At 45.0% G+C, this 144179-nt stretch overlaps 1 long non-coding RNA gene across 2 annotated transcripts; it reads left to right on the forward strand.

The window, feature by feature from the left end:
- Nucleotides 1-14233: 14233 nt before the first annotated feature.
- Nucleotides 14234-74484, forward strand: LOC125116659 (uncharacterized). 2 transcript variants are annotated; one of them, XR_007132398.1, is made up of 6 exons: nucleotides 14234-14351; nucleotides 20974-21088; nucleotides 34228-34392; nucleotides 63939-64057; nucleotides 67660-67797; nucleotides 74141-74484. It is a non-coding gene; the product is annotated as an uncharacterized LOC125116659 (long non-coding RNA). The 2 variants fall into 2 exon arrangements; XR_007132399.1 differs by lacking the exons at nucleotides 14234-14351; nucleotides 20974-21088; nucleotides 34228-34392 and adding an exon at nucleotides 62313-62748.
- Nucleotides 74485-144179: the final 69695 nt, after the last annotated feature.

The raw sequence follows: 144179 nt of genomic DNA on the forward strand, positions 1-144179 counted from the left end.
TGTTGTGGCTCTGGTCACTGCTGTGGGGTGAGTTTGACCCCTGGCCAGGGAACTTTCACATGTCATGGGGGCAGCCTATATATATATATATATATATATATATATATATATATATATATACATATATATATATAGGTATATATATATATACACACACACACACACACACCCCATATATAAACATCTATTTAAAACTCTATCTGTGTGTATATGTGCATATGGTGTGTATACATGTAAACATATAGACACATAATTGTGGGGGTTTGGTTGGTTTTTTTTTTGCCTCAAGGAATTTAGATAAGTATATGATAAACAGGGGAGCCTCTCTTTCTGTGTCTGGAGAGGGTCCTTATCACCGTGTGGGCTCCAACCCTTAAACCTTCAGGTTGACTCCTAAATGGCACCTTCCTGGCCAGCTAAGCCGGGAGGCCACAGAGGAAATGGATTATACGTTCTGAGTGACCCCTTGAGCAAATCCCCCACTGGGTCTGGGGTGGAAGGAGGGAGAGGGAGAGATTCTTAGCACTCCTCCTGCCTTCCCTACATTTCTTCCTTAGATAAACAGAAGCAAATCTCTGTCCTTGTCCCTGGAAGGTATTTTTAATAGCACTGCTGTTAAGTGAACCCTAAAGAGAGATAAACGAAGAGAAGAGAAAGAAAGAGAAGGTCAAGTGGAAAGGACAGAGATGGCCACGCTCTGCCATGTAGAGGTTGCCCAGATTTTGCAAAACTCCATCTTCCTTGTCTCGTTAGCTGTTTCTACACTGGAACAAACAGACCTTCTGAAAAAATAAAAGCTGAGTAAGAGGCTCGGCTGTATTTTTAGACCCAAGTGTTCCAGGGGTTAGGTTAGCTATAAATTAACCAGTCTGCAAAATATATAAATAAATGAATTGCTTTGTTCTGAGCCATCTCCACTAGGGTTTTGGCTGCTTGCTCTGAAGCCTGGTGGACGTTCCATTGTCCAGCGCTTTTATAAATACTAATGAGTGACATATTGAGAAAAATTGTACCTACAAAAGCAAAGATTTCTTCCATGCAAATCAGGCCCCAATTCCCCACAGATAAGGATCTTTTTGATGGAACACATGCAAAATCTCTAGCTCTTAATTCTTTCATTAGTATTCCAGGCAGATGGCTGCCAAATAACAGAGAAAACTGTCTGAATTGCTGTGTCTGAAACCTAATATTGATTTGTTTAATAGTGTCAGGAAGTCAAAATTCACAAATCTCCTGTCGATTGTTTATGAGGCAGTTAGCAGAGAATTGGTTGCCCCTGCTTAATTAATAACTCATTACTGAAATTTGATTATATGCTTGAATGCTTTAAATGGGTTCTAACACAGCGTCTGCAAAGTGGTGTAGTGACAAGGTAAGGAGACGCAGAAAGCTTCCCTTTTTAGGCTCCTGCCCTAGGATTTCTTGACAGTCATACAACCCAGGGCCATTTCTGACGTTCCTTCCAGGGTCAGCAAGCTCCCAAGTGTTCATGAGTTGGTTGGGAAGGTGTTCTGGGGTCCCGTGGACTGAGTGGGTCTGAAATTTGGGATGAAGACATTTCTAGAAAAATCACTGACATGAACACAACTTATTGATCACTTGATCAGAAGAGATATATGTGACCTCGTCTGTGAGAGCACCAGTTCTGAAGGTAGGAGCTCTTGTGAGGGGCGGGGACTGGCTGGGGGGGGAGGTGCATCAAAAACACTATCCCTTAAGTGTTGCTGGGTTTTTTTTTTTTTTTTTTTTTGCATTTGTAGGTCCGCATCTGAGGCATACGGAGGTTCCCAGGCTAGGGGTCAAATCGGAGCTGCAGCTGCCAGCCACAGCCACAGCGACATGGGATCCCAGTGGCATCTGCAGCAGGCACCACAGCCCACAGCAATGCTGGATTCTTAACCCACTGAGCGAGGCCAGGGATTGGCCTTAACCCATGACCTCATGGATATTAGTTGTGTTCATTAACCACTGAGCCACAATGGGAACTCCAAGTGTTGCTGTTTAAAAAAAAAAAAAAAATAGGAATCCAGCGTGTCTAGTCACAGGCACAGACAGACCAGCGGGATTGGAGCCCAGGAGGTCTCAGGCATTATCTGACCTTGTGCTTGGAGTCTGGGGGGTGGAAGGGGTGCTGCTCCACAAGGCCCCATGCCAGGGACAGAAGGGGAAAGATGAGAGCCCTCATTAAGGTAACGTCACAGTACATGAGTGTCTCTGCTATAGCTCCTCTTTAAAATGTATCACTGATTCCCTTTGCTGTACACTTAATACCAGCACAACTTGGTAAGTCAACTCTACTCCAATAAAATTAAAAAAAAAAATCATGCCTTTGGGAGATAATGTGTCTGGGGTTGGGCTTGGGCATCTCTTCAGAAGGGCAGCTCTCCACAGACTGATGATGTAGGTGCTGCTTCTGGTGTTCCCTAAAATTCAAACCCTCACCCCTACCCCCCGCTGCCACCATCCGTCAGACAATTGGCTTTGCCAGGGGCACTGGCCAACTAAGTTTCCCTGAGTCTCTCTCTCTCTTTTTGCTTTGGAGGCAACCAGGCTGCCCTGATCAGGTGAAAAATGCAGAAGGAGAGGGTATCCATGGCTTTGCCCCGCTTCTGTACCCTGCCAACTACAGTGGCATGGGATAAGTGGGAGGAGGCGTGGGGAGATGAGTGTGCATTTCCCTTCGGTGGCTAATAGGGTCAAATTTTCAGGCTAGCCCATAAAATATTTCTTAGATTGCAGTGGACTAATACTGATAGTTGGAGCATGTCTGTTGAATAGTGTTGTTATATTACATGCAAAATAGAACATTGTGGGCTAGCCTGCAAGCCAGCCTCCACCACGGCATTATTGCATCATTTTAGAACATTGTTGTTGTGGAAGAAATAAGAGTACATTCTAAATTCCAAATAGCTGACTCACAAATGAACTTCTGGAAGCCAACCCTTTGTCGTCAAGGGCTGCCTGTTTGCACAGAGGTTTTAAAGGCCCATCTTCAGTCAGGGATGAGGGTGTGCACACAGATCCATGTCCTGTGGTCAAGCTCCTCAAGGAGCTTGTAGCCTCACTGCTCATCAGCGGGTAAAAAGCAGCTTAAGACAGGCCACAACAAAACCTGGAGTGAAAGGATATGCCACATGGCTGCAAGATTTCGGAGGGAAGAAAGTCACTGCCAGCTTGTCGGCCCAGGGAGGCTTCTGGGAGGAGGTGGGAGCAGAATGAGGCCTTGAAGGGTGGTCAGATTTCATCGGGGGTGGTGGAGCATTCCAGGCAAGTCCAGGAGTGGGCTGGTCAAAGGTAGGTTTTGGGACGGCAACTGGCCAGGCCAACTGGAAAGGAGGGTAATCTGACCAGCCTGTCTCCTGCCTGTGATCTTAATTGAACCAGTCAAGCTTTCAAAATGAACAGTTGATCATTTGATTAAGAAGGCCTTTGACTCTTTCAAGACCCAGGGAGACTGATTTTTATCACAGTGGATCAGAACAGTGTGCTCTAAGGAATGCAGACCAGATTCAGAAGGAGGTTCTGTGCCACTCTTGGGGGCCAGCCTGAGCTGTTCCTTCCCAGGGGACGGTCCCTCTGTTGGGGGGCACTCAGGGTGGGGGCCGGAAATTGTCGCCCTCTCAGGGTGGCTGGATCCCAAGGCAGTGCACACCCCTGCCCGCCCCAGGAATTTTATGAAACTCTGCTTCAAAGGTGAAACCTGGGTTTCTCCCAACAGCTTCCAATCAGGAATGTCTCCGGATGGCTTCAGCTTGGCTTAACCAGCTCCAGTGCAAGGCAAGTTCGCTGGTGTCTGCTGTGAAGCCGATTTGTCAAAGTGCTGCTAAGGATTTTCAGTTATCCAAAAAAAAGAGTCAACTTTTTTTTTTTTTAACTCTAATTTATTATGCTTGATTACGCAGCTGGAATGGGAAGGTAGCTGCTGTTTGTAGTTAAATAACTCCTCACAATTTCTTAAAGAAATGATCTTCAAAGCTTTAACGGGTCAGTGGCTCAAGTACAAAGGAAAGATTGATTTTCTTCCTCCCACCCTTTGTTCCCAGAGTTTAAAACAGACACGTTTGGGTAAATTAGTTTGTCTATGTTATTAATGGAAGAAGTTATTAAACTCCCATAAATATATGGTGGTATCTCGCTTAAGATGCCAAATTTGCTTTAAGGGAAAAAAAAAAAAAAAGATCTCAAGAAGAAAATGTGGAAAAGGTCTCTGGGTTCCCTGGGTCGACTGGCCTTTTAAAATTCATTTCTAGATATGGATTCGGATCAGTGAGCTGGAGAAGGGGGCTGGTTCCAGATATCCCCCAAGGAGGGGGGGAATAAACACATAAAGAAGGAGACCCCCCAACACGAAAAACACTGAACTTAATGGAAAACATGCAGAGGCCCCATTGTGCTAAGAATGGAAAATGCATGCGGGTGGGAAGATGCAAGAAAGATATTCTTTCCAGCATGAAGGGGATGATGAAGGGCTACCCAGCTTTTAAACTTGAGCATCTGATGAGCCTTCGATGGCTGAAGGTGGAGGTGTTATCCCTGCTCAAGGGGCCTTTGGGGGAGGGGGCTCCGAGAGGACTCACCAAGGAAGGGAGGCAGCCCCTACCTCAGATCCAGGGCGGGAGTGTGATGGAGACCCAGTCCTGGGGTGCATGTGGGGGGCCAGGCCCAAAGAGCTGGAGGGTCCATGCTCCCATGTGCTTACACAGGCAGACTGTGCACAGCACTTCACAGTTTATAAACTCTTGAGTTTGGTATCTCCTTGAACTTCACGGGGAGCCTGGCAGGTTATGGGGAATAAAGTTTGGGATCCTGATTGGGCAGGTGATGAAATCAAGCACAAGATGCTTTTCCCCGAGTAGAAAAGTAAAATAGAGAAAATCATTTGAAAAGTAAAGCATGAAGACGAAAACCCAAATCACAACCAGAAGACATTTAGCATCTTGGATTCTTGTTTGTTTGGACTTTTTTTCAGTGGCTGTGCACACACAGCCACTGCCCTGCATGTACACACATCTGCTCAGTGTGCCAGGCACTATTATAAGGGCTTTTTACATGCTAATTCATTTACTACTGAAAACCACTCTATCAGGTAGGTACTCTTATTATCTTTTATTTTACAGATGGGGAAACAGAGGCACAGAGAGGTTTTTGACTTGCCTGAGGCCACACAGATAAAGGCAATGGGAGCCCAGACAGACTGGCTCCAGCACCCATCCTTGTGTGCCTAAGTGCTCTGGGTCTGGCATTTTTATCCACCTGTAGACTTACTTAATATGGGTGAAATCATGCCATATTTATAATATGCCTCATGAGCCTTTCAGATGCAATTAGAATTCTTCTAAAATGATTTTCAGTGGCCGCACCACCAGATGGAGAAGTTTTGGGCAGTTAGCTGTTTTGCATGGGGTCCCACAACCCAGGCTGGGACCTGGGGCTCCAGGCTCACAGTCAGGCACTCTTCCCACTTGCTGTGCATGCTGCGGGGATACTCACAAATGAAAGAGAGAGAAAACATGACCCCTAAAGTATCTGAGGGGGCTGGGGGCACTGGCAGATCCAGAAGCTTCCTTGGGAATCTGCAGGGGCTGCTGAGGCTGGGTGTACAGCCCTGGGTTAAGACTATTTTTCCTGTCACCTAGTGTCCACATTTTAAACACTGCGTGAGAATTTTTTTTTTTTGGGGTTGTTTTTTTTTTTTTTTTTTTGGCTTTTTTAGGGCCGCACCTGTGGCATATGGAAATTGCTAAGGTAGGGGTCCAATCATGTAGCTGCCAGCCTAGCCACAGCCACAGCAACCACTGCTCATGGCAAAGCCATATCCTTAGCCCACTGAGTGAGGCCAGGGATTGAACTCATGTCCTCATGGATACTAGTGTGGTTTGTTACCTCTGAGCCACAATGGGAACGCCTAATTTTTAAATTTCAAACAGGGAGAACTTTGTGTCCCTAAATGAGGTGAAATACTTTTCTCCCTCATAACTATTTTCCATTTTTGCTTTTGCCACCAGGAGGCTCAGTGTGAAATCTGAAGCTAGGGCAACCGTGATCTCATATGACCTGCACTTTTGTGCTGCCCAGTCTTGATGGTCTAAGTGACATTTTCACAGTTGCTGTTTCGTGTTTGCACGGTGCCATGGCACATGCGTATTACAAAGTTCCTGAAACACTGCCCTTCCTTGTGTAACCACCTGCATCTGCTCAGGCGGAGCGGCCCCACACTGTGGGGAGACCTGAGAACAATAACCTCGAGCATTCAATTTTGTGCTGCGTCACTGTTTATAAAGCTCACATATAGCCACACTCCTAATTAATGTTCCTCCCAAGTCTCCTGGAAGGAAAGAAGGATCCTGCTTGGCCTCATTTTGTGCTGAAGAAACTGAGCTTGAAAGAGAATTGGTTTAACCAAGGCCATGTTTGAACCTCCCTCCACTCTTGGGGATTTCTCTGGAAAGCACTGTGCAGTCTCAGGGCAGACACGGGAACTCCATCCCTTCCCCTCACCCCTTAACCTCGCCTTCTTATGGATGTTGGCACTCCACAGACCTTAGGTGTGGTATTTGCGGCACGTGGAGTTATCGTGATGAGGAACATTTTTAAAGGTATTTTGAAAGGTATGTGTTGGTTTTAGTGAATTATGGTGGTGAAACTGGTTTCCCTTTAGTAATGTCATACGTTCTTTTAAAATAAATGTATTAAAAATTTTAAGAAAAAAGTCAGTCAATTGAAAGTAAAATTTTGAGTAAATAGCAAAACGATAGGCTTGCACATATGGCCAAGCTGCTGAAATGACCGTGTTCTTGATTCACTGCCAACTTAGGACCCAAGTTTTCAGATGAGGGCACCAGTCTCACTAATAAGACTCTTGCCAACTGAGTTGTTCTTCAGATCTAAAGGAAGGAATCCCTAAGATAAGAATTTCAGGCCAGCAGCAAATGAGAGTCCTTAAGTCTGAAGGACAATCAACACTTCCAATCAAATATCCAAGGACCAAGCAGTGTCAGGAAGCTCAGGTTAGGTCTCTTTAGCCACCAGGGCAAGCCAGTTAATCTCACTGCACCTCCACTTTTTCCTCTGAACAATGGGTGAGCTCTGCCTGGTTAAATTTGAGGTGACTGGAGTACCTGCTATGGTGCAGTGGGCTAGGTTTGCCGTGGAGATGCAGGTTCAATTTCCACCTGGAGCAGCTGGTTAAAGGATCTGGTGTTGCCACAGTGGGTAGGTTGCCGCTGCAGCTTAGATTCAGTCCCTGGCCCTGGAAACGTCCACATGCCACCGATGCAGCCATTAAAAAAAGTTGTGTATTCCCCCAAGACGGCTCAGGCTTGTTTCACCCAAAGTGGCAATGTTTCTCTCCTTTCTTCTCAGCAGGCCCAGCCATCCAAGGTAACTCATTCTCAGGTAGCATGGAGTTGCAAAGGGCCAAGAAGAGTTACCTCTGTGAGGCACTCTCAAGTTCTGCAAATGCTCCGTAGGCCGTGGGGGAAGGGGTTATGGTCTGGGCCTCAGTTTGCTCACCTCTAGGATGAAGGGGTGAGTAAGTCAGTTCTAGCAAGTAAGTAGTTGCAAGGAGTGCTGTGTATAGAATTCTGAGGCCACACCCAGGCTCCGAGAAAGCCAGGGGACAGTGAATGACCTCTAGCACTTACCGATGACCGTGTGATTGTGGCCATAGAAATAGTCCCAACAGCTAGGATCCTCTGGACCGCTGAGATCGTGGGCCTATGCCCATGAATTCTAATTCTAGTTGTTTCTAGCTGCCCAAAAGGCAGATGCTCGAAAAAGTCTGCCCTCCCTCCCTCCCTTCTTTCTTCCCTTCCTTGCTTCTTGTTTCTTCCCATTTTCTAGCCTGGTCTCCATGGTGATAAGAGGATTCCCTATCTCTTAGGAAGGCTTAGGCTCATGTGAGCCATTTGTAGGGACCATACAATGTATCATCCACTGTGAAATACTTTTAAGAATGGAAGGCCACGCTCCGTCATTCTCCTGGGCGCACAGTCGTAACCTGGGCATCACTAGAGGTGGTGGTTCTCCAACTTTACCTCACATAAGTATTCCTGGGCCTCGCCTTTAGAGACTCGCATTCCATAGGGTTAGGGCCTGAGAATGTGGTCCCATTCCCAGGTGATGCTGATGCTACAGGTCCATGGACCACACTTTGAGAAGCCTGACTTGGAACGTAAGTGCTTAAGAGTTTATAGAACTCGAGAGTTCCCGTCGTGGCGCAGTGGTTAACGAATCCGACTAGGAACCATGAGGTTGCAGGTTCGGTCCCTGCCCTTGCTCAGTGGGTTAACGATCCGGCGTTGCCGTGAGCTGTGGTGTAGGTTGCAGACGTGGCTTGGATCCCACGTAGCTGTGGCTCTGGCGTAGGCCAGTGGCTACAGCTCTGATTCGACCCCTAGCCTGGGAACCTCCATATGCCTTGGGAGCAGCCCTAGAAAAGACAAAAAAAAAAAAAGAGTTTATAGAACTCTTTCACAGTGTGTTCTAATTGATCCTGACAAAAAGCCCAGGAGGCTCAAAAAGTTGTTATCAAAGTTCCATGTCAAGCCGAGGAATGGAGACTCACAGAGGTTAAATAATTAGCTCAAGGACACCCAGCCACAATGAGGGAGTAGCCCTTGCTCAAATTCAAGTTCACCATCTCCCAGGCTCTGCTTTGGGTTATCAGGTGCTGGGCTTCTCAGCTCACAAGTGTGTTCAGAGCTGGCTTCGCTGCAATGCTTCCTTCCCAGCAGAGCTCTGACCCAAATTAAAACTGGCTGTCTTCGAAATAAATAAGTTACAGAGATGTAATGTACTGCACAGGGAATACAGTTAATATTGTGTATTAACTTTGTATGGTGAGCAATCTGTAAAAATATCAAATCACTATGTCATAGACCTGAAACTAATATAATATTGTAAGTCAACCATGCTTCAATTAAAAAAAAGCTGGCTCTTTTTGCTTTATAAATACCATTTTGGGTCAACCAAAAGGTCAGAGATTTGGTGTAAGAAATTACTTTAGCCATGCTTTTGTCTGTATTTAGGTTTAATTAATATTTTAGGGTTTTAATCATTGGGATACATTAGTGATTTAAAGTATTTAAATAATCAAGTATACATTGTACAACATTTGTGGTAGATATGTCCTGTTTTATGTCATTGAAGTGGCGTTCCATTTCTAAGACATCATTCAATAACTCAACTTCCATACATTTAATACTCATGTACACTTTCAGGAAGGCAGTAGAGGAATGTCTGTTTTATTGAACCTCTCTATGCCTTAGTTTTCTTGTCTGTAACATGGGACAGGTAACTGTGCTTTCATGAGAAGAGAGGTGTGAGGATTAAAAACATTGTTAAAGCAAGGAGAGAAATTGGAAGAGCCTTTGGAAGATACTGAATGTTTATAAATACCAGCATTTGTTTTATTCTCTGCTGATGCTCATTTCATTCTGCCTATCAACGCCTGCTGTCATTTTCCTACCTGTCCATCAGTGAGTTCTCTCTAGCATAGTTCTCTTTTTTCTCCCTCACTGTATTCCTCCAAGTCTAGCTTGCACATGATAGGGGACTCAGACCTACTTGTTAAAAGCATGTAGAGTTTAAAGTATTTAGGAATTTCAGGAACATGTCTTTATGGAGCAAAACTCTGTAACCTGAAGCACAAAGGAAGGAACATTTCTTTGAGGCTCCATGGAGTTTGCTGAAACAGCCCCGCTTGGCCACAACTCACCTTCTGGCATCTCACTTCCGACTGCCTGGAATGTGTTACAGGCTCTATAGAACCATTACAGAGACACGAGTTCTTATAGAATTTCCAATGTGAGTTGCATTCCAGTCTTGGGAAAGCCTGGAATCGATGGATCCGATGGGAAAGTGGGAAATGAGTTGGGTGCAGGCTGCTGATAGGTTTGGGAAGAACACACATTTTCCTCTGGATGCCTGGCAATGGAAGGAAAGAAAAGAAAAGCAAGACTCTCAGTGGATGTGAGAGATTTGGTGGTTTGGTCCAGAGTCAGAACCAAAAGGAGGGATGAATCTCATGTCCCAGTGGCCACAGACATAGACTTTTTAAGCTAAAAATTCTCCTTTGTCAGTTGCTTCCTGAGCAAAGAGATTTCATGGGGCTCCGGACAGGTGATAGGAGGAGTGCTATGGAATCTCACCACGTTGATGGGTTTCAGGGTCTCCAGCAGAAGCGCTGACAGAGCCCTAAAGATAACCAGCCAATTAAAGAAGAAAAACATCTTTCTTCTTCTTGGCTTGGGGGGTGTGCTGTAGTTAGAGTCTATTGTGAAACAAAACCATCCCCAAATATAGTGACTTAAATAGTCACCATTTATCTATAATTCTATGGGTCTGCAAATTTGGTTAGGCTCAGCTGGGCAGTTCTTCCTTCCTCATGCATCCATGATCAGCCACAGGGCAATGAGGTGGCTTTGCTTCTGGAGGTTGGCTGGCTATTAGCTAAGTACTGGCGACAGTTGGGTCATTTATCTTTCATTATTCCAGCTGGCTCATTTGGTTGGCGGTAGCAGGAGAGAGAGAGAGAGAGAGAGAGAGAGAGAGAGAGAGTGTGTGTGTGTGTGTGTGTGTGTGAGAAAGAGAGAGAGAAAAAGAGAGGATGCAATGGCTTGTGAGACCTACACTCAGAACTGGTACGGTGTTGCTTCTGCCACATTTTATTGGCTCAAGCAAGTCGTAAGGCCAACCTAGATTCAGAAATACACTCTGTGAAATGCATCCCACCTATCGAGTAAAGGAGAGCTGCAAAATCCCATCGCAGAGGAGGCAAGCCTATGAGGAGAAGTGGAGAATGGAGCCAATTTACAAACCAACACAGATTGGGAGGGCTGATTAATCAATAGCCATTATCAGGGTGAAGCAGATAAGGAAATTGCATGCTGAGAAGTCTTGTTGCTGAGGATTTGGAAAGCTAGGCATCCTGCTTAGTTTCTTGTCTGTCTCTTGGGAGCAGAGACAGCTCTTATGAGGCTGAAGAATAGGCCTGTGTGTGTGGAAATAAGATGAGGTTTGGATCCTGATCAACTGCTGACTAGCCATGTGGCTTTGGAGGAATCAATGAGTCTATCTAGCCTTCGTCTTCCCATCTGTAAAATGGGATCACCGGTTCTGAGGATTAAAGCGATTGCTGGTCTGGCATATGGTAGGCATTGGAAAAACAGCTGCACTAATGATTTATGTAATATCAGTCAAATAGGAAATAATAGAATACATGAATAAAGAAAATAAATAATTAGAATTTCTCCCAGGAATTTCTTAGCCTGGAAGGCTGAGTGACATCCCAGCAAAGGCTAGCGTCTCTATGATGCAGATACCAACTTGGCCAGCAGAACTGACCACTAGACACTTAAGGCCTCCATGGACTCACATAGCTTCCAGGGTTTTGAGGGGTCTGGGGCTTTTGTTCTCCAGAAGGAATCCCAGTGAGTGTCCACAGAGCTCGAGGAACATGCTCAGCCTTGGATCTGACCTTGGCTCTTCCCAAAAGGCCACATACAGTGAGAAGAGGTCTTCCTGAGGAGGCAAGGCTGCCTCTTAATGGCCTTGGGAAAACCTCTCTGGCTTCTTCCCACAACGCCCTATATGCCAGTGACTCTGGGCAAGGAAAGATCAGGACAGGGAGCAGAGAAGTGTGTAGAGTTCTAGACCAACAATCCTGAACAGATTCTGTATCTGCACTACCTATGTGACAGCTACTCATGGCCATTGAGCACTTAAAATGTGGGTAGTACAACCAAGAAGCAGAGGGGTTTTTTTTGTTTTTGTTTTTTTTTTTTTGTCTTTTTGCCATTTATTGGGCCACTCTGGCGGCATATGGAGGTTCTCAGGCTAGGGGTCAAATCGGAGCTGTAGCCACCGGCCTACACCACAGCCACAGCAATGCGGGATCCAAGTTGCGTCTGCAACCTACACCACAGCTCATGGCAACTCCGGATCCTTAACCCAGTGAGCAAGGCCAGGGATCTAACCTGCAACCTCATGGTTCCTAGGTGGATTCGTTAACCACATAGCCACGACGGGAACTCCAAGAAACAGAGTCTTAATTTAAGTGAATATGTATATGGCCACTTGTGGCCAGTGGTTACCATCTTGGACAGTGCAATTCTAAATGGGTGAACTTCTGAAGAGACAAGGCTTAAGGAGGCTAAGCCACATGGCTGTTGACCCTTAGTAGATTGGGGACATTGTCTTGGAGCTGCGTGGGAGGCAAGCCAGGGTCTGAGCGTGGGTCAGCTGAGCAGCAAGGCCTTGGTAGACCCTTCAGGGAGGAAGGCTTGTGACTCTGTGGAAGTCCAGAATCCAGAACAGATTTAGGCTCTCTGTTGCCCTTGCTCTACTCTGAGTGGCCACTGATAGCTCCCAGAAAGGCCATGGCACTGTAGATGTCCCCATCCTTTCCTGGGTCAGGAAAAACAGACCTCAGCAGTCCAGTCAAGGAGAAAGGAGGGTGCCTCTCAAGGAGGGAGAAAGGTCCTTAACGTTTGGATGACTGCTTTTGAACAAGGGGACCTCATGGTCCAATGTAGCTTTTGAGGATATCAAATGAGTGTGTGAGCATGTGCTCACATGCGTGTGTATATGCACACACACTTGTTTGTGAAGGAAGACACCTTTGGAGACTTGGGGCAAGGTGCCTCAATCTGGAAAATCTGAAGATTTTGCTTCTGCTTTAACTGGGTTCAAAAAGATGACAAATCAAATCCATCTCGGGGTAGGCTCTTGAAACTCACATTGGAATTTATTTTAGGGCCTTCCCCATGTCACAGTGCAAAGCTGCTTGCAGAGCTGATGGTGGACTTTGCCTAGAGATTTTTTTTTTTTTTCCAATTGCCTTTCAACTGCAGCAGCAATAAATGCCCCAAACCAATCACAGTCTTTGTATGGAAGCTGAATGGGGAAGGCTGCTCTCTGCCCACCTCACCAGTCTCTCAATCCCCTGCTATTTCTTAAAGTTGGAACACTATTGCAGGCAAACCTTCTAGTTTCCTTTAACGGATAGACTCTTTCTGGATCCTTCGATTAATTGACTTCAGTGGATACGGGCAGCTCCTGCACGGGCTTTTTGCAGTGTCGTGGGAGAGATTAGTTTTCTGCTATCGCCATAATTTACAAGGCTCACATAACCATGCAACGACTTGGTGATTACATGGAAAATATCGTATAAATACATAGTAATTACAAGTTCATGCAGATTACTTGGTATATACATTTGAAGTTACCGGGTAGTTCAAAGATTAATTATCCTGTAACTGGCAGTATTTAAATCATTTTTTTCTCATATAGGAATACACTGAGGCAGACTTCAAGGCTGGCGAGAATCGGGATGTGATGAGTATGATCTGAAAAGAAAAAATGAAATTTGACAGGCATGGATTATTTAAAGCATGCATATGTGAGCTGAACAGCCAGGACACTTTGATGCAAATCGTAGGGGAAAGAGCAGGCGGATGGTGTGTAGAGAAAGGTGATGAACAAAGTAAGGATTTCCTGCTGGCGACTTGAAATTTAAACAAATAATCATTTAAATGGCGGCCCGGCATTACGTTCCGAGTTGTGTGCATTAATGTCAACATCTGGTACCAACATTTTGACAATTCTATTTAAATGCCCCAGCATTCCCTATCTAACACCTGTTAGCTCTAATTTTCTTTCCTGAGAAGCACACCAGTAGACAGGGTAGATTCCAAATCATTTATCACTTTTAAAGTGCTTCCATATGCGTGTTGGACCCAGCCTGGCCCTAGGCAAACGTTTTCTGAATGCATTAAAATGCAGGACTATTTTTTTAAAGTGTAGACACCAATGTTTCATTGAATTCATGTCTGGTAATTATTAGCTTAAATTATGGCTCACACATGACTTGACAAAGTAGACCATGAATTAAAACGCGTGCGCGCGCGCGACACACACACACACACACACCACACACGCACACACACGCACACACCCCAGAACTCTTCAATAGATGCGCCCAACTCCTAGGTTGCTTGTTATTGAGATGTCAGTCAGTAATGATTAGGCAAACACTCTTCATGGAGGGAACTGCTAAGAGGCCCAGGAGTCCCAAGAGACAATCTAAAAATGTCAAAAATGTTACAGTATAAATGAATGACACCAACATGAGAACATGTGTTAGAGATGCAAGCAATTAGTTAATATATTACAAGTTTCAACCTCTGAGCAAAACAGGCAACAAAAATTTCCACTTGACAAAAGGCTATAGATAAGATCAGCTTGATTCCCAGACAATACAATCTCCCTGAATTGGAGCAACCCTCCAGCAAGCTGGGAGGAAGGGAAGAGCTGGGGATTCTGGGGTCTGCAGGGTGTGAGTCGCTAAGGTAGGTCCTGCTCTCCGTGGAAATGAATGGCTGGGACTGACTGCTGGGCTCTTGCAGAGGAGAAGTGGCGTCTGAAATGAAGGGAAGACATCCGGTGCCCGGGGATCCGGCTTAGCACAGAGCTGGCTGCCTGCTCCTGGCTGGGGCTTCAGAATGAAAGTTAGAAGGTCGAATGTAATCTTATCAAAGGAAAGGAGGTGCCTTCGAAAGGTGATGGGGATGGGGGTTTTATACAGGCAAATTCTTGTTCCTTGCTTTTCAGAGGAGATTTTTAAAACTAAATATTGTATATTACATAGTTTCCCTCTCTCTCTCACTCACACGCACACACTCACACAAACATAAAGAAAAGACATTTTAGGCAAAAGATCTTCCGACACATAGACACACACAGAAAATATGTTTTAGGCAAAAACACACATGATGTGTACTTGGGCTAAGGATTTGAATAGGTCCTTTAGATGTCAAAGAAACACCGAGAATGCAAGAAAGAAAGCATGAAAACCTGAGTTCACCAACTCTACATGCAAAAAAAATTGTAGACAGTTAAAAATGTCCGTCCCTGTACACACGCACACCTACACTTTCACACTTCCTCTGTTTACTAAATAACATTTCAGCACAGTTTTCATCTTATAAGGAAAGTGTTTGAAACTTGGAATAAGTGCACTTAATTAAAGGAAGGCTGTGAAAATGTGCACTAATCTGATATGACTAATAGCAAAGTGCATGAAATTGCTAATTAGAATTTCATTAAAGGTGCTGCTTTATCAGACTGTGACTATCACAACCTTTAAAATTCTTTCAGGAGAGCTTAATTCCTTTTCAAACAGAAAATATTCTTTAAAGACATTTGATTTGTTCTGAAGGAATTCATGGCTTAGACTGGAACTTAAAATGTTGCCGATATTCCAGGAGGTGATATCAGAATAGGAATATAGATCAGGGACTTTGTTTCATTTGCCCGATGAATCCCTTTCTGCCCACTTCTATGGATTATTGTTCAAAAGCCCAGTCATGAAAATAGAGTTGAGTCCTGGGATCCTTCTGCATGTAATTTGTTTTCTGCTGAAGTCAAATATTTATTCTCTTCTCACAGAATAAAGGAAACATTACTTACAAATTTTAAGTCACTCAAAATAACATTAAACATTATAATTTTCACACTCATTTTAAAAATAAAAAGGAACAGGCAATAAAATGTTTTTCTTTAAAGGAAATGACCATTCATCGTAAAAAAAAAAAAAAAAAAGCGGCAGCCTTCAATCTTTTTTTTTTTTTAAACCTCTTAAAATACTGGTAACACTTCAATCATAAAATTAAACTTTTTAAAGTTAGGAAAGTCCACTGTTAGCAATAACAGAGGTATTTTTACTCTTTCTTTGACTTGCTTTCCTAGGTTACAGGGTTTTTTTACTTCGCAGTTTAATTACTCCCGGCACTAAATCTGCATTTCAGCTTGCTTTTTGCCACTCAGATTTTAAAAGTTCTATCTTTCTATTCATTCATCTTTTCCATTTTCAACCTTATTTATAGATTTATGGAGAGGAAATAGATCATCTCTCTTTTCACATCCATAAAGCAGTATAACATGCTACTTTATGTGAACACAATTCCCAATGTTACCAATTGTATTTTTAAATTTGCAGTTTTTCCTGGTTGTTCAAGGCTTCTTACAATTAGTTAACTGGGTTCTTTTTAATAGAGGAGCCTGATCGCACAGTTACATTTTGTTATTGAAAAACCATTAATGTTAATGGAAACTACAGCTCACTAAAAGCAGAGTTTACTTTCACAGAAGTTGTTAAAAACCTAGCCTAGCTTCAAATTTGCTGAACACACCAGTTAACGGTGATGTAATTTTGCAGAATTGAATATTTTAAACACGCTTTAAAAACCTGGGTCTAAAAGCTCATCAGTCATATTTACCTGACGACCATGTCATGAAAGGAGTGAAAATGAGAACAGAAGTAACTTTATTTGAGAAACAGTGTGATGTCTTTGGACATTTAACCAAATCTCCGGTGGCTTAATTACAGTTTGCTCTGATTTTAGCTCCAGCAAGAGGAATTTTCATGGCATTTAGATAATTTATCAACCGGGCTAGGGTAACAGACAAAAGATTACGTTTTCCTTTCTAACATTTGGGAGGTACATTTGTACACTAAATGCAACGATTTTAAAAGATCGGTCTAGACCTAAATGAATGAAAATTATGCTCGTTAACTGTAATGTCTGCAGTCCGAGGTGGGGTGTCAGTCTCGCCTATCCGTGGCCACCGCAGTCAAACAAAGCTGCTAATTTCAATGTTTTAAGTTTCAAATTGAGAAATATTGTTCTAATAAGGCAACAATGGGGCTGTTGTCCTTTCAAGCACTCTGGGATTGCAGCCTCCTTAGGCTCGTTTTATGCAAAACGAATGGCAGGTAATTGTGATTTAATTCTTTTCAAGTAAATTACAGTGAGTGCGTGACACAAAGCCGCGGCGGACCCTCCTTTCTCTGTCAATAGTTGAATTAATGATGGCAGGAGTAAAAACAGCAATTGTGCACCACAGCCCTCCCCCGGCCCCCATCCCCGCCTGGGGGGGGGACCTGCCAATCAGTCCGTGCCACCGCGAGGCTGGGGATCCTCGGGTCGCCGAGGTTCGAGGATGGAACGTTCATATGTCTGCGCGCGGGGGTCGCGGGTTGTGGGTCTCGCCAGAGCCGAGGTGCCCTCAAGGGTCAGCGCGTGCGCGCCACCGGCCGGGTGCCCACCGCGTGGTCACCGTGGTCACCAGGGGCTTATGGCGCTGGACATGCGCTGTCGAGTTGAGGGCATAAGAGTTCCGGGGCCGGGCGGGTCAGGGGGATGCTGGTGGTCCCGGCTCTCAGAGAGTGGGTTAACCCTACCACCCTGGCCTCCCGAAGACATTGGAGGGCTTCCGGAGGAGGAGGCGCTGCTGAGAGAGAGAGAGGGAGAGAGAAGAGACGAGAGATACGATCTTGAAACCTCGGAGGAGCGGAGCGAGAAGTTGATCTCTTTCCGATATCGTGCACTTCTCTCTTCCCCTTGCATCCATGGCCGACGCAGATGGCCCTTCTCTGGTTTCCTCCGTCCCCCCCATTCTTCCCGATTAGGACTTCTAGTCCCCCCGCCCGCCACCAGAGGAGCCCCGAAGACCCCGAGTAGGGACCTCCTCTCCTTTTGATTCTCTCGATTTCACCCCTGAGCGCCATCCCGAGAGAGGAGGAGATCCTCTGAGCACCATCCCAACCTCTGAGACGCCGCCATCCCCTCTCTGTCCCAGAGCCCCGACGGGGCACCGGGGAGTGAGAGTAGACGGAGATGGTGGCTCTCCTTCCCTTGTCCCCCCATCGCGACCACGAGATTTTTCCTGACCCCTTTGTTTGTTCTGAGACGATCATTCCCCGAGACCGCACTTTGGAGGGAGGAAGGAATCCTCAGGAGGTGAGGCGGATTCCTATTTCTCCAGCGCGACCCCCGTGACCCCCGGAGGAAGGGAAGAGACGGAGCATGCTAGAGACCGACGAGACGACGAGCCGCGAGACGACCTTTGCCGGAGAGCCCTGTTCCCCGGAGGCATGGAGAGGACTCGAGAGAGGAGAGGAGGAGAGAGAGGAGAGAGAGCAAGGCCACGCCCCAGGAGCCAGCAGGCGGGAGGCCAGGCTGAACCAGGCAGCTTGGTTGGCTCTGCACACTGCGGTCCCAGGGGATGACCAGAGCGCCTGTTTTGCTGGGAAACCTGTGAAACCCAGTTGGGAAGGGAGACGCTGGGTGAGGCCGGGGCAGGGGGTTGTGGGGGGTGAGAAGGCCTGAGAGGGGATCATGTCAAGACCCCAGGCTCACTGCAGCCTGCCAGGGTGTGGGCAGGGGCTTGGCTCCTGGTACTCCCTATTCTCAATAATCATTACACTGGCCACTAACACATCCTGTGATCTGATCACTTCCTATGATACTTGAACAAAATCCTAGCTCCTTTCTGAGGCCCACAGGGTCTATGTCCTCCAGCTTTTGCCTAGATTTGGAGTGCCAGGGAGGGAATTCTGCCTGCCCTGTCCTCTCTGGGCAACTTTGGGCTGGTTATGTGACTTCTCTGGCCTCAGTTTCCACACCTGTAAATGGGGTTAATAATGGAATCCTACCTTCAAAGGTCCTTATGAGCTTTTAATAAGCTGCCAGTAAAGGGCTTAGAATGGTGTCTGGCACAAAGCAAAGTGCCCTCAAACTATCATCAGGGGTTACTTGACCTCAGTCATATTCCCCTTTCCCTTTTCCTGGGCTTCCATAAATGGGTCCCTGCCTCAGGGCCTTTGCCCCGGCTGGCAGAGCTCTTTCTTGCTCTGCTTCTGTCACGGCTTCAGCTTCAGGCCTCAGCTCGACTGTCACCTCTTGTGATAGTGAGATCTTCATGACCCATCACTATCACAATGCTCTTGGTTTTCTTCCTAATATTTATCCTTATCTGAATGTTTCTATTTGCTGAGCATCCCCGAAATCTAAGTTCCATGAGCACGGGGACCTCGTTTGTCTAGTTCTCTGCAGGTCCCAGCTCCTTGATCAGTGCCTGCTATGCAGTAGGTGCTCAGGAAGTCCTGCCGAAGGGATGAATGGAGTCAGTCTTCTGACCTGTAGTCAGTGCGGTTGAGCTGCATTATCTCTGAGTGCCCAGTTCTGTCATTCAAGATTCCAAGTGAAATCACTGGCATGGAAATTATATTTTCAAAATTAATAATGTTCTAAGGAGATCTAGGTTCTTAGGAAGGTTGCTAATTGGACTCTTCTGGAGTCACCATCTTTCTACCTTGACCAGTTTTGACCTAGAGTCTGGAGTCAGTTTCTTTGAACTCTCCCCACAGCTTCCTGGTGCTGGAGGTCAAGGAGGGGGCCTTCTGGATTTCCACCCTACCTGGAGCTCAGGCCCCCTGCAGCCCCTCACTTTATAGCACAGCAGTGCCACCTTGGTGCTATCTGCCCTTTAGTGTCACACCCCCCCCCCCCGCCCCCGCCTCGCCACATCATGTGGCCCTGGCCTTTTGTCCTCAAGCTCCCTGGCCAGAGCTCTTCTCTGCTTTTTAGAGTGGCCTCTTTGGCATTAATCACAGATTCACACCTGCTTTTCCTTCTCACTGAAGCCAGCTGCTTTAGGCTGGCTCCTGCTGGGCTTGTCAGACCATCTGAAGGAGGCAGACAGAGGCTGGGTGGGGCTGCATCAGCAGCTCAGCTCTTGTTGGGAAGGTGAGTCAACTGGCTAGGATCACAGGGTCACTGTGTCTCCTCGTCCAGGCTGGAGCCAGGGACAGAGTATTTCTGGAAGTTCTGGCCAGGATCCGCATCTCACCCTATTTATTTACTCAGTGAGGTCATTATAAACAATGAGTATCTTGGACACAGTGGCAATCCTTGGTAGCCAACTCCCGCCCCAGGCTTCTACCTTTGGGAGAAAAGCTGGAGAAGACCTCTGGCTATCCAGAGAACAAGTATCAATACTCGATTCATTTAAGGATGCAAAACTAGTTGCTTAGCACCACTGGATCGTGTACTGGAACTGGTGCCTGCCGGGGACATCGGTACAATAATAGCAGACACTTGTTTAGCACTTCCCATGTGCCAGGCACTGTTCTAGATGCTTCATATGGGTTCCATCGCTGAACAAAATACTCCCATCTCTGTGAAACAGGGACTATGATGATTCCCTCTTATGCAGGCACAAACAGGCTCAGAGCAGAGAGCTCGCCAAGGTTACAGAGCGAGGAGGTTTTGGGTCTGAACTTGGAACTAGAGCCTGCACTTCGAACCACCACACGGCATTGCGCCTCTGACTTATTCTCCACGATGGGTAAGATGCAGCCTCAGCTGCATCCAGGGGCACAGAGCGTCAGAAGCAAACAGATGGTGGGTGGGTCTGGTTTCCCGCATGGGGAATTAGTAGTGACACATAATGGTTCTTATGATACGCCAGGTCCTGTTCTCATTGCTTTACACATATCATTAGCTCTTTGAGTCTCATGGCACCCATGGCTCCCTAGGAGGTAGGAAGTAATGTCATCCCCACTTTAGAAATAAGATGCAGGAAGGTCCACTGCTTTCCTACGGTCTCAGGAGCAAGCCGGTGGCAGAGCTGGGATCGGAACTCACAGTCTCTCTCCAGAGCCTACACTCATAGCCCTGCTTCTGCCTAACAGTCCTGGTGCCCATGTGCTGGTCCTCAGGCAGTTAAGAGGGTTTTGAGCCCCTGCCGTGTCACCAGCAACACCCTGCATTGGAGCTCAGAGCTGCTGCTTGCTCATGGAAACCCTTGGGGAGTCTCCATGACCTTGGCTGTGAAGTGGGGGTCATGAGGTCAGCTCTCCCCACCTCCCAGGCTGCTTCAGGGATGAAGGAAGCAACTGGACAAAGAACAGTGCTGCGAAGTATAAACGCTGACCTCAGAAACACTCGGTTCTCTGGGCCGGGTCCTCACCAGGCCACTGACCTGCCTTAAAGATCAGGAGGCAGGATTATGGAAAATGAAGGGGAGATTGTTTTAATTACGAAACAGCTATGAATGAGGTGTCTTGTTTGATGATGTAGATGATTAAAGAATTGTGTATTCCTTTTTCTTTTGTCTTTTTCTAAGAGAACTGTATGTAGAGGCCCCAGGCCCCAGGCCAACATGGAGAGCATCGTGCCAGGCCTGGTGCTCGGTGCTCTGCGTGCTCCATCGCACTGGACCACCCTCTGCAGCCTGTGAGGTGAGATGGCGTTGTGTCCATTTTACAGGCTGAGAAACTGAGGGGTGGGAACTCTGGGGTTAATGAATTGGAGGAGCTGGGCTCTGATCTGATCCAACTGACTCTAGACCTGGCATCTCCGTTCCCAGGGGTCCTGGAACAGACAGGGCACATGGGGCTGCCCCTTCCCTCTTCTGGTTCTGGAATTTTAGCTTTAGTGTCACCTTCATCTGAGGGACACTTCTCTTGACCTTGGTACTTTTACGCCCTTCACCCCTCCTCAGTGGGGAGCCCACCTGTCTTGAGTGCCTGCGGGTGATTTCACTCCCCCTCCCCCCACTGCCCACCAGCTTGCTGCTGTTGGGTAAGAGCCTCAAGTCAACACCTTGACTTTGTGTGAGATGTTGCCCCATCCCCAGGACCTCACCCCATGTGACCCGGCCTCTTGGAGGCCAGGGGGCCTGAGTATGGACCAGGCTGCCTTCGTTCCCCTCCTCGTACACCCTAGGTCTGCTTCTGGCGCCAGTAGCCAAATTTATTTTGGCTTAAATGACCCAGTGGTCAGAGATAGTAAAAATCCACTTTCATGAAGCCATCAGGTGGATTGAATGGGGTTGAGAAGAGATGCCAGCTGCTCGTGGACTTACAGTACCTGCCCAACATGGACCAGTGGGCTCTGCCATGGGGCTTTCAGTTTGCCAGTGGCTGGGGACTCTGCTGGCATGTCAGCACGCCCTTGGGCAGAGGCCTGCCCTCAGACCATGACTTCTGAGGTGGGGGAGGGGCAGGCCTGGGCTGCAAGGTGGGGCATGAGGGAGACACATTCTCTGCTTGTCTTGAACTCATAGGGGTGGCCAAGGGCAACTGCACGCTGAGTGAGTGCATGCACGAGAAGGAATGTTTGTCTCTGGAACTGGCCGAGCCACTGGGGTTGGAGTCCAGGTCCCTCACTTACTAGCTGGGGGATCCTGGGCAAACTATGTAACTTCTCTGTGCTCCCATTTCCTCATCCATAAAGCTGGGATAATAGCTAGAGGTACCTCAGAGGGTTATTAGAGGAGTTAATTGTTCCACATATAGAAAAGCACTTTGAATGGTGTCTGGCACAGAGTAAAAAGTCAATAGATGTTAACTGACCCCCAAATACAAAGTCAAAATTATCTTCTCCATCCACAATTGCCTTCCTACTCAAAATATATAATATGTAAAAGTCGTAAAATGAGATGCCTTTACATCTGTATCTTGACAAGAGAGGATTCGTATTCTGGGCCCCACCACTCATTACTGTGTGATGTTTTGTAAGTGATTCAGTCTTCTGAATTCCAATTTTCTTCTCTATAAGATGGATATTAAGTAAAAAAAAATCTATTATTAGTAGTGAGAATTAAGTGAATAATGTACATAAAGCAAATGGTACTTCTTCTCCTTTTCATCCCCTGCCCTTTTATCTCCCCTCTACACAAGTTCCTTTGCAAGGCTGTGAGATGTGATCTCCAAACCAGTTTTCTTCCCCTCCTGTGTACACAGGAAGACTACATTTCCCAACCTCCTTTGCAGCCAAGGGCCTCATGTGACTGTGTTCTAGCCAATGGAATGTGGGCAGGAGTAATGTATTCTACTTCCAGGTCTGGCCTTAAAATTTCTTGTAAGATCTTTCATGCTCATTTTCTCCTCCACCTGCCAACAGGATGTGACTCAGGGTGACCCTGGAAACCACGTGTTGAAAATGGTGGAGGCCCTGCCAACAGAATCCTACCTTTCACTACCTATGCCTTATTGGCCTGCTTGCTCTGGGACATATGTATTAAACCATTGAGATTTAGGGATTATTTGTTACTGCAGCTAGCAGTTAGCCTGTCTTGACAAACAGAATTTTATAGAACCTCTACCTCGCGTATGTACCTGCATACATTCACATAAGATTTTTCACATATTTTAGAGTCTCCTTGGCCCCTAGCCCCCTCAAGCTCATCTATATGACCCAAGGTGAGGACCTTACTCCTTTAAAAAACCAGACCCAGCAGTTGTTATTGGTGGTGGTGGTGAGATAATTCCAGAGAGCAACTTCCTGGCTTCAGGGCCTCCCTCTGGCAGAGAGGTCCTGAAGATAACCTCTTCCCTAAGAGATTTTAGTGACAGCCTCACCTCTCAGGGCAGAAGTCTCCTAAGAGGGCCCTGTTCATCATCCAGACACTCTTCCTCCTGCTGCAGTTGTCAAAGTGCCTGCTCTCCTCCTAATGGCACATCCTCCAGATCTGATGGGTCATGGGTCACAGGATTAGGCTCCTCTCAGCGGATCCCCAGAGACTTGGCTCAGTTCTCCCCCACCCTCCAACCCCTCAACATACATCCCTCCTTCTGCCTCGGGTGAGATGGACTCCTTCAGTGCTGCCTCCCCTATTAAGTGGAGCGCCCTCTGGAGGCTGGAGGGCTATGCTGCATCCATCCCCTTTCTCAGAACTGGCTGCAGGGTTGGGGTGTGGCAGATGTTAGTTTTGCACAGGATTGCTGATTTCAGGGATCAGGGACTATCTTTATGGTGTTCTGGAAAAAAAAAAATCCTGAGCTTGGATGAGGTTTATTATAAGAGTTAAAAATAATAACGACCTTAATGTATTAAGTATCTGTTCTGTTCCAGGCCCCCTGTTACCTCTTTAAATCCTTCTCCATTATACTGTGACGTGAGTTTTAAGTAGCCTGTGGTCCAGGTGAAGATGTGGAGGTTTAGAGATGTCAGACCTGGGGTCCCAGAGCCACTTGAGTTTTAGAAAACCCACAGTGTTTGGCTGCAGAATGTAGTGTGGATGGGGATGCGACTGATGGGAAAATCCCTGTAGAAAGCTATTGTCATTGGCCTGGGGATAGGTGGTGGCAGGGCAGGAAAGTGTAAATTGGCACTCGTGGCAGGGGAGGTCCTCTGGAGCTTGGCACTTGGTAAACTTGGTGTTGCACGGGGCGTATGCTACCCACACCCTTGGCCAAGGGCAGGTGCTGCCGTGGTACCCATCCAGGTCCAAGTGAGTGGCTGGGAACCCATGGCAGTGTTTTCCCCTTGCAGGCCCAGGCTTGGGAGGCAGTCCCTCTGGGCATCCTGTCATCACTGGTATCTTTGTTCCAAGAAAGAGACAAAAGAAAAGTAGAGAAATGAGGGACCAGCCTCCTGCCTGTCCTGAGAACCCAGGGCACCTGGGATCCTCAGGGTGGAAAAGCCCTTTGATGGTTCGAAAGCAGGTTCCAGAAGCCTCGCTTGGAAGAGAAAAAGGAAGCCATCTCTTTTGGGTTTTCATCTAGGTTTTTGAAAAGCAAAGCTGACTGGCGAGAGCTGCCTGTCTGAAGTGTGTTTTATCTTAACCTTTCCATGTAATCCTGAAAGCCCACCTAATCAATTGAAGATCATAAAATATTAGACTTAATGCTGCAAAGTGCTGCTTTTTAATTCACATAACAAGCTCCTAAATAATTCAAATAGCAAATAGACCCTGCAAGTCAATGGTGGGAGGCTGCCTGGATCAGCGGGAGAGTGTCAACACATGCCGCATTTCCCGGATCGACTCCATTTCAAGAACCCTATTAAGTTAATTGCCGGTTTCTGACAGCAGAGAGCATGCTGGGAGCACAGCAAGCTTTATTAGCCTCTGTGGCATCTGGAGACATCAGCCATTTTGCCCCTACTTGCAGGCACCAGGAGCAGCATGGAAAAAAAAAAAAGTAAATCAAATTATGGGACAATAAATGCTTTTGGCAACACGTGGGCATCAGATTCATTGGCAAATCTGAAAGAGTTCCAGTGTCAATTGTTGACCTGTTAAATTTTTTGCAGCAACACCATCTATTTGTTGCAAAAGTCTCATAGGATTCCATGGAATGGTTACATCATTTGGCACGGCACGGCTGATGCAGGTAAGCCGTGCAGTTGAGGGGCCCCCATCCCCTAAAGAAACTACTGGGTGGCGAGAGTCTGTAGAGTGGGAGTTGGGTGGCCATTTAGAGAGGAGTCAAACAGGCCAGCTATCCCACACAGCCCAGATGTTACACATTCGAGTTTGTAAGCAGACCTGCCTGGATTTGCAGATCCAGTGGAGACACCCACGAGGTGGTGGGCACCTGGAGATGGGCAGGGAAGAGAAGATGTGTAAAGTCAAGGTCCCCGGCCTTCTGTCCATCGAGAGGTTCCCAAGGGTATTGTGTCCTTGGCAGCCCGGAGACGTATTGAGTGTGGAAAGGGGTGGGGGCATCCTCGCAGCTTGGACATCTCCCACCAGGTCCCAGTCTGGAGAATGGGGCTCTGATCTATCCAATGCCCATTTTTAATACCTGAGAAAACACAGGCAGGGAGAGATCCTGCCATTGTCCCAAAGTCACATAGCCACAGAGTCACATAGTCTCTTCTGTTGCCTGGCATCACCCCATTTTGTGCTTTTTCTCTTTCTGGCTTCCAGATTATGGTGCTATGGTGACAACCTAGATTAGATCTAGATTCCAATCCTGATTCAACCATTTATTGTCTGCATGACCTTAACTTAAGCAAAATATCTAACTCTAATGGCCCTCTACCCTGTTGGCAATGTACGGATGAGGTGCCTACCTGAGGGATTCTTACACAGAGGACTGAATTAATCCTGTATGTTAAACATGTGGTTAGGGCCTCAAGCTTGGTAGCCAATCGCTCAGCATAATTTGCTTCCCATCATCTGCGTGAGGGACCCATGTGAGTAAGACATAGATGGGCAAGATTATTTGTGCTTCCAGATGATTCCTTTACAAACCAATAAGCTTCCAATTTATTGGCTTTGCACATCTGAATTTTGACATCAAGTTGACATCAAGTGGCTCAACTGATGCTCTCAAGACTCTCCTTGCCCCAGTCTTTAGATCAAGCCTCAGTGTCTGCAGAAATGAGACTTAAGATCAGGCCCTTGATACAACAGGAATATAATAGGAAAGAACACTGTGAATGACTGAGGGGCTGAGGAGACTGGGGGAAAAATTGACAGCAGGTAGAAGGACAGCAGGTGCGTTGACTGTTCTGATCCTGGTTCTCAGGCTCCCCTGTATTCACGTGGGTTGCTGCACTTGGATGCTGGAAGGGGTCCCAGACATAGAGTCTAGCATCCTCATTTCATGGGTTGTGGACTTGAGGCTCAGAAAGAGGTGGTGACTAGCCTGAGGTCACACAGCTAATTCATGGTGAAGCAGTGACAGAAGCTGGGTCTCTCCCTGCCAGTCCTGTCCTCTTTCCAGTTCGCAGACAGTTAGGATTGACCTTCATGGTGCTAGAGCCAATTCCACCTTAACATGAGAAAAAAATAGAGCAATGCCACTGCCCAAAGCCTTGCCACCTCACGCCTTTACAAAGAGAGGATGTGCCATTACCCCAAGACGGCTCTCTGAAAATAATAATATTGGTTCACAACTAATCTGTAATAATCACAGCTATCACTCTCAGGGGCTAAATTCCAGCTACTTTATTTACATTGTCCACAGAGCCCTTTGCCGTGGGTGTTACTGGTGATTCCCATTTTTCAGAGAAGAAGACTCAAACTCAAGGGTTAAGTGGTTTGTCCAAAGTCACACAGCTGTTAAGAGTCAGAGGTAGGATTGGAACCAGGCTTCATTTTGACTCATGTCCTTTTCCTGTGGCAGTACCCTCCCCCTGCACTGGATTTTGGCTTAGGCTGGAGGTCTCTAGAAGGTAAAACGGAGAAGGATGGATCACTCTACCTGGGGTCTAGCACTAGTTAAGATGGGTGGGCACTCATGGGAAGGTGCTCTTGGATGCTCATCCTGCACCATGATGTTCTGTCTGTCCCCCTCCCCACTTGTGTTTCCTGCCAACAATGGTTTAGTAGCCAGGGACCCAGAGCTTCCCTTTCACACAATCACCAGCCTCCAGTAACTAAATATATATATTAGGAGTAGGTTCAGCTGAACCCAACAGAAAACTCCATTAATAATGGCTAAGTGTGTAAAGGTTTCCCCTCTAGTGGACAAGAATCCTGGGTAGGCTGGTGGGGTGGCTTCATGATCATCTGAGACCCAGGCTGTGTGTTTTTCTTCTTGTTCTGCCATTCCCAACATTTGGCTTCCATCCTCAGCATTTCAACATGCCTGCTGCAGCTCCAGCCATTGTGTCCACATTCCAGTTAGCAGGAAGGAAGTAAGAGGGTAAAACAAAGGGGGTTTTCTCTTGTCATTTTTCCTCGCTTTCAAAGACCTTTCCCTGAAGTCCTTCCCTATGAGTTTCTCTTGTTTCAATGTCTAGATGTTAGTCACGCAGGCATACCTAGCTGTAAGAGAGGCTGGGAAGCAGAGTCTTTCACTAGACACATTGCTACCCCGAGAACATAGAGACTCATGAGTGAGGAATAATGGGAGAAGCAGCAGGTTGACCCCGCCACAGCCTGGTTCTGTGGCACCTCTCCGCCTTGCCAAAGTGCTGTTGACGGAGAATGGTGACTTTTTGAATTAGAGAAAACTCAAGTTAGCTTTGGTCAGAGTTTTGTAACATATTTGGAGATAATTGGAAACGCCATGGGATGCCAGAGGCCTAGGGCTGGAAGCACTGTGCTTTCTGGGGCTGGCAAGGATGATGAAATCAACAGTAATTCACACTGTCAGAGACTTTCATCCCGCACCGTCCCCTTTCAAAGTATGGATATGTTTTATATCTCTCGGTTTCTTCTGTTCATGACACATTTATTCTGTGGGTCTTCTGAGGTTGATTGGGGGATGGCTTTTCTGTTCTGGAGGATTCAGGTGATTATCGGGCTGTAGAAACAAACACAGACACCACTGAGCCAGGTCTACCCATGTCCCCGGCACACTGTACGTGTGGCAAGTCATGCTATCCTCACAACAGGGAGAAGGATTATGATCCCATTTTACAGATGAAAAGTAGAGGCTCAGAGAGGCCAAGCAACTTGCCCAATATCACACAGCTGGTGCTAAGCACTGAATGTTTATGTCTGTCCCTTGTTCCCATATACGCTCTAATGCATAGGTTGTTGCCTCACTCCCAGTTTGAAGGTATTTGGAGGTGGACTTTGGGAGGTCATTAGGTTTGGATGTGGTCATGAAAGTGGAGCCCCCATGATGGATTGGTGCCCTTATAAGGGGAAGAAGGTTGCAGGGCTCTCCCTTTCTCTGCCAGGTGAGGACAGAGTGACAAGGTGGCCATCCACAAGCCAGGAAAAGAGCTCTCCCTGGGCATTGACCATGCTGGACCTTGATCTTGGACTTCCAGGCTCCAGGACTGTGAGAAATAAGTGTCTGTTTACACCATCACCTGTGGTATTTTTGTGGTAGCAGCCTGTGGTCAGTGCAAGAGCTAGAGGTTGTGCTTTCTGCCACACCACGAGGCCACCTGGTATGTTCCCAGCCTTCACACTCACTCCCCATTGCAGACAATGGCCTCTTGTGACAACAGGGTTGTCACTGAGACCTCGAAGCATCTGCAGCCTTCCAAAGTCCTTTCTTATCTCCACCTCTTCCTTCTTTCTCCTCAAGACCCTCCTCTCATCTTGCAAAGACCCCCGTGCAAGGGTGCCACAGGAATCCAGCCCCATCACCTGAACCCCATGTGGCTTGGCCAGTCATGCCTCCTTTTCTGGGCTCCTCCTGGCTCACGCTCTGGTCCAGGCCCCCCCACCCCCTCACATCTCAGCTCATCAAATTCTGACCCACATCACCTGCTAGCCAGGACCAGGGTCTGTAAATAGGAACAAAACATCCGCGGTTTCCATCCCCTGCACCCAGCAAGGGAAGCCCTTTTCCTGGCAGCCCCCAGAGGCAGGAAGAGCTGTGTGCGCAGCTGCAGCCCGGCTGCCTACCAGCGCTGCTCAGGTTTTCATATACATAATCTAAATATATGCTTTGAAAATTGAAAAGTGCTCACATATAGAATGTGGCTGTGGGGAGGAACGCTCTCTTTGAACATGTCTCTTTAAAGACAGAATTTGCCAAGTGTTTTCCTGCCCTTAAGGAGACACTTGAACATGGCAGCAGATGTAAAATGGAAATTGAAGTGTCTCTCCCAGGCCACCGTACACGTATAAAACCGGCACAGTCTATTCTAAGCGCTCATTAATAGCTGGTCTCTGAGGGCCCTGGCAGCAGCCAGAGGATTTTACTCATTAAAAAGGTGGCGAGGTAGAGTTTTGTGCCTTCTCCGTGTCTCACTGCGTGATGCTGGTGTTCAGATGTCGCCAGCAGGCCCCAGATGAGGGCCCTGAGTTTGCTGGCACGGGTGGATATTTTCTGAAGGGTTCGAGAGCATCACCCCCTCATTGATGGGGCAGGAAACCCTTGCTGTTCATCCAGTGGATTTATCCCTCTACAAAGGGGGACCCAGAACAGCATAAGCTCAAGGCAGGTGCAGAGGAAAGGGCTTGAGCTTGATGATAAAGGGTCATCAGTGATTCTCAGCACAGCATCGTGGTCTCCTGAACGCCACTGAAGATGTCACAGCCACCAGGCTTGGTAGTGGCAGGGAGGCCTGGGGTCCTCAGATAGGCGTGGAAGGAAGCAGACCCTTAGAACTGCAGGTGTGCAGACTGACAGCGCCCCTGGCTCTCCCGTCCAGTGATGCCCACTTGCAGGAGAGCCACTGGTTTATTCTAGAAAGAGAGGATCCCAGCTTCTTCCCTATTTTTTTTTTTTAACCTCCGCTCTTTGTTCTGTGTTTTGATTCTCCCACCGTCAAGATCAGTGTTTGTCCTCTTTTCTCCTCTCTTATGACATCGTCTTGGCCCCACTGGCACACCTGCAGGGACTCTGGACAGTTTTCTGAAGCCTCATTGGCCTCGCCACTTTAGTACCTTCTACCTCCATGTGTTTTTTTCCCTGCTTTGGACTTTTAGTGTTATTTTCCTTGACACGCTTCTGCTGCCCTTCTCGTAATCCGTCAGATGTCTCCTCCTCTGAGAGGCCTTTCTTTCTTTCTCTCTCTTTCTTTCCTTTCTTTCTTTCTTTCTTTCTTTCTTTCTTTCTTTCTTTCTTTCTTTCTTTCTTTCTTTCTTTCTTTCTTTCTTTCTTTCTTTCTTTCTTTCCTTCTTCTTTCTTTCTTTCTTTCTTTCTTTCTTCTTTCTTTCTTTCTTTCTTTCTTTCTTTCTTTCTTTCTTTCTTTCTTTCTTTTTCTTTCAATTAAAGTACACTTAATTTACAATGTTGTGCCAATTTCTGTTGTACAGCAAAGTGACACAGTCATATATATATATATATATATATATATATATATATACAGACACACATTCTTTTTTTATATTATTTTCCATCACGGTCTATCTCAGCAGATTGGATATGGTTGTCTGTGCTATACAGCAGGACCCCACTGCTTCTCCATTCTACATGTAATAGTTTGCATCTCTGAACCCCAACTCCCAGGCCCTCCCCCACTCCCCCTAGGCGACCATGAGTCTGCTCTGTGTCTGTGAGTCTGTCTCTGTTTTGTAGATGGTTCATTTGTGGAGAGGCCTTTCCTAATGTGTCCACCTCCCCCTGCCCCTCTGCTTATTGTTCCATTAGCACAGGTTGGAATGACCTCGTTCACTTGGTAGCTCCCTTGCTTATTGGGGTCTCCCCACTCTCCAAGGGGAGGGCCGGGGGGCATGAACTTTCTGTGTTTTCCCATTTCCCAGTGCTCAGCAAGCCTGACCCCGAAATGTACTTGCTTTATTGAATGGGCCAAGAAACCAAGGAATGAATGAAGGGTCCTTTTGTCCCAAAGCTTGGCTCTTAGTCACTTCACTAGGAGCAGCCCTCTGGGGATTTGGGGGTGACCCTTAGTAGCTTCTGGGCTGTGGTCCCTAACTCTCCCAATGTTCCCTGCAAGAGTGCCATGGGGTTGCCCCATGTGGCACATTAACTCGAGGTCACCCCAGGGCACAGGGTGGAGATTAAGAAGGTGGCTGTGGTGTGGAGTTCCTGCAGAAAGTGTGTCCTTGTTTGTTGTAGTGACACGATGTCAAAATTGTGTTGAGAAATTCATTTGTCTATTTTTACCCCTGTTAGCAGGTAGAAAATATGTTACTTTTGAAATATTAACCAAAAGTTGCCTTGTTTAAATTAAACTTCAAAATAATTAAGTCCAACATTAATAAAATGGGCTCAGAGTTGGAGGGGCTAGAGAGACGGAGGAAACATTCAGAAATTATGATTATTTTTACACAGAAGTCACCTTCATCTCTAGAAGGATGTGAGTTGGCCTATAGAAATGCATCCATTACACCTTCAAAAACTGACCAGAAATCCAAGGGGAGGGAAAAGAAGGCAGCAAAATCCATTCAAAGGAGGACTTACTATTCAACATGCCCACCATGAGGGTCTGGATGATTTGGGCTACTGTGTATTTGGCTCTGAATTTCCGAGAAGCCCAAGCAAAGAAGGAAAGAAGAGCAGCTGATGTTTGCAGGAGGTACAAAGCCTTGAACTTTGGAGGGAAGACAACCAAGAGGGAAGAGTGGGGATAGCTTTGACTCTTTTTAAAAAAGAATTTCAGATAATTTCTTAAAAGGTCAAAGAATTGTCCCTCATGGTCTCAAGGTACCCATCATGCTGCTGAAATGTCCCTCCCCTGTTACTTAAAACTGCCTGGGGGAGGTCCCCCTCTTGTGGCTCAGCAGTAACATACCTGACTAGTATCCATGAGGATGTGGGTTTGATCCCTGGCCTCGCTCAGTGGGTTAAGTATCCAGCCTTGCCGTGAGCTGTGGTGTAGTTCGCAGACATGGCTCAGTCCTGGTGTTGCTGTGGCTGTGATGTAGGCTGGCAGCTGCGGCTCTGATTTGACCCCTAGCCTTCCATGTGCTGCAAGTTCAGCCCTAAAAAACAAAACAAAACAAAACACACACACACACACTGCCTGGGAAGGGATGTGTCCTGGTGCTCTGATGGCACAGAGGCACCGTGGCTCAGAATCCCCCCTGGCATCTGTCTGCAGAACCACCCTTAGGGCATCCCTTCCTGGGATGAGCATATGATTATGCTGCTGCTTAATCATGATGGGGGTTCCAGGGACAGACTGCAATTGAGGTGAGGGAGGGCAGAGGACTGGGACCCCATGACTGCATTGGGTGGGAGGTGAGGGTTTGGGGCAATGCTGAGGACAGGTGCACTGATTTCCCAAGCACAGCACAGTGGGCCTGGATGATGCGGAAGGTCAGTGGGATAAATGTCTATTTGGGGTACTACTGAGCCATACTCGGATGGGTGTGACCCTGGTCTCACCTGTGCATGGGGCACCCAGAAGTGCGACTGGTCCACAGAGGCCCTGGAATCCCCAGACTGTCCTAACGACAGGGTCAAAGTCTTCTCTGGCCCTGGGGAGCATTGTGTGTTCATCTGTGCATTGCCAGAATCTGAGACCACACTCAACAAGTGTCCTGAGTGAGGGGATGAATTCATGACTGATCAAGTATTCGTCATGACTACCGTGGTCCACCAAATCCCATCTTTCTTTAGCTACTGCTCAGGGCCACTTCCTCCAGGAAGCTCTCCCTGAATTCTCCTGCCCACCCTTCTCAGGACTCGGAGAGTGCCAGGGTGTGTGACCAGCGGGGAACTGCTTCCATAGGTGCCAAGACTAGTAGGTGTTTCTTGTGTTTTCAGTCGTTCCTCATTCCAGCCAGACAAACTCATTTCTTCAATGTATATTCCTTCAGTTCTTAGCATCCATGTCACACTGTATGAGACCAGAAGAATTTAAGAGTAAACCAGACAGATGAGGAGCTGAGCATCTAGTTCAGGGATTGGCCAACTGCTGCCTATGGGCTGAATCCAGCCTCTGCCGGTTTTGTAAATAAAGTTTTACTGGTGCCCAGCCACGCCCACTTATTTGCATATTGTGTGTGACCACTTTGGAGGAACAGGGGCAGGCTTGAGTTGTCGTGACAGCGTAGGGCTGGCGAAGCCTGAAATGTTTGCTTTCTGACCCTTTCAGAAAAGTGGGCTGACCTGGGTGGGGAAGACAGCCTAGAAAAAGATCCTTATAGCAGGATATGTGCCCCGAGGGCCAAGAACAGGGTGATGAAATTGAGGCCAGCTGGGCTGGGGATGTGTGCTCTGTAGACAGGGCAGCTAGGGAAAGCCACTCTAGTGCAAATGTTAGGCGAGCAGAGACATGAGGGATGGGAAGGTTGCCATGTGAACAGCTGGGGAAGAGCATTCCTGGCAGAGGGAACAGCATGTGCAAAGGCCCTTAAAAAAAAAAAGCTGTGTGGCTGAGAACACTGTCAACAGGAAGCAGGTAGAATAAGACCAATGTTGGGAGGTAGACAGAGAGGTTAGATCTGTGGGTCCCAGGAGGGTGATATGTCCTCTAGAGGTCACTTGGGGTATTTGTCGGGGGGAGATGCCAGATAAGCAATGAGTAGGCACCAAGGGTGCAAGATTTCAGTCGGTGCCTTTAAGAGTCCTACACAAAGATGGACTGGCCTGGGTCCTGCAGATTTGGGGATGTCCCAGGAGATAATCACGTAGGTAAAAAGCCAACTTCTACTGATCTAAGCCTGGACATAACTCTCTAATTCATATACACAGAAAGTAATGTCAGCACGGTGTTAATGATACCCTGAATTTTTCTAGGAATGGAACTACTGCATAAATTAAGGGGCGATCACTCTGTGTTTTGTTGGGAACATTATCAAGCAGGGTTTGCCATGTTGGGAAAATCATGTCATCCCTGGCAACATCACTCTTGGTATTCGCGTCTCCAAAACAACACCGCTGTTGTCAGTCTGTGCTTCTCGTGGTGGCATTCACTATGACTTTTCACACGAACACAAATTCTCGGGCTGATGAGTGAAGTCTTGTCACAGAACTTAGCTACTGAAGTGCATCTTGCTTTGATACAAATTACTTTTCCCCCCTCCATATTCAAGTTAATATGTTATTATAGTGATTAAAACATCTTGGGTAGATAAATTACATTACCTCTGGATTCTGTTTCAGGCTAGCAAAGGAACCATCGCAAAATATAGGCTGAGAGAAGTACCAGGGCTGGATCACAAAGTTTTCTGTGGATCTTGAGACAGAATTTGGATTTGAAGCTCAGAAAAATGAGGCGCCATGGCAGGATTTGCCGATGAAGTGATGGGTTCTCTCAGGCAAGGGTGACAATTATGCCGCCTCCTTTTCTCTTTGATCTTCCGTCCCTCTCCTTCCAGCACCTGGCACAATGCTGGCTGCCTGGCAGGCACCCTGTAAATTAAAGTGCTACCAGCCAGAACAACCTCAGCCCATGAGCTAAGCAAGTCTGTACGCCTCCCATACAAATGAGATCACTGAGGCCGAGAGGGGTTAAGCTGCTTGCTTGGAGCAGGAAATATCTGGTAAGTGATATCTAATAAATAGGGGTTTAGGGGGAGAGGGGTTGGGGTACCTGCCTCCCTTTCCTGCCCCCGAGAGCAGTGCTCTGTGGCTTCCTTGCCTGCTGATCCACCTGCTCACCCTGCCCAGGTCCAGCCTGGCTCGCAGCCCTTCCTGCCCCACTCCTGTTACCTGCCCGATGCTGCAGGCATCACTGTGTCGCCGGAGCCAGTTCCTACCCCTTCAGACCCCAGGCCAGGAGCTAAGAATATCTCCAAGAGTCTTCCCCGACACCTGCAGCAGATGTGCCCACAAATTACCTGGTCCCAGCGGTAGGGAGCAGGCAAGGAAAGGGCAGCGTTTTCCTAAAAGCATTGCACATTTAATTTGCAAAGTTACATCACACATTCATGCACAGGGCAGCTTTTGGGAGCTGATTTCAACACTAGAGGCGGGTTGGGTATCCCGGGTGTGACCTTTACAGGTTGGCAGGGCAGGTTTGGGGGGCATGTAGACACCTGTGAGTGTCAGATGCTCTCACACATGGGGCAGATGGGGAGAGACAGATATTCCAGGGGCCCCTTCTCTGCAAGTGCTCACTGGGCACCTCCACAGGCATCATCTCACTTCTTCCCGAAAGAAACCCTGCCAAGTGCGCCTGAGCCTGGCCGCATCTCACGAGGTCACGTGTCTTCCCATCCCTTATAGACCATGTGACATGCGCAGACCCTGAACTTGAACCCAGGTGTCCAGACTCCTAAACCCACATTTTCCCACCACCCAGTGCAGTTAAGAAATGTGAACGGGAGTGACAGGTATTATGTATACAGAGGGTAAAAGCACATGCACATCTAGCTGCACCTTTTAAAAATTATTGGATGGGCCTGGGTACTTTATTTATGAGCGTCACAGGAAAAGCTGTGGAACTTGTGTGAGATTTCAGCCCGGAGTGGGTCAAGAATTGTCCACAGCAGTAGTGAAACTGCAAGGTGTCGAAATGAGTAAGACTGAGGTCTATCGAGAGTCCCACTGAGTCCAGCTCACTCAATTGATGAATTAATTGTCTTGAATTATTATCAGTAATTTTAGGGCTTTGAAAAATTAACTCGAGGTAGTTTTATCTCAGAAGACACCATTTAGAAGTTGACGGGGCTTCCTCCTGGATCTCGCAGAGAACTCTACACAGTGTTCTGTGGTGATCTGTTTGGGAGAGGAAGCTGAAAGAGAATGGATGTGTGTACGTGGGAAATGGAATCACTTTGTTGTACAGCAGAAATTAGCACAAACTTGACATCAATCAAATCAACTGTATATTAATAAAAGTTGAAAAAGTAAAAAAAAAAGGTCTATTTGGTTTCTAAAATTAATATTAGATACATTACAAAGTTAATGTTCTTCCTTAGGCTTTTAAACTATGCTTAAAGTTATATTATTCTATTTATTTTCTTAGTGATTTTTTATTGTGATAAAATACATATAACATAAAATTTGTTTTAATAATTTTTTTGCTTTTTTTTTTGTCTTTTTGCCTTTTCTAGGGCTGTGTCCATGGCATATGGAGGTTCCCAGGCTAGGGGTCGAATCAGAGCTGTAGCCACTGGCCTATGCCAGAGCCACAGCAAAGTGGGATCTGAGCCGTGTCTGCGAACTGCACCACAGCTCATGGCAACGCCAGATCCTTAACCCACTGAGCAAGGCCAGGGATCAAACCTGCAACCTCATGGTTCCTAGTCAGATTCGTTAACCACTGTGCCACGACGAGAACTCCTAATTTTTTTTTTTTTTTGCTTTTTATGGCTGTACCTGCAGCATGTGGAATTGTTCCTGGGCTAGGTGTTGAATCAGAGCTACAGCTGAGGCCTATGCCATAGCCATGTGGGATCCGAGCTGCATCTGCAACCTATACCACAGCTTGTGGCGATGCCGGATCTTTAACGCACTGAGCAAGGCCAGGGCAGGGATTGAACCCACATCCTCATGGAGACTACCTCAGGTTTTTAACCTGCTAAGCCACAATGGGAACTCTGTTTTAATCATTTTTAACTGCATAATCCAGTGGCATTAAATCCATCCACATTGCGGTGCATATCTATACTTTTTAAAGACACCTAAGAAACCTCTTCTGAAAATTCTAGCAAAGAACAAATGGATCAAAGGCTTCCAGGCGAAAAATCAGCCTCCCATGCCTCCCGTGGCCACTTCCCAGGGTCCAGGGAGCACTTGTAAGCGTGTCCCCTCCTCAGTGAGATGCGTGTTTCTGCCGGGTCTGCTCAGTCGCTAAGACTTCATCACTTGTTACCACTGAGGGAGCATCTCAAGCCCAAGCTGCCTCTTCCTCGCCCTCTATTTCAAAGCGAGGTTTCCCCAAGCCAGATTTACATTTTCAAAAACCCTTCAGATAATCACAAACCCAGGAAACTTCCACTCCTCTGAGGTTTAATTAGAAGAAACTGTCTTTCTGGTACTTCCGAGAGCCTGGCTCTCAATTTCTCCGTGCAAAGGGAAGGTTCACAGCGGATGAGGGGGAGCAGGCAGAACCTGCGAACAGCTCCCCGCCCCCGCATCCCCCTCGCCCCCTGCCACAGAGAGAAAGCCGAGTTGCAGGTCATTGAAATTACATGGCGAGTGTGCCCAGTATTATTAGGACCCAGAGAATGGGGACGATCGGAACGCAGGATAACACATTAGCGATAGATAATAGAGTCTAAATAAACATAATCAGCTTTCCTCTCTGTCTCCAGACCAAAGCTTATCTATAAATACCCTAATGACACCCCACCAGCCAATTACTCGTTTCTTGGAAGAGCCCCTTATTAATGGCGTTGCAGTGAGGGAAAAACATTAATTATTGGACACAGTGGGATCTTTTACGTTCTGTCTGGTCCGGACAGCACCAATTAATGCAACAATTATTATCAACGACCGTGGCAGCATTCTGAGTGCAGCCACCCTGGGCTGGCTCGATGGGGTGGGAGAACATGTGCCTGAGGGACCATCACCCACACTCTTTAGAGAGCCTGCTTCTTCCTCGCCGCTGTGGAAACCCCTGGAACAAAGCAGAGGGTGGCCAGAGTGTGTTGGTTTTTTTTCCTTTTAAGTCCCAGGGTAGTGCTCCTGGAGCGCTAAGTAGGGGAGGGGGGAGGAGTCAGGCACTGGTCTGTTGTGTCAAGTTGCTGAATGAAGCCTGGCAGAAGCCTGGAGAAGACAGGCCACATTCAGGGCATGGAGCACCTGGCTTGGCCCCTGCCCAGTCCTCCAGTCCCTCTCCTCTCACTCCTCACACTCCCCATGGCTTCTCTCTCAGGTTCAACCTTATTCAATTCAGCCCTCCTCCGTCCTGCCCCAGGACATTTGCTCAAGCCTGAAAGATCTCTTTCTGCCCTTTGCAAGGCTGGCTCCTTTCTCCTACGAAGGTTCCCTCCATGGTGAGGTCCTCCTTGAGCCTGAGCCCATAATATACCTCTCCTTTAAAATTAGTCACTTCTTGTTTCTATTTTTTGCACAGCATCTATCACAAATTCTAATAGATTTAACGAACGGTAAATCTCATCTTATTTGTGTCTGTTTCTGCCACAAAAACGCATGCTATATGAAAGGAGAGACTTTGTCAGTTTTCTCTAGCATCTGGCTTAGTGTCTTGCATTTAGTACGATCTCAATAAATATTTGGTAAGTGAATAAATAACTCCATGCCTTGTATAGAAACAATTTATACTTAAGGGGCTCCATGCGAGGTATCACAAAAAGTAAACTAGCTATTCTCTTGCAGAAATTCCACAGAGGAGTTCCTTGGTGGCCTGGAAGTTAAAGACTGGGTGTTGTTATTACTGTGGCGTGGGTTGGAACCCTGGTCTGGGAACTTTCGCATGCCATGGTATGGCAAAAACAAACAAACAAACAAACAAAAAAACCTCCATAGGAAAAATTCAAACAGTTTTTTTTTTTTTCTTTTTGGCTTTTTTAGGGCTTATGGAGGTTCCCAGGCTAGGGGTCGAATCGGAGCTGTAGCTGCCAGCCTATGCCACAGCCACAGGCATGTGGGATCTGAGCCACATCTGCAACCTACACCACAGCTCAGGGCAATGCTGGATCCTTAACCCACTGAGCAGGGCCAGGGATCGAACCTGCAACCTCATGGTTCCTAGCTGGATGCGTTAACCACTGAGCCACGATGGGAACTCCCAAACAGTTCTGTTAGTAGCAATAATGTCTCCTGCAATTTCTATGTCAGTTCTACTTCTGTATTTAAAAGTGGTGAGTGTGCTTGAAGGGTCTTTGACGGGCTGTCCTGTAAAATATTGGCCTCTCTTGTACACATCATGGGTACTTTATTGGAGATGGCCAAAAGTGAATCTGTTCTGCCCAAGGTATAAAACAGTTGCAGGAATGCTTTTATTTTTCTCTTCTCAGTGACAAGAAGAGGATCCCTTCTGGGAGGCGTTAATTACAGAGCACTTTGGAAAATTGGTCCACTGAAGGCTGGGAGGACTCCCCAGAGCCTTGGTCAGGGCTCTGAGAAGAGGGTGTGCCCTTGTGGTTCTCCTGGAGAAAGAGCGCCAGGCTATTTCCACTAGAAGTTACCCTTTGGAGTGTTAAAGCAGCTCGTACATGTTATTCAAGATCAGAGCCAAGTTCAAGAAGCTTTTTCAACCTTGGTGAACCTTAGCAATTGCGGGGGTCCAGCCTTATGTGATCTTCTTCTAAAGTTTTATCACCAACATGGAACCATGGAGGCTGAAAGGCCGCTCTGGGGAGTCCTTAGTCCAGGGCTGCTGTACAGATGTGGCCATGGCAGGCAATATCATTCCAGCTTTCCTAAATAACCATCTCCAGGGAAATACTTAGAAATGACAGGGATGCCGAGGGCATCTGTCAGGGCTGTTTTTGCTTTCATCTCCTGGAGAGTGGCAATGACCTCAACTCACAATGATCTCACCCCTCCGCACGCCTCCACCACACTTGGTTTTGACCCCGCATTTGGGCTAAAGTGTGGACCTCCCAGCACCTAGGATGTTTGGGGGCAGACAGGTTATAAGTTGCTGGAGGGTAGGGTCTGTGGTGTCCCTACCCAGCTCAGTGCCAACTTGGTGGTGCCAGCTTAGTGATGTTCAGCAGAAGTCTGTTCCAATGCCATGTTGCAATGACATTGTAAGTCTCTGACTCCTAGAGAGCAGGAATCACAGACTCTGTCTATCCAAGTGCCCCCCATGGACTTTCATCTTCACAAAGAGTGGATGTGTGGACCTTCCAACAAAGCCGTCCGAGAGGCATGTCAAAAGTGGCTGTCCTTAGAGTTCCCGTGTGGCTCAGCCGTAAACAAACTTGACTAGTATCCATGAGGATGCAGGTTTGAAACCTGGCATTTCAACCAGTGGGTGAAGGATCTGGTGTTGCTGTGAGCTGTGGTGTAGGTTGCAGATGAGGTCGGATCCTGCATTGCCATGGCCGTGGTGTGGGCCGACAGCTGCAGCTCCAATTGGACCCCTAGCCTGGGAACTTTCATATGCTACAGGTGCAGCCTTAAAAAGAAAAAAAAAAAAAAAAAGAAAAAAAAAGCGGCCATCCTGCTACAGAAGGACCTTCCTTTTCCTTCTACCAAGCAGGAGCATTTTGGGTTACGGGGAATTTTTGTATGCTCAGGTGAAAATAAGAATGAGGCATAAGAGTCGGGTCATTCCAAACAAGGAGGCCGACTGATCTCGGTTCAAATCCTGGTCTTGCCACCTACTGGCAGGAGGCATGGGACTTGTTGCTGAATCATCTGGCATCTTGGTTTCCTTGTGTGTAAGATGGGAATGGTCACAACCCCATCATGCCAGTGGGGTGTTCCATGGGGTGACGTGGTCAATAGGATGTTTAGCTTGAGGTTCGGGGTGAAATAAACCTCCAATAAATATTAGCTGCTGTGGTTTGTACTGCAGTCAATGAAGAGCTTCCACACACAGAGTGAGGGCAGCTGACAGATTTATAGCGGAGGCCCACTGGGGGCCAAGAGTTCTCCTCAGCCCTGAGGACAATGACAAAGGTTGATTCTGTCCCAGGAAATCTGTTGCACGTTAACCAGGCGTGGTTTCCTGCTGAGTGGAACTTGTTCTGGGGACCGTGACCTGTGTTCTGCAGGAGGACAGCTCCCATGGATGCAGAGTGTTTGATGGAAGAAGGTGGGTGGCCATGGAGCATGGGGCTGCTTCTCAAAGCACCAGTGGGGTTATCTGGGGTGTATGTCCCACCTCACTGGAGTCCCCAGACGACGCTGGACAATCATTAACCATCTTTAAATCAACCGGTGCCTGCAGCCACTGAGAAATGCCAGCGTCAAAAGACCTGGTTCATAAATCATGGGCTGCGATTCAGAATGTCTACTTTTAGGACTTGAAATCAGGTCTCGTGTTTGAAACTACAGTTTGTTTTCTCTGTTTGGGGTGTCTTGATATGTTTGACATTTCTCTTTTTTTAATGTTTTTTTTTTCTTAGCCTTTTAAAATTTTTTAAAAAATGAAAAAATTTTAAATTAGAGTTGATTTACAGTGTAGTGCCAGTGTCTGCTGTACAGCAAAAGGACCCCGTCGTGTGTGTGTGTGTGTGTATATGTGTATATATATATATATATATATATATATATATATATATATATATTCTCTTTCTCATATTCTCTTCCATCATGTTCTCTCCCAAGAGACTGGATATAGTTCCCTGTGCTGTGCAGTAGGACCTCACTGCTTATCTCCTAGAGGAGAACATAGGCAGAACACTCTTTTGAGATGTTTGACATTTCTTAACCAACTGAGAGTGAAAAAGATCTGGTTCCTATCAGCTGCTCGGGGCGGGGGCGGGGGGCGACTGTCTATTTCTTGGGGTCCTTCAGATCCCCCCGGGTGAATGTTGCATGTTCCCTTGAGTAGCCGTCTTGTTTGACCACCCCAAATATACTTTCTAAAGATGGAGAAAACCATCAGGCACTTCCTGTGATGTGGAAACGGAGAGGCAGAAAGGTATTTCATTTGTGTGGATTTGATGGGTAGGGCCTCTGGTTGGTCCGACTTGGTTTCCGTTGATTCTAATTCATCCTTCCTCCTTTTCTTCACATCCCTCCTTCTCCTTCTACGTCCGACTCTTTCGCCAACACCCAGCGATTCTCGATTTCCCGGAACGTTGAAGAATACAGTAGTCATTTCGAAAGTGTAAAATGTCCTACCCCAAATTGCAGTGCTTCTCTTCCAATGATTTCCATTATTATTCAGGACAAATGACTTCTCCTTTGAATGGAGAGTGCAGTTAATTTCGAAAACCATTGCCTAAATTCCATGTCGGTGTCCAACCCTCTGTGGTGTCGTCATCAACTGCAGTGGAAGGACAGATGGAAAATAATGTCCTTCAGGGTTTTGAGGCTTTACTGACCCCCAATGAGGGAGTAAAACTCCTTCACAACTTGTTCACCGTTCCTCACGTTTTCTCCCCATCTAACCGTATTCCCATCATCCTTGCTACCTCGTGACATTTTGTGGCAAGGTCAGTACCTTCCTCCGTGCAGTACCCATCGGTGAACTTGTATAATTGGGGTCCCTCGCATAATAATGTGTACTTGACATAATTGCTCTAACCATGTACCTTATTTAATTGGAAACCAGGAAACTTTGAGCTGTCTAATGACATCATTTGACTTTTATTAATTTCTACCTATTTGCTTAGTTGCCCATTTCATTTCTATATGCATTCTAAACTTTGATAAGGAAAGGAAATGCTAGTTAGGTAGGTACCAACAGAGTTTATTCAAGCAATAAATGAAATATTGAACGAAAAGAAATGAAGTCAGTAATAAATGAGGCCTGCACAGATATAAATCCATGGTCCTGAAGACTATCTCTCTTGAGTACCAACAACTCCTTCCTTTATGCTGAAGATGGAAAAGTCTCCGGGGTTCCAAATTGCCTGCGGGTAAGGTGCAGGTGCAACCAGCAGGCAGAAGGCACGGGGAGGCCATGTACAGTGAGTGGCTGAGAAAATCAGTCCTTAGATGGGCAAGTTGTGTGATCTGCAGTAAGTTATCTGGGCTTGTGGGACCTCTGTTCTTTCATCTATAAAAAGGGAGCCCAAATTAGCCCCCATCTCACAGGCCAGCACTGGGCTTTAAGGAGATAATTCATGTGGTACACAGCACAGTGCCTGGCTCATCGACAATAGGTACTTGATAAAGGATAAAGGCTTTTCTAATAATTAGGAACCAGTAAGTAAAGGGAGGCGTGGGCTTCCTTGGGATGGGCTAGGGTGTCCCCTGCCACTGGAAGTATTTAAGAGCAGGTAACTGGCTTCTCAGAATTCCTTGTGCAGAAGAATTACCTGGAGAGCGTGTTAACGTTTGAATTCTGATTTACATAGGTTCTGGGTGGGGCCTGAAGTTCTGCATTTCTCCTGAGCTCCAGGTGAGACTGATGCTGCCATGACCACAGCTGGCTAGCAGGAAGCCAGCTGGTTCCTTGGGCGCTTGAGAAGGTCCACGACCATCCGGATGGAGCAGTGTGTGCTCCATGTTGTCCTAAATGGAGGCCACTGGCCACAAGTGCCAGTTGAGCCTTTGAAATGTGGCTGGGTCCAAATTCAGGTGTACTATGGGTGTACAATATGCAAAAACTTAGTATATTAAAAAGGACATAAAATACATCAATCATTTTTATATTGATTGCATGCTGAGGTGATAATATTTTCTATACACTAGGTTAAATAAGATATTAAAATTAATTTCACCTGTTCCTTTTTACTTATTTAATTTTTCACTATGGCTATTAGGAAATTTGAAACGACATGTGGCCCATGCTCCATTTCCATCCAGCAGTTCTGAGATGGACCGCCTCCAAGGTCCCTTTGGAACAGGTGCACCCAGGAGTCTATGGGTCTTCCCCTGGACTCTGAGCTGATGTCCACACGTGCCTAGGTGTGCGTGAGGATCGTGTGGCCTGTTCACTCCCACTGCCGATGGCACTGGGCAGGGGAGAGGCCAAGCTCAGGCTTCTCCAACCTCCATGGCCTGGGCCAAGGCTGCAGCGTGAGAAAGGAGCCTGTGTGTCTCTCTGCTTTTCTCTCCCTCTCAGTCTCCCTCAGAACAGGCGACAAAATGCTGTGTCCCTACAAGGATAACCAGTTTCTACCTTGAAAATGCAAGCTCTTGGAACCACCTCTGTAGAGGAAAGAAACTTTGGGTCTGTTACCCAGAGCTCCGTGTTTACACGTGACCTCCTGAGAAAATGATGGCTGTCTGGGGAGGCGTTTCCTTTGGGAGCTGGGGGTTTGGGAACTGGGGGAATGGGGGGAGGTGGGGGGAGAGGCCCTGGCCATGCCCAGGGACACAGCACCGTCTCCCGGAGGGTCGCCTGGTGGATGTGGCTCAAAGTCCCCTGAGGGTCTGGGGAACTGAGACCTGTCCCCCTACAAAGGACGTGGCAGTCAGAGGTGGGGATGGACATGTCAGGGGCAGCTGCTAGCCACTACCCCGAGCTCCATACACACAGACTTTAACATCCTCGACTCTCTGTTACCTGTGTCCAGCCCCCCTCCACTTTTTTTTTTCAGTGTAGAGTGTTTATATGCATAAAAGTGAAACGGGGACCTAAAAACCACCTGCTATTGTCCATGCTACCATGTCCATCTTTCCTCATCTGTCTGTAGTGACAGCTGGATATGAGGTTCTGAGTTTTGCACAAGGAACAGGCTGAAACCTTCTCCTCTGACTTTGCCCAGCCATCAAATTGGACAAGACCCAGCTTGGGCAGCCATTCGGGGCTTGGACCCAGTCCCTACTCCTTTCTAGCTGGGGACCTCAGACAAGCGGGGCAGGGGCTCTGTGCCTTGGTTTCCTCTCCGTAAGGATGGCGATAATACCCCCACCCCCATCTCTGCAGAGCTCTTGTGAGAATTCCGGAGTTAACAGAGTAAGGGGCTGAGGGCTGAACACGTGATGGGTGATGGCTGTTATTCTTGGCTGATAAGTGCTCCCTGAATGGCAGCCTCTTTTTTCAGCTGGCAAATTACTTAGAAAAGCCCCCAAATTGCACACCTGATTGAGTAAGTCAGGTCCTGTGTGGCAATGATGTAACGTATCTATTTTGGGTGGACTTGGCAATTCAGGGAGTGACCCATTTTCCTGCACTTCATCGAGGTCGTTGCAGTGGATTTCATCAACCACCAGGTTTGGAAAGGAGCCACAAGGTTTGAAAGAGAGTCCCTGCCACTCTGGACTGCTTTCACTCCTTGCAGCTCAAGTCAGGGCTGGGAGGGGCGGAGGGACGCTCTCGTGATGACATCCACGTTCAAAATGATGGCAAGAGAGACGGGCAGGGCAGAGGAGCAGAGCACACGGACGCTGCGTGCCCCTCCTGGGGCATTTGCTGCATCACCAGAGGAGGTGGGAGAATTTTTGTTTGTTTGCTGAGTTTGCGGGCCTGGAAAAGGGAGGCTTGAGTATGTGTAGGTCCTTTTGAAGACTGAACGACAGCGTCCTGGGGGAGCACGTGCTGTGAAACTCTGGCCGTAGGGTGGCCCACAGCTCCCAACAGAGAGTGAGATGCTTCCTGAGCATCTTGTTGGACACCCTTGTCTGCCAGAATCTCTTAAAAAGTCTGAACTTGCACACTGGGAAGACATCCTCATGGATTTCTGTACCACCAATCCAGTCTATCGGAAGGAAACTCCAGAAAGAACAGAGAATCTGGGGGCTTAAACTCTCTTTGGGATGTGGCTGAGTAGGAATAAAAATGTTAGATGCACAAATAACTGCTTAACTAATTGACCCAGTGAAACTGGTAGCTGATAAATCAATCCTTGAATCAGATCTAATGAGAAGGATACTAAGAGCAGAGGTTTGGGGCAGGTGGTCCTGGATTAAAATCCTGCTTCACTACTATTGGCTGTGTGGTCTGATCAAGTCACTCAACCTCTCTGAGCCCCAGCATGCATATTGTGCAATGGAGGACAATGCCAACTTCAAAGGGGTGTCAGAGCAACTAGACAGGAGGTAATCTGAGGCCTCCTGAACCACCTGGAACAGATCCAGGCTCTGCTGGTCCCATGTGGCCCTTGGTTCACTGGCTGCTTCTCACCTTTCATGTGCAGCATAAAAGTCACCTCCTCAGAGAGGCCTTCCCTGATTACCCACAGAAAGCAGCTGGCCAACTCCTCCTACTCTCTATTACTTTCCATCACTTCCTCTGGTTTGTTTCCTTCTCAGCTTGAGACACAGTTGCAATTTTCTTATTTGTGTTTGCTTATTATTCTTTTTTGTCTGTTGATCACTGGCTGTCTCCATCTGGAGACTGAGGTCATTGGAGGCAGGGGTTTGATCTGTGTGCGTTGGCGTTTGGAGTGCCTCGATCTGTGCCTGGCTCACAACGTCTGGCTGGAGTATTTAACCAAAGATCCCTGTAACCTGCGCAAGCTTCTGAGCCTCGTTAGTCCTCAGTTTTTCTGTATCTGCGATACTGGGAACCACTTTACAGTGTGATAAGGATGCATTGAGAGGAGTTCCCTTGTGGTGCAGTGGGTTAAGGATCTGGTGTTGTCACTGCAGTGGCTCTAGTTGCTGCTGTGGTGCAGGTTGGATTCCTGGCCTGGGAACTTCTACATGCCGTGGGCAAGGCCAAAAGAGGATGCGATGAGACACAGTGTGAGTTTCACTGAGTACAGAAAATAACATAGAGCAGAAATCCATAGTGTTGGATAATATCATGAGATGGTATGTGGAATAATCAGTGTCCCCAAACAGCAAAGGTTTTGTTCTTTTTCCCTCTGCTCTTTTCTTCTGGGAGTTCGTATTTCTTGCAGTTACAAGTTACACAGAATGCACATTTTGGGATAACAGCTGTAATCCTGAGAAATGAGAAAAGAGAAAACAAGAGTTTTCAATTTCTCCATTTATGAAACTCGTGATTTCATAAAATGTCAGTGTGTGAGTTCACCCATTAACATGTAACCTGGCCAAATGGAGTCAGTCTAGTCGGGAAACTAGTATCTTTGGACTTAGCACTGTAGCCCCCAGAAGAAAAGCACAGCTCTTACAGAGGAAAAGTGACTATTTCTGTGCATTGAGGTCATAGGTTATATTTTCATTTCTTCTTGTGCCTTCCTTTTATAAATATTTAGCAATGCACATGCATGTCTCTGACACTCACAAAAATAGTATTCTAAGGATGTATAAGAGAAAATAGTATGTAAAATCATATGCTAATAGATTTGAACAACCCAATGAATAAAACTCTTGTCAAGAAATAGAAATTGACCAAAGAAAAATTATATTTCCATACATAGAGAAAAAAACCCCAACATTTTATTGGGATTGTGGCTGATTTCTTTTCCTTCTTAACATCCATCTTTAGTTTTCAAGCTTTCTTCAGGAAGTACAGTTAATTTTATAATAATAATAATAAAAAAAAAAGCCACGGAACCTAAAAATAAGAACACAGCACGAGTTTCCTGCGCTGTTGAAACATGAGCTTTGTGTGACCCCACAGACAGCTTGCAATGCTCTGGACACAAATACAGAATCCCTATCTTTCCCCACACAAGCTGGGTCCCAGAGCCTACATACCCAATCAGTAGCTCTCGCCTGTGTTCCCTCATATAAACTTCCCATTGAAACGGGCATTATTCTCTGGATTTTTACAGGTGAGGAAATTCAACCCAGACAGAATGGTCACTTACTTAAAGAGGCCCAGGTAATATAAGGGGGAAGAGGGACTCGAACCCAGGTCAGCCCACTTTCAAAGCCCACGCCTTTGTTACTATGTGAGTCTTTTTTATTATCATATCACAGCCAAGAACATTTCTTCGAGAAATCATCTCCCTTAAAGAGTTGGTGTTTCCTCATCCCTAACAACCCTGGAACCGAGTGGATCTCTCCTTTTACCTTGAGTGGCGGGAAGCCCAAGATTAATTTCAACATCCAATCATAATGCACGCTCTCAGGTTGCTACTCCTACTTATTTCTGTGTTTTGAAAAGAAGCAGGACTTAAGTAAGTCAGTGCATTTTGGAGATATGATTTGCTTACTAAAACCCCGCGGCTGAGTTTTCCGGGATGGACAAGCTACACGGACTCTTCCTAATTTTTGGCCACGACATTTGTTGAGACAACTCTGTGACCTGACCGTGTCTCTCTCCTTTGCTCTGGTCTGCAATTTCCCCAGCTATTAAAAGAGGAGTTTAGGCTGGGGAGGGTCCTTCTGGGCCCTTGTAGACTGAAAATGCTCTCCATGATCTAATGAGCAGGGAAGCCCTCTTTTCCCATCCTGCTGTGTCTCATTTCGAATTTTCTTTTTTAAAGCCACGTTGTCTTTGGTCCAAAACAAAACTGATGGGGAATCCAAGTACATGAAACAGATCACAGCAGAGCTCTTGCGGCTGGAATGAGGGCTGGGGTTGTGGGCCGAGAATTCTCACCTCTCCAACCATTCCCTGCCACCTACTCCTCTGCTCTCTCAAGCCCCCAGGACACCTGGGAGGCATTCCTAGTGCTCCAGGGAGCACCCTCTGAAACCACAGTATCACAGGATTGCTTTGCAAAAGCAGAATGGAATGCTCTTTGTAAAATATACCTGCTGGGAACCCAACCTGGATTGTAAGCTTCTCAAGGGCCAGCAGTGCCTGGTGCCCATTGTAAACACAGTGGGCATTATTAAAAGGAAAGGGTGGGTCCACAGTCCAGTCTCATTTCAGAGATCTCTGTGGCCTGGCGGGTCCTGGAACCTATCTCCCTGCAGCCCCTTTGTCATCTTTTAAGGCCACAGAGGCCCTGATGCTCGGGGACCACAGCGCGTGTGCTCTTGTGGCCTGTGAATCAGAATGATTTGTGACGTCTCAGGTGGAACTGCCCAGTGATATAGTTAACATCTCAAAACTTTGCAGCTACAAACCGAATTTCTTTTGAACACATGGGGACTTTTAAACAGTAGCTTGAGTCTGAAATCTGCACTTTATGGGGATCAGGGTGGAGGGACATGGGGTAAGGGGGGGCAGGAAGGGAGAATTTCCCAGAACTGTATGAAAAAAGGATGGAAAACATTGCTGAGTTTTTGCTTAAAAAAAAAAAACAAAACCCAGAAAACTGTTTTTTTCCTTCAGTTGAAATATTGCTTTAAAGTACTGGCAGGCTTACAGAGTGAAATGAAAAACAAATCCCACAAAAATCCTGGAGTACCATAAAAATAATGAATAAAGTAGTGCAAAATGCTTTGATTTCAGTAATATTTTTCAATAAAGCTGGTGCATTCCAAACAGACTGTATTTACCTTGAAGGAGGCCCTCCGCACCAGGGCTTAAGAGTTTCCAGCAAATCTGGTGGTCATGGCTGTGGTGATAATAAAAAGCCCTCACGAAGTGAAACAGACATGGACTTTGAAAGTGGGCTGACCTGGGTTCAGGTCCCTCCCTCCCTTTTTAGTACCTGGGTCTCTTTAAGTAAATGACGACCCTGTCTGGGTTACGTCTTCTCACCTGTAAAAACCCAGAGAATAATGCCTGTTTCAATGGGGAGTTGCCACGTGGGAATACAGGTGAAAACTGCTGGTAGGGGCTGTGGGAAGAGAGCTGTCTGGAAGAGAGCTTGTTTGGGGAGGGAGAGTGATTCTGTATCTGTGTCCAGAACATTGCAGGATGTCTATGGTATCACACAAAGCTCATACTCCAACAGAGCAGGAAACTACCACTGTTCATTGTTTTTAGTTTCCATGGCTTTTTTTAAATCTATCTATCTATCTATCTATCTATCTATCTATCTATCTATCTATCTATCTATCTATCTATCTATCTATCTATCATCTCTCTCCTGGAGAAAGCTTGAAAACTAAAAGCTTTCTTGGGAAAAGAAATCACTCCCACTCCCAATCAAAGATGGGTGTGTTTCTCTACATATATAAATATAATTTTTCTTCAGGCAATTTCTACTTCTTGACAAGAGTTTTATTCATTGGGTTGTTCAAATCTATTAGCATATGCTTTTACATACTATTTTCTCTTATAATTTCTGAGAATACTATTTTTGTGAGTATAGAAGTGATGCATGTGCATTGCTAAATATTTAGGGAAAGTGAAGGCACAAGAAGAAGAAAAATGAAAATATTGCCTATGATCTCAATTCACGGAAATAGTCACTATAGACACTTAGTTGTATAGCCTTCTTGTCTTTTTTCCAATTACATATACAGCATTTTATTTATAATATTTAAGCATTTTCTCCCAGTTTTATTGACCTCTAATCATATACATTTAAGATGTACAACATGATTTTATATGTATATATTGCTTTTATAAATATATATATGTGTATATATATATATATTTATATATTGCTTTTTAGGGTTGCACCCATGGCATATGGAGATTCCCAGGCTAGGGGTTGAATCAGAGCTACAACTGTTGGCCTACAGCGCAGGCACAGCAACCGGGGATCCGAGCTGGTGTAGGTGGTGTGTGACCTACACCACAGCTCACAGCAAAGCTGAATTCCTGACTCATTGAGTGAGGCCAGGGATCAAACCCTCATCCTCATGGATACTAGTTGGATTTGTTTCCACTCTGCCATGATGGGACCTCCCTATTTGACATGTTTTATATAGCGAAATGATTACCACAATAATATCTATCATCTCACATAGTTAGACATTTTTTTTCCTGTGATGAGATATATAAATTTAAATTTTAAAACTTAAATTGGGACCTTCTTGAATGATCACTATGGTAGACTTTTTCTTTTGATGAATATTGCATTGAGAACCCTTCCTACATCAACTTCTTTGTCATAATGTATATTTTTTTATTTTTAATTTTTTAAAAATTTTACTTATTTATTTATTTTTATCTTTTTAGGGCCACACCTGTGGCATATGGAGGTTCCCAGGCTAGGGGGAAAATCAGAGCTATAACTGCTGGCCTACACCATAGCCATAACCACTCAGGATCTAAGCCGCATCTGTGACCCACACCACAGCTCACGGCAATGCTGGATCTTTAACCCGTTGAGCAAGGCCAGGGATCGAACCTGTGTCTTCGTGGATGCTAGACAGATTTGTTTCTGCTGAGCCACGACGGGAGCGCCATTTGTCATAATTTTGAATTGTTGACATTTCTTCATTATTATATATCATGCCTTATTAATTCCCTAGTATTATATAGATTTCAGTAGTTTATTATCTTAGACAAATTTTCAGTGAATATGCTAATAGCTAAATTTATGCTATAGCCAAGATAAGTTTTTAAAATTGAATTTTTTGAAGTGGAATTTCTAGTGGACTTGTATGCACATTTTTAGGTCTTTTGCCAACTTGCCCTTCAGTAAGGTTATACCAATTTATTCTTTCACTAGTATAAAAGTAACTGCTTCCTTGTAACCTTATGGTTATTATATTATTAATATCACAAAAGAAGAAAACTTTGTTAATTTTTCAAAAATTTTTGTACCTGATTGTAATTTACATCTTTTATTAGCAGTATATTTCTTCTACTTTGCATTATCTTCCATATCTTTTACATGTTTTTCTTTTCTTCCTTCCTTCCTTCCTTCCTTTCTTTCTTTTTTGCTTTTTAAACCCATACCTGAGGCATATGGAAGTTGCCAGGCTAGGGGTCAAATAGGAGTTACAGCTGCCAGCCTACGCCACAGCCATAGCAATGTGGGATCTGAGTTGAGTCTTCAACCTACACCACAGCTCCGGCAATGCTGGATCCCTGACCCACTGAGCAAGCCAGGTGTCGAACCTGCATCCTCATGGATACTTGTTGGATTTGTTTCCTCTGCGCCACAATGGCACTCCATAGTTTTCTTTTTCATACCAGTTTGTTGTAGTAAAGCAAACATAAAGAAAATGAATGAAGTAAATTAATTAAGAGTACAAATAGATTTGACAATTATACACATCTGTATAAACATTCAGATTAAGAGATAAAATATTTTCAGCCCTCCAGAATAGAGTAGAGCATCTATTGATTTGTCTATTGTTGTGGTAATGTTCGAAGACATCATACACATAGGAATGAATCTTATTTATTTATTATTATTTTTGCTTTTTAGGCCACACCCATGGCATACAGAGGTTCCCAGGCTAAGTGTCCAATTGGAGTTACAGCTGCCGGCCTAACCATAGCCACAGCAACATCAGATCTGAGCCACGTGTTCGACCTGCACCACAGCTCATGGAAATGCTGGATCCTCAACCCACTGATCGAGGCCAGGTATCAAACCCACAGCCTCATCGTTCCCAGTTGGATTTGTTGCCACTGCGCCATGACGGGAATGCCTAATCTTTTTTTTTTTTTTTTTGAGTATAGTCAGTTTACAGTGCTATGTCAGTTTCTGCTGTATAGCATAGTCATTTTATATATACACATTCTTTTTCTCATACTATCTTCCATCATGTTCTACCCCAAGCGATTGGACATAGTTCCCTGCACTGTACAGTAGAACTTCATTGCTTGTCCATTCTAAATATAGTTGTTTGTATCTACCAACCTCAAACTTCCTGTCCAGGAATTAATCTTAAAAGAGCTGTGCAAGACCTCAACTCTGAATAACAACCCCTGATTTAAATAAATTAAAGGAGATCTAAGTAAATGGAAAGATATTCTATGTTCATGGATTGGGAGACTTTATAGTGTAAAGATGTTGATTTTCCCAAAATTCATCTGTAGATTAAACACCATCCTGACAAAATTCTAGAAAGTTCCCCCACCCCCACCCCACAGAATCAACAATCTGATTCTAAAATTTATGTGGAAACTCAAGGGCCAAGAAAAGCCAAGACAATCTTGAAGAAGAAATGCAAATGTGAAGGACTTATACTACCAGATATCAAGATATAAAATGCGAGTAATTAAGACAAAGCAATATTAGTTGTAAAAGGCTTTTATTATTTGAAACAGACATTTCAAAGAGGATATTCAAATGGCCAATAAACATATAAAATGTTCTAAGCTTTATTAGTCATCAGGAAAATATAAATTAAAACCATAATGTGATACCATTACACTGACTAAATGACTAAAATTAAAGACAGGCATCCCACATGTTGGAAGGACGTGGCACCACGGAAACCCTCATCTATTGCTGACAGGATTATACATTGGTGCAGTCACTTTAGAAAACAATTTGACTGCAATCATTTAATTTAAACATATGTCTACCTATGATGTAACAATTCCACTTTTAGGTATATACTCAGCTGAAATGCATATATATGTTCAGCAAAAGACAACTGACATTCATTAATGAAATGTCCACCAGCAGGAGAATGGATGAATTGCAGGATATTCATACAATGGAATACTATGTGTCAATGAGAGTGAACAAACTGTAACTACGAGCAAAAACAAAACATCCAACAAAAGAAGCCAGACTTCAACAAAAGCCTACACACTGAATGATTCCACCTATACATATAAAATTCTAAAATAGGCTAAAATAACCTATGGTGTTAGAAGTCAGGAGAGTAGTTACTCTTTGGGATATAAAGTGGCTTTGGGGGTGTGATGGGGTTCTGTGCAATGGTCATATTCTGGTCTTAACTGGGTGCTTATTTTTGAAAATTGGTTGAGCTGTATATTTATGATTTGGGTCCTTTAAATTTTGTATAGTCTTTCTTTCTTTTTTCCCTAAGGGGTAAAGGAAAACACCTCAACGGCCAGTGCTGTACAATCTTTTTTTGCTTTGTGTGGCTGAGGAGAATTTTTTTCCCCCACTTTTTAGGGCCATACCTGCGGCACATGGAAGTCCCAGGCTAGGGGTCAAATTGGAGCTACAGCTGCCACCATACACCACAGTCACAGCAATGTGGAATCCGAGCTGAGTCTGCAACCTACATCACAACTCATGCAAACCGCCGGATCCTTAACCCACTGAGTGAGGGCCGGGATTAGACCTGCATCCTCATGGAAACTAGTTGGGTTCGTAACCCCCGGAGCCACAACGGGAACTCGGGGGCTGAGGAGAATTTTGAGACCAGATAGGTTTTCTTTTCTTGGATGGGATTATAGAATTTCCCCTAACCTAGACTAAACCCTAATTACCAGAATATTTCCATATCTTGGCTATTTTCATTAATAGTGCCTGATCTTCAGGGACCCCTTTGTATTGAAAGACTTATTTCCTTCTCTTCTTTTCCTCTTTTCTAAAAAGTTTTATAAAATTTTCTTCTACTATTTGTCAGATTATTTTGCATCTTCCATCTTTTTGGATATCTACATTGACATCCTTGATAAATGATAATTGAATCTATTGAATCATGTAAAAAACAGTCTTTCAATATGTTCACCTCTTTATTCTGGGAACATTTCATGACCTTATTTTATATTTCATGACTTAAAAATTTAAAAGTATTCAACTACGGCTACCTGTTGCTTTAAGTTCAGCCATTGTGCTTCCCATCATTTAATAGAATTTTCTGATCTCTGACGTTCTTTTTAAAATTGTCGCTCGCTCTTGATATGGTGTTGAGAATACAAATTAGATAATTCTTAAAAATTTCTCCTGCTTTTTGTAGTACCTGTTTCTTAGGGAAGTATTTCCTCTGATTCCCCAGAGTGGTCCTCTCTTTGTGCAATCAGAACCTTTTTATAGAGATGCTCAGAAGTGGGAGCTTAGATGGGTTCTGTCATTCCATACATCTTTACTGTGTACACGCTACTTGCCATTTGTTCCCCTAGATCCTGAAGATAGAGTAGTGAACTCTCTAGAAACCCTCCCTGTCCCCATGGCCCTTATACTCTAACAGGGAAGACTGACCCTGACAATGTGATTACACATATGGTGTACATTGGTCAGAGGAAGGGTAGGATCTTACAAGGGAGCAATGCAACCTAGTCTTGGTGGGAGATACAGAGTCTTCTGGAAAGGCTTCCTAAGGAAATGATGGTTTAGGCTGAAGTCCAAAAATAACTGGCAGTTAAGGGGGGGGTGAAGTAACATCCTCCTGTGAATAAAGGTGCTGAATAACTGGTGTGGCTTCTCGAGCTATGCTGTATATTTTTTATCCTTTCTGCATTTTAATGTATATGAATGTGTCACACATATACATACCACAGCCATCAATTCATGGGATAGGATGCTGTCTTGAACCTGGAAATATTAGCTCTCTGGGATCACAAGCACAATTTGAAATCCTTTCCCATCATCAGTCATCAAAGACCTATGCAGTGGTCAATAGTACATTAGACAGCAGTGGCCAGAATGCCAGCTTCTCTCCAAAACTCTGGGGGACCTGGGACCTCAACATATTGACAGATGTCTTTCTCCAGCATGACCCATTTGATGTGAGGGTACAGACTCCTCTATGGGTGGATCTGTTTGAAGGAGGAGGTTTTAGTGTGTGTGAACATGCAAAATGTCGTGAACACTTGGGAGTAGGTTCTGTGATTGAGTTAGTCATGCATCATGCATTAAGTAGGATGCTATGGGCTGGAGTGGAAGCTTCAAACCAAGTACAAAAATTTCATTTGGAAAATGGACTATGTGATCCAGACAAATCTTGGTGTACTTGGAACCTGCATACTTTCTGTAAAGTGGGAATGTGTTCACTCTGAGAATCTTTTTTTCATATTTTATGTGAAATGCCATGCACAAAAGTAGCATATGACCTGGTAGATGTTTTTCCCCCAGTATTTTCTAGACAGATGGTACTAAATTATGTCTAGACTTTAAATATTAAAACATTTGCTTGAGATTGAGACATTATCTCTTTTGTTTCTTTAAGCCCCTTTTGAGGACAGAAGATTTTCCAGTCTCCTGAGCCAAATCTTCCTATGTCCATGGGATCTCCCAGAATTCCTGGGGTGCAGAATTCACATGTGTTTGAGGAGAAGGATAAGGACACATTCTAGATTTGGCAACAAAGGGAATGTTCACAATAGCTTCTTTGCTGGTAATGCAGCCTGTTGAGAGCTGACAGAATTTGGGGAGGCTGGCAATGTGGGTTTTGATCTTTGGGAATACCAGTCACGGAAAAATGCTAACTCCATTCCAAGGTAGGAAACTCATTATCCAACTTCATGAACTTGAACTTCAGTCATTAATGGGCCAGTGGCATCCTGGAGAGTATGCAGTGGCCCTGAAACACAGTCAATACTGAAGAATGGCCTGTCCATGGTGGTAAGATTCATAGAAAGAGCGCCCCCTCCCGCTGTCATTCCCTAGGCAAATGAACATTCCTGAGAAAGTCGGCCAATGGGAAAGAGGGAGTTAAAAATCACTCTTTGTAATGCTTACATCCTAACTTTCCTTGTAGGGTACATTTTGTAGCTGGTTTGCCTTGGAGAACATTCCAGAAAGTTCTGTTGTCAAACATAGATGGAGATGACAGTGTTACTGAGATGAAATGAAAACCTGGGTGGGACTTGGTTCCATGTGCTTTAGGAAACTTCTCAGCCAACATGCCAGATGGTGGATCATGAGAACCTTTACTGCTGATCCATCTGGGTGTCAGCCCAGAACCAAAGTCACATTCTGAGGAGTATCTGGCCCAGCTGCAGGCTCTCTGGGGCTCACCTCTGGGCAGAGGTGGGATGACCCTCCTTTCAGGTATGTGCTTTAGTCAGCCCCTCAGTTTTCTCAGGACATTTGGTGGATCTTTTACTTGCTCATCTGTAGCTTAAGGCACGTATCTGTGGACCCAACTGGAAACCCAAATGGTAGGTACCTGACAAGGCAGAACAGCTCAAGCTCATTGCCACTCCATCATCAAACTTATGTTAAGGGACGTAATACTTAGAGCAAAGTGATGGGTGTTTGACTCATCCTCGAGACCCTAAAACACCCTAAACGATGCCGTCAAATGGAACATTCTGATGGAAATTTTCTACCTCTGTGCTGTTCAGTGCTGTAGCCACTGGCCATGTGTGGCTACTGAGCACCTGACATGTGGTTAGCATGACTGAGAACTTCATTTTAAATTTAATTAATTTTAAATATAATTTAAGTTAATTTGGAATTCCTGTTGTGGCTCAGCAGTTAGTGAACCCAACTAACACGCAAGAGGATGCAGGTTCGTTCCCTGGCACCTCTCAGTGGGTTAAGGATCCAGCATGGCCGTGAGCTGTGGTGTAGGTCACAGATGTGGCTTGGATCCCGCATTGATGTGGATTGGATCCCGCATTTCTGTGGCTGTGGCATTGGCTCTGATTATACCCCTAGCCTGGGAACCTCAATATGCCATGGGTGTGACCCTAAAAAGACCCTAAATAAATAAATAAATTTAAATAGCCTCAGTAGCTAATGGCTATGACCTTGGAGAGGATAGCTCTAAAATCTACTCTTAAATTAAGGCAGATCTACACATGTCCTTGAGTGTGTGAACCACAGGAGAAAGAAACCACAGGACATTCATCAAAGGAGTTGATTGAGGATGGTGTTCCTTACATCACACCTAGAACTTTCTATGAGGATTCCTGGGGGAAATTCTAGTTTTAAGGTTGGAAATCACTGAGCTTTACTTAAGTTTATTTTTAGTTCATGAATATAATCATATTTTCCCCTCTGTATTCCTTGTTGGAAATTTCATATGGAAATCTGAGACCCACTTTTACAAACATGGGAGGCTCTGTGGCATCCCCTTCATGTTTTAGCTTCATTCTTGTCTTGATGGCAGATTTTTCTCTTGAAGTGGAGGAACAAGCAGTGTTGGCTGAAAATTTCTCTGGACATTCCTCTCAGCTTGTCTGGCAGTGAGCTGGCTGAGGCTGGGCATCTCCATCCCAAATTTCCCATCTCCAGTGGGAGGGGATCTATCAACCTAACCAGCCACAGTCATTGCTCCAACAGAAGGGGCTGCAATTTCCTGCATGTCTCTAAGTGCTGGGTCCTGGCATTTCCCAGCAACTTCTATAAATAGTTGGCATCCTAAGCTCAGTCATCTAAGTGGTCTGTTTTTCCCCAAGCTCCATAGAGCCTCTCCCGCTTTTACGTGGTAAGAAGGCAGGCCAGCAGAAACCTTCCTCCCCTGGCATGTAGACTCACTGTGTGCTTGGCAGCCTTGCCCAGGTCCTGGCACTCTTCCAGATGGAATGATGAGAGGAAAAGAGGTGAAACCAAACCTCTTCTTGTGGACCCTTGGTTTGTAAGTTCCTTCACCCCCACCTGAATCCCTTCTTCATCCCTTATGGTGTCCTGTTATGGTATTTTCTATCCCTGCCCTATATTGACTCCATTTTCTTTCTTAATTAAATTATTTTATCTTGTTATGATGGATCCAGCTTTGCAAGCTGCATTAAACTCTTTAGAACATAGGTCAACAAGGCACCATTTAAATTAATCAAAATAAATAAAATATGATAAGAAAGGTTCTCCCTCACCTGCCCACCAACCCTGCGCTTCTGGGAGGCTGGCGGTCTTTGTGTAAATAATAGGAGGGGGTTTGCTACATTTCATAGCTTATAACTCAAAGCTGAGAAGGAGTCATCAGCTGCTCTAGCACAAAAAGGCACAAGGTTATTCTGCCCCGCCTAACCTTCAATAACCTCGGAGGCAGAGTATCCTGAGAATGCTCTGCTTTCCCTCTTCTCTTTGCAGGATCTTGTTGCATGAGGCGTGGGGCTGGGAAGGGCAAGGGTTTAAAAGAACCAGCAAGGATGGTTGGAGAGGAGAGAGGACATGAGAGAGGGGAGTGAGGGGAGTTCTCTCTGCTCACCGAATGGCCAATGACATCTTCATGCCCTAGAGTCAGGCCCAAATCCTCACCAACCCACAGACTCTCTGGCTTGAACTACAGTGCTTGAATCAGGCGTGAAGAACTGGAGTTCCTGCCGTGGCTCAGTGGTTAGCAAACCCGACTAGAGAACCTGGTTGGGATCCCTCATTGCTGTGGCTGTGGTGTAGGCTGGCGGCTACCTTTCTGATTGGACCCCTAGCCTGCGAACCTCTGTATGCCGCACTGTGGTGCAGTGGGATTGGTGGTGTGTCTGCAGCGCTAGGATGTAGGTTCGATCCCTGCCTGGCACAATGAGTTAAAGATCTGGCATTGTCACAGCTGCTGAGTAAACTAAACTGCAGGTCAGATCTGATCCCTGGCTCGGGAACTCCATATGCCAAGGGGTGGCCAAAAAAGAAAATGAAAAATTAAAAATAAAGATGTAATAGAAAATTCTTTGGGATTCTGAATTTGTTCTTGCCTGGTCATGGACAGGAGGTTGCCTACTTCCTCTTTGCTCATCCATCCTTCCAACCACCCCCAAGCATATTTCCACAGAAACCTGGCATTTAGGAAAAAGTTCACAAATGATGGCTCTTAGGACTGTTGCTTGTTGCACTTTGTCCATTTCAGCATCCATCACAGGCAAGGCCATTGCAGACCTCTTCTTCCGAGAGGCCAGGGTGGGGGTGCTATGGACCACACATGAAACCAAGCTGTAAATATCCAGCTTCACATGAAAAATGCAAGACTCTCCATTTCTTCCCATCGTCTCTAATGGTTCCTGCTTCCCACTCAAAGGAGAAACTGTTTAGAAAAACCAGTCCACGATTACCCCCAGGAGAAAATATGTTTTGAGTCCAGTGAAGGCCTTTGCTGAGTGACATTAATTATACTCATTTAAGTTTGACATTATTAATTAACCTCCTCAGCTGTTTATATTGTAGCCTCTTATTAAAACAAAATGATTAAAACAAATAATTAAAGAATATTACTACCATCTTAAATATATGCATCATTTTAAACTCACCAAAGGCTTCGCTCCACAATCTCATGTGACAACACACATTGATTCTACGAGGTTAATATGGCAAGGCTCATTCCTTTTTTTCCATTTTTAAATTTTGGTAAAATATACATCATATAAAAATTATCCTTTTTAGCCTTCGCAAGAGTACAATTCTGTGGCTTTAAGTACATTTACAACACTGCGAAGCCATCACCATATCCATCTCCAGAACTTTGTCATCAACCCAAACAAGAACTCTCAAGCCAGTAAGGAGGGATCCCTCCCGCCCCTGATTCCCTCCCCTCCCCCGGAGCCAAGTAACCTCTAATTTTCCTTCTGTCTCTATGAATTTGACTATCTCAGGAATCTCACATGAATGGAGTCATGCAATGTTTGTCCTTTTGTAGCTTCTTACACTTACTGTGAGGTCTTTACAAGTCCCCTACGCATGCATGCGCTGTAGCATATATCAGGATTTATTCCTTTTTTAAGGCTGAATGATATCCCATTGTATGTACCCCATTGTATGTATTGTATGCATGGATTTGTTTATCCATTCATTTGTTGATGAGCATTTGGATTGTTTCTACTTTTTGGCTATTGTGAGCGGAGCTGCTGGGAGCCTTGACAAGCCTGATTCTTATTTGACAGATATGGTTAAGGGATCCACCTCGGCTCATGGAGGTAGAGCCTGGTTCCCATTCCTGACTGCATGTTAGGATGGCCTGGGAGTTTGGAGAAAACAAAACAAAACACCTACTCTGGACCATCCGAATGTCAGATTCTCTGGAGGTGCAGCTTGGATGCAACAGTTTAAAGAACCCTCCAGATGATTCTTTTGTGCAGCTAGAATTAAGGGCCATGGAACCCCCAGCACAGAACTCCCAGGCTGGGTCACTCAAGGCCATTTGCAGGCTTCCTCCTTTGGGTCTTCTTGCTCTCTTCTCTTAAAGGCACCAATCACAATCAATGCATCTAAATGGATCCTCTTTATATTGTTTACGCCTAAAATTTGGAACAGGAAAAATAAAACTAAATCTTTAAAATTGAAAATTCAAGCTTAAAAAAAAAGTATGCCCTCAATACTGTTCAGCCAAATGCTGGTTTGTTGGCTTAAATGTCTGGACCTATTTGTTTCTTTCATTTTAATCATCTTGTTTTAATAACATACCACAATACAAACAATTGTGCAGGTTAATTCAGCTCTGTTGAAGAAGTCTTGTTCTGTATGCCTAAGCTTGTTGTTCTGACTGGTTAAATGCTCATGCATTAAAATGCTAATAATTAAACTGTTACAATTGACTAATGAACTCTGCCAGCGATAAATGACGGTCTTGTTAGATTCACCGCTCAGCGAGCCTCCTTTTTTACTGAGAAAGGTAAAGGTTAAAGTGCTCTTGAAACCAATGAGTGGATCTAGAAGCAATTACAATTTTTCCTTGAAACTAATAGTTAGTACAATAATGTTTCAATTCTAACCCAGTTAAAGTAAAAAGGAAAAGGGGGGAGCTGTTGAAGGGAGGATGACTCTGAGCTTCATTCGTGGGGAAGGATGTGGCGCTTTCTTTAGTCCACAGAGCAGATGGTATGCTTATTCAGAGGAAAGCCTGCTGAGTTACAAACATCCTTCCTAGAACCGGTCTCCCCACGAATGGAGATAGAAATTGTGATTTGTTTTTTTCAGGACACAGTAGCTGGCGACCCAGTGTCACAGGTATTACTTGGAGCATGAAGGTTAAATAATGTAGGAAGTTTCTCGTCAATTCTCGGTGTGATTTGGAGGAAGTTTCGTATTAGCTCTGGACCCCAGTTTTCTCATTCTGAAAAGCAGGATAATAATTACAACCCTTGATGTCTGACATTGCTTCGTCCTACTGAGTAGTCAGTTCCCATTCTTCCACTCTTAGCCTCCAAGCCAAGCCTTGCTCAGGGGTTCTCAATTTACAAGGTTTAGTGGAGAGTGGATTCCAACCTCCAAGCTCCAGGGGTGAGCATGTGACCAGGTCTGGCTAATCAGAATCTCACATCCCTCTGGCCTCAATGGAGCCTAATGAGAACCAGTCATAGCAAATTCAGGGGCTCCAGCCAGAGCTATCTAGAAACAAGCCCCTCCTTTATAGAAGACTTGTATCTAGAAGGACGTAAGTCTGGGGCAGCCAGGGCCGCTGTACAGAAGATCTTCCAGACAAAAAAACAGCTGAGAAGGAGAGGCAGATTTTTGAGGAGCTAGATGCAGACTGGCCCTGGGATTTTTCAATTGGCCATTAATCATAAAAGCAGTAAATATCTATCAAGTTTTTACTGGCCTGTGTTAGAAAATCCTTTTACAACATCATTTCTATTCCACGGATGACAGAACTGAGACCGAGAAGGTGAACGATTCCAAGGTCCCACAGGGGGGATGACAGGGCGAGGATTTGAACCGAGGGATCTGATGCCATTTTGAGGGCTCTCCTCTCTCTCCCAGGCCTCGTGGAAAGGGCACCAGCAGAAGACTGGATACTCAATTGATTCCTAGGTCTAAGTCTTGAAAGAACCCCAGCTGGCACCATTTGGACACAGTTACATTTGCACTGTTTTGCGACCCCCCGTGGTGCCTAATACCTGTGTAGTTAATGGAAGGAGAGGGGAAGTTTGAGGTCCTGTCTCTCTTCTTTGGGGGTTTATGGCCACCAGCTGACAGCCCACTTGCTCCTGAGAAGCCTGGCTTCCCGTTCATGACCTCTCCCTCAGGGAGAAAGAGGCAGAGAGGGAGAAATGGGGAGCAAGGATTCCACAACTCAGAATCATATAGTTCGTATCTTCTTTCTAGTGAATTCCTGCTCATTATCTCAGCTCCCTCCACTTCCTCAGAGTCGGACCCCCAGATCAGGGCAAAGCTTCCACCAGCATGAAAGGCAACTCAATCCGATCCCTGGGTCAATGTCCTGGCCCAAAGTCTTAAAGTAAAGGGTGGAGTCCCAGGGTGAGGCTCAAACCCAGGTGACCACAGGAATTCCTTTTCCTGGATCCATTCAAGTGCAACAAAGGCTTAACTGGCAGCCCAAGTAAGTTAATAAGAAAGCCGCATTGTGTACCTAATGAATTTTTTAAATCAATTATGAAACAGTCTCATCGATCATTTGTTAACATCTTGAAACCTTTACAAGTTAATTTTGCTGTATTAAAATAAAAAAGCTCTCACAGACTGTTAACTCCATAAATGTGTCTTAAATTTGTTTTTGAATGCAACAACAAGCCTTGTGTATGTACGTGAGTATGCGCGTGTGTGGGTTCAGACTGACTGGTCCCAGATTAGCTACCCTGTATCTGAATGGGGTCCCTGCCTATTCCAGACAGGGCAGGCTGAGGGTTCCGCTGTCAGTATCAGCACCCGTCCTGTCCAGGGGAGTGGCTGTTTTGGTTTAGTTGCCCTGTGTGTCATGTGTCTGAGAGTCAGCAGGGTGGCACCTCTGGAGATGCTGCTTAAAACTGCCACCCAGCTCAAGGCCAGTTCTTCTCATGGGGCAGAGTTAGAGGCTGATGACTACAGTAAGTGGCACCAAGATAAAGGGACAGTCTGAACGCGACCATCCTGACCCCTTTAAGGTGAAGAAATGCAGGAATCAGAGCTGGGAGGGCCTGGCCAACGAGGGGCACCCAGGCAGTCCTCAAAGGCCAGGCTCCCGGGAGAAGCTAGCAGCGATCCTATTTCAGTGAAGTGCGATTCTCTTTTCAGCAGGTAACATGGGAACAAATTGATAGAAGGGGGCTTTGCAAGACCCATTTTAGCTTCAGCCAAAGTTCATGCCTGAGTTCTGTCTTAGGCATCCTGTTTGGAGAATGATGCCGAGATCCTGGAGAGAGGCCGGGGTGGTGGGGGGGTGGGCAACAATCACTTGGAAGTGTTGAAAGGCAGGATTAAAGGAACTAGAAGCATCCAGCAATTTGAGGGGGGGAGGGACAGAGGGCCGGGGTCTGGAGAGATGGGGACGGCTTAATGGCTGCCCACCGTCAGTCTGCAGAGAGTTCTGTTGGCACATCTCTGTCTTATTTCCATGGAGAATAATGATGAGCATTTGTTTTTCTTTTTCTTTTTTTTGAAACAAGAGGGAGTTAAGTTAGACCTAAAGAAGGCTGACTTGAAGTAACGGTGGTTTATCACAGCCAAGATCCCCCAACTGAGGTTGTAGTATATCTGCCTTTTCCTGAAAAGCCTTAAGAACCAAGCAGACATCTCTGTCGTTCTAAACAGTAGGGACAGGATTTACTGCAGACCCAAGTCTCAGGATGATCTGACAGATTTTTTAAAAATTAAAAATTTTTTGTTTCCCATCTTATATTTCTACATAATCACATTTCTCCTAGTCAAAGAGCTACATTAAATGTATACCTTTGTTTTTGTTTGTTTTGTTTTCTTTCTTTTTACAGCTGCCCTTGCAGCATATGGAAGTTCCCAGGCAAGGGGTCACACTGGAGCTGCCACTGCCAGCCTCTGCCACGGCCACAGCCATCTCGGGTTGGAACCACAAGTCTGTGACCTACGCCTCTGCTTGCAGCAAAACTGGATCCTTAACCCACTGAGCGAGGCCAGGGATCAAACCCACATTCTCATGGACACTATGTCGTGTTCTTAACCCGCTGAGCCACAATAGGAACTCCTAAATTTATACTTTTAAGTAAGGTATTTTTTCTTTTTTTTTTTTTTTGCTTTTTATATGGAGGTTCCCAGGCCAGGGGTCGAATCAGAGCCGTAGCCACTGGCCAACACCACAGCCACAGCAACTTGGGATCTGCTCATGGCAACACCAGATCCTTAACCCACTAAGCGAGGCCAGGGAACGAACCCGCACCCTCACTGACACCAATCGGATTCGCTTCCGCTGCGCCACGACGGGAACTCCCTAAAGTATTTTTTCTGATTTATTATAGGTAATTTGGAGAAACAGAAAACTATAAACAGAAGGAAAAAAATGAGATAATCACTGTTAAAGCTTCCCTTTATGCTCTCTTTTTGGATAAATAAATCTATAGAATTATTCCATCTAAAGGTATGTACTTTGTTTTGTTTAACTTAACCCTTCTTCAAAATTATTTTTCCATGTCATTACAAAAACCTTCAAACTTTTCCCCACATTAAATGATGTATTTCTCTTGTTTTGTTTACAAACAAAATACAAAATTAGGTATCAGAAATACCTAATAGGAAAAAAGGGACGGCACAGTTCCTCCCATAAAACCACCCCCAGGGATAATGACTGTGAAGAGTTTGGGGCATATTCCATGATCCAAAGCATTTCTTTTTTTTTTTTGCCGTTTAGAGCTATACCCACAGCATATGGAGGTTCCCAGGCTGGGGGTCCGATCAAAGCTACAGCTGCCGGCCTACACCACAGCCACAGCAACCACAGCTCCGAGTCGAATCTGCAAACTGCACCACAGCTCATGGCAACGCCGGATCACCGACCCACTGAGGGAGGCCAGGGATTGGACCTGCATCCTCATGGATCCTAGTTGGGTTCATTTCTGCTGCACCACATGAACTCCCCGGTTTTTTTTTTTTTTAATCTTAATTTGCTTTCCCCCCACTTTTCCCTCACCCCCACCTCCAGATCATGCTAGCAATCTGTTCTGTGTCTTTCTCTACCCTTTCAGTGTTCATGGAATGATACACAAACAAATATAAACACATGTACTATATGTTACATATATTAAATGCCCCACTTCAGTTACTTTTCTCACTTATGACTACGTTATGGAAATCCACCCTCCCACACACACATCTGATAATGAAGTCATGTGTAGTGGGCATAAACCCTGATTTATTGGGCCATTCTTCTAGTGATGGGAACTCATTTTTCATTTTTATTTTTGGCAGCTATGAACCGTGTTGTGCTAAACATCCGTATGTGTTTGCACACAGATTTGTATCTTTAGGTAATTGTGCTGTTACCTCTATGGAACAGATTCCCAGCATTGAAAATGTTGAGACTTAGACATGATTTAAAGTTTAAAAGGAAAAATACTAGAGAAGGAAAACAAATGAGGCATGTGATGGAAGCCCCAGGCTTGGAACTTCAGAGGTTGGGACATTTCCCATGATTTAATTTTCTACCCTGATTCCTAAATGATTCAAAGTGCTCCTTCTTCCTCTTTATAGATAGAGCAATGGGGCCCCAAGACAACTCACATTCATCTGGAGCAGGAGAAAAAAATACTGAAGTAGGGGCAGGAACTCCTTGCTAGGTTTGCGATCTTGGATACTTATTCTGGCCTTTCTGTACATCTCCTAATCTCCTCAGCTGCAAAGGAACCCAGTTTCTAGTGCCGAGGGCCAGGCCTCTGGGGACCTCCATGAGGAGGTGAGGGTTTGGGAAAATTTGAGCATCAGGCTCTAGAAAGGCACCTGCTTGAACTTGCTCTCAGAGGCCTTAGCAGAGGCTCAGTGACCACGTCTCTCCTTTCCATACCTACTGCTGTGGCCTCACTGGGTGATTCACTTAAAGTTTCTTTTCCTTGATGGAAAAATCACTGCAGTTGAACAGAAGAGCCACCGTCCAGTTTAGCATCAACAAGTGAGTGAGTCATGATGGAGGAGAAGGAAAAATCACAAACGCTTAAGGTGGTTTAGAAAAAGAAATCTTTGTTTGAAGCAGGCTGATACAATCTCCACCCATTCATTTTGCCTCTGTTGTTCATTAACCACATAGCTGGACCAGGATGAGCCCAGGGGTGGGGCAGGCCGAGGGCAGGGGGCAGGGTCCCACACTTGTCCCGCATACACAATGGAAGCCTGGACAAAAATAATGTGCTGAAATCTGGTGTGGCATTCACCCCGTGTCCTGGCACACTGACTGTGGGGTGTGCCATTGGTGTTACAACCTGGGGACAGGGATGGAGATGGATGCAGTAAGGGGCATATTTGCTCTTGAGCCAGTCAAGGGATGGATGCTGAGTTGTACCAAGAGGAAAGGGACTTCCTTGTAGTTGACTTTGTGGAAACAGTCCCTCCATAATTATAAAAATCTGAGCGATATTACCAGACTTTGCGGTAAGATGGGGGATACGCTAGGGAACCTGGCTCTGTCACCAAATAGCTTTGAGGATCTTTGTGGAGACACTTCATGTCTCTGGGCCTCAGTGTGCCTACCTGGAAACTAAGGCCACTAGACTAGATGAATTTCAAAGCCACACTCATCTGTGAAATTCTAATTACATTTGATTAATATTTAATAAAATATTAACACTGAATTAAAATATTTAATTGAAACATTTAAAAAATTGCAAAAGAGATCATGTTTCTTCTAGAGAAATCAGAAAATACGATGGAACCCAAGAAAGAAAATGGAATAAAATAGTAAACCTTAAATCATAGTACATTAAATCTTAAATCAAGTATGATTACATTTTAAATCAGAGAGAACAAAAATTGAAAAAGAATGTTAAAAAATGGAAATAAATGACTGAGTAGTAAACATTAACCAACTCATGTATCCCTTCGTAGGCTTTTTAAAAATAGGTGTACATAGGCGTTCCCTGGTGGCGCTGTGGGTTAAGGATCCAGCATTGTCACTGCAGTGGCTTGGGTCACTGCTGTGGTGCAGGTTCGATCCCTGGCCCTGAAACTTCCACATGGTATGGGGTGTGGCCAAAAATAGGCATACATGCTTTTAGTGTTCATATATAAAAGTTGTACTTTTAGTAAACAGGAGATCACTGGAGACACAGAACGTCACGGCATGCTTCTTTGTAACTGAACATGACTCACGGATTTCTTTCCATGTACACTACCAACTTCCTTTCCCATCACCATCGGCATCATTTAAAAAGTCTGCCTAGTTCTACAGCAGCACTAGGATGGATGCTCCAAATTTGATCCATGCCGGCCATTTAAGGTGTTTTGCATATTCCAATCTTATAAATAACTCTGGTTATTACCTCTTCCCATACATCTTAAAGGCATGCCCTTAAATAGGATGGTTAAAAAGGTGTGACTATGTACTGGGTGGTGTGGGCTGAGAGCAGAGAGCAGAGAACAGAGGCCAAGCGAGGTCCAGCTTTTCTTTATTTTTTTGGTGGGGGGTGGGGGTGGGGAAAGGAGGGCTGGCTGAGCCAAACGATAACCATGATTTTGTCGAAGGGACTCAACTGTGCTGACAGGCACGTGTTGAGAGGCCGGTTAGGGAGATGCTTGTAATCCTGTTCACTTGGAGGACCCGCTCCATGGGGAAAAGCCCAGGGGCCCTCTCTATACAATCTTTCGGAGATGGGCACGGAGTCATGGGTGTTGCTGAGGGGGAGGTGAGTCATCCTGTATTGCTGGGAACTCAGGAGCATGTTCCCTGATAACAATCACTGTTCAGCTCTTCCCTGAGGAAAGAACTAGAGGGTTCTCCTTCATTGACTCTTGGAATGCCATTTCATTGCCCTCCTCATTATGAAAGGGAAGAATAAAAATTGAGGTCTCATAAACAAGTGCTTGCAAGATTACTGAGATGATAGGCAGAGGCATTGGAATTCCTTCATGAATAAGAAAAATGGGGAATGAGAGGGGCTGGTAGCCCTGGTAACTCAGCAGGATGCCGGGGGTGCCAGCTCTTGTGTACGGCCTGTGCTGTGATTCAGAGGTGGCCTCTCTGTACCCATTTCACAGATGGGTGCCCTCAGGATGTGGACGTCCAAATGATGGGCCCAACTCTATGCAAGCGCCACAGCAGAGCCACAAATCCCCCACTGGTCCATGGATGACCAGCCTGCCTTGCCAGCATTCCCGTGCAGAGGTTGGAATGAGGTAACGTCTCAGAATGCCCTTTGTAAACTATAAAATATTGTATGTCTATGCAAGTGATTACTATGACTTATAAAGCTTAGTTACAGCAAATTTGAAATGAAAAACTCAAATGGCCGGGCTCTAGAAGGCTAAATGTTCATATTCATTTTTCCTCATGGGACAATAAGGATCGCGAACATGCATTGAGTTCTGCTCTGTGATCTACGATCGTCTATGATGTTAACCCATTTAATCCTCACAAAATCCCGGGGTGGCGGGGGAGGGCTGTGGTCATCCCTGTCTTGCAGATGAGGAAACCGGGGTACAGAGATGTTAAATAATTTGTGTGAAATCACGCTATCTCTATGTGCTAAGCCTGCCGACGCTTTCAGTCTTTGATGCAGTCCTAGGACACAGAAAAAAATGTACTCATGCCCCAAAAAAGGACTTGGGTTTGAGCTGACCATTAATGTGCCTTTTGAGAGTCTAGACCAATCCAAAGATTTGCCCCCTTGTTTCGCCAGCATAAGGCTGACCATCCCGGCTAAGGCTCCTCTAGTGCTCCATGCCTGGGTCTGTCCTGGAACAGAAAGGGTTAAGTTGACCCATGACCTGGAGGATCCTGAGGCATTTTCCTTCTGTGCCACATATGTAGATGGGCTCCAAAGACGAACCTCGCTCCTCATTGGAAATCATGAATTTTTATGAAGCCAGCCCAGAATTCCCAGAATTCAGCTGGGTGCACTTTGCAGACCCTAAAATGCTGTCACCATGGAAGGTTTCATTGCTTGCACCTGCTAAAACATTTGAGGCATTTGAGAGGCAGTGAAACACATTTGCTTTTCATTTTATCTGACTTTGGAAACCTTTGAAGTGTTTAATAGTAGAGCCCAGGAAAGATCCCCGCCTCTTAATCATTTACTCGTAAGGCACATTCTCGGCTGGTAGCCTGTCAAGCAGAAACTGACCTGAGCCCAGTTTTATTAAGTGTCACATGCCCAGTCACTGTTCATTAAAGGTGTTTTAAGGTTTGAATTATGTAATTTATGAGAAAAAGAAATAAAAATTCCATTGTTTTATGAATATGCAGCCCAGGATTTCTCGCTCATAACAAACTTGAAGGGAGGTTGGGTGAAAGGACAGGAGGCGGGGGCTGGAGGTGGCCCTCCATTCTCCGGCCTTCTTTGGACCCTGGCCCTCCCACGGCCACTCCATCCAAGCCCAGGCAGGGGCCCAGAGAACGGGCAGTGCTCTGGGAAGGAGCCATGCCAACCCATCCTCTGGCCTCCCTTGCCTGAGACCCAGTGATGACAAAGCTGCCCTCTTCCTCCTCTTTCCAGCTCTTCCTCCTTTTCCCAGAAAGCCCTAAGACAAACAAATAGCAGGAAAAGCATTTCTAGAGTGACCCGGGGTGATGGTGTGAGTCACAGCCATTGAGAACTAATGCCCCTTGCTCTCAGAAGAGCTGGGAGAGGGCGATGTTGGACACCTGGCCACTTGCTCCACGTAAATGGTCTCATTGGGTCCTCACCTTACCTGAAGGAAAAAGCTGACTGTCCCTATTTTACTAAAGAAACAGAGGAACCAAGGTGGGGCCCCTGGGCTGCCCTTGTCCTTTCTCTTGGGCACTGAGGGCATCCTTCTCGGGGTCACACAGCTGGGCAGGCGGGGCAGGGGGGCTTGGTGGACCAGAGCAGGCAGCCTATGCCTTATCTGGGCTTGGGCTCCTTGAAGAGGCTCAGCCAGCCTTCGGCAGGGTTAGCAGCCTTCCCGAAGGATATTTTTCTTCCGCAGATTCTTCGGAATGAATGCCTTGACACAGCAGTTACAAGTTCAAGTCTACTAGGGGCTTTGCATGTGGGTTGCTCCTGTCTGCGTCTCCTTTCTTCTGAGGCCTCCAATCTCCTCCCTGGTTTCCCAACAAAACCGAGGGAGCCAGCCCTGCCAGCCCATGGTGGGGTGGCTTTGAAATCCTCCAGTGTTGTTGGCTTACATGCACTTCCCTCTGACCAGCACATTAAAGCACCAACGGGGGGTGGGGGGGGAGTCATTTTCCCAAATGTGGAAGGCCCAGAATATTGAGATCGTGATTAGGATTGAAAGCTGGTGCAGCTGAAGGTATTTCTCACCCTCCTTGTGCCCCCCCACCCCCCACCCCCCCATCCACTTTCCCCACACAGAGAGAATCATGAACTTGATTTTGATTTTGAACTCGATGTTCTTAATCAAGTGACTCATGTGTTACAGGTGCAAAGTTGCACTAGGCTTTTCCCCCTTGGCTCAAATTTGTGAGTTTTTATTTCTGAAAGGGGAACTCAGGTGCTAAGACTTTCTAAGACATCTCATAGGAATGGTGTAGCGTTTTAAGAACAGGGCCCCTGTAACGTCTGGGTCGGGTGGGAGCAGGGCACGGCTAGAGCTAAATGAACTCCTGTTTGGGAAGCTCCATGCTCCCAGCCAATGAGGAAAAGGAAAGGCCCTGTCGCAAGAAGAGACTTGGTGTGCCAGGTTTTACAAATCAATGTCAATCATTAACTCAATTTTGAATTACTAATTCCACTGCAACTTCAATAGTGCTGGCTCCTGGCAATCTGGATTGTAGGGGCCGTTGCCTTTGATCTGCCAGGCCAATTTCTAGTAGCAGTAAAACCACGGACCTCTGCTGGGCCCCAGGCAGCCCAGTTGTGCCGTCTTGTGGTGACTTGGGGGAGCTCTGAGCTTCTTGTTCCATTGCCAAGAAAGCCTCGGGTAGCGTCTCCAGGAGGGGTCATCACAAACTGATCAGGTCATTAATTCTGCACAATTTTCAGCTTTGCATTAGGCACTGGGGAACAGAGAGGAGAGAGTTATTTCAGACAGTCGGAGAGACAATTTCATTATGCAAGGTTTGGTTCGCGCTCGGGTGGGGAAGAACAGGCAGCTGTGGGAGGTGCATCAGGGGAGGCTTCCCAGAGGAGGCGACACCTCAATGGCGACCTGAAGCTGCGGTAGGAATGAGCTGGGAGATGGGCGGAAAAGCAAAGGCGAACTCTGAAGAACCTTCTAAACCCTGGGAAGGAGTTTGGAATTTCAGCTGAGGGTAATGGAAGCCATTTATTGGTTTTAAGAAGGGCCGGGTAACCTGAGTAGACTCACACTCTAGATGGCCACGTGTGGCCAGGGGAGAGAAGCAGGAACAGGAGCTAGGGGACCAGGGACAATCTGCCATTTGGAGGGGCTGTGCAGGGGGCGTTTCGGGTTCAGCACAGCCTGACTTGGGCAGATGTGCTGCTAGGGACTGGGAGGAAGATCCTGCCACTAAAGGCAAGGCGTCCTGGCATCTGTCTGAGCCTGAACCCACTGAACCCCTTCTCAGAGGTGGCAAGTCTCGGCAAAGTATAGGCAGTCACAGGGGAGAGGGGGCTCAGAGGATCTACTGGGGAGGGGTTCTCACTGTTCGAGTTTAGTAAGATTTAAACTGTTGGGACTGGATAACTTTGAGGACTGAAAAATTGAGGAAAGAAATTCCCTTGGGTCCTAGGTATATATCAGGTAAGAGCTGGCCCTGGGCACCCGTGGACAGTTGCACAGGTTCAGCATACAACAAGTAGCCATGGTGGGTGGCATGGAAATGCCATCGAGCATCATGCCTTGGCCTGAGTATTGGAGATTTTTTTTCCCCTCATAGGGTGTGGTGAGGTTGGAAGAGGTACTCACTGTATCCAATGAGACTCTCAGCCCTTTCCTTCACAAAAAGGCATAAAATGTGGCTGTCATCTAACAATCATCATCATTATTATTGTTATTATTAATGTCTTTTTAGGGCTGCACCAATGGCAGAGGGAAAGTCCCAGGCTAGGGGTTGAATCAGAGCTTCAGCTGCCGGCCTACACCATAGCCACAGCAACGCAGGATCCAAGCTGCATTAGCGACCTACACCACAGCTCAATGCAATGCCGGATCTTTAACCCACTGAGCGAGGCCAGGGATTGAACCTGCATCCTCATGGATACTAGCTGGGTTCGCTACCATTGAGCCACAGTGGGGACTCCCAGTATTATTTTTTAATTAATGGAACACTTACTATGTGCTGACGCCGTTGCATGTCTTCACATGTTAATTCATTTAATTTCCGCATCCCTGAGAAGTGGGCCTCATTATGTCTGTTTTCCCTGATGAGAACATTGAGGCTCATAGAGGGTAAATCATCGGAGCCAGGTCACGGGACTGATGCGTGGGAGAGTGGCGGATGGTCAAAGCATGATGGTATCAAAGCATTAAGGGTGGGGGGAGGGGCATGGGATCCAGTCTCCTCCAGCTGCTCCCTTTACCAGGCTGTCGAATAGGAAGCCACTCTCCACCAGCTTGGGCAGCCTCTGTCTGATTCCCGCACACCTTCCCATCCTTCTGACAGTGCTGCAGATAAAGTGGGCGGAGGAGAGGAGAGGTTTGACCACTTCTTCTGCGGAGTTGGTGGCCTGGTGAACGAGAGGAGCCCATTGGGTCTGGAGATGCAGCGCATTGTGGTTCTGCTGCCACTGTCTCTACAGAGATGCCTGTGGCCGTGGGGACATGCATGTGGGACAGCATGCTGCCGCATTAGAGCTGGTAGTAAACGCTGATCCTGGAGAAGCTGAGAGACTTGGGGAGAGGGCGGCTTATCACTCAGCCAATCAGAGCAGCCTGACATCATCTCTGGGTCAGCATCCTTCTGGGTCAGCCCTTATCCTAATAGACTGCTTTGCCCTGGGGGGGCCAGAAGGAGAGAGGATCCCCTTCTGACTTCATAGCGAGTTCTTGGGGTGAAGGGGGAGCACTTAGCTTCTATCCTTGATGTCCAAAATCTTGGCAGTGGAGTTGAGCTTTTTTCTTTTTCTTTCTTTCTTTCTTTCTTTCTTTCTTTCTTTCTTTCTTTCTTTCTTTCTTTCTTTCTTTCTTTCTTTCTTTCTTTCTTTCTTTCTTTCTTCTTCCTTCCTTCCTTCATTCCTCCCTTCCTTCCTTTCTTTTTCCACACCCATGGCATATGGAAGCTCCCAGGCTAGGGGTCAAATTGGAGCTGCAGCTGCAGGCCTATGCCACAGCCACAGCAATGCCTCATCCCTAACCCACTGAGCGAGGCCAGGGGTCGAACCCACATTCTCACGGATACTAGTTGGGTTCTTAACCCACTGAGCCACAACAGAAACTCCTCCTCTTTCTAACTTGAGTACAGGAAATATGTACGTAATATCCCAGTTTGAAATTTAACCTACCAGCATTGAGATTTTTATCCAAAGGTGGCAGGTATTCAGGGGGAAAAGAAAACAAATCCAAAAACTCAACCTGCCCCCAGATAAGAAGACAGGTCCAGGCTTGCCAAGCGAGGGGGGTGGGGTTAGTGCCCTGGGAATTAGCTCCAAGTTGTCACCCAACTGCTAGGGGTGAGCACAGGGGCCCAAGCCAGGTGTCCATTCCTTGAGGCTGGAGGTGACATGATGGATGGGAAAGGGCATTCAGACCCGTCCCTCCAGGCTGCCCTGGTCTTTCCCAAATGACCCCCACACTGCCCTTCTCCCCAATGCAGTGACCTTCAAGCCACACTTGGAAAGCCCTAAGTCCCATACAAACTTAAAAAAAATCATATTTATTTCAATAATATAAAAATCATGCTTTAACAAGACATCTAAACACATCTTCTCTGTTGCAATGATATTTTGCTTGGTTGTAGAACAAGCCTTTCATTTTGCTGTGTCTCAAATTGGGGTTCAAGATGAATTCTCCAGAATCTCCGAGTTATTTTTTTCCTTGAAATGGAGCCCAAGCACGGTCGGGGTTTGAGAAGCCTGGCTCTCACATAGCACTGTACCACCAAGCCCCAGAGACCAGAGAGGGTGAACAGATTACAAGGAAATGCCAGTTTGCTCTGCTCTGTGCCTGCAGGTCGTGGGGCAATCGGAATGGAAGAAAATCCCTTTGCCCACTCGGCCCTTCTTCCCCATTTGAAGCAACACCCAGCTTCAGAAATAATGAAACCCAGCTTGGTGGCATGGTTGCCAAGCAGGGGGACACAGCTGGGTCCCCAGAGACCCCCGCCCATGTTAAATGGGAATAATTTCCTGACTAACCCCCATTCTCTCTGGGGGTGGCTCCTGGTCTATTACTGAATTTCTGGTTTGGCTGCTTTGGTCTGAGATGGCAAACATGTGCTTCTACTTTCTGGTGCGCTGTTAAATATGTAGGCCTTGAGGAGGGGGTGCCCAGGGCACCCCGTGGATCTGCAGCCATCTCAGCCGCTGGCTGGACATAGACTGCTGGGTGTGCCATCAACAGTAATAGAAATACAGTAATAGTGGCTGCCACTGTCTACCAAGGTCTCACTATGCAATGCTGTCTTATCCTCCCTCAGAAAAGACTGGGGTGTTATCATCACCCTTCACACATCAAGTGACTAGCCCAGGATCTTCCATACAAGGACTGCATATGCAACCATTTCTCCTGACTTCAATCTGTCACGGAAGGGGGTTGCTGAATACCTACTGTGGGTAGATCCTTTTCTCTGAGGGCAACTGGCGGTGACCTGTTGTGAACTGGAGATGGGCCCTTGCCACCCGCCTCTACAAGGATTGAATCATGAGCCACTGCAGCTGCTGATCCTCAACACCCCTGAAAGGAGCTTAGGATGGAGATCAGGAGTGAAGCCCTCTATGCTCTGGGAAAACTGGCTGAACAGGTCTTCAGATAGCTAAATATTTTCAGAAGATTTCATGAGCCCAGCTCTTGCATCTTCTCATATCTAGAAAAGCACTAAAATCCTTCATGGTGACGTCTGCTCCCCAAGACTAGCAGTGGCCTTCCTGAGACCAGCAACAAACTTCTACTCAACCTGTGTTTGATTACATGTGCCTCCCTTTCACAAAAATCCCATATATACTAACACTCCCCCTACCTCTTTGGAGTGGTTTTTCAGAGCTCTCTGAAAAGCTGCCTCCCAGGCTATAGTCCTCACTTTGCCCCAAATAAAACCTAATGCACAACACTCCCATTGTCCATTTTGTTTAAGTCAACAACATGCTGCCCTTACAATCATGAGGGACAAAGAGCAGCCACTTGTCCCACTGAGCACTTGAAACGTGGCTTGTCCTAACTGACAGGTATTGTGAATGTCAAACACACCCTGGGTGTAAAGACTGAGCACAAAAAAGAGAAGGCAAACTATTTCATTACTATTTTCGTATCAACTCTATAGGATGCTATGGTACATACATTGGGTTAAATAAAATGTATCATAAAAAAAGTGAAGTTGGTCTTTTTCTTTGTACATTTGGTAAATGTGGCTACTAGAAAATTTAAAATGACCTCCGTGGCTCTTGCCTTTCTACCAACAGCGCTGCCCTAGAGGTTCTGCGCGCACAGGTCCAGTCCTGGCTCTCGAGCTGGTGCATTCAGTCCCAAGCTTCAGGCTTCTCTCCTGGTGACAATGATGCGTCCTGGGAGAAAGAGACTGGGTTTCTCCCTTGGCCCCCATAGCAGAAAACAGAAGGCTGTGCACACAAAAGAAACTCTACAAGTACAGCCGATTCTTGTTATCCATAATAGTTAATGTTCTATAAGATGGCCGCAATGATATAGCAGATAAGGAGATATTGCTCCTAGGGAAATACAAGGTTAAGTTTCTGTGAGCCACTTCTTAGATTTGGCCAGCTGATCAATATGTAGTCTTGCTTACTATGCGCTTCTGTTTAAAGAAAACTTATTTAAAATATACATACATATGGAGTTCCTGTTGTGGCGCAGTGGAAACGAATCCTACTAGCAACCATGAGGTTGCGGGTTCAATCCCTGGCCTCGCTCAGAGGGTTAAGGACCCGGTGTTCCGGTGAGCTGTGGTGTAGGTCGCAGACGCAGCTCAGATCTAGCATTGCTGTGGCTGTGATGTAGGCCAGCGGCTGTAGCTATAATTTGACCCCTAGACTGGGAACCTCCATATGCCCAGGTATGGCCCTAAAAAGCAAAAAAAAAAAAAAAAAAAAAGAAGAGAAAAGAAAATATACATACATATATATGTATATGGTTGATTCACCAACATTGAATTCACAGCCTCCATCACTATAATATGTGCTCGAATGAAGCTTACCGAATATTCCATAAGGGATATCACAGTCTTTTGAGCTTAGGGATACCAGACAGTACCATGCTTGGGGGCCTTTTTAAGCAGTGGAATCACTAACACGAGCACAAAAAACATGAAAGACATGGCACCAAATATACTGCAAAAAGGACATTTCTGAACATGCATGTCCCGTGACTCAAACTTTTCCCCATTCTATGTGTGTCTGCAAACAATCACCGAAGCACTTGTGAATACTGACTTGGGAGGTAACAAATAAATTGTAATGAATAGGTGAATACAGAATCCATGAATATTGAGGCTCGATTGTCCTTGCTAATTGAGGTCAGTCCTGCTTCTCATTTGCCACTGGCCACTGGTCTTTTGCTCTCAGAATGTCCCCTGAGAGTCCTGGTTGTGTCCCTTCAGCATAAGCAGGCTCCCTACTCTGGAGTGGCAGAACAGGAGGTGGGTGAGCCCCGGCTTTGGAGGAGAGGAGAGCAACAGGGGTCAGTCCTGGAGTCACAGTTCGTAACCCATGGAACCTTGGCAAGATATTTCACCTCTTCATGCCTCAGCTATCCAATCTAAAAGGTGGGTGTCATGATGCTTTATCTTCCTGCCTCGTGAAGATCTAATGAAGTGACTTTACAACAGGGCCTTGGAAGCAGTAAATAATCCACAAATGTATGTGATTCACATGCTTTCCTGATATCCTTTGAGTTGGGGAAGGCAGAACCCTGCCTAGGTTCGAATCCTGATTCTGGCGTTGACCGCCTTCATGAGCTGGAGTGAATTACAACCTCTTAAGGTCTCAGGTTCCCCCCATCCCCGCCCTGTGAGATGGGGATACTACTAACATCTTAGGTATAAGGATGCTGTCAAGATTCAGTGGGATAATGCAGGTAAAGCACTTTAACTCCCAAATAAGTGGTGGCTATTTCTACTGCAACGAGTGACTGTGCACTTCACACCTCATCTCAGCTGTGATGAGCAAGGGAGACATCATGGGAGCCTCAGCTTCTTTGTTTTAAAGCCAGATAATAGCACCCCCTCCAAACAGATGAGAGGAAGCTCTATGCACATCAAAGCGAGATATGTAAATACTTCATACTTTCTCTTCTCCCCTCTTTTGTTTCATCCTCCTGGACTTGCATTTCCTCACCTGTTAAAGGGGGAATAAAACACCTGCTCAGCCAGGTGATGGTGTGATTGGATGAGGTAATTTACTGAGAGCACCAAGCGCAGCAGCCCGCACCTGGGGTGGCATGGGAAGCCCACCCATCCTTCTTGGGTCTCCCATCCATGTAGGTCCAACACATTGCTGGGCAGAAACAAAACTTAGCTAACTGGCTCAAGGAGAACATGAATTTCAGGATGAGCATCCTCACTGATTCCCAGGAGGATGCCTGGCTTAGGGGAGGCGTGTGGAGAGGGGAGGGGAGGGTGGCGGTGGCTGGAGTGGGTCACCTCTGGACCAAGGAATTTGATTCTCCGGAGACCTTCAGATGTAAAGCTCTGGGTCAACCTGGGGCAGACCCGCTGGGTTCGGAGACCTGGCGGGGGTGGTGCCAGGGGGTCATTTGTCTTCAGCCTCAGAAGATGGTGAACTCCAGGCCTCGGAGCATCGGGCCTGGGACAGGAAGGGATGTCCCATCATCCTCCTGCTTTCTCTCACTTGGCGTCTAAGGAAATTCCATGGCATTGTATTTACAAGGCATCCCTGACTGTCAGCTTCCTTGAACACAATGTATTTAATAAAAAGCCATTAAGCCTTGTAAAGCTGTCAGAAATCTAAATGACACTTGTAATAAAATCTTGTCGGGTGACCCGTTCCGGTTAATCAGGTCCAGCGACATCATCACCCACGGATCTGTCTGATACCCAGGGCGCTAGGTGTATTTAGACAGCTTTATGATCCACGCGGATTTGAGTTATTAAAATTGTACAGTTTTGCAAGGAATTTGGGATTTAATAAAGCAGCGGAGAAACTACAAAAGGAGCAATAACCTTCCCAAAGGCCAAGCCTCCGTGTGCTGGGGGGCGTGAGCTCCGGCGAGTCACCCGGCACATCTGATGCCAGGGGCTCGCCTGGCCGATTTTATGTATCTATAATGTGTGTATCTGGCACCTGCATGGCTCGAAAATATATTACATGGTACCCGATGACTTCAAGGTGGTGAATTGTGCTTAAATGTAAAGATTTATGGATTTATTCAATTACAAGAAGATATTACCACCAATTGCATATTGGCTCTATTAAGCCCCCCCTTTTTTGAGCAAATACAACCGCTAGATTGTAAATATCTTGGGTCCTGCTTACCACCTGGATAGTTTAGGGGGCTCCAGTGCGTTGAAGGCATAACTTTGCTTATCTTGAACTACAAAAGACAGGCTTCATGTAACAATCAGGATGAGACAGACGGATAGACCTAGGCAAGCGATCTCCCCTTGCCCAGTCATCTATAAATTTGGACTAATGGAGCAGATATCTCCAAAATGCATTTGGTGCCAGGTAAATAAATCACACCTGGTCTCCTGGCATAAACTGGCACAGCGTCCCTGATATTTCGGTCAAATTATTCCATTTGTTTTGAGAGATATTTTAATCCCACATGACCTCAAACTTCCCGTGAACCAGGGCCTGGACCCAAGGCCGCCCACGGCCTTTGCAATAAATCCGTTGTCTCCCTTCTCGGCCCTCAACCCAGGCCCATAGATCACCCCTCCCTGCATCTTGCTTCAATTACTCAATTAACCGCAGTAAAGTTCTTGTAGGTTTTGCAGATGTTGCTTTATTATCAAGGCCTCAGACGAACAGGAGAGTTCAGGAGCCGAGGTTAGAGGAAGGTTGATGGGGGAAGGGCTGGAATGGGGCATAGGGGGCCAGTCCCAGTGACTGCTGGGGGCCAAAGCCCCAGAGAGGAATATTGTGCCCCCCTCCCACTCTTCCCTATGCTGTTAAATGCCCTTCACTGCTTGGGGAATTTGTGATGTTATCTCACTGAGAAACTGCTTGAGAGAAGTAGGTATTCCACCTTCCGATGAGATAATGCTGTGATTAACAGATGCTTAATTGGGCCATTTATCAAGCATGGGACCTGCCCCCAAGTCAGTGGGCGAAGTAAATTATTACCCACCCTGCAGGTGTTGGACTGGCAGATCTATTACTCTTCTCGAAATGGTCTTCAGAAGATTTTATATGAAAAGATGATTTATTTCCGAAAGGAATTCTATTGTGCTGTTATTTATCCAGAATGTAGCCTGGTTCTGCCCGGCCCCTCTTCCTTTGTGCACAAAAGAGGATTGTGTGAAAACTGAAATCACGGAGAGGGTCAGAGCCAGGAGGACACTTTAGACATCAACTGGTACCATCTGGCCATTTTACAGATGACAACACTGAGGCTTGAGCAGACTATGTCAAATTCTACAGCCAGTTAGCAAATTGGCAAAAGCATGTCCCTCCTCTTTTTTTTTTTTTTTTTCCTAAAGTGTGGTTTTTCTAGCTGATGTTAATAGAATTCCTAAAAAGCAAGAATTTCACTCTGAACAAGACATTTTTATACTTTACACTGGGGTTTCTCAACCTTGGCGTGACTGTCTTTTTGGGGGGATCATTTTGTGGTGGGGCTGTCCTGTGCATTGGAAAATGTTTAGCAGCGTCCTTGACCTCTACCTGCCCGATGCCAGTAGTATCCACCCTCCCGGATAAGACACCCAAAAATGTCTCCGGAGAGTGCAGATGGCCCCTGGGAAGCAAAATTGTCCTTGGTTTTAAATGTTGTCACCATCATCATGAAATTAATAATATGAATACTAGCAGCTAATATTTAGTGCTAGAAATGGCTGAACACTTTACATACATCCTCTCATTTCATCCTCACACTAACTCAATTCTGTGGGTATTAGTGTTACTCCATCTTAGAGGTGAGAACGTCTAGGCTCAAGGAAAGTTAAAGTTTGCCCAAGTTTACACAGCTACCAAGTGCCAGAAGGAAGGACAAGCCCTGGAGCTGCCATCCACACTCCTCAAGAAAGACGAGGATGCTGCCTGGGGATTCGTTATGAAGTCATAAAACTGTACAGATGCGTTTCCTGTGGTCCCTCATAACAAACTTCTCTTTAAGAATCTGTTGGGATGAGAAGTCATCTTGTTCCCACATTACAAGGAAAATAAAATGCACCATGTGGCTTGAAGAATGGATGTGCTGGTTTCTCCGTGGATTAGTCGAAAGACAAGGAGCCTGTCGTGTCTTGGTCTTTCTGACATCCAGAGGGAGCCCAATGCTCTTCTACACCGTGGATGAGGCACTCATGGTTGTGAGCACACAACAGAATGAGAAGCATCTAAATAATGACATTTCACAGAGCAAATATCTCTTCTGTTGTGTCCCAAATCTCCAAAGATTCTTAGCTTGGTTTTCAGTAGGTGGAGGCTGATGGCTTCCCCAGACCTGGGAGCTGTCTGATACCTGGGAAATTTGCAGGCAAAAAATGATGAAGGCCACACTTGGCTCTAAAGGTAGAGTGGGTTTCAGGCCAGGAACCACATGATACCTGTGATGAGAGTTGAGACGTGAAACCTGGGATGAGAGCTGAGACACCACGGCGTGGGGCATTTATTATATCAGTGTCTGCAAGTGTGTCCGGGTGGCTCTGAGAGTGAGATCTGGGGTGGGGGTGGGAGGTAAAATGAAAGAACGTCTTTGCATGAGTAAAAATAAAGCCCACTTCCTGGTCTCTTGATAGTTCAGTATCAGATCTGTCCCACCTGTAGCAAGGGCTTCCGATTTTATGGCCTGAGGCTTAGATTAATCTGATCTTGCCCCTTATATTTCTCTTTCACCTTGATTTCTTCATCTATTTATTTTATCCCCTTGTGAACTGTATATGTATGTATGTGTGCATATGTGTATATATGCACACGTATGCACGCATGTATGTCTGTGCGTGTGTATATGTAGACAGGTATGTATGTATGTATGGTCTTTGTGCTAAGTCACGCCAAATCCTTCTTAATGAGGACAGTATAAATAAGAAAACAGTGATGATATGACAGCTCCCATGAATAGGTTTCGCTGTGGAGGTTTAGGGACCTGGCAATCGCTGTGGCATTCTCTCTTCATCAACCTTCCCACCAGGGCTTCCAAAGGCTGCTGAGTGCTGTTGGCACCCTGCTGTCAGAGCAGGCACAAGCCACCAGCGACACCTCGAGCCAGATGCTCACTCCTGGACAGGCGGGGCTGCTGCACCATTTATTTACTTACTTCCACCTGTTTTGCATTTTTCATTCCGACAAGACTCCTTGTCTGTCAGGCGAGGCTGTCCATAAAAATGCTGCCCCCTCTGAAGCACTCTTCAAAACTCAGGCTCTCTTGTCTGTTCTCATCCTAATTATTTATTAGATTTTTCTATCCAAGCTAAGAAGATGTGCAGGGAAGTGAATTGTCATCGCAATTAGAGTGCGCTCCAGACTTAAAGAAAGTGGTGGGGAACACAAGCATGAACCCTAGCTGGGTGCAGGGGCAGACACCCCATTTAAGGCTATGTTTTCTGCCCAGGGCATACGTTTTCTTCATTACACGGAGAAAGATGCTGGTCCCTGCACTGTGGTCATACGGGAGAGCCCCCGTAACTTCACCCATCGCTGTCCCAAGGACTCCATGAGGGATGTATCGAACCCACCTGGAAGGTCAAGGAAGATGAAACTAGATAAAGCTAAGAGAGATAAGGGCTTGTTCGAGGTCAGTTGGTCAGCAAGTGACCAAGTTTGGATATACACCCTGACCCGTCTGACCCCAAACTCAGCCTTCCTCCCTTATGTTTCACCTCCAGAAGAAGCCATCCCACACCTTTCTGTGTGCCAGGCCCTGGCCCTGGCACCGTGAATGTGGGGGAAAATGACATCCCCACAGGGTTTTCTGGGAGACCCTTGGCTTCTCCCACTAGCATCTGGGGTCTCTAGTGGGGACCCCGGCTTGGCTCCAACCTTTTCTCTCATCATGGCTGTTTTGCTTGGTTTTCTCTGCAAAACAGGCATCGCCCAATTCCCTGGTCTGGCAGCCGGCGCACGGTCCCCTCTCCCCTCGCAGCCCCTGGCTGGGGCCGGTGTCGCAGGGCAGGCTTCATAAATACCTGCGGATGAGCTGTGGATGGATCTGGCCTCGGTTGTGACGGTTGTGATGGGTGAGGAGGGATTTGCTAAGTTGCTCTTGACAACTGCCATCTCTTCCATCTCCAGGCCCAGCCTGAAGCCACCAGTTCATAACACACCTCGCCACCCACAGAGAGAAGAGAGAAAGGCAATCATTTCAGATCCTGCGATGTGAAAACTGCCTGCGCTGTCCCCCCACCCCCACCCCCAGCAGCTGCCTTTTCTCCAGCTTTCCCTGAGGGGACAGCAGCAGATCCTTGGCCTGAGGGCAGGTGGCTCTGGTGGCTCAGCTACCTGCGGGTCGGGGTGGGGTCACGGTGACTGTTTCCGAAGGGGGTGAATGCCAAACACACTCCCCTTTGAGAAGGGGGAGGGCATTTTATTTTAAGGGAATGCTCGCTGGTTTCGGGAACAGTTTATTTTAAAGGAACACTTGTGTTAAAATCCCGCTTGAACACAGACCTGAGCTTCTCCGAATAACACGTGTGGTGGGAGCTGAGGCTCTGGACTGCGTGGTGGGGAGGGTCTCATCCCAGCGGATTGAAACCCGGCCCGTTTCCTCCCAGAAGTGTGTAGGTCACATAACCTGAGCTTCAGAGTTGAATTGCTAATCTGACCCCAAACAACTTTGGTCATCACGCTTATTCACTCATGTACTGAATCTTTATTGAGCACCTACTGTGTTCCAAGCATCAGGAAAACGGTGATGGTCAAATGGCCAGTCCCTGCCTCTGTGGATTGTAAAGATTCGTGGGTGTCAGAGGCGAGTATTCATCAGATGGTCCCACAAATAGGTGTTTGAGGGAAAACCGGGATAAAGGCCTTGAAGGAAAAGGACTGAAGAGGGCTCCCTGTTTGGACTGGGCGGCCAGAGGTGGCTTCTCTGAGGACGGAGCTGAGTTTTGTAGGACTCGAGCTGGGGGTGGATTTTGAAAGGCAAGGAAGCGCGGCCCGTGCAGAGGAACGGGAACAGGAGAGAGTCTGCTTCACATGAGGGTCTGAAAGGAGGGTGGAAGCGAGGGCGGGGCTCCCCAGGGGGAAGCAGACAGAACTTTCCAGAACTTGCCAAGATGGCAATGGCTGGCTTTACACAAAACTGGGAGGTGGCCTCTCTTTGGTGCTTGGCTCTGTGGCAGTGCCCTCCACCCGAGATGCCTGTGTCACCCTGTTCGCTCTCTAGAAATAATCTCAGGCCATTGGGTCAAATTAAAAGAGAGGAAGAAAGAGGGAAAGAAAGAAAGAAAGGATGGAAAAATCGTTGAGGGACGGAAAGAAGGAAGAGAGGGGAGAGGGAGGAAGAAAGGAGGGGGAGGGAGAAGGCAGGAAGGGAAGAAAGAGGAAGGAAGGAAGAGAGAGAGAAAGGAAGAAAGAAAGAGGGAAAGGAAAGGTTCCTAGATTACGGAGCTGTGAGGGACAGAGTTGAGCAGGATGTGGTCTCTGAACCAAGATGCTCAGAGCCTCCTTAATCTGCCTCCATGGAACCATCTTTAAGGCTCCAAAGATAAAGGCTCAACAGAAGGAATTACAGGAATTCAGAGAGGACCACATGGGCACTAGGGGAGATGGATGGGGGGCTTCTTGTCAGAGGTGTATTTTTGCAGATTTACCTGGTGACGTGTCAAGGGAACCAGCTGGAAGGGGAGTCCTGTGTCCCCTCTCCAGGGAGCTCTGTCTTTTAAGCCTGATGTCTGATGGGGAAACAAAAGGCATTTTAGGAGCAGAGAGGAGACTCTTGGCAAGACTGGAGCCCCTTTATGTGGAAGAGCGCAGGCTTCTTGTCAAAAGAGACGCTCTCTCCGCTCAGGTTTTTCCTCCTGGCCAGGAGATGCTGTCAGTTCAGGACTCAGCATCCCAATGGACCAAACCAGAAAAGACCCGCAAGTCTTAACTCCTAAACACCTTCTGGAGGAAGATGGGACTCAGATCCCACCAAATTGCTTCCTTATAATTTCCTCAAACCTCAGCTTGAATCTCCTTTCCTGGCCTTTCGGGCAGATCCCTCTGGGCCTCAGTTATCTTTTTAGCAGCCCGCCAACATCCGCCTCACCGGACCAAATACGTGTACATGATGCTGATAACAGCCAGCGTCTCAGTTCCTCCCAAGCATCCTATGGGCGGATTCGCCCAGGGCTCTGCCTTTCCAGAAGGGGGCGCTAACCTGAGAAGGTTCGTCCCTTGCCCAAGGTCATGCAGCTCACCTCGGTGACTTTGACCCCAGAGCCTGCCCTCCCCAGGCCCTGTGCTAGCCTAGGTTGTCTCTCCCAGTATTTTCCTAGTGCTCCGAGCAGCTGCCCAAGCATGGTGTGGCCGGCCGGCTGGAGCGCCCTGAGCTGCTTCCCTGATGAGCCTCCTCAGCCCCATTTTACAGATAGGAAGAAGGACGTTGTCAAGGGCCGGGTGCGGAGGGAAGCGGGTAAGTGAATTACTCTGGCCCCCGGGGGAGTCGGCGCGGTGGGGTAGTCAGAGGCGTTTCCACTCGGCTGCCCCAGCCGCACTCCTAGAGCCCAGCTGATAATTGCTCATTATGTGCTTAATCTGGGCACAGCCGCTCCTGGCAGCGGAATTGCATCACATCAAAGCAAGCTCTTCAAAGGAGCAGAAAGCTGGCCTCTAGGGTAATTAGCAGAGGGCCTATTCTCTCCTGCTTAGGACAGTTGGAGGGGTTTCGGGCAAGGTCCGAATGGCACGAAGCAAAGCTCAGAGTTGTCAACTCGGCTGAACTTGGACAGGCAAGGTGGTGAATCGGATGGCTGAGTCTGCGTGTATGTGCATGTTTGTCTCAAAAGCTGCTCAGGCAGTTTTCAGCCTGCCTGGCCCAGATGCCCTGGTCAACTGCTTGTCCTCTGCTTCCCTGGACCCCCTGTGAACTTTCTCCAAATGCCCAGAGTTCTGGAGGAGCAGGAAAAAAAAACACACTTGCATGCACGTACATGTGCACACACATGCGTCACCTTCAGGACCCCAAAATAAAGCTGAAAGAAGGTGACACAACCTTGTTCGTGCAGAGAGGTGTTTGGAACTGCATCACCATGACCCAGTTTCCCCAGCTGTCTGCATGGAGGAACCCAGGGTGGCAGCCCCGACTTGGGGAGGGGGTGCGGGTTGGTTCATCCATCAAAGTGGAACGTGGTCAGGGCACAGCAGACCCGGCAAGAGGCCGCTGAGAAAATCAAAGGATGGATGCAGCTGGTTGCTGAGCATGACCCGTCTTCTCCGTCGCCCAGCTGGAGGGGCCAGTCGAAGCGATGTTCTGTCTTTAATCCCATTTGCAGGCCCCTCTCGCATAGCCAGGTACCCCACCAGCACGGCGTGGAGGTGCAGAAAGTGCTAAGAGAGGTTATAATGGAGTCTGGGGCCGCTTTGATGGCCTGTGGGGCACTCAGGCTAACAGGCCCCAGCGAGGCTGCTATCTGAGAAACGATGGTGCTGAACTGGCCTGCGGGGGGTGGGGGTGGGTTGGGGACTGGGGACCCTTTGTGTGTCTAGGAGGGGGAATGCTGATTCCAGGACCGGTTGGTGCAGATGAAAGAGATTTTTTTTTTTAATTTTTCATCCCCGATTTAATAAATGACAAAATTTCACGGGCTTGAAAGTTTGGAAAAGAATTCATCTTGCATGAATCTTAACCATATTTGAGTAATGGGTATTTTAAGTCACAAGGACTAAAGTGACAGAACTTTTTTGAGCCAAATGAGGAAGGCGTTTTTAGACACTGCATAAGACCCATCAGACAGGGCTGGATGAGCATCACGGTACAGAGAGGCATTATAGTTAATGGAAATAAAACCATCCGCTCTAGGTTTGCTGATAATGCAGACCTGAGCCTAACGTTGTCTTCCTTTATAATTTCCGAGCATGGAGCTTTCTTGTATTGGTTATTTTGCCAACCGTGGGAAATCAGTGATTGAGCAGATACGTCAAGAGTTGCTGGAGTGTAGACATTCTTACTCCCCCCAAAGAGGCCCCTGTGGCCCCGGGATCAGACCCAGACACTAGTGTTTCTAAAATGATTTCATCCGCAGCCAACTTGAATTCCCTTTTAGACCTTTCTGCCCTTCATTTTAGGCTCTCTACCTTACCTGTCTCAGCTATCTTGTGGGATTCATGAGCCCCATGCTGAAAATCTGAGCCTGGAGTTCCCATTATGGCTCATCAGAAACAAATCTGACTAGCATCCATGAGGACACAGGTTCTATCCCTGGCCTCTCTCAGTGGGGTAAGGATCTGGCGTTGCCATGATTTTTGGTGTAGGTCACAGACGTGGTTCGGATCTGGCATTGCTGTGGCTGTGACATAGGCCAGCAGCTACAGCTCTCATTGGACCCCTAGCATGGGAACCTCCATATGCCTTGGGTGCAGCCCTAAAAAGACAAAAAGGAAAAGAAAAGAAAGAGAAGAATATTGTCTTTGGAATGGATAAGCAATCAGATCCTGCTGTGTAGCACTGGGAACTGTATCTAGTCACTTATGATGGAGCATGATAATGTGAGAAAAAAGAATCTATACATGTATGTATAATGAGGTCACCATGCTGTACAGTAAAAAATTGACAGAACACTGTAAACCTACTATAATGAAAAAAATTATATATATAAAAAAAGAAAATAAAAGAAAACCTGGGCCTTGAACATGGCTTCACAGAGTACCTGTAGCCTTGCGAGTTGTCGGGTATGCCTATATCACGCACCTGCTCAGTGGCCCCTCGGTCTGTGGGGTAACAATATGGGAGTTCACATAGGACACTTCTGGGAGTGGCCAGGCCTAGTGGAAAAAGGAGGCTAAGACCAGAGTTTGAGGAGTTCCCGCTGTGGCACAGTTCACAGTGGGTTAATGATCCAGCTTGTCTCTGTGGATGCACTGGCTCAATCTCTGGCCCAGAGCAGTGGATTAAGGCTCTGATGTTGCCACCATTGTGGCGTAGGTCACAGCTCAGATTTGATCCCTAGCCTGAGAACTTCCATATGCCATGGGTATAATCTGGACTGGGGTGGGGAAAGACCAAGATTTGAGGTTGTCATTCACCAGCTGGCCAACTTGGACAGGTGAGCCTCAATTTCCCTGACTCTAGAATGGGCTTTGGGAGGTGTGAAGCCATCTGATTGGGGATGCACCTTCCTTGGTGGCCCTTCTCCCTCCTCCACTTATAGACACTGAGCTGTTTGTTCACAAACATTTCCCCCTCTTAAGCTCAGCTTCCTAGAGGACAAGGGCAAAGTGCCTGGCACACAGCAGGTGCTCAATAAATGCTTAGTAAATAAGAAAGCACCTATGTGGCCTGCCTTGAAGAGTGAAGACGTAGGTATTAAGGGGTAAAATCAAGACCCCCCGCAGGGAAAAATGGGATTGCTTGCTCAGAAATTACTAAGAATTTTAAGACAGTGATAGCAGATCACTGAGACAAGGGAAGGACCCTTCCGAGTGCTGGGCCCTGAGCAACTGCATGGGTCATATCGTCATCGCTGTAACTTTATGGTGCTGTATTAGTCTGCTTGGGCAGCCGTGGAAAAGGTCCACAGTGGGTACCTTAAAACAGAAGTGTATTTTCCCACGATTCTGGAGGCTGGAAGTCCAAGATCAAGGTGTCAGCAGGGTTGGTTTCTTCTAAGGTCTGTGTCCTTTGCTTGTAGATGGCCATTTTCTCCCTGTGTCTTTACCTCATCCTCCCTCTGTGTGCATCTGTGTCCTAATCTCCTTATAAGGACATTGGTCACAATAGGATAAGGCACCCTAATGATTTCAATTTTCTTGATTACTTCTTTAAAGACCCCATCTCCAGATAGGGCCATATTCTGAGGTCCTGCAGATTAGGGCCTTAATATGGATCTGGGTAGGGAAAGATGCATTCAGCCCATTATAGGTACCACTAAATAAAGATGCTCTTTGGTCATCATTCTCCATCTTTCAACCATGTGCTATTTTTACCCTACCCTATAGAGATTTATATAACACCTTCTTTTTGCTTGTTGTAAAAAATGAAGGACAAAGAAGTCAAGCTCACCATTCATCCCGCCATCCAAGGGTAAATGTTTCAATGTCCTTGCCGTATTTTTTCAATACATGTGCATTTTGATGGTACCGACTGAGACACCATCATATCGCAATGAACCCACCCAGTCCTTGCCGATCAAAGCGTTTTTTGACCCTTGATTGGCTTGGTGACATGGAACATAAAGGTAAGTGTGAGAAATAACACTGTGGCTTCAAGGAGGAATCTCTGTCCACAGTGGCTTCAAGGCTAATTGCTATGGACGCGATGGCTCGTCATTCATTCCTTAATCTAGTTCCCTCAAGAAAGAACCATTTGGTCCACCGATTATTTTATCTTTTTTTTAAGGATACTTCCTTAATTGCAAAATAATCTAAAAATACAATTGGCGTACTTGGTAAGTGCAGTGTCTTGTTTAGAAAGTTCGGCTGGGAGAAAGAATGCAATTAAACTGTCAAAATGTAATTGTTTCTCATATTTAATTTAAAGTGGCTCATTCCCATTTACTTTTCATGGTTTTGGAGCTAAAAGCAAAGACAGCTACCAGGACAACTGATAGTTACGGAATGAAGACGGGGCACTCCGAGCATGGGCATGGGCGGCAACTTAGTTGCTGCTGCTGCTCTCAGATTACTTTGCTTTAATAACACAATCTGATGCTCAATTTCCAAGATACTTGGAGCACAGAATTAGCCAGTCTGGGGCACAATGGGCCATTTTGATGAAAGAAATACACTCTGAACTGAGAGAGTGACTCCAAATCCCCCCAAAAGAATAGGTGTGTGTGTGTCTGTATGTGTGTATGTGTTCACCTACCCTGGGTTTCTGCTGTGTTTAGGTGGCCCTTGACTTCCTTATAACTAGAAGATCATTAAACAGAATGGGCACACTTAGTCAATTTCCTCAAAGGAAAAAGTCACCCATCCACACTGACTGGTTATGTAAATGCCATTTATTCTGGAAATGTGTCTGAAGCACTGATGTGGTGCCTCCGGCAAGGCTTCTGGGAGCTGGAGATGGATCTGTCTTGTTTTCTTTCCTCAAGCAGCTCAGAGACAAGTTGGGGAGGCAGAGGATGTTGCTTGAATGAAAGAGTAGCTGGGAAACCGCTACAGAGAGAACACCCTGGATGGCCACACACATATGCTGGGATGAGAAAAAAAGTATAATCCAGTTAGGAGATATTTGATTGCATACTGTACTTGGGGTATAATCAGCACAGAGTTTGTGCTCTAGAAAGATCTGGCCAGTGAAAGAGGTGAAGCGAAAGAATGGAAAGTGAGCACAGAGAATAGGTGTTCTAGAAATAAGAGTAAGATGGGGCCATGGTTCCTGTCTGAGGAGGAGGTAGGGATTGGGGACTGGTGGGGAGTGGGGCTCTATTCATTTATCAAGTCATTTCTTTTTCATAGCAGTTCCCTGTTTATTTAAAAACAAAAGCATGCTCAGAAGGACCCCACTGTCACTTACATGGTATTCCTGCCCAGAATTCATAATCTGAATCTAAACACAAGGAAACATCAGATGAGCCCCGACAGGGACAGTCTGAAAAAACAAAAAAACAAACAAAACAAACAAACAAACAAACAAACAAAACAAAACAAAAATGAACATAAAAAAGAAACATAAAAAAGGCTAAGGAGCCGTTCTAGACTAAAGGGAAGAAGAAATCAATTTCCTGATTTTGATGAATGTCTCATTCACAGATTTAGGGTAAGGAGGTACACTGGCTGAGGGAGAGAGATGGGGAGGGAAATGAGAGAGCAAATAGAGTCAGAGGCAATCATTTGATGACTCTGCGTCCAGGGTTTCTGGAAATTCCTTGGACTCATCTTGCAACTCACTGCACGTTTAAAATGACATTGAATTACAAAGTTAAAAATACAAACTAATCTTAGAAATTTTGGAAAATTCAGAAAAGCACGTGGCAGCCAAAATAGAATGACTCAACCTCATCCTTCAGAAACCACCAGGCTAGGCTATTTGTTGTTCCCTCCCCGTCCTCCTACTGTGCTTTTGAACAGTATTTAGAATGTGCTAGACGACATTTTAACTGTGCAGTGCATGATATATTTTGAGCACTTCTTGTGGTTATGGACACACATTGTCAAAGAGGTCTGACTTGCTTACTTACATGTTTGGTTTGGCAGTAGGATTATAATCCTGATACGTGGGTGTTTGACAAAGGGTTCTGGCGGCAGCTGCTGACTGCTTTCACCATAACAGGCCAGCATTGTTCATGTCCTAATAGTCACGAGCCCTGGATGCAGCTCCCACACCATCCTCAAGCTACACCCTGGCCACTAGTCCTTTGGGGTCTTTAATGGCAAGATTTCTCAACTTGGCCCTAGTGACATCTGAAGCCAGATCCTTCTTTGTTGTGGGGGCTGTTCTGTGCATTGCAGAAGGTTTAGCAGCATCCCTGGCCTTCCCCCACCTGATGTCAGTAGCACCCTCCACCCCAGATGTAACTAAAAATGTCCCCAGACATTGCCACTTGTCTCCCGGCAGGCGGCACTCCTGTCCCCATTTGAGAACTGTAGCTTGAACATCAGAGACCACAGGGGGCTGGAAGTCCCTCTGTAGCTTCATGTCCTCCTTGAGCTGATAGAGTTGAATCATTGATGTAGAAGGACCCTGAGACGAGGGTGTTGCTCCTGACTCAGCTTCCTCTGGGGTTAAATGGAGGAATTTACCTCTACCTCTCATGAGACCAAATGATACATGTTAGCAATGAACCTGTGCAGGGCTTGTATCTAGATGGTCTACAAACATTTTAGGGTTATCTCGCAGTATGAGAATAAGCTACACAGTAGTCATACTGCGAACTCCAAAGGATGCTTAAATTGTGGATTTGTTAGTCTCATCTTCAAATTGCTTTCCAAAATATCTCTAGATCTAGAAAACTGTAACAGGGACAATATTGTTTCATTTTTGCTTTGGGGTGCACAGGAAGACTCTATTTCCCAGATTCCTTTGCAGCTAGGTGGGCATGTGACTGAGTTCTGGGCAATGGAATGTTGGTGGAAATAAGGGTGTCACCTCTAGCCTGGCCCCTGAAACTTCCTGTGTGGGCTCCGTATATGCTTTCCATTTGTCACTCAGCCAGATTTTGTCCAGTGGGCATCTCTGGGTTCTGGGGGATGATGAAGCCACTTGTCAAGGAGCCTTGGGCCCTAAAAGTCTGTGTGGAGCATAACCCCTTCCCCAACAGACTATAACAGGAGGAAGACACAAAACTTAGTTGTATTAAGTTACTGAGATTTGTTACAAAGCATTTTGTCTGCCCTAACACAGGTGACCAGAGATCCATATGGAGAAAAACCCTAGGGAAAAGGCAGAACAAATCATATTCCATGAACAGTCATTCATGGGAAGAATCACATACTTCTCTGAGTAACTGGAGTCTTCCTGCCTCTATGCCTTTGGTCATCTCCTTCCCACTCCCTGAATTCCTCCCTTTACTACAGCCTCTGCGCCTGGCAATATTGTTTATTCTTTCTGGTCAAGGGCCACCTCTTCTAGGAAGCCTTCCCTGAATGCCTAATGTCAAAGTAGCCCCTCCTTTCTCATGCATTCCTTTTCCATTCTGTCATAGCCTCCTGGCTGTGTTTTGCAGCTATCTGTCAACCTTTTCCCTTGATCAGAATTCACCTTTTTTAAAGGAATACCCCATGTCCCATTCACCTTTGCACCCCACCCACCATGTCCCTTAAACATAACAGTATAAGACAAAATACCAGCATACTAGTAGTCAGACAGGAGTTCAATATACACAGACAGAACCATCAGGAAGCAAATTATGATGACACTACTGACCTCACAATATTTGTTGACTGCTTAACCAGTTCAGGGTTCTGTAATGGGCTCTTGACATAAACCCATTCATCTCCACCACATCCACCTTTCTGCAAGGCCCCTGTGAATTTGATATCTTTGTTATCCCTATTGGGCAGTTTTCCTGAAGCCACACCACAGAGCCCACACCTGGTGCATCACAAATGCTCTGCCCCCACACTGCTAAAAGCCAATTATTCTCTTTTCTCCTTCACCTCCAAGAATTATCCTAAGAGTCGGAGGAGAAGGTGAGATGTGAGACCTGGCCCTTCATCTGTAAAATAATGAAGAGGGTGGAATGAGAGAACTTGCTGACCATGGCTGGTGCCAAGCAAGCATTCCTGATGCCATCATTATGGTTTTGGGGAGTTCGGCCTGACTATGCCTCTCCTCAACCAAGAGAAACAACTGCGGTCTCTGCTGAGCTTCCCATGCCACTGGCCAAAAAAGCCCAACACCGATGGAGATGGAAGGCAGAGTGTGTGAAAGAAAGAAACGCCATTGGCAGGTGCAATCAGAATTCAATTTCGGACAGAAAAACCACAATTTCCCAAGGTTGCTTTAAACCATTTCCTGCTATCTAACACTGGGCTTGGGTTAGCTCTTCCTACAACACACAGCATAAAATATGTCCTTCTTAGATGTTTAGAAACAGCAGCATTCCATGATGAAAACATGTTTTGTTTTGTTTTTTCTTTTTTTTAAATTTAATTTAATTTAATTTAATTTTTTAGTAGTTATTTCCCCAAAACAGTTTTTTTTTCCTACTGTACATCATGGTGACCCAGTTGCACATACATGTACACCAGGTATAAGTGCATTTGCATTGACGTGTCTATTGCCAGTAGCTGCCAAGGCGGGTAGACAGCAGCCCACAAACTGGTTGCAGTCTCACTCTTTGATGGTGGAAAGCAGCAGCCGTGAGCCTCACTGCTGCCCTTGGCCATTGCATGGTCTGTGAATGTCAGTGTGAAACACGGACCGGATTCACTTTCAGACCTTGAGGCTCCTCTGGAACGCATGGTCCTAAGTTACAAACCCTGCCCAGCCAGGGCGCCTCTTGTGTTCCACCAGCTCTGCTTGCTTTCCGACTCAGAAATTATTTTGAGGGAAGATCGACTAAAGAGAATTTGGATCCTTGTAACCTGGGATGTGTTGAACAATGGTACCAGCTATTCAGATCCAGTGTGGACTTCTGGCACTGCCTCTTACAGCTGTGTGACCCTGGGGAAGTAACTTAACTGAGCTTTGACCCCCCCATCTTTAAAATGGGGAGAATAAGAGTTCCCACTATGGCACAGAGGGTTAAGAATCCGACTGTAGTGGCTCAGATCGCTGCAGAGGCGCAGGTTCAATCCTGGCCTGGCACACTGGGTTAAAGAATCTGGCATTGCCACAGCTGTGGCACAGATTGGATTCAGTTCCTGGCCTGGGAACTTCCATATGCTGCGAATGCGGCCGTAAAAATTAAAAAAAAATAAAAAATCTGGGAATTCCCATTGTGGCTCGATGGACATGAATCAGACTAATATTTGTGAGGTGTGGGTTCAAATCTCATGGCCTCGCTCTGTGAGTTAAGTATCTGGCATTGCTGTGAGCTGTGGTATAGGTCGCAGACGGATCAGACCCTGCCTTGCCATGGCTGTGGTTTAAGCTGAAGCTCCAATTCGATCCCTAGCCTGGGAACGTCCATATGCCACAGGTGTGGCCCTAAAAAGAAAAAAAAATGGGGAGAATAATGGTGCCAACTTCCCCAGATTATTGTGAAGACTGAGCTCATCAAACGCATGTAAGGCTGATAGCGTGGCTGGCCCTTGAGTGGTTAGTCATGGCAGCTATTGTTGATGTTATTACACTGATGTTGCTTGTGTGCAATGTCACATGTTGCTCTTACACACTTGAGATTTTGCATGCTCGGTCCTTTAGATGAGTGGAATTGCTCGGATGTACACAAGCACTGATATATACACACACACACACGCATGCACACCGTCTTTGCAGGATGTCTTATCCTGGCTCTCGGGTCCCTGGGCTGGGCCACACTGGCTGTCTTGCTCCCACACATCCGTTCTCCCCTTTGCACATCATTACCGCTGATCCCTCTGGTTATGGCAGCAAAATTCTTACCTCTCCTTCCACGCCATAAGCCTCCTCACTGCCCACCCGGCTCTCAGCAGCCCATAATCTTCTTATCACACTCCATCCGTCCTCTCTTCTCCGCACGTGTGCTTCCCCCCACAACTCACTCCAATTTTCTTTCGGAAGCTCCCCATTTTCTCCCTGCTTGTCTTCTTACTCACGTCATCATCTTAAATCTGGCCTCTGGAAGCCTCTCTCTTCTACATCCCTGCAGGTTCAGGAGTCCTCCTTCCAGCATTTTGGGCTGCGTTTCCCTGCCCTGGGCATTGATGGGTCACACAGCTCTGCTGGCTCCCACCTGATCTGTTTAGAGTGTGAAGGAGTCAGCGGGCTCCTCCGGATCAGAGTAGCTTACATTTCCTGAGCATTTGTGCCGACACACTGCCCGCACCACCTCATGTAGCTTGTGGCCGGCACTGCCGTCATCTTCATTTTAAACCTGACAGCACCACGGCTCAGAGAGGCCAAGGCTCTTGGCCCAGGTTACGGAACTGGTAAGTGGTGGAGCAGAGGTTTCTTCCTGGATCAGCCTGACACCAGCAGACTTCTCTTAACCTGAGGCAGAACCCCAAGGTCATGATGTTGGAACAGTCAAATGTTTGGCTTTTATTGTTGTTCCTGGGGCCTGAATTAGCCATTGGTTGAATTGGGGCAAGAAGGGAGCCAGTGCAAACTCAGAGGCACCTGCCTCCCAGAACCAATCCCAGAGCCATTCCTCCCTTCTGTTTCCTTCCCATCGTTCCCACCTGCTGACGTCACTCTCATTTGTTTACCTGTCTCTCTCCCCCCTTTTCCTGGGGCGGGGGGGGGGGCTTGGCCCGTGGTGTGGGTAGGAGCTTGATAAAGGTTCAGGACATGAGTGATCTACTGGAGATGGTGTCCAAAGTAACCCAGGAACAGAGTTCCGCCTCTCCCCACCCCTAGAAAGCTCTTAGTGTGGGAGCAGCTGTCTCCTTCCCCTCCTCCCTGCCCCACCCCTCCTCCTCCTCTGCATCTTCCTCCCTCCTCTCCTTCCGGTAAGCCCCCTCCTTCCTCTTCCTTGCCTAGGTTGGCTAAGGTTTTCAATTGGCTTCTGCGGCGTCTTCCCTCGGGTCCACTGGTTAAATCAACCAGCAGCAAGCACAAGTTTCAGCCCGCGTGGCTAACCCCCAGGCTAACCATCTGATTATGGGAAGAGGCTGAAAAGAGGCCTGTGGGCCTGTGGCTGGGCACAGAGCCCCTTGGATCTGAAAGCAGGACAGCAAGTGTCAACAGGGCTGCATCTGGGTGGTGGGTCACCAGTCCCCTTGGGTTGTCCTAGTCACTGGGCTTCTGTCACAGTGAAGGATGCCGCCTGGCTGGAGCTTGCAGGGCTGCAAAAAGATAACTCAGCTTGGAATGGTCTGCATTCCAGCCACAAATGTTAGTGTGATGACTACCACGAAAGCAAAGCTATTCTCTGGTGTTGGACATTGTCCCTGGCCTTCAGCAACCTCAGCATGTTGGTTCTCTCTTTGTCTTTCTTTTGTCCATTCTCTCAGCATCCAGAACTTCCCAAGTCAGGGATCAAACCCTTGGTACAGCTGTAACCAGAGCTACAGCAGTGACAATGCCAGATCCTTAACCCCCTGAGCGACAAGGGAAATCCTTGGTTCTTTTTTTTTTTTATTCATTCAACAAAAGTTTATTGGGTGTCTGCTCTGTACCAAGTGCCCTAGGTAATGCATATACACTGGGAACCAAAATGGACCAAGACCCTGCCTCCACAGAGGTGAGGGGGAGATAAAAAAACCCAAGTTACAAACATATGACCATATAATTACTGATAATAGTTAAGGGAACAGGCAGGGTGTGAAACAGAACATAATGGGAAAACACCTCCTTGAAACAGTTAAGGAAGGACTCTTGGACAAGGTGACATTTAAGCTAAAAACTAAAGGATGACAAGGATCATGGCACAGGAAGTGCACTGGGAGGGCAGGGCTACCATGAGCAAATGGTGTCAGGGAACGGGTCTGCATTCTGGGGAGACCCAGGGGATAGGACAGCCAGGGCAGAGGCAGAAAGAAGAGAGGTGGTGAAGGGCTTTTGAGGCGGGGCCAAGGGTTTGCATTTCATCCTGAGTGGGGGCGGGGGCGGCCCTGGCAGGATGTCAAGGAGGGGACGTCATGGATGTTCATGAACAGGCCCACTTGCATAGACCACAGAAATTGACTTTCACCAGTCTCCACCTCTCTCTGGCTTTTCCGAACCTGCTTCATAAATTTATGGGATGTGAAGCCCATTGGATCAGATCTTGGTAGGAATATCAAAACAAATATCTGATTTTGTCCATCAGAGATCCTGGGGTCTGGGTGGGGCTGACACTTGGGCTACCGACCTTGGATGGAGACTTACAAGGCTGAAATTCCAGCATGCATCTGTTCTTGAAACACTCAAACAGGACGTCCTATGGGCTGTAATGACCCAAAGACTCAGGGACGACTTCTAGGGAATGCCATCATTTTTCTGGATGAGACAAAAACATAACAAACCTCATTTTTGAGCCCTTCCCATTTGGAATTTGCTACCTATTTCTGGGCAGTTCTGGGAGGCTTAGATGAGGTCATGAGTGTGGTGTGCTCAACACATAGTAGGTTCTTAAGAAATAGCTTTTTCTCACTCCTTTTCCTTTTGTCTATAGAAAATAGGTTTTCCAAGCAGAGGGGGAAAAAAAAGCCATGTATAATTAGAATGATAGGCACTTTGCAATTTGGTGAAGGCACACATTTCAATCACTTTGGAAACACCCATTCAGGCACAATTGCTGGCTAATTATAAATCGCTCCTTTTTATTCATTAAGCCAGAGTCCCTGAGGGCTCCCACAAAGGTGTGTTCTGTTGGACTAATTCAAGGCCCTCTTGTTTGACAGCCCTCCTTTGTCATTCTGGTGTTGGGGGACAGGCCTAACAGGTGTCTAACAGCTCAGCTGGGTCATATCAGGTTTTTCCTGAAAATGCTTAAATTTCAGAAAACACGCTTGGCCTCACACTATAGCCAATCCATATGAGGCAAAGAGATGTGTCGGGGCTTCTCGAAGCGTGAACGGATGGATAAAATGTCTCTCTCTTTAACATCAGTCCCAATAGGAGAGTTTCAAATATTTAGCGATGATTAAAAATTGTTCTTTCTTTGAAATAGAAATGGGCCTGGCGGGTGAAAAAAAACTTCGCCACAAACTGGATTTTGTGGTCTGAGATTATACTCGTAAGTTGTCTATGGTGTGGTGTTTTTGTTACATTGTCAACAGCACCTTTGCAGGGGGAAGAAAAACCCTATACCTGTAAGTATTATTTAAACATAGAATGAACTTGAATGCTTCTATACATTGTCCACCGAGATCAATTCAAAAGAATGTACGTTGGCTGGTCACAATTTTTTAAATTTAAAGGGCATAATTATCTGACTTCAATAATGATTCGAAAAAGAGAGTTTTGAGGTTCCTGGGCACTATCTTTGCAAAGCCTTGTTCCAGGCTTTCTTGATGGTTATGAAGGAAATGGCACAGACATCACCATTAATTAATTGCAGGGACGTGGTCCTTATAGGCCTGTTTCAGTGGAGGGGGAACATGTGGCCTCTACTTTTTGGATGTTTAGGGGCCAGAGGAAGCAAGCCAGACAGAGTGGTCACTCTAGTCCCTATCATCTGGCTCCACCCTCTTTCTAACCCTTTCCACCATGGGATCAGATATACTATTAAATATACTGGTATTTATTTGTTTTTTCATCAGTGTCTTTCTGGAACTTCAGGGATGAGATTGCATCATTTGATCCTTAGACTAATTTCCTCCCTGGCCAAGAGTGATGGAAAGGATGCTCAGGAGTGGGTTGTGGCTCATGAGTGAAGAAAGGGTTTGCTCACCTGCAAATGGACCAGTGAGGCTGGTCCAAATGCAAACAGAGCAAAACAAAATAAAAACCATGAGAGAGAAAAGACAGAGTTATCGATCGATTGAACAGAATGCGGAGTGCAGGAATAGACCCACACACTCATGGTCAATTGATTTTTGGCAAAGGTGCAAAGAGAATTCAAAGGAGAGAGGGTGGTCTCTTCAAGGAAAGTGCAGGGAGAGTTCAATATCCATATACTAAAAGTCAACCTCAATCCATACCCCACACTCTAAATAAAAAATGACTCAAAATGAGTCAATGATAAATACCTAATATGGAGCTATAAGACTTTTAGAAGAAATAGAAAGATCTCTGCAACACTGAGTAGCAAATATTTCAAAACCAAAATCCTGATCCTTGAAAGGAAAACACCCCTGATGAACTCGATCTCATCAAAATTAAGAACGTCTGCCCTTCAAAAGACAGTTAATAGAATTAAAAACCAAAACAAAACCCACCACTATGAAAAAATACTTGCGAGTCACATATCTAATAAAGAAATTATATCCATAGTTCACACAAGGAATTTTCAAGCCTTTGTATTGAGAAAACAAAAAGATTCTAAAAAAAAAAAAAATGGGTAAATTATTTGAATAAAATCCTTTACCAAAGAAGACATACAGTGCCATAAGCTTATGAAAAATGCTCAAAATCATTAGTCATTAGGGAAATGCAAATTAAAACTATAATTTAGAAACCACAACATACTTATTAGAATGGCTAATCTTGTTAAAATCCGAAAATTCCAAGTGTTGGCAGAGATATGGAGAGTTAGAACTCTCATAGGTTGCTAGTGGAATTCAAAATGATACGGTCACTTTGGAAAACAGTTTGGCAGTTTCTTATTAAATTAAACATACACTAGATATATGACTCAACAATCCCACTCCTAGCTCTTTACTCAAGTGAAAGAAAAATTTGTGTTCACACAAAAACCTGTATGAGAATGTTTATACAGGCTTTATTCATAGTTATCAAGGCAGAGAAACTTTCAAACATGCCCCAACTGTGGAACAGACAAACCTGAGACAGGTCCATACAGTGGCTACCCCACTAAATGTATACCAGGGGACATCCCTCAGATGCCACATGAACATCACATGATGTCGCAAGAGAAGCAGTTTACCTTGGTAGTATTTTCCCCCAAATCATAGGCTAATCATGAAAAAGTAGCAGACAAACCCAAATGGAGGGTCATTCTGCAAAACGCCTGACTAGTACTTCTCCAAACAGTCAAGGTTATGAAAAAAAAAAAAAAAAAGGTGGGAAATGGTCACCATTTTTCCAGTACAGAAAAAAAGGAGGTTACTGTGAAAATGGTGGAATCCAAATAATGTCTGGAGTTCAGTTAATGGTAATATGTCAACATTGGTTTCTTTGCTAGACAAATATGTCATGGTGACATAAGGCGGCAACTTTAGCAGAAATAAAGCAGGGCACTAGGAACTCTGTTCCCTCTTTGCACCTTTTCTGCACATACGTAATTATTCCAAACTGAAAGAAAATATTAGAAAAATAAGTCTGCCAGGCATAGAGCAAGCATTCAATAAATGATGACTATTGCTATTCTTTTGAAGAGAATGCACTGGTAGAAAATGCAAATTACAAAACTTCCATCTTCCACTGCATAACAATTCAGAGATGGTAAATGGCTTTTACACATGTTACTTCACATATCAGGTCATAACAGCTCAGAGCTAGAAGGGGTGGAAGTATTATCTGGTCTAGTCCCCTCACTTTCCAGATAAAGAAACATAAGCCCAAAGGAAAGAAGAAGAGGAAAAATAATGGTGATAGAAATAATAGAAATAACAGTAAGAGGGTTTTTTTTTTTTAAGTAACATGTAAATAATAGTAACTAATACCTGTTATAGCTCAGGAGCTGTTCTGCATGCTTATATCTGTGGTCGCGTTCAAAACAACCTCACAAGACACATTTTATAATAATCTCTGTCTCAGGGGAGGAAGCCGAGATCAGAGAAGTTAAGTAACTTGCTCAGGTTCACACACTTTGCAGGGCTGGGCCTCAAACTCAGGAACAGGAAGGGAACTTAGATTCACGGAGCACCTACCACATAGTAGGCAAGATGCAAAATATCTCCTTAACCTCAACTCATTTAATTCTTCACAAAATTCTATGAGATCCATATCATTATCCAAAATTCACTAATGAGGAACTCCAGGTTTACATAATTGTTCAGCTAACAAGTGGCAGAGCTGGGATTTGAACTTAGACCCACCAGATCTTGTTCCTCTTCCCTCTCTCCCACACTGGTCTCCTTGCAATACCGGCCGAATGGCCCAGCAAGAACCAACTGGAGGCTCTGCCTTTCCATACACTTTTTATTCCACATTGAGGAAATCTTAGCTTCTGCTACTTTCTGTTTTACAAGCAGAAAAGACATCACCTATCCATAATTCCTTAAGATTCAGGGAGCTGACCTAGGGCTTTTAAGAGCCTTGGGACACAGGATCACAACTGTGTCCATTTTACAAATTTCAAAATTCATCCAACACCGAAAAAGTTATTAACAGAGTCAGTAAGATGTTAACATATGACAATATTAGCTGAGGCTAATGTCTGATGCTTTGGCCAAGCTCTTCCTGTCCACGGCGGAGAGGGTATGAAAAGCATTACACGTATTTAGACATATTGGGGGGGAAAAAAAAGTACAAAGTGATCATCTGTTTGCATCTCCCTCCCACATGTGGCCACAAATGGAACACATTTGAAAGGTTATGAGAGATCAAGAGATTTAGTGAACCGGGCACAATACAGCTTTGTGGTCTAGTGTATTTTTTCATGACAATGTAAAATATAGATGGAGATGAACTCAAATCCCTCATATTTGGTTTTATAGCTTAAATTCATAAATTCTCTACATTCATTAGAAAGCGATGTACTATCTGCACCCACTTGAAAAGATAGCATCCCGAGGGACAGATACAAGAATATTAAAAAAAAAAATCCTGATCAAAGAAATATGGCTTCTTTCCTCCTTTCATTGAGCAGATGTGCAATGTGTCCAGAGAAAGAAATAGAAAAATTCCTGAGTGATTTATTTGATGAACCTAGTTTTAACCGAGGTTATTGCATGCCTGATATCATGACGGGGGTTATTAGTTTCTACTTGAAAATGACCAGAGAGAATCCCGTTCACTTCATCAATATGGCCCATTTATAGGTTGTCAGGGAGGCGATATCACGCAGCGACAGCACTTTATCTTGGAGTTATTTCTCTATTAGATGGTTGCTGTCTTTATCATGAAGACTTTTGGCTATTTAAGAAAACCCAGACCAGGAAGACAGATCTGTTCCATCCCAGCATCCAAGTCATTAAAAGCAGATGCATCACTTAGAAAAATGAGTCTGCTGGTCCAAAGCCCCATTGCCGCAGAAAAAGACATCACGAAAGTTTCACTTGCCACAGAAAAAAAATAAAAACAGACCGAAAAAGCCACGCTTTTCTAGGAAGAAAGTGGACTTTTTCTGGAAAGGATACATTGTATAAACCAAGGGTTCTCAGACATTGTGAAGCAACAAAATTCTTTCTAAAAGTTTGGTGGGGGAGTCTTTCTACATCTGATTGTCAATTTTTTTTGTGGTTGCACCCCATGACATGCAGAAATTCTGGGGCCAAGGATCAAACCCTCGCCACATCAGTGACCCCAAGCCACTGCATGACTGTGAGGGATCTTTAACCCACTGCACTCTAAGAGAACCCCTAGGATTGTCAATTTTTAATTTTGCCAAATAAACTTGCTAATAAATGTTATATATTGTCTCCATCATTTCATAAAGGAAGGGTGTTTTAACACACATACACACACATAAAATTTTGAAATAGCATAAATATTTTAAAAAGAACACAATTTCAGAAAGAAAGTATCCTTTCCTGGGAGAGAGAGCCTGAAGCTAAGAAGGCTGTAATCTCTGCACATCGTCCTTGGGAAATGCTGGAAAATCTGGTCAAATCAGTGAGGAGGTATTGATGTTAGAGGTGGAAACTTCTTGTTCTGGAATTTTTGGGTAATTTTATAATACTTTACTAAATTGTTATGGCACTAACAGCAATAGAAATAATGAAAGAAAAATAAGATCAATAACAATAAGTAGGTTATGCCATTTATTAAAGTATAAACTAGATGTCAGCTCTTTAACACATGCTTGACATGTCCATATCTTAATTCTTTTCTTTTCTTTTTCTTAAAGTATAGTTGATTTGCAATGTTGTGCCAATTTCTGCAGTACAGCAAAGTGATTCAGTTATATGTATATTTCATTCCCTTTCTCATATTCTCTTCCATCATGTTCTATCCCAAGAGGGTGGATATAATTCCCTGTGCTGTACAGTAGGACCTCATTGTTTATCCATTCTAAATATAATAATATTCTCAACCATCTCTTTCCTTCTCCCTAACTCATCCCACAAAATACTGTGCATGGAGTAAAGATGACCAGATTCTGCTTAGGTTTCGAAGGAAAGTCTACTCTGGATCTTCAGTTATAAGTGACAGCATATATTATCTTTTTGGATTTTTCTGGAGAGTAGTTTGTAGCCCTTAGTATGCGTTATCTTATTTGGAGCTCACCCAGTCCCTTGGAATTAGGAAGAATAGCCATGGCATCCTGTTTGGTAAAGAAGGTGCTTGAAAAAAAAGTGATGTAATCGTTGTTGATTGCAGAGCAAGTTCCAGAACAAGTGTCCATCTACTGATCTCACAATCTTAATTCTGACAACAACCTACGTCATTGATATTGTTACCGTCTCTTGATGGGCTAGGTAGTCACGGCCCAGAGAAGTTTTGCAGAGCTTGCTAGAGGCACCCAGCAGTGTGTGATAGAGCTGGGATCCCACATCAGCCCCTCTGAATGAGAAGCCAGTGCACGAAGCATGTGGCATCCTAGCTCCTTCCAGTAATGCTCTGCTGTACTTCCGTGCTTGGGCTCTGTCCCCCCCACCCCACAGTGTGCTCAGGTTGTTTTTTGTTTTGTTTTATCTTCAAATTCTTAACACTCAGGCCCAGTGCCTGACAAATATTAACCCCTATTTCTAAACAAATAAATGAAGACTTCCAGTTTGAGAAATTTGTTTTCAAACATAAGACGGTATGAGAATGAAATGAGGTCATATATGTAAAATACTTAAGACTGTGTCTGATATAACACAGAAGCCTTTGAAATATGTGAGTGACTTCCATTACCGGTGTTAGGAAATCAGCTCCCCTTTAAGAAAGTTGTCTTGGCTTGGTCTGCTGGAGAAATTCCAGCAGGCTTGCAGAGGCATCTTTACACAGGATCTCTTCTACAGAAGGATTACCAAAAAAACCAAAACAAAACAAAAAAAAACAAAACCGGAAATGACAATTTCTAAAATACACACATACACCACATTTTTCTTCTTTTGCTATATATACGATTATAACATATTATAGTATATAGCTATATATATGCCTTTTGATATATATGTATCATATGTAACACAATGCCCCTTATTTCATGGATGAAGGATGTGCAAGTTAATAATAAAATAAAATCAATCCTTAGGTCCTCCTTGATGAAAGGCTTTTTCAAAAAAATCTTGCCTTGCTGGGCCCCAAAGGTATAAGTGATTGAAAACTGGGGTTCTTTTGTGTATAAGATGGAAATACCAACTCTTTTTTACGTGAAAAGCAGCATTGACCATTGCCATTTAGAAGGAGCTCCTTGACATTCGCTGTGGATGTCCTTTATAGATAGTCTCATGCTCAAGCCTAGATTTGTTTTTCATTCTCCTCTATGGTGCTGTAAAGGCTGAATTGCAAGTCAGACTATATTACTGGTGTCAGAGGCATAGCGTTATTCTCGCAGACCTTTGCTGGAAATTTCCCAGGATGGTAATGAGAAAACAATTACAGCAAGATCCATTTGTCTTTGATTTCTGCACCCTACATTACAGGGACCATCCTCCCCAAGGCCAGCTCTGGGGACCAGATCAAGAAGGTGATATTCTTGCTGTTTTTTTAATTTCAGTTAGTGATACTCCCGGACTCCCCTGGACAGATGTTTCTCTGAGCAAAGCAACCCTGGCTGCTGAAATGATCTCTACGTCTCTTCCATCAGCAGGATTGGAGGGACAAGGAGGCTGGTTACTCTTCAGCTCTTCAGATGAGTAAACGTGTTGAAATTTAGGGTTACTGCTACAGCAGCAGGATTTATAAATGCCTCAGTTCCCTAGGTTACACTGTGGATAACAACTTCATCACCTTGTCCTGTATAAAACAGTTCGAGATTCCTTAACATAAAAAGAGCAAGAAAAGAAAATTTGGGATAAATAGATTTATGCTAGTTTATTTTACCCCAGGCAGGAACACGCTAATTTCTGGCATGTGGTATCCTGTGCTTGGGCTCAATGTGATTTCAATATAGTAGAGTTGAATCTCTGGTGTCAAGAGGTGAACAGTCATTTTCCATCTTTGCTCAAAGACAGAGATATGTAAGTGGCTTCAAAATGGTAAATACTTCAGTGTTGCTTGTAATCATGTTATCAGAGAGACAATGTCTGCATTGAGTTTTATAAAAATAATATCACAGATAAATGCATACTTTGAGAAGAACTATAGGTCAATTAAAAGGGCCTTTTCCACAGATACTACAGAAAGACTATCTTTTATAGACATATAGCAAAGAGTATCTTTTTTCCTAGACGCATATATTTTCCAACGAGCGAGAGGTTAACCAAGAGCATCTTTTTTTGCATCTTCTTCATAAAAAAATTATGCAGAAAAATCCCACAGTAACACAAACTTTTACCCATGCAAACCATTTTTTTTTTTCCATTGGGGAACAAGTAAAATGCCCCAGATCATCTCAGCTCTCCCCACACAAAATACCCTCAGGTGAGGAACAATTGAACTTTTACATCTGAAACCCCACTAAAATGAGACTGATGTTAAGGCTTAAGAAAGTAAAGATGATGTTTGTTTTATTGTTTGCAAGGTAGCCGAAGATGGATGGCTGACTGACCCCAGCCCTTTTGCTGCCAGTAAAAAAAAATTAAAGTGGAAAAAGACAAAAACCAACCTCATTTCTATCGTAGATCAGACCCTGAGGATTATTTTATTAAAAAGCTCAGTCCAGAATCAGCTTTTCTTCCTTCTTTCCGCTGCCTCCCTTTCAGTTGGCTTTAAAGCTTTTTGTTTTTGTTGTTTTTTTTCGACCAATTTTGTTTGCCCTCGTGAAGGATAATGAATTGGTGCTCTTGGAGGAACTTGAACTTCTTGGATAAAAGATGTGTTCAATGTTTAGGTCGTTAACATTGACATGATTATCTTCAGAGTCTGGCCCCATTAACTTGATTATTGAGTCGCTGCTTATTGTCGTAGCCTGTCACAGAGCTTAGCGGCAAAAGGTCAGATCACGAAAGGACCCAAGTGATGTGGACAGAATGACTGATCTTCTTTCGATGAAATAGCTGCTGTTATTTGCTCTTGTTTCAGGGTGGATGACACAAAGTGCTTCTGACTTCAACACCAGGACAATTATTTTCAAGCTGTGTCAAAAATCCGCAGCTTCGAGTAGGTATCGGTATCTTTAAAAATGTCCGTACCCTTTGAGCCAAAAATTCTAATTCTGCCAAGGGAGCAGGAAAACATGCAAACAGAGATTTGTGTTCAAAGCTAGTCACTTCAGGTTTGTTTACAATTAGCACAAAAATGATGACAATCTAAATGTCCAACTCTTGGGGATTAACTAAGTAAATTAGTTATTAAACATAACACCCTGATTCAAAACCATACCTTCAAGTAATAGTTACTACATCTAGGAAAAATATGTGGTCTATTAAGTAAACTATGTTTTTTTTTTAAATACAAGGAATAAGCCCGATGTGATGAGACATTACATATTTGTGGATAGGTAGCAATAAAAACTGAGGGATTTTTCCCAACGCTTATTTTTGTTCATTCTTGATATTTTTGCTGTATTTCCTAAATTTTCTGCCCTAAACACATATTTCTTTGATAAGCCTAGTAAATGCATTTTTTAAAAAAAATGGCAAGGATGCAAACCCTTGTAACTGCATATTTATCTGAAGCATGGCTCCATGGTCAAGTACACAGGTGAGCAGACGTGCAAAACTGTCTTTAGCTCCTCTATCCGAGGACCTATATGTAGTTGTCAAAAGGAAGTCCCCTGACATGCTTTTGCAGCTCCCAGCCCTTTATTAATGCCACATGTGCTCTTGTAAGGTTAAGTTATTAAGTGATATACAATAATTGTCTCTCCTCCAAAGTAGACATCTCATTTCACTCGGCTCATGTGGATCTATTTCAGTATCATTTATCACAACCGCTTTTTAAGAACCATCTCAGTGGGCTGCTTCTCTGGTCCCTCTCTTTTAATGCAAGCCGACCTAAATGGCCCCGGTAAGAAATTAAATATAATTACCTACGGAATCGCACGGGGTAAAATGAGATCGCGCCGGCTTCCGAAATGGAAAAAGGCGTTTGGAGGCCCCTCATCTTCAGTCCTCCCCAGAGTTAATTTGCCTGTATTTCCTCCCTCGTTGAGAACGCTTACACACAGCCTCACAATGACCTGTTTAGTTGGCAGTGGAAAATTATGTCATTTGCAAGCAAGCTTTCAGCTGTGATATTTTATAATTGTTAAGATGAAAACCCGATAATCCTCTCCCCCCTTCACATAAACTGCAATCCATCTTTAAACCTGTGATAATTCCTAAAACCTGCCGCTTAATAAACTAACAAACCCCAGGCCTATGTGATTTTACGGGGAGTCAATCTTTGATCAGCCAAGCTGAAATGGGTCTGATAAGGGGACGCCCTTCCACTCTGGGAGTCGCCACTTGAGTGGGTGATTGCTGTTTCCTCCCCATCCTCAAGTGCCAAATAAGCAGAAGTCTTCCTGAGCTTCTTATCTCTTTCACTTTCTTCTCGAGATCTCTGTCGCTTTAATCCGGCATGTCTGCTGCTGGTTAACAAGGAAATCCTATGTCAATTATCGCCAACAACTTCCTGCTGTGAAGCAGTGGGGACTCAAAGCGTTTGAGAGCCTTTTCACACCAGAGCGTGATGCAGGGCCTAATTAAATGGCCCTCATATCCTGCAGCCCGGTGGAGGCCACATGATGGATAGCTAATGAAAGATAGCCTAATTTTTCTAAGAACCCTTTGGAGGCTGGTGGGCTGTCCAGTGGGTTGCAGGTGCACTGTGCAGTGGGACGGCATGGGTTTTGTTTTTGTTTTTGTTTTTCCACTTGGGATAAATCTAGTGGGCCTATAGTCAGCACTGGATAGCGGGATAGAAGAAAGCCGACCGCTGGGAAGGTAGCACTTTATTAGAATTGTTCTCTAAATCAGGGGTCCAAATGCAGTGGGAGAGGGAAGTGCAGGAAGGTACAGAAAGACGTGAAGTTCAGACTTCCAAGGAGACCACTGCCTGTGGAACAGTCCACCTGGTGCCCACATCAAGACTTCCTCTCCCACCCAGGAATTCTCAGCTAATACCACGCTGCCTTTTAAAATCCATTTCATAAGATCCCTGCCCATCATTCCCTTCAAATGACTTATTCCTGCTAGAGGGGCACATACGCTGTAGACAAACAAAACTGAATACATTCTTTTGATTGTATTACTCTTTTTTTTGCAAGGAGTGTCTTTGGGATGCACTTTTTCTCTTGCGGTTTTTTCTTGATCTAGAGCTGTGATTCTCCAAGTGTGGCCCCAGGGCGACAACTTCACCTAGGAACTTGTTGCCCATGTGAATTTCTCAGGCTCTCCTCTAAACCTACTGAATCACACACTCAGGGGTTGAGACCAGTGACCTAGATTTTAGCAAATCTCCCAGGTGATTTGAGACCCAGTGATCTAGCACAGGTCCAGAAACTCTTTTGTAGATGGCCAGTTTGCGTTGTTAACCATAAAGAACACCATTTGTTTTTTGTTTTTTTTTTTTTAAATCCAGCATGTTACATAATGAACAGCCTGTGTTATTTAATCTGACAATGTCTGTCCACCTTTTATCAAAATGCATGTTTTCTAGACTGAAATCATTTCCTGGGGTCTGGCTCCTGATGTAGTGATTTACTGAGAGAGGCGACTTTTGTTTTAATTTGTGGAAGTAGGGGATGGGGGTAGGGAGTGTATCTGCTGAAATATTTAAATCTATTTTCTATTCGTGTGATTCTTAGACTTGCTTATTAAAAAGAGAATCAAGGTATCAAGCTGCTTCTGATTTTGTTAGGAACATTCTCTCTTATCTATGCTGACGTTTCATAAAAGAAAGGACATTTTAAAAAATGAGAGAAAGAGAAGTTCCCGTTGTGGCTCGGGGGTAAAGAACACGATTAATATCCATGAGAATGAGGGTTCGATCCCTGGACTAGCTCAGTGGATTAAGGGTCCAGTGTTGCTGTGGCTGTGGTGTAGGCTGGCAGCTGCAGCTCCGATTCAACCCCTAGCCTGGGAACTTCCATATACCATGGGTGCGGCCCCAAGAAAACAAACAAACAAACAAAAAACCCCAAAAAACAAAACCAAAATGACAAAAAGAAAATAGTAAGAATGCAATTTCAGAATAAATGCCAGTCTTTTCATGGGAATGAGGTTTTGCTTATGAAAAGCCCACCTGTTGTCTTTATTGTTCTCTTTTAAGATTTGTGAGTTTTTTTTTTTTGCCATGACATGGCATTGGCTAGCCAACAGATGAGTAGAAATGGCTAGTGTAGGTTTTGGTTATGGAGAGAGGGGCAGGTAACACCAAATCAGTGGTTCTTGACCTTGACTGTACATTAAAGTCACCTGGGGAAGCTTTCAAACCTCTCCATTCCTCAGCACCACCCTCTGGGATTCTAATTTAATTGGTCTGCTTTGGGATGCGGGCACCAGAATTTTTTAAAAAGTGAGAAGCCCTGCTTTCATGCTAGTGAGTCATCTTGCACTCCAGTGCTTCTCCAGCTTCCCTGTGCACGTGTTTCCCCTGGGAATCTTGCTAAAATGCAGTCTGTTCAGCAGGTCTTGGGTGGGGCTGTTGGTCTGAGGACCACACTTTGAATGTGGAGACACGGCAGCTCTTACCTCTAAGGATTTCCAAGCACTTACCAGCAAGTCCAGTCTCCTCCCAACAGCAGCTAAGGGTCACCAGCCGTGGTTTCCTGGAGGGGGAGATGACCATTTCCAGGTCAAGCTGGGAGCAAAGTCAGGAATGCAGCCCAGCCAGCCCCAGGATGGTGTGGCTTCTGCACCCAGAGACAGCTGCCAGCCCTCATAGTGTAGCCTTGGTTCCTCTTGTGGCTTCCATCAGGGTATTATAGTGACCTTGGCCAGTCTGCAGGAAACTAAGAGGCCTAAACTTGGCAAAGAGACTCATGCTTTGTTGGAGAACAGAGAAGCAAGAGTGAAGAGGACAGGAAAATGATGGGGCCCAAGCCTGTTGCTTATAATCACTCCAAATTTTCTCCAGTCTGCCAAAGAGGCCAGGCTTGAGGGCTTCCGGAGGAGACCCTGACACACCCAGGGCGAGAACCCAACCCGAAGGGATGCCCACAACGGAAGGCTGAGATGAGACCCACAGCCAGCCACAGGGGCCTGGACCCAAGTTCATCTTCCATTGCATCAGCTATTTAATTAGGGTTTTACCCCAGCCTTTTCATCTTATCTCAAACTTCACAATATACTTATCCTTCCTCTGCCCTTTACCACATCTATGATCTTGGACAATTTACTTAACTTCCTGGGTGTCTCAGTGCCCTGACCTATAAGTGGGGTACTAGTAGGCATCTAATTCAGAAGGCTGTTTCAGGAATTAGATGAGGTGCTGTTTAGCAGGGAGATTGGCCCATAGCAAGCACTCCAGAAATTATTTTATTACACATGGTCACTTCTCTGCTCCTGGGACATTTTGAAAAGCATGTGCATTGGGGCTGGAAGAGACTTCAGAGGTGGTCTGGTCCATTCCACTTGGTTTTACAGAGCAGGTCACTTGCCCCAAGGACACTCTGCGATAGTAGAAACGTCTAAGTGTAGACTCTCCCCAGACCTAACTGTTCCGGATTCCCATACCCACTTTCCTTCACCCCAATATTCTTCTTCACCTTTTATTATATGGATGTATTGCCCATGTTTGTAAATTTCTTTTTTTGTCTTTTTTTCCTAGGGCTGCACCCACGGCATATGGAAGTTCCCAGGCTAGGTGTCAAATCAGAGCTGTAGCCCCCAGCCTATGCCACAGCCACAGCAATGCCAGATCCTTAACCCTCTGAGCAAGGCCAGGGATCAAACCTGCAACCCCGTGGTTCCTAGTCGGATTTGTTAACTACTGAGCCATGATGGGAACTCCGTAAACTGCCTTAAATCTTCTTTGGAACAAGAGAGCTTACAAATAAATAGACAGATACTTGATTCGATGGGTTTCCACCTCATTCTGCCCTTCTTGGGATTGCTGAATTCTGCCCTTCACAGGGTTGTTCCCAATTCCTAGACCCATGGCAGATGCTATCTGACCAATCAGATTTGCTGTCCCTCAAATTCACACGCAGCTTCAGAATTCTTAGAAGAGTTTCCGTAAAGCCAGTAACAGCTGGCTAGTGATGGTTCATGTATAAGCCCTTTGCTGTTTCCCCTTTTTTCTATAATCTCTGGCCTTGAGAATGAACTTGGAAAGATGCCTCATTGGTTCACTCTGCTACCAGATAGGACAGCGCTGAGCGTAATGCCCCCAAAATGGAAGTGGGAATTGAGCATATGGCACCCCAATGGCTATAAGTGATCAAAATGTAAGGATCTGAAAACACACAAATTTGGAACAGCAGCAGAGTGTTTGATCATCTACTCAAATCTCTGTCATCAGGCTTTTTATCAACTAGGGAAATTTAATTAACAATATTAGTAATTTTAGCTATCTGACTATATCGAAATAAATTTAAAAAATATTCCTGCTCAAAACATTTTATGAGAGTTCCCACTGTGGGTCAGTAGGTTAAGATCCTGACAGTGTCCATGAGGATATGGGTTCAATCCCTGGCCTTGCTCAGTGGGTTAAAGATCCCATGTTGCCATGAGCTGAGGTGTAGATTGCAGATATGGCTTGGATCCATCATTGCTGACTAGATACTATTATTATCTTCATTTTACAGATGAGAAATTGAGGCACAGGAAAGCTAGATTGATTACTCAACAACTAAGTGAGGGGACTTGGGCTGAGATTCAAGAGACTTTGATATTGAATAATTGCAAACTGGCTGCTTCAGCTCCAAATGCCACGTCTGCATTCCAGGAAGGAAGAAGGAGGAATAAAAGCAGCAAAAATCTCACTAAATAACTTTAGCTTACACACCAATATCATGAGCTTAGTCACATGGCCACTCCTGGCTGCAGGGGAAAATGGGATTTTTTTTTTCTTTCCATGTTGGCATATGGCTCTCCTCAATAACATTAGAGTTTTGTTAATATGAAAAAGGAGAGGTGAATGTTGGGTAAGCTCCCGGCAGTCTCTGTCCTGAAACATGACACTCCCATGCATGATGTGGAAGAATGCCATTAATTCCCATTGTGGCTGAAGGATCCCCTGAAAATCAGGCAGGATTTTGCCTTCTTTTTTTTTCTCCCCATTTATAATGATTTTTATTTTTTCCATTATAGCTGCTTTACAGTGTTCTGTCAATTTTCTACTATACAGCAAGGCGACCCAGTTATACATACATGTATACATTCTTTTTTTTACATTATCATGCTCCATCATAAGTGACTAGACATAGTTCCCGGTGCTATATAGCAGGATCTCATTGCTTCTCCATTCCAAAGGCAGTAGTTTGCATCTATTAAATCCCAATTCCCAATCCATCCCACTTCCTCCCCCAGGAATTTTGCCTTCCAGTTTCTTTACTGGGACACAAATCGAAGTGGTATACTGGGGACCACATTTATCACTCCTCTGGGAGTGGGGGTGGTAATTAAAAAGTAGCCATAAGATGGTTGCCTGATTGAAGTATCAAGAGATTCATCAACCTAACCATGTACATTGCACCTTTTAGCTATGATGCCCCTTGATCTGTGACAGTATAAACATCACTGAATTTTCATCCAAATGGAAACCGATGACGTCATCTGTGTTCCTTCCCCAAATATGTCACTCAGACTCTATCTGGTTTCTTGGTAAAGGGACACACCAGGGCAGCGTGTTCACAGCCTTTATTGCTGGTCTGTTCATGTATTTACATCAGTATGCTGATGTCAGTGCATGACCTCATCCCATGGCCCTCACCTGAGGGGGGAAAGGATCGTGACGTTATAAGACATAAGAATTATTGAGAATTTTGAGATTCTACTTCCTTTCGTTTTTTTTCTCAGCAACATTCAGCTGACTTCTGCCCGGTATTCCAGATCATTCCAAAGATAACATTAGTAGAGCATTTTTGGGAGAATTCTTCCTACATTGAAATGTGAACTGGCTGCTATTAGAATATTTTCATAGATGAAGATTTAAAGAAAACTTAGAATTTCCTTCAAAACTCTAATGTGAAGGTTTTCCTTTTAAGCGAATTATTTAAATGTCAACTCTCTTTCTTTGTGTGACTCTTAAATATCATAATATCAACTTTTAAAAGTTTGCTACAGAGTCACAGAGCAAAGGGGCGGGATGAAACCTTTTTGCAATGTATCACTATTTGAATTCTGGTAAATTGGTTTAGCATCAGATATCCCAGTGGAGTGAGGGCAGAGGAAACAGAAAGAGACATTTTCCCACAGGGAAAGCACACAGCTTTGGAACCAGACCAGTTTGAAACCAGGCTCAGATGCTTACTGGCAAACTTCCTAAGCTTTTCTAAACATTGATTTTCTTATTTGCAGAATGGGATGATGCGGATGACGGCAATGACAGCAATTAACATCGATTGAGGGTTTCTCACAGGCTGGATGCTAAAGGCATTACACATATTTCATTAGGTCTCGCCATAATCCAATAATGTAATTACTATTAGTACTTTCATGAGGCTATGTGTTTCAGTTATATCTACAGCTGCATGATGGCCCCTGACATATTAGGCATACGCTACAACCCTTTCTTTGGCTCACTGTGAATTGGGACCGAGACTGGACTCAGTTGAGTTTATTCTTCTGGTTCCTCCTGGGCTCCCTCAAATGTGCACAATCAGCTTCAAGTCAGCAGGGCAACTCTGCCCCTGGGAGTTGGCTACTGGGTGACAGGGCTGATTTGGGTCATAGGTCTGTCCTCATGAAGCCAGCCTAGGATTGTTCACACCGTGGAAACAGTATTCAGAGAGAGAAAGACAGAGGTGTTGAGAAAGAGGCTCAAAACCCAGCACATCATCACCTCTGCTATGTCCAGTTGGCCAAGGCAAGCCTCCCACGGCCAGACCCAGATTCAAGGGGTGAGAAAGAGACTCCATCTCTTGATGGGAAGAAACACGGTCTCCAAGGAAGGAGGTCATTGGGAGCCAGTGTGGCAAACAGTCTCCCCCAGCTGCTACCTCATAGGGGTGTTGCAAGGGTTCATAAATACTGATAGCTAATCTGACCTCATTCTCACAATAATCCTGAGATATAGGTTCGATTATTGCCTCCATTTACAGGTAAGTGAGCTGAAGCAGAGCGATGTTAGGTTTCCTCCCAGAGTTGCAAATGACTAATGAGGAGCCAGACTCAAATGGAAGCAGTTCACATGATATCCAATAAGGATGGTGGTGGCTGGGTTAGCGCATGACACCAATGTCAGTTTCTTAGTTTTGACAACACACTGTGGTTGGGGAAGATGTGATCATTGGTGGAGGCTGGGCTGAAAGTATGCAGGAGCTCTCTCTATTGTATTTTGCAACTTCTCGTGAATCTTAAACTAAACTTTTTTTTTTTTTTTTTAGAAAATCAAAGCAGTTCAAATACAGAGTGAATGTTCTGCAGACATGTGAGACCAGAGCATAGTGCCTGGTTATACAGTAGGTGTTTAATAAATGTTAGCTTCCTCTGCTGAAAGCCCGGTATCCATTTAAAAGAGCAGAGAGAGAACAATCTCCAGTTTCTAATTCAGTATAAGCATGGGCACCACCTCAAACAGCCTCAGAAGTGACCACTCAGATGTGGCCAGAGGAAGTCTGGGATGTCTCGGGGTGACAGCTGGTCTCGCATTAGGACAAGCCCTGCATTTAGGGGGCAAATGTGGATGTGTTTCAGGATTCCTGCTTTTCTAAGATTACTTTCTGGACAATCTTTTTCAGATCTCACAGATCCCTGAGGGGGCCTCAGCTTGGAACTGGGAAAACTGTTGGGAAGTCTAATTAAAAGAGAACAATGTGATATGGAGATTAGTTCAATGTGATAGGGTCAAGCCAGGCACGGTTTCTTACCTCTCCTCCAAGTTAGTGGAGAAAAATTCTGTAACAGCAAAAAAAAAAAAAAAAAAAGCAAATGATAGGCTACTAGTAGACCTAGTTAGGTTGGGTTTTCGCAAAGAGTGAGATAACAGGCTTTGAAAAAAACTATAAAGGGAAATAAATAGCTATGTGTTAAAGTCACAGTGCTGGCAGAACTATAATAGTAACTCTAATAAGAAGTAGAAGGCAGGTGCTGCTGGGAATGGATGCGGCTGTGACCCAGTGCTTTAGTTATTTCTATCGCATCCCATGTCTGTGCATTAATGATTAGATGAGAAGGGGCTGATGTCCATGGCAGAGGGTGTTTTCAGGTAATGGCTAGTTGGTTATCCATAATACCTTGACCGAGGAAAACAAAGATTGTATTAATTATGATAATAACAGTAGTCATAGCTAACACTTTTTGGGCACTTACTATGTGCTAGGAACCCTTTTAAGGGGGTCACCCTGTCATCTCACTGAATCTTCACCACCTGATATAGGGTCAGACATTGAGGTCCGGAGACATTAAAGAAGATTTCAAGGCATGCAGAGGCTTAACATGAGGAAGCTGGCATTAAAGGATGCAGTGTCCCAGTGTGTCCCAGTGTGGCGACATGCTCATTTTGGAAAAACGTTTTGGGGCATGAGACCCATTCTCTTCCCTTCCCCAATCATCAGAGTTCTCCAGAGACTGTGGACCTTCAAGGCTTGGTACAAGGAGGCTCCTGTTTCTCCTCCCCAGGACAGAACTCAGGGCGCCTGCTTCTCAGGTGGAAAGTATTGAACTTTCCCCAAACCCATCGTTTTGGAGTATTTCATCTGGAATTTATTTTTGTTTACGATGTGAGGTTTGAGATCTAGCATTCACCTCCACCCCAAGAGCCAAAGAGTTATTCCTGTGTTGTTTGGTGTATAAACCACCCTCTTACCATGGAATCAAAGTGCCACCTTTTACATGTATTATGTTCCCATATAGATTTTGATTTATTTCAGCCTCTCAATGTTGTTCTTGATCCATTAATTTATTCCTTTATCAATGGCATATTGTTTCAATTATAGGGTAGTATAGTGTAAGATATGCACACGCATACACATGTAGAGTAGAATGACTTTCCATATTTTGTAGGGGAACCCCTCCCAATATTTTTCTCTTGATCATTCCTAGATAGTTATTGCTATATATAAACTTTAAAATAGTTTCATGCACTCCCAGCACCCCACCCCCTCCCCAACCCAAAAAACACACAGGGATACTGAACTGAATTGCATTTTATTTCTAAGTTAATTTGAGGACTGATATTTTTATGGTATTAAGCCTTCTTTACTGGGAACGTGATACGTTTCTCCATTTTTGGGGGTCTTATTTTAAGATCTTCAATAAGGTTTTATAGCTTTCTTTATATAGGCTCTCTGCCTTTATTATTAAAATGATTCCTTGTTAATATGGTGGCTAGAGGTTTTTTCCACTTCCATCCTGTAAGTGGTGTTTGCTGGTGGGGCAGACACTGTGGTGCTGGCCCATGTCCCTGCAGCCTCCCTTAAGTGCTTCCAGGTTGACATCCTTCTCGAAGTGCCAGTGAATGAACATTCTCTAGGAGACTGGTGGGAAATGAAAAATAAATTCCCCTGGGGCATTCCCTGTGGCCAGCTAACAGAGGAGGAAAATTCGGTCTGGGGCTCACAGTAGGGTCAGTGCAATGTGATATGGCAAGCTAGAAATAAATGCTGCCTCACTACAACCATTCAGGGGTGACAGTGAAAACACTGGGAGGAGAAATCTTCCCCATGCGCATAGCTTCCAGGAGTAAATCTTGTCACAGACTAGGTGTGGAGGAAGCTATGACCTGACATAAGGATAGGCATAGACTCCTGGGAAGTGGCGAAAGGTGTCTGAAAAGGTTAGAAGATAAAAGGCGAAATGGTCTGGGGAGAAGGATGTGGATGGACCCAAGGGAGTAGGCAGAGAGTGACTAACACAGGCGCCCACCATCAGTATCCATTTGCAGAGGAGGCCTGAAACAACAAGCAGACAATAGGCCACTCTAGGGCTTGCACATCAGGTCCATGAATCGAGCAGTCATGGTGGACTCCCTTTCACCATGGTTGATGCCTCTACTGCTGATGCTGCTCAATGCATGACCTGTCATGGGCAGAGACCAATGCTGAGTCCTCAGTGGGACCATTTATTGAGTAAGGAAAACAAGCCTTGTGGTGTTAAGTTGATTACATCAGGCCCCTTTCACCCTGGAGGAGGCCACAATTTGTCATGGGATTGGAACGTATTCTGGGCATGGGTTTGTCTTTCCACCTGTGCCACCTATGCCAGAGTCACTATCCAAGAACCCACAGAGTTTCTCTGTTGCCCCATCTCCATCAAATTCTTAACTCCCAATGTAATTATATAGGCATACTTCATTTTATTGTGTTTCACTTTATTGCACTTTGCAGATATTGTGTTTTTCACAAATTGAAGGTTTGTGGCAACCCTGCCTTGAGCAAGTCTATCAGTGTCATTCTAACAGCATTTGCTCACTTCATGTCTCTGTGTCATAGTTGGGCAATTCTCATTATATTTCAGACTTTTTCATAATTATTATGTTTGTTATGTTGATCTGTGATCAGTGATCTTTGATGTTACCATTGCAAAAAGATTACAGTTAGCTGAAGGCTCAGATAAGGTTGGAATATTTTTTTAGCAATGAAGTAGTTTTTAATTAAGGTATCTAAATGTTTTAGACATAATCATATTGCACACTTAATAGAGTAAAGTATAGTGTGACTGTAACTTTTATATGCAGTGGAAACTAAAAAATTCAGCTCACTTTATTGCAGTGATCTGGAACTGAATCTGCAGTATCTCTGAGATATGCCCGTATTTGGAGGTAGGGCCTTTATGGAGGTGATTAAAGTTAAATGAGGTCTTAAGGGCAGCACCCTGACCTCACAATTTTAATGTATTTATAAGAAGAGACACCAAGGAGTTCCCATCGTGGCTCAGTGGAAACGAATCTGACTAGTGTCCATGAGGACGCAGGTTCAATCCCTGGCCTTGCTCAGTGGGTTAAGGATACGGTGTTGCCATGAACCACGGTGTAGGTCACAGACGCTGCTCAGATCTGGTGTTGATGTGGCTGTGGTGTAGGCCAGCAGCTACAGTTCTGATCTGACCCCTAGCCTGGGCTGAGAACCTCCATATGCTGCAGGTATGGCCCTAAAAAGACAAAAAAAAAAAAAAAAGAGAGAAGAAGAAGAAGGAGAAGAAGGAGAAGAAGGAAGAGAAGAAGAAGAGGAAGAAAAAGAAGAAACACCAAAGAGATTGCTCTCTCTTTCTACCCTCTACCCTGTGAGGACATGACAAGAAAGCGGCCCATCTACAAGACTGGAAAAGAGTTCCTACCAGGAGTGGAATCAGTTGGCACCTTGATCTTGGACTTCCCAGTCTTTTGTTGTTGAAGCCACCCATTCTTTGCAATTTTGTTATGGCAGCCACACCTCTCAAATAAATTCCTTGTCCTCAAATTCTTGTCTCAAGATATGTTTTGAGAAAAACCAAAGTAAGAAAGGAAGTAGGAAAGAAACTTTTTATTTGAATAGACTTTGATAAATTTGTAAAAATCTGTATATCCCCTCACCCAGCTTCCCCTAATGCTAGTATCTTATAAAACTGTAGAATGTTGATTAGAACCAGGAATTTAATATTGGTTTAATAGTATTTACTAAACTGAAGACCTTAGTTGAATTTTACCAGTGTTTTCATTAGTGTCCTTGTTCTGTTCCTCTCCTATCCAGGAACCCAAGCTGCGTTTAATTGTTGTTTCTTTTTAATCTCCTGCAGTCTAACAGTTCTTCATTCTGTCTTTGTCTTTCATGACCTTGATGCTTCTGAAAATTAATCATCAATGATTTTGTCAAAGGTTCTTCTTTGGGTTTGTCTGATGTTTTCTCACGATTGGCCAGAGGTTATACATTTGGGGCAGGAATACAAGAAAAGTGATGTTGTGTATCCTTCTCAGTACCTAATATAAAAGGGGTTCATGATATCTTACCACTGGCAACGTTTACCCTGCCCACTAGTTTAAAGAGATTTCTACTGCATTTCTCTACTATAAAGTTACATCTTTCCCTTTGTGATTAATAAATATCTTGGGCAAAATACTTTGAGACTATGCAAATTCTAATTTTCCTAACGTTTTGCCTACTAATTTTAATTAACTTATTGATATTTGCAGAGGTATCTTGCATCCAGTCACATTCACAAATTCTCTTATTAATTTGAAAAGGTTTTTGGTAGATGCTCTTGTGTTTCCTATATATACTCATTAAATAATACACAAAGATAGCTTTATCTCTTAATTTTCATCACCGATAGCAACAATTTTATTTTCTTGTCTTATCACAATAAGCAAACTTAAACCATTTCAGATAATAATGAGGATAAAAAAAATCCTGATTTGTTTATTTGATGTGAATTATTTCAGCATTTTGCCACTTGATGAAATGGGGTAAGTCTTGATGGATGTCTAGAGTAAGTGGTATTTTCCATATTTACATTATTTCTTTTTATTTCTATCTTACTAATTTTTGTTGCTGTGCAGAATGGCTTGTTGGCGAATGGTAATATAATTATATTTTCTTCTTTAATTTGTTGATGCAGTGAGTTATGTTGTCAGCTTTCCTAATGTTAGATCATCTTTCCATTCCTAGAATGAGCCCTACTTAGTCGTAATGCATTCATTAATGAAATTTGTTGTTCATTAAAGAATGAGAGGAGTTTCCGTCGTGGCTCCGTGGTTAACGAATTCGACTAGGAACCATGAGGTTGCAGGTTCGATCCCTGGCCTTGCTCAGTGGGTTAAGGATCCAGCGTTGCTGTGAGCTGTGGTGTAGGTTGCAGACTCGGCTCTGATTCTGTGCTGCTGTGGATCTGGTGTAGGCCAGTGGCTACAGCTCCGATTGGACCCCTAGCCTGGGAACCTCCATATGCTGCGGGAGTGGCTCAAGAATTGGCAAAAAGACAAAAAAAAAAAGAATGAAATTAAATCATATGAAACTGCCATTTTACAGATTAAAAAACAGTCATATATTAATAATTCCAGGTGGTCTAGCCTAATCCATATCTAACTTAGAATTTTAAAATAACATTGAACATTTCAGGCCTGTGGCTTGATAGAATATTCTATATCCATCTGAACTCCAGCCAGTGTGATCCTTTTTGATGATACAGCACAGTAGTTTGGGGCTAAAACTTTGGAGAAATAAACTCATGTTCAAAGATTGGTTCTATCTCCTATTAGTTGTGTGACTTTGGGTAAATTGTATTATTTATCGGAGCTGAAATTTCCTTATTTATTAAGTGGGGATAATACTTTCTTTATAGTATTGGTATGAAGATAAACCATGATGTTAAAATAAAGTACTTTGCACAGTGCCTACATATAGTAAATGATCAGTAAATGGTTTATTTGTTGTTGTTTAGTAGTTAATTATTTATTAATTACTCGTTATTGTTTATTAATTTATTTAATATTTAATGCTTTGTCATTTCAAAGCCAGTTTGTAGTGGTAGGTAGTTGTTGTTGATGTCACCTTAGTGTTTTGGTTTTGGGTAGGAATACTGACTAAGAAGAGGCATGAAGGAACCACCTTGGGGCTGGAAATGTTCTGTCATATTCTGAGTGATGGCACCTGGGGGTACACCTGTGTAAAACACCATTGCTGTACACTTAGGATTAGCACAGTTTTATGTTTGTGTGTCAATGGGAGCTTTGCCTATTTGGGGGATGGTACTAAGATGAAGGAGAAGTTTTTAAATACCTAGCAACATAAATACAGGGAATAAAGCACTGCAGTTTATTTTATAAAAGCCCTCGATTCTTCATGTAAAATGCCTCTCCCCGCCCCGCAACCCTGGTGCCCAACCTGCTATCCAGCCTCTCTGCCTTGAGAAGCTGTAGCACACACACACACACACACACACACACGCACACGCACACACACACACACAACCCAGCGCACCCACGTAGGTCATGCAAAATGGGAAAAGGGAAGTTTACAGGCAATCTTAGGAGCAGCAAGGTACAGTTTCTTTTTTACATATACACTGTGTGTGTGTGTGTGTGTGTGTGTGTGTGTGTGTAAGGGAGTGTGTGGAGTGGGGGTTGATAATCAGCACAGGTGTACTTGTTTCTGGCAAAAAAGTTAGTCCTGATGTTAATTTAGTTGAATGATCATCATCAGTACTCGTGAAAATTAAAAAAGAGCCAATACTTATTGGTGCACGACTCTCTCCCTCACACACACACACACACACACACACACACACACACGGATATTTAGGGCATCCTTTTTATTTAATCCCTCCTATTATAATGAGGGCTCCCTCTTACCTTGTTCATTCTTGTTCCCAGGAGAAATCCCCCAGTTTTCCTGTTTGCTGTGTCCACATACCTCAGGAGGCTGGATTTTTCTATGGATGCCACCGAAACAAATGCCTATCTCGGCACAAGAGTATGTTGAAAGACTCAGGTTTTCACATGGCCTAAAACATTTCTGCGTGGGGGGAGGAAATGGAACAGGTTTCCCTCGGATGTCTGACTGAATAAAAATCTATCAACGTGGTCCTTATGGCAGCCGCGTGGATCTTACCATGGTTTAAACTTCCTGGAACCTTCTGGAGCCTCGTGGAGCATAATGGAAGATGGTCTTTCATCAGTCCTCGCTTCCTACCCGTCCTCTCCACGTTTATCAAAAGCAACACCAGCCATGAGATGATCAATAGCCCCAAACTGTTTTTAGACTCGTCTCTTCCTCAGAAGAAAGGGAAGAGTTGTTTCAATTCACACCACACACCGCTTTATGAATACGATTCAGTCATGATTTCCTATGTGCCTGGGTAAAAGAAAGGGTGGAAATAAAGAACAAAACCAATAAAAACCAAACCAAAAGCACATGTCCCGTAGGGGCGCACACCAGGCGAACAATGGCTGTTCAGCAGATGAATCCACCGCAATGTAAAATATTCCACAACGTCGTGGCAGCTTTGAAATGCTACCCTTTCTAGTGCTCATCTGTTTATCATCTGAGGGGACTTTCTCGGCTCAGCAGAAGGGACCATCTTCTTTCTAAGTTCACACAATTGGCAGCATGTACAACTCAGCATCTAAGTGACAGATAGGACCGAAAGACAGCCAGAAAACCATGGAAAGCAACAAAAGATGAACCAGAGGAAGAGAGAGCGCAAGGGAGCTATTTTCACCCCCCTTCACTTCAAACTGAAAACTCTCTGAATAGATTTTCCAGCCTATGAGCGGTTCTTTGAGTTAGTTTCGAGATAAGTCATAAAGCTCTAATCATAGCAATGATTAATGACACCAGGGCAGCAAAGTGACATAATGAGAAGATTTAAGGTTCTACACAAAAATATTTAAAGATTCTCTACTTTAAACAGTATCTTTTGAAAGCAAAGAAACCATCAACAGCCTAGCATTTAGAACCATGAATAAAATGCCTCCCCTGCCGTCATTCTAGTTAGTGCCTATAGGACAGGGTCCCTCCAGATGTCCAGGAGTTAGAAAATACTGCTTTCTAGAAAACTGTATTCTCCTCAACCACAGAGAATATGTGAATCATTCACAATATGACACTTACAGGACACAGAGTGTGACTATGAAATGAACTAGATACACACCCTCGTGTGCCACACGTTCATCCCTTTGTGAGCAACTGGGTCCACGGTGACATGGACCAGTGCAAGTGACCAAGAGGTCAGGCAGGGGACCCTGCTGGGATTACCTCCAAAGACGCCCTTTCTGTCATTTAAAGGAGAGTGTCTAAGCGTCCAAAGAGGGACGAGGCTGTCCACAGGGGTGGTGAGGTTGCCATTGGCATGATTCGAGCAGAAGCTAGAAGGTTTCTTTGTGGACATGATGGACCAGTACAGTGGTTCTCTCACTTTGCTGCAGAGCAGAATCACCTGGGGAGCTTTAAAACCATTCCTGGTCACTGGGATGAAAGGCAGGCATCTGTATTCTTAAAGCTTCCTAGGTTATTGCAATCACCCAGGGGCCAGGTCAATGCTTGAGAGCCCTAGTGGACAAGGGTTTCTCCGACTCTGTGAGACTTCATGGGGCCTGAGAGTCTGCTTTTCTGACAAGCTCCGGGGGAGGCCACCACCTGCTGGTCTGGGAACCACACTTGAAGCATCAGGTCGGGAAGGACGTAAGTTCTCTTCAATCCTCAGTTTCTCTGGGATTCAGCATCATTTTGAGGAAAGAAGTAGGTAATGTGTTTCGATGCAGAGCAGTGCTGCCTTCCTTCTGTGCAAACCAAAGGCAAGTCATTTTTTCTCCTGAGCCTCAGTTTCTTCATGTGAACAAAGAAGGCATTTGGGAAGCCCTGCAGGATCTCCTCCAGCTCTCCCTCTCTGAAGCTCTGGGAAGCGAGTACCCATAGATTCTAGAATGCCCCAGAGAAGACTGGCTACTGGGCAGGTTGTGGGGAGACCTCTTGGGCTCCAGAATTAAAGCTGTGCTCTTGTTCTTGCCCTTCACTTATTTATTCACACTTTTCTCATATACCTTGATCTGATGGAAATCAAGACTGGACAGTAAGAGTCAGTTCTTCCAGAGGGGTCAAGTTAGGAAGGCTTTAGGAGGAGGTGACTGAACTGAAAGATGAGGGTGCAGACCAGGGGACAGGGCAGAGATCAGTGTGAGCCATGGTGGCAGCTTGAGGCCTTTCAGTGGCAGGTTGGGGGGTGGGGGGAGAAATGGTTGAGTCCCATGGAGAGATGGGAGCAAGACCAATGGAGACACGTGGGCGAGGTGGAATTTGATTTGCTTCCAAATCAACAGTCCTTGGTATTTATTAGGCATTCATTTAGATTAGCACTGCAGGGTGGGGGGAAAGTAGAGAAGGAGTTAAGCCACCTCCCCCCACCTCCAGTAAAATCACCTTTTGTCCTAACCATTCAGTGCTGGCCCCAACTCACAGTCAGGGAGCTAAGCGGATGCATCCTTATTAGAAAACATTTTCAGAAGTGTCTTTCGTCCTGGAGCATGGCCCTGGGTCTCTACTCCCCCCTTTAGCAGATGCTATTGGTTCTTCCATGACCGGGATGGCCAACCTTCCCAGTTTTCTTGCCACTGAGGGGTTTGGGGATTTGAGACTTTCAATGCTAAAACTGCCTAGTTCCAGCAGACTGGGACAGGCAGTTGCCCTCGTCACCACATCCCCAGGGGCCACCAGTGCCTTGAGCTGCAGCGGTGGTGGAAGTTCCTGCGTGAGATGTTGGCACCCCACCTCTGCTGCATCTCTCTTTTCTGTCCCTAGGTTTCCTCCAAAGCCCCAAAAAGGTGGGGAAGTGAATTCTCTGAGTGGAAGAATGGCCCAGTCCAAAGGGACAATTCTGAGACACATTCTATATGGTTTCGCAGAGAACTGCAGTGGGACCAGCCTCACTTGCCCATGGCTGTAACTTCCTAGGAGGAAGATATAGGAATTTGTCACCAACCTGCTGATTTTGCCCCTGGTGACCCTTGGGATTCTGGAACCAAGGCCATCCTATGGAGATGGGAGCATTTTCCTGTGATCAGCCGTGCTTCCATTTGTCAAGACAAGTGGAAGATGGCTTTGGGAATTCAGCTTTACCCTCCACCACCCCTCCACCCCCCTCCCCAGGGCTCAGTGGCATTTAAAATTCAGTCACTGTGATCAGCAAACCCCTCTGAGCAGAAACAATCCCATCATTCTCTCCCGACTTGCAAAGGTGTTTAAGATATCTAAATATTTTAAAGGTATCTACGAGGATTGGATTCTTTTCTTAGTGGGGACTTGATGAATAAATGATGCCCTAATTTCAGTTTAATTATTGTCTAATGCTCTCTAATTCATTTCAGATTGGTGTTTAACTTCTTTCCAACTTGACAACCTTTCAGGCAAAACTGATCAAAAAACCCGGAGCCTCCTTTACATAGGAACGGATTAGCTGTCTCCAGATATCCTCTAAAGAAAAATAGCTGTTCAAATCCCTAATATTTTTGGCACTTTGTAAATTTAAACCCCATCCAAAACACATCTTTAAAAAATATTTTAAGGCAGGGAGGGAGCCTGGGCTCAGAGTCTGAGATTTTGTTCTGCCAAGTTTGAGCATGGAGCAGATTTTTACGGTTGAATTATAAGCCCCTGAAAATAGGTTTATTATGGAAGTGTGAACACACAACTATAGCCTATAGCAACATGAATGGCCCTGTTATCATAATGCTTGAATCCTCTCCTTTGTGCTGAATCGGCAAAGCAAGACACCTGCTTTGGCCTTTTTGCTAATACATGTCAATGTCAGTTAACAGCTTGTGTCCCTCTTTAGAAAGATGCCCCAAAGTTTTTAGTAATCCTCGCAATGCTGGGGACCCCTGTGTCTCCATCTCAGGAATTAATTTATCATTTATAGTAGGATGCTTGGTGACAGTAGAAATACATTCCCACATGGAAGGAGAAATGGGGCATTTGGGGAAGGTTTGCTTTGGTGGTGACTGGGAGTTGCCTGGGTGGGTATTTTACTGCTAGCTATCAGGCAAGTTTCTCACCAGACAGGACAGGTGTCAACCCCCCAGGCACGTACGTTCCTCAGGGCTGGGGAAGAGAGTGTGGTGAGTGCAGAAGGAATCTCAGTTTGAGATGCTATCACTTGCCCCAAGTTCAAATGCTCTACATTCTTTTGGCGTCTGAAGTTTTCCTTAAGAAGCCCACATGTTTGTTTTCTGGTATTTTTTTTTTAAACTACAAAGTAAAACATTTGGAATTCTAGTGTATGAAACAATCTCCACAACAGAATTAAAATTACACTCAGCTGCAGGGTAGATCTCCGTAGTGATTGGCTGGAAAAGGCAGCTCTCATGGGACCCTGCTCTCAGAGGCTTGGTCTCTGGGTAAAAAATCATAAACACCAAAACTGCCTTAAGCACGTGAAGAACTAAGCTTTATAGAGGGACATTTGTCATCCGTCAACTCCGCATGGTCTAATATTAGTAAGCCGAACGCCACTACCTAGAACATTTGATTAATTGTCTTGGATTCCCGTCTTCTCCACCCCTCCCCAACCTCCAGCTCAGAAAGACTCAAAAGTGGAAGAACTCCTGACGTTTCCTGAGAGCTCATTCTGTGCAAGGCGCTATTATAAACACTTCTATATTTGGGGGTCTTTTTTTGTTTGTTTTGTGTTTTTTTGTTGTTGTTATGGCCACACCTGCGGCATATGGAAGTTCCTGTGACCTACACCACAGCTTGCAGCAACACTGGATCCTTAACCCACCGAGTGAGGCTTGGGGTTGAACCCCCGTCCTCATGGAGACTGTGTTGTGTTCTTAACCAGCTGTGCTAGCACTTTCTATATATTAATACATAAAATCCTCCCAACAACCGTAGAAAAAGGTGTTGTTATTACTCCCATTTCTATAGATGAGGAAATAAGCTTAGCAGCCAACAGAAATACCAGGAACTTTGGTTTTGCTGACGGACCTCCTCAGGTTTCAGCTCTACCATCTCAGCTCCACCAGGTAAGAGCTATGTGACCTTAGGCAAATAAGTGGCTTAGGCTTTCTGTGTTTCAATTACCATTAACATGTTATTTCTCTAAAATGGGGATAACAATGTGAAATTATAGTTGAGGGCTCTTGAGATAAATATTTCTCTTTTATTACACAAGAGAATCCTACGTCCTAATTGCTAAACACATTTCAAAATTGTCTTTTTCACTTTATTGTCCATGAATTTAGGCTTTCCATCCTCTTCTCCAAACATCATGACATACCGCTAAGGGATCACGGTATATCTGTGTGTGTGTTCCCAGCATGGAAATGAGAAGTAGAGGCAGGGAATGGAAGAGAGGAATCAAGAGCAAGATGATCTTTCCCTTTTGAAAGCAAGTGATACAAAGACTATGTAAACCCTAAGTCCCCTGAGACAGAAGCCAACATGGAGGCAAGAAAGAAAAATAACAAAAAAACAAAGCCCCCAAGGATGCCATTCTAGCACCTTGATCCAACCCTACTTGAAGCAGACCCACAATTACACGACTTCACAATTACATGACCCATAATTCCCACCCATCTCTAGCTAGTTTGAGTTGAGTTTCTGTCTGATATGAAATTAAAAAAAGAACAATCTACAGGTGGAAGAAGTTAACTGCATTCTAACCTCTAGTATGTAGACTCCAGATCATTTGGAATCAGAAGGTTGATGCTTAAGAATCCTGTAACACTATCCCATACCTCAACATCAACCAATCAGAAGGATGTTCACAAGCTGATAGCACATCCTCCAACCTCACTTCTAATGTTGCCTTTAAAAACCCTTCTGTTAAAGTCATCTATGAGTTTGAGTCTTTTGAGCATGAGCTTCCTATCCTCCTTTCTTGGCCCAAGTTGGGTGCCTTGCAATAAATGCTGTACTTTCCTTCACCAAAAACAAACAAACAAAACAAAAAAACCTAAACTAATATCCTATTTCCCTTCACCTCTTGTATAACTCTAACCTAAATGGAATGAGAGCATGGTATCTAGCCATCCATTCTTCTTTTCTTTCGTCCATCCATCCTTGCATTCATCCTTTCTTTTATTCATTCATTCAACAAACATCCACTGAGCACTCACCTAGAGCCAGATGTGAAGGAACAAAGATTAATGAGACATGTGTCCATTCCCTAAGGAGCGACAGGCATACTCACAAAACTGCAAACCCAGTAAAACAGCTCCTATTTTATAGGAATGAAGAGTTAGAAAGATACGAATGGGATGCTGTGACTTTTCTTAATATCTCCGTGTATCATTTCTTAAAGGCTTCTTAAAATATTGCATAGGTTATATTTCAGGTTTTAATAGAGGTCCCACCTTTTCCTTCAACCCCCAGAACTGAATGATGTTGTGTATTTGAATGAAGGGATGAATTCTCAAACTTCAGGCCCCTCTATACACAAGCTCCCTTTGCCCCCAGAGCTGCAGACTGAGGTCAGGGGAGAAGATTGTCAAGTGTGCTCAATATTTAAATGATTTGAAAAACCCCTGTTATTTTCTGCTACGGAGACATGATTTATCTCCTGGTGAGGATTCTTTCTCAAGAGGTCCCCATAGAAATCCTTCGGTCACCCCCTGTGAGTGTCCATTAAACCCAGGTAGAGACCCATCATCAAATGGATGTTATTTAAAACATGTGCTTAAAAAATGAAAGACGAGACTGACCTGTCAAACCAATGAATTATTTTTCAGCCAGTTCTTTCTAGTGAGGGCACCTAAATCTTATCACAAAAGTGATCAAACATAATGCAAATTTATTAGGAAGGCATCCTTGATTTGTTTTCATTGGAGATTACTGTGGGCTTATTTATTTATTTTGCATATAAACTATGAAAACCTCTAAAGTGTGATATTATTTGGTAACAAGATTGGATCTAGAATTCACATTGAACATAATAGGCTATCAAAGGAAATGTCTCTTCCAAATCTTTTGTGTTGTGTGTGTGAAATGTTCAAAGTAATTACAAATGTGACAAAATCTAAACTGTACATATAAGAAGGCAATCGTGCTAAAAACTCTTGCTTGATGTTCAGATACTACGAACAGCTTATAAGCCTCTGTTTTTTGTACTCTGTGTTGTAAATAATATCAAGAAGCTGCCCAAAGTCATGGATTATTTGTAAAACAGATAAAAAATCTGATGTTTTTGAAAAAATAAAGTTATACTTTTTAGTCTTATTCCATATGGCAGTATTGCTTTTACACATGCTTACCATCTTTTGTTAATATTTATTTTTCATAGCGACATAATCAAACATATGATTCCATTTCAACACAGTGAAGTCCATCACAAGTTTGGGATGGATGAGAGTATGGAGGACTTTGATTTTGGTGGTGACCAGAGATGAGAGATGGGAGACCCATCAATCACCTTTTAGAAGAACATTTTTAGAGACAGCTGGGGTAAAAACTGGGGAGGGGGGGATGGTGTTATAAAAAAGAAAAGTTCTGTTCCTTCTCTCTTTCTCTCTCTCCCCACGTCACTTTCTTCTCCTTCTCCATTCTATAATTCAGAGCTCAAATCTTCCAACTGTGTGCATGGCCCCAGCCTTCCAATCCCTGTGTAAAAGGAAACCTTTTCTCCTTTGGATCTTCAGACCCAAATGTTGGCTCCAAGGGACAATGTCGCGGTCAAAGTAGGAAAGAGATATCACTAGTTAGCACTTTCCCTGATGCCGTGTATTTTTATTATTTCAACCTTGAGTGACCATGGCATCTGAGTCCTCTAAAGCAGCACTTCTCAAACTTGAATGTGCAGAAGAGTCACCTGGGGTCTCGTTAAATGCAGATTCTGACTCAGAAGGTCTATGGTGGGGCATGAGGGTCAGCATTTCCAACAAGACCCCAGGTTATACCGATTAGGTTGGTGCACACACCACACTCTGAGTGGCAAGTTTCTAAAGAACATAGAGTCTTGAATGAAGCATTGAGACATTAAGAAGTTTGTGCATGCGTGCGTGTGTGTGTGTGTGTGTGCATGCGTGTGTGTGCGTGTGTGTGTGTGTGTGTGTGTGTGTTGGAAATGGCCTCCTAAGACTGAGCCAATTCTGTGCCAGCCAACCTAGGCCACTTGCTCTCGTGAATAACCAAGACATTTTTGAGTCCTTGTGAACTGCCGTGCATGTACTACTACTATCCCTACTGTTATTGCTTTCCTCATTTTACAAGTGAGGCACAGAGAAGTTAGTTTCTTGTCCAGGATCCCAGAGCTAATGACAGAGGTAGGATTTGGGGGACTGAAGTCTGTACTGAATGCTCTGAATCATGAGCCTATCCTTCCTCTGAAAATGTGTTTAAAGTGCTTTCTCTTCTCAGGAAATTGTTTATGCTGTTCCCTCTGCTAAGCCTGCCCTTCCCCACATTTTGCCTGACTGTTCACTTTTTAGATTTCAGCTGAAATAGCATTTTTTAGAGAGGCTTTCTCTGACCCCTATTTAGCTTCAAATTAAACATGTCCTACTTTATTTCTCACAGCACTGCTTCTCCTCATAGGCAAGATCACAATTTTCCTTTAGGTGTTAGTGTTAATTTGCTTTCCTATCTATTTTCCCCAAAAAAACTCTAAGTTCTATGAAACCAGGGACCATTTCTTTCACCAGCCCCTAGCATTATGTCTAGAACAAAGTAAGGGTTTGACGGACTGAGGGAGTAACTGATTCACTAAGTGAAAGAATGAATGAATGAATGAATGAGGTGGATTTACATTCTGCAAACACTTACTGAGCCACTAGGGGGCAAGTATACTCACCACACTTACTGACAGATATAGGTGCACCACACATGGCTGACATAACCAAGAAAATGCCTGCAAACAGTGTTGCACCTCTCACATGTGCCATTGGCTGTACAATAGGTGGAGTAAAAACTTCACCTAAATTACAGTAAAGAATGAGAGTACGGGATTCAAAAGTCCACTCATTTCTAACTTTCTGATATGGTCCTGATCAAACATTAAAAAAAGAGTCATATGATTTTCAGGTTTTCAGGGCAACTTTTACTTTCATTTGTCTTTGCGCAAGTCTTGCCCCAGAAGGAATAGGTGGACAGGGAACTTGGGGAGCTGACCCCTGAAAGAGGGGGGATACAGTTTGTTATGGATGCTCAGTCCATGGATGCACTTCCACAGTGAGTCAGCAGGATGTCCAGAGTGATATTAGGGAGGATGGCTGTCATGGTTTGAGCTCCCCCAGAATCAGACCTTGATACAGGTGTTTTGGGCAAGTTGTCTGCTCAGATACGAGACGGGGATGGGAAGGCCACGCTGAAGTAGGTGTTATCCAGTCAGTGACACTGCAGATGCCGGAAGCTTAATCCCGAGGGAAAATTCTGGGAAGCATGCTGGCCCCTCCTCAGTTCTTCCTCTCAAAGGCTGAGGAGCTCAGCATTCATGCCCTGTGCCATTTAGGGGAAGCTAACCTGGAGGCATGTCCAGCCTGCCTGAGGGGGCAAAACCCCTCTCCCCCAGGACTTAGAGAGGGCTCCTGAGAGGAGAGAGAGGCGGGAACTCACTGAAGAGTTTGGGACCTAGGGATCTAGGTAGAACACTGATGTCACAACGCCATGCTGATTCACAGCCTCACTGAGAGGGAGAACCTTGCAGCTGATGGCCCGCGAATCTCACTCAGAATCTATGTCTTTAGTACCTACACCCCCTAAGGCCCTCTATGCCCCCCAAAGCCACCAAGACAGAGGGAATGCTCTGGCCTGGAGCTGTTAACATCCCAACTTCACCATTAATGTGGTCATCTGTCATCATGAAGGAAGCCTGGCACTGTCCCTTCATTTCCAGATTTCTGAGATGATGTCTCTCCTAAGTACAGATGCAGTGGCGGATTTTGGTCCGCCATCCTGTGTGATCCTGGACTTGAGGCTCAAATGTTCTGCCCCTTTATTGCCCTGTCCGTGGAAGGAGGATACCCGCACCACATCTATTTCACAAGAATATTATGAGAAGAGACGAGATAGTATCTGAAAAGCACTTTGAGCTCTGAAGAAAAGTGCTCTTACGAGCTATATAAATATAAGTTATTACACAGTATTATTTTAACCTGGCCCAAGTTTAGATTAGTTGTATGAATCATTCATCAGCCTTTACTTTGTATAATTAAAAACGTGTGGTTCTTGGAATCTTTGTTTGGGAGGTAAGTTAATGTGGCGGGACTGGGGTTGGCGAGCCCTTAGAAGTCAAAGCCTTCTGGTCTAAAGACAGATGCATTGATTGATGGGGAAAGTTCTATTATCAGTTCTCATTTGGAGGTAGCCCCAGCCAGCGTTTTTGGGAGTCGATGATTCATGTTTTTCTCTATGGTCTTTTTCACATTGCCAGCCTTCCTGTTGCATTTCAGAAGGCATTCAAGAATTGCTCCAGTTTTTCAATTTACCCCCAAGTAAGTCTATGTCACGTATCCCTTGCTGAAGCCTTCCTCTTGTATGAATATGTCAATGTGGATTGGTTCTGCGAAGCTAACTAAATAACTCACTCCTTTGGGAGGTGGAATGAGAGAAACCCCTTTTGGGTTTCTCTCTAAGTGTGCATTTAAAATATTCCCTCCTTAATACGAATTGTATTGACCACAGCAGTGCATTGACGAAAGTACCAACATGATAGTTAAGTCTATGAGCTTGTGTGCTTCATTTTTATTTTATTTTTATTGAGTATAGTTGAGTTACAGTGTTGTGTCAATTTCTGCTGTACAGCGTGGCAACCCAGTCATAATGAGTGTGCATACACACACACACACACACACACACATTCTTTTTCTCATACTATCTTCCATCCATCTTATTCTATCCCAAGAGATTGGATATAGTTCTCTGTGCTGTACAGTAGGACCTCATTGCTTATCCATTCTAAATGTAATAATTTGCATCTACCAAACCCCAAATGCCAAACATCCCACTCGCTCCCTGCTCTGTGTGCTTCTTGATAGCAAGGGCTATGGTTCCCTCATTTTGTGTCTCCTCCAAAATGCCCAGCACAGCACCTGCATTCAATGGGCACTCAACAATTATTCACTGAATGAATGAATGTTAATAAAGAGGGGGGAAAGGAAATAAAAACCCAGTGAACCACTGAACCCAAGGATATCATTAACTATGGTCTCCCCATGTGTTAGTTATTAGCTATTAGTGGTGTGGGTGGTCCGGGAGAGATGGACTAATTCTTCTGTTGGCCACAGTGGTGTCAAACAGTCTATTAACTATTGGGAACAGGGGTGTCGACTGGATTTCTGCTGTGCACTAAATGTCCCCTAGTGACTCCAATGAATTGGATACACGCCCCAGGGGCTCAGCTATTCCTAGCTTATAACTTACACAGTGGAACAAAAGGATGTCAGGTGAGGCCTGCAGGGAGTGTCTGCCCCTGCATCATCGACACACCAGGAAGCAAAGTGTTGACAAATCCCACCCAAGCATCAATAACCACTGGGTTATGGGATAATGGACAGGGGGGTAATTGACACCTTCTAAGGAGCTTAGAGGGAGGTGTGCACCTATAATTCTGCTATTTCCTCCCTTTACTAGCATCATCACAATATTTCTGCCATGGTCATATTATGATTAAAGAGTTACTGACAGCACACACTTGGACTTTGTCACAAATAAACCAAAGTGAACCAATGAACCAAGCTCTGTAATAACCTGTATTACAGATGAACCAGTACCTGTGATGATCTCTAGTTTTATTTTTGTCCATAGATCACGCAGAATTTATCCACTTTTTAAACTATTATATTTCCCTTAATTTTTAACTTTAACCCTTTCTTCTTTGTTTTAGCGTGGGAAACGTGTTGCCTATTTCTGAGACCCAAACCTAAACCCACTTGCACTATGCTTTTCTTTCTTTTCTTTCAAGATTTAGGGCTTTTTGATTCCCCCCTAAATTGTTAAATGGCTCAGAGTTTAAAAGAAACCAGCAAAATATAAAAGTGTCCTTTAAACAAGCATCTAGGACACCAGTCCACTTTTTCAGGAGAACATTTTTGAAGAGATGGGGTAAATGAAGTAGAAATGTTCAGATTAAATTTCCTTTGAAATCCATGGGTTTTAAAATTAAGGGAAAGTGATTGGCAAAACATGTTTTGGTTTTTGCCGAAACTGAAATGTTTGAAAAATAGTTCAAGATGTTCTTCCACACCCCAACCACATTCATCTGGGGCATCCATCGCTCATTTAAATCTATTTTTATACCCTCACTACACAAAGAACATAGCTCCTTAGTGCAGTCAGAGGGCCACCATATTTTTCTAAGGGAGAACATGTTGGCAATGTTGGCAAAGAGTGGATTACAGTTTTGGGTCCTATACCATGCTCATGATGTTATTTTCCAAAGAAGAAGGTTCTAGACTAGATGGTTGTAAAGTGGCGGTTGCTTCCACTAGACTTTGAATCAGGTGAGAAATGTGAGAATAGTACCTCTGCTTATGTGTCTATTATCTCTCCATTCATTTTCTTTTCTTTTTTTTTTTTGGTCTTTTTGGGGCCACACCAATGGCATATGAAGGTTCCCAGGCTAGGGGGCTAGGGGCCCAATCAGAGCTGTAGCTGCCGGCCTACACCACAGCCATAGCATTGCCAGATCCGAGCCTTGTCTGCAACCTACACCACAGCAATGTTGGATCCTTAACCCACTGAGTGAGGCCAGAGGTCAAACCTGCATCCTCATGGATACTAGTTAGATTCATTCCTGCTGAGCCACACGAACTCCTCTTTTCTTTCTTTTTCTTTTTTAAAAAAATGTTATTGAGTATATTTTACTTACAATGTTGTATTAGTTTCAGGTGTACAGAGAAGTGAATCAGTTATATGTATGCCTATATCCATTCCTTTTCAGATTCTTTCCCTATATAGGTTATTACATGATATTAGGTATATTTCACTCTCCTATAAGTTGGACCTTGTTATCTATCTATTAGTAGTGTGTATATGTTAATCCCAACCTCCTAATTTATCACTCCCCCAACGTTTCCCCTTTGGTGACCAAAAGTTTCGTTTCAAAATCTTTGAGTCTGTTGCTCTTTGTTGAATAAGTTCTTTTGTATCATTTTTAATTATAGTCCACAAATTCGTGATCTCATATATCTGTCTTACCTATTCATTCTTTATTCAACCATTCATTCATTGCACAGGTATTATTGAGTGCCTTCCATGTGCAAAGGATTATATGAATACAAAGAGAAGTAAAAGCCCATGGTCCAAGGGAGCTGACCTTTCTCTAGGGATATTTTTGAAGTGTAATGAGTAAGAGATGCCATATTTGGGGCTAAATAGGGACACAAAATGAATGGAAAGACCTCCCTGGGGATAACAAAAGGGGAGAATTTAATGGAAGAGCCACCAAATATGAATCAAGATGAAAATGAAAAGTGGTGAGTGATTGGAAAACTAGAAAGCCCTAAGGAAGAGTGTTGGAGCATCCGTTGAGAAATTTGAACAAGCAGACCAAGGTGAGGTGGCAGAAAGCGAAGTGGATATTCCTGGGGTGGAGGAGGGTTTGGAAGAGATATTCTCCTATTGAGGATCCCTTCCCTTCTTCTTTTCAAAATTTGGCTGCTGGCTCTCAACCTGTCTTGGCACCCCCTGGTTAAGGCCCTAAGTCCAGAGTCATGGGTTGAGGCTGAGCTCTGCCTGGTTATATATGAGCTCTCTCATCTCACTGGGTCTTGGCTAGTCTAGACGATCTGTAAGGCCCATAAGAGAATAACCACATAGTCCTGGTTCTGAAAAATCACACAAAATCGTAGATTTTTCTCTACCATTTTTTAATTCTAATTATCAGAGTTTGAGAAACGGTGCAGAAAAATCTGTTCTTCTCTAGTTGTACCTCAGAATTCTGATGCCTGTGGGGTCGACGTTAGCCTCTTCACAAAACAAAGAATCACTATGGGTTTCTTCCTTCAGAGAACAGCCAGAGGCCCTGGAGACATGTCTGCCTTGCTGATATACAAGTAGGCTTGGATGACACTTGGCTTTCACTATAGCTGTTTGGTTATGGTTTTCTTTGGAATGTAATAAGAATGGCAGCTTCCTCGTATTGCACTGAAGTTGCCAGTTAATTTGTAGCCATGCATTCATCTCATTGCAGGACAAAAAAAAAAAAAAAAAGCTAGTTGTCCTTTGCATATGTGAAAATGGTGGTATTAGTAACTGGGTTGTCAGGTGTGGCATAACTTGTGGTTTGGAAGCCATTATAGGATTAGAGGCTGTTTGGAGATTATCATCTCCATGACATCACCTATGGGGGTTGAGACAGGCAGTTCCATGCTTTCTGCCATTCAGATGACATGGTGTGAAATATATGTAGGTCAGATTTTCTGCTCTATTGACCAAGACATTATAGACAGATAAATAGATAGGTGTAGATATAAATCATATATTCATATAATCATATATATATGAATCTGTATAATGACTCTACACCACACTGTTAGTTGACATTTTTCTGAGCACTGTGTTATTCCTAAAGTCAGAAAATTTTAAAACAATGAAGAGTGTACATGTATAGCCTGATCCAATTTAAAACCAGTCCTCCCCTTTATTCCAGTTCCAATTTTAAACAGTATACAGGATTTTCCATCATGGTTCCTGCAATTTTTATCTGAAGTGTCACTTGGAACTTCAGTTCCAATAACTGGCTTTTAGGTGTCTCAGCCCTTTTCTGATTTTCAAAATGAGAAGGGAAGGGGCCTCTAAGCCTTGGGGCTCCATCTCTACTTCGGTCCTTTCTTTGGCTCCCTCTCCTTATCAAGGCTTTGTTTTGGATCCCACCCCTGGACTCTGTCAATGGCTTGGAACAGCTGGAAGAGAAGATACATGTGCAAGGAATCACCAGAGGCCACTCTGGGGAGGAGCGACCTGGGTTTTACCTTCTGTTTCAGGCTTCTTAGGTTGGTGCCCTTAATGATGAGAATCAGGGTAGAAAGAATAATGTCACTTCCATCCAGAATCCTTTTCTGACCCCACAGTCTTTCTAGATTCTTCCCCAGTGACGCTGCCTGTGCCTCTCCCAGCACATCCCCCTTTATTGAAATGTGCTATTTCTTCCCTGGTCTCATCCTTCAGCAGGAAGCTCTGTGAGCACAGGGACTGTGTAGTTGACATGCAGACACCCAATAGCAGACAATACTTGAGTTAAAAGCAAGCTAAATGAGTTGTTCCCATCGTGGTGCAGTGGTTAAAGAGTCCGACTAGAAACCATGAGGTTGCGGGTTCGATCCCTGACCTTGCTCAGTGGGTTGAGGATCTGGCATTGCCGTGAGCTGTGGTGTAGGTCGCAGATGCGGCTCGGATAGAAAAGATAGAAAGACAAAAAAAAAAAAAAAAAAGGGGGAAAGCTAAATGATTCCTCCTGACACAGGATTTTGTGAGGCTAGATGAGGGAACACATGTAAGCTCCTAGGGCATACATGTCCCCTCATCGGCATCATGTGAACGTCGGCGTCCTTTGAGGATCACTGTGTTCCTGGGGGTGTCATCAGAGCTGTAGCGCTGGTTCGTGTGATAGCCAAGGTGACTCAAGGTGCCTCGCAAGACCACACTCAGAGACACTTCGGGAGGACAGGAAATGACGCACTCGCTCTGCAAGTGTCAAGGAAGTAGTTCCAGGTCACCAGGCCACACCCCCTCAGAGACGTCCACGCAGACAGAGACTTCTGCGTGATGAGGACCAGGCCCCCAGTAACGTCCACACTCATCCGAGTGGGGACACTAAACTCCAGTGAGGCGGGAGGGTGGAGGTCACCCAGGAGTGTGCTCAAGTCAGCAATGATATGAACAGAGAAACCACAAGAGCTATATTTAAAATATATGAAATACAAAAACAGTCAATATCATAGTTATTTTTCACACAGGGGTTTGTGGACCGAGATTCACACCTGCTATTTATGTTGGCATCTAGGAGTTGAGACCGTCCATTGATGGAACTCAGAACTCTGCCCTTCGGAGATCATCTGTCAGCCCCTGGGTTTGGAGTGAGTGTGTGTGTGTGTGTGTGTGTGCTCGCACATGTGTATGGGCTCTGAGCAGGGTCCTGCCCGGATGGGTGCAGTGGGAAAGTCCATGTGTTTTCACTTTGTGACCATGTATCCCAGAGTCCCCCGAAGTCTGCTTTCAGATGTCGTTAGCATTATCAGTTCTTGCATTTTCTTAAGCAGCACATTTCATGTGGTTCCCTAAATGTTAGAACTTCTTTTACCCCCAGACCCTGCAGAAGGCTTCCATAGGGTTTCCATTAAATGACCACAGTGAAATGTGCATCATACCACGTTGGAGAATCCCCGCTTGAGCAGTGGCTCGCTCTCATGCTGCCTGTCGGTGAGGCCCCTGAATCACTCAAGTATGTCTCTAATTTGTGCTGCTCTCGGGAGAAGTATCAATAGTAAGAGATCACTTTCATAAGCGATATCATATCCTGATTGAGTATTGCCAGGGACTCCTAGGCCACTTGGTGGTTGCCTTGGCCTCAGATCCAATTACAGTTGTAAAAGTGGTTTGCATTAGAAGTTCTGACTCTAGGATTTGATCATTATAAGTAGGATAAACCACCAAAAGAATGTGAATTGCCTTCACTAAAAGGATGTAATAGCCCAGAGAATATCTTTCACATTTCAAATTAGGGAAATCTAGCCCTGCCTTCTTCCTGCAATGACCCTTTAACACTAGCCAAAGTGATGCCAAGTTCTGCTTTTGGTGAGTCTCCCTGAACCCTTCAGCCAAAGGAGTTCTAGTTCTTGAATAAGGAAAAGGGCCCTCCCAAGGGACCACTTGCGGCGCTGACTCTGACACTGAGGTTCAGGGGTGCTGTATGGAAAGCCAGGTGTCCTTCGCTTGCGCTCAGAGCCCAGAGACTTTGAAATGAGCCCCGCCCACCTTGTCCCCAACTGAACTCCTCCCAAATGCGGTAATATTCCTGCCCAAAGCTGCCCAACTGTGGAAGCATTTGTGTCCGAGATGCTCCCGTGAGGAGGTTCAGAGGCAATGCGAACATGTTGGATGCGGAAGAATTGAGTCTCCCTAAAACCTCTGAAAGGGCATCATCCTGGCCAGCAGCCGGGAAAGGGCCTGGCCACTTCAGACTCTGCGCACAAATATGACCTTCGGTCCATACCGTCCCCCATTTCAGAGCAATAACCCCCACTAGCACATGTGCCCTTGCTGTTCTCTGAGCTGGAATCCATGGCTGAGGAAGGATTTTGACAGCTTAGAAGAATAAGCCGATCCCCAACTTTCCCTAGAGACCCGCAGTTACCCAAGCACGCCAGATCCCCGAGCTCTCTGTTCAGCCCGGTTACTGCTCATCCGATTCCCTCGCGGTACCGGACATGAAGACATGAAGATATAGAGAAACATGAGTCAAAAGACAAGAAAGCCGAGCAAATAAGGACCCTCGTTCCCCGTCTTCTCCACCGCTCCCTGCCCTCCACCCACCTCCCAGGCATGCGCAGTCACGGATCTTGGAAATGGGCCTCGCAGACTTGATGCGGGGGAGCGGTAGCAACGTGTCTTTGCAGGGATAGCTACGTCCATTTTCTTTAAAAAAGAAAAAAGTATGTATATAACCAGTTCATGCTGGAAATTAGTTTGTGGCATAGAATTACTTCGAAGAGAAGCCAATATAGAGACCAGTGGAATGGTTTGCAGAAACTCATGAGTGGCTTAACTTTTTGAAAGAAATTTTATTGAACATAGCCGCTGCAAATTTGGGCATTCTACAAAAGGAACAACAGGTCTCATTTGGTTGATTTTCCACAGCACTGCAATCTCCCTTTTCTCCCTCCCGACCACCTGTTTACTCTTCCCTCCCTCCTCTCTTCCTTCCTTCCATCTCTTCCTAGAACTTTCCTTCCCATCCTCGCTTAATTTTTTTAAGAAAGAAATTACATTCTATCATCTTCCCTTTACATAATGAAAAAAATTTTTAACGCAAGAGTTGGGCTACAAATATAAATCCTTAGTTGCACTCTGTACAGAAGAACTGGACTCTTCCATGCTAATTGAACTAAAAAATGTAATTGCCGGTTACTTTTTTTTTTCAACTACAGAATATCCATTGTTTCGAAATGGCCCAATTCCGTGTGTGTGTGTGTGTGTGTGTGTGTGTGATTTCCAATTTACTAGTAGAATTTTTGCCTCTAAAGTTGTATCCACTGATTCTACATCGAATGATGTCAAGACCGAGAAGCCAGCCCATCTAGGACTTCACCCTCACCGGAGATTTAGCCTCAAACAAGCCGTTGAGTGTGCACCTCTCAGTCGACTTCCATCCAGGGTGATAAGCAACTCTCCTGGCTCGTGGATCCCAGAGGGGATTCTGATCCTGATAACAGCACTCGGAGGAGGCTCTCCTGCCATCCAGGATGACAGTGAATGCACAAGAGAGAGGGCGTCTCTTGCATTTACCAGCTGTAATGCTGAGCGCATTAGACAAATCAGGCCCCCCAAGTAATACGCTTTCACCTCACAGCAAGCAGCGTTTGAGTTCAGGGAGAGGAAATGTGTCTTAAGAGAGCAGGTTAAAAATCGACATTATCCCAGACTTTCATGAAATCAAAATTATGGCCATGATGCTAAGTTATTATAATGTATTTATTACCAGGATGGCTTTCATATTTAACCAATTTGGCCCATCTTGAGACCTGTTTTAAAATGCACCACCTTGCCCACCTTTCCCATTTTCATATGAAAAACAGGAAAGCAAAAACTAATTTACTCAGAGAGACACAGAGCCTGTTTGCCCGTTTATCTCTTACAGACCACCCCTCAGTCCAATGTTGACAGTACATGATATTCCATTAATCTGCCTAATGAAAATTTAACCAGTGTTATAAACAAATAATTGGCTATTATCCTCTCAAAGATCCCGAATAAATTACTTCTGCTTATTTTCCCCCCTCTCTCAGTGCTCAAAAGCTAGCCCTTTCTGATGGATGTCAGAGGGAGCAGGAAGGGGGACTCGGCATCACCCCAGTCTGGGTTGCTGGCAACTGCTGTCATTGTCACGGACAGACGCTACTCTGGAAGCAGTGGGGATGGACCACGGGGAGGGGTGGGGAAGGGGTTGGCAAGGGACACAACCCCACCTGTGGGTCACCAGCTCGCCCCACCTTTAGGAACCACTCCCTGCCTCTCATTATCTTCACACACACACCTCCTTTTTGTCTGCTGTTGCCTTTCCTTCTGCCTTCCATTCTCCTTCCTCCTGACCTCTCTGAGATCTTACAAGAGTCTTCATCTTCCATTCCCAGCTCACTCTCATGCCCAGGACCCCATCCACATCGTCCTTCGCTGTGATAACTGTAATTTTCAAATCACAGGATCTGCCGTAAAATGGGGCGCCCGGTGCCAAAATGGTTGGCACACACTGTATTGAATAATTCAACTAACCTAATTTGGACAAGGTGCAGACCCTGTTTGTAGCATTATGTTGAATCAGACAAATTGAAGGAATCTATTTCAAGCCATTATTGCTAAAAAGCAGCCCCGCCTCCACATTTCCACATGAAAGCCGGAAATGGCTGGGCTAAATGGCAGAGAATTGAAGGGAAAAATCTGAGCCGGCACTCAAGATAGGGAATTGCCTTTGTTAACTTGATCATGTATCACAACTTTCTAAAGGATAGAGATTGTGTCTTGCTCATCTATCTCATCCCCATGTGACATGTAAAATATTCAGTGAATGAATGAATGAACGAATGTAAACATTGCGGTCACTTCAGGAAAAGGTCCCCTCAGGAGCAAAAGCAATAAAAATCATTATAACGATAGATATGAAGATTTAATTGTTTATAATGGGCTCCCTTTCTCAGAGCCCTTGAATTTCCGAATACCCGAGATGCAAGCCCCGCAATTTATGCTGCAAACTACAAGAGTGAATTTAAACACCATTTACATAGTCTCTTAAATGCCTAGTAAAAATATCACTGCTCATTAAGAAACAGTACCAAAGAGCAGAGAGTGGTCATTCTAATGTGGTTCTCAGTCCTTAGAATGAAAAACAGCAAAGGAGATTTTATATATAGATCCTCAGATCCATCCTCAGATTTGGATTCAGTGAACTTAGGAGTCTGCTAAGAACCCCCAGAGATTCGGGTGTAGGTGGGCGGGGGACAACTTTTTAAGAAATTCTGCTCTAAGGAGAGCTTAGCACCATTTTGGAATCCTGGAGCTTATGAGGCTGGGACTTCCATGTGCTATTAGCAAGAAATTAACATCTTCAGAGAAGCCCTGCTGGGCTCAGTCCTGGGCTGGAGGAGGAAAAGAGCGAGGTGTCCCCCAGCCTTGGCCCCGGTGGCCACTTCAGCTCTGCTCCTTCAACACGAGTCTTTACTGTGGTTGTTCATCTCGTCCAGGGACCATCCAGCTGGAAGATGAGTCTGGCACTCACAAGAAAGTTTAGGGCTGGAAAGCCCAAATTAGAATTCACGCAAGAGGCTCAAGAATTTGATACTCTCTTCCGGTGTGTAAGTTTCCAATAAATGGTTGCTCAGATAAACACGCGAGAGAGCTTATCTCTCCCCGTGGAGAGATAATAGCACTAACCAACATGGGTGCTGGCGCATCTCACACTTGACCTCTGCCTTGATCTATGCAGTAACCCTCTGAAGATGTGGTCAAAACTCGGTTTTCGCCTATCCAACAGATGTGAGCGCTGAGGCTCCAAGCAGCTGGATGAAGAGCTGCATCACAGTTCTCAGGTGAGAGCGCCATGACAGAGTCAGATGGAGCTTACAGGGCAGAGTGGACATCAGGATAGCAGGATGGCCCTGGGGAGGATGGGGGATGGTGAGGATCCCTTCCCGACACTAAGGGCCATTGTGGGTGGGCATGGAGTTAGACTATGCCATCTGTGCCAGTGGTGCTTTACCAGGAATGGGACCTCAGCCTGACATGAGGTCTCATCTCTCCTAATGCAAAATTTGCAAAGCTGCCTCTCAGGGTGGTTGAGCCGACATATGTAAAGCATGTGGCCTGACCCGCAGAAGGGGCTGGATTACTGATAGGGGCTATTATGATAATTACCATTCTGACCTCAAAAAAGCTGTACACTGCCCTCGGGGGTCGTCCAACCAGGCCCAGTGTGAGGCAAAATTGCAAAGCAGGTGCGATCATTCCAGGGCAGAGGGCTTTTGGGTGCCCTCAGACCCCACAGCTGGGATTAGGGCCCCAGTAAGGCTGCTCTAAGCCCTGCTCTAATCACCAGCGAGGGCACAGTGGGAAATGGTCTTCTCAAAAGGGGAGAAAAGTCCTAAAGGGAGATTGGACGTTGGTTTATACATTTCTGAAGATGCTCTATGGTTTGGGGAATGGCTACTGAATATAAGAATATCAATTTGGCTTGGTCTAGGCTCCAGCGGAAAGATCTGGAGACTATTTCCTGCAGTGCCCCATAAAGCAATCAAAGACACTGAGTAATTTGATGTTTGAGAATCAGGGTTTTTTTAATTAAATAAAATATAGCTGGATTTAGAGAAGAAAAATAAAATCAGTGCCTCTGAAGGAGTAATCAATCATTAAATGATTCCTGGGGGTATGAGGAAGGGAGGAGATGGTAACTCATGGGTACAGTCCGCTGCCTTTGCAGCGAAGCTGTGGGAGTCCATTATCCAGCCTCCGATGCAGATTCCATTAGTAGCCACTGGCTGAACATGTGGGACCTGTAGTTGTATTGTGACTGAGTGAGTGGACTGGGCCCAAGGAATGAGGATGTAGGTGGGATTACATTCTCTTGCCTTCTATTATCCCATCCCTGTCCTGATCAGAACGGAAGGGGGGGGCACCTACCACTAGCGATGATCTTTTCCGTGTGGTCTACCAGCCACACCAGTCTCCTGGGGTTTCCAGATACAGTGCCAATGATTTGGGAGCCATGCCTTAGATCTGGTGTAGCTCTGCGGTTGCCTCATGAAAACCGGCCCCGGGGGGTCACCCTAGCAGCCCAACTCAGGCTGATTTGAATATCAGTCAAAGGGATGATCCTTGGGAATTTTTCTTCTCTCATCCCATGGCTCCAAAGACTGGGAAAATTTGAGCATCACTGGTCGAGAGATAGAGAGAGTAGGTAGGAAGCAAAGGTCTATGTGGCCTTGGAAAATTCTTCTTCCAACATCCCACGTGTTAACATAACAATAATACTAACAGAACTAATATATATTGTGTATCTTCCATATGCCAGACACCATTCGAAATCCTTCCACATACATTAACTCATTTCCTCCCTACAACGTACCTTTTTTCTTTTGGCCACACCCGCCACATGCGGAAGTTCCTGGGTCAGGGATGGAACCCACACCACAGCAGCAACCAGAGCCACTACAGGGACCACACTGGATCCTGAACCCTCTGTGCCCTAAGAGAATTCCACAACATCTTTTTGCGCTAGGTACTGGTACCACCCCGAGTTTCCAGGTGAGAAAGCTGAGGCACATATTAAGGGACTAGTCCTAAAGTGCACAGGGAGATGGCAGTAGAGTCAGGACTGAACTCAGGCAGGCCGACGCCACTGCCCCCGTGCTTAGTCACTGCACTAAACTAGGTTTTCCGTCACTTTAGACATCGTTTCCTTCTCTATTCTGTAGATTCCCTGGGAGAAGCATGCTTTCAGAAATCCTCCAGTAAGGGTTTCTTCCTTCTTCTGGAAAACAAGTGCCAAGTATGCAGCAGGGGTACGTGATGATTGCCCAGAAACCACATGGCCCATCGTATGTCATTCATCATAATTTCTTTTTACAAGAGTAGCAAGTGGTATCAGCATTTTATAAGCATGTGTTTATATTTGTTAATTTAATTTATGCAAATGCATCATTTAGGTAAATCACACACAGATCCACCATCAGGATATCTGTAGTGAAATTACGTGATCAAGATATTTAGGGATCTTGCATATGTAGTCAGAGAATGCAAATTCTTTTTGCTGCCCGTTCTTTATGCCATTAAGTTCATAAAATGTCAACAGTCTGGTTTTACTGAAGCTCGCTTTGCACTGTTTTGGTTGCTTTGGCCTTTTTTTCCTCCTTGCCCTGTTTCACTGCTTCTGGGAGGACCAGCTCAGTCCAGAGTGTTGCTGGGAGAGAGGAAATCTCAGCTGAAGCAGCATTGGAAGCCCCGCTTTTTTGTTCTCTTCTGAAGGATGAGGTTACAGTGTGTAAACACAATACTGTATTTTGTCGCTATCCCAGGGCTTTGGGCTTGATCCCTCCTCGATAGCGGTGCCCTCATTACCCATTCATGACGCTGCCAGGCAATCGTTGTGAATAATAAGCTTCCCCTTAAATCTGGACCATCCGTTCTGACTGTCTGGGTGTTGCTTTAAGGAAGTGATGAGATCTTTATCTGACTTTGGGGAGGAAACACTGTACGTGACTTTATTTCTGGGTCTGGA

The sequence above is a fragment of the Phacochoerus africanus genome, chromosome 15, assembly GCF_016906955.1.
Source record: "Phacochoerus africanus isolate WHEZ1 chromosome 15, ROS_Pafr_v1, whole genome shotgun sequence".
NCBI classification, from domain to species: Eukaryota; Metazoa; Chordata; class Mammalia; order Artiodactyla; family Suidae; genus Phacochoerus; species Phacochoerus africanus.